Source organism: Taudactylus pleione, unplaced genomic scaffold (assembly GCF_031769625.1).
Source record: "Taudactylus pleione unplaced genomic scaffold, aTauple2 ptg000451l, whole genome shotgun sequence".
Lineage (NCBI taxonomy): Eukaryota > Metazoa > Chordata > Amphibia > Anura > Myobatrachidae > Taudactylus > Taudactylus pleione.
The window spans coordinates 8288286-8430938 of NW_028284853.1; the positions used below are offsets into that span (position 1 = coordinate 8288286).

At 44.7% G+C, this 142653-nt stretch overlaps 1 protein-coding gene across 6 annotated transcripts; it reads right to left on the reverse strand.

Moving 5' to 3' along the window:
• Positions 1 to 6505: 6505 nt before the first annotated feature.
• TNRC6A (trinucleotide repeat containing adaptor 6A) lies at positions 6506 to 68909 on the reverse strand. Of its 6 annotated transcripts, none has more exons than XM_088448210.1 (25): positions 68785 to 68909; positions 68336 to 68383; positions 52450 to 52540; positions 50141 to 50162; positions 41614 to 41934; positions 37858 to 37905; positions 29012 to 31513; positions 28169 to 28339; positions 27822 to 27985; positions 27604 to 27687; positions 27469 to 27520; positions 26709 to 26842; positions 25200 to 25331; positions 20980 to 21108; positions 20076 to 20213; positions 19632 to 19721; positions 18605 to 18803; positions 18320 to 18451; positions 17333 to 17491; positions 15609 to 15749; positions 15409 to 15516; positions 14634 to 14855; positions 13547 to 13617; positions 13321 to 13460; positions 6506 to 11212 (listed from the first exon to the last, which is right to left on the reverse strand). In XM_088448210.1, the coding sequence occupies exons 1-25, from the start codon at positions 68787 to 68789 to the stop codon at positions 10846 to 10848; spliced, it is 5670 nt and encodes a 1889-aa protein (XP_088304336.1). In that variant the 5' UTR covers positions 68790 to 68909; the 3' UTR covers positions 6506 to 10845. The 6 variants fall into 6 exon arrangements, with proteins under 6 accessions (XP_088304336.1, XP_088304335.1, XP_088304334.1 ...); XM_088448209.1 differs by having other exon boundaries at positions 68336 to 68389; XM_088448208.1 differs by having other exon boundaries at positions 68340 to 68396.
• Positions 68910 to 142653: the final 73744 nt, after the last annotated feature.

Genomic DNA, 142653 nt, shown 5'->3' on the forward strand with positions numbered 1-142653 from the left:
CATTAGGAAGTCCAGGCATGAGCAGAATATTTCCTCCATCCTGACCTCAAATTTAGGGGCATATCCAATTAGCCACGGGATTTCACCCACAGCTAATTGACTGGCAAAAATCCCGCAACACTGGGATTAGCTATTTAATTAAATAGCTATTTCCCCGCATCATTAGACCGGGACTCCCACGGGAGAACACACTGATTCTGCAAAAACTGCGGAATCAGTGTATTAATCCCTCTCACACGAGGCCGAATAGGGTGGCTTCACGCTGATTTTTACCTCGCACCTACATGAGTTGCGAGGTAAAGTCCAACGGCGGGGACTCGTGCGCAGGGTCTCAGGGACACCCGCGCAATGAATCCCCGCTAATTGAATCCCAACCAGCGCAGCTAATTGGATATGCCCCTTAGGGGCACACTTATTGGAGTTGTCCCCGATTCCAAATTATGTGGTCTTTTAGTGGCTATTATATGGTGATCTCCAGAAAATATCAACCTGAAATACAAATAGAGCCAGCTGATGGCAGAGGACACTTAATGTGCATCATGTCGACAAGCCTGGCACTTGCACACACGGGGGCACCCTCATTTAAAAGGAGAGTACCCTCAAAACAAATGAGCCCCCTTAGTAGTTAATGCCTGGGGATCACTAGACAGTAACACCCTATACCACAGAAAGCGTTGGGAAATCCAGATGTTCTGATACCAAGATCTGCTTCTTCTGGTCATCAATAGAAGTTATACTGCTTCACAGATATGCCCAAAAAGGGACAAAATAAGCTCAGCAGCGAAGGAGTTGAAAAAAAAAAAAATGCAAATATCAAAGTGAAAATAACTTGTGCACTAAAATCTACTTTCATTTATTTTGTTTTTACCTATGTTTAGGATAGCATTCAGACCCAGAAACCAGAACAGTAAATCATTAATAAAAATTATATAGTAGGTAAATTTGCCGCGCACCCATCACCTGGAGTGAAGCAGCCATCTTGAAAGCGCACCCAATCGATTCACTTGGGAGTCAGTGGCAGTTGTCAATATTCATCAGGGCAACAGATAAACATGCTGGAAAGAAAGGTGTCTTCTCATTCAAAAACATTACACTTTAGATTACAGAGGTCAGTGTAAGTGAAACCATTGATGGTGCATCCCTCGATGGCCACCCTGCACTGGGGAAAGACAGGCAGTGGGCCAATCAGAAAAGGGGGTGGGGCTTATCTGACAACCAGGGGCACAGCTAAGATCAACAGCCAGCACAGGGGGGAGAAGATGGAGAGCAATATTACCACCTTGCTTACTATTGGAACACAGATGAGGGTTGATGACCATCACGAAAAGGGTGGTATATGTTAGAGTAGTGGTAGAACAGCTCAAGAAAACAGTTTCTCATGAATGATTAGACACTTGCATGAGGGACACCAAGCTGTAAATTCTGAAGAGCACACATCATACATGAAAACAGACACATACAAACATTTCAGGTTCCCCCACTTGACCAGTATAATGAGCGATGGGCATGATATTTGGAGAGGATTTAATCACATGCTTGGGTGATATTACCTTACGACAGGGTTGGGTAACCCCACGTCCGGAGTGCTGCAAATGGGAGTGCTCTTGGGCAGGTCATGTGGTGTCCATGTCCATGAAGGGACCAGACTCCTCAGTTCTGTGGGCAACCCAATGTTGAAAAAGGTGACCATAACCAATGGAGAGGAGCTGATGGACTGTCTGGGGGACAGATTGCTATATGTCCAACCTAGTTCACAGTAGAATGTGAGCCGACACCTCTTACTAGGGAGAGAGAAGCACTTGGCATTCATCAATCCATTTGTGATGCTCGAGCCCACCTTTAGGAAAAGTATAGCATTATGGTATAACATACCGTTTGATTCTTTTTCTTCGAGGTCCACAGGAATTACCTTGGGATATACAGTTGGATAGCATCCAATGCACCAAAGCTTTGGAGCTCCCAGCATGCACCGGTCCCCCTCCCTATATTCCTCGCCCCCAGCCACACAGTTCGTGATCATGACAGAGACGGAGAGTGGAGAAGGAAGAAAAACTTTCACAAAAAAAAACACTCGACAAGTGAAGGAATCTGTGATATAAAGTTTAAGAACAAGTCCATCAGGCCAGGTGCGTCAGGGTGGGTGCCATGTGGACCTCAAAGAAAAAGAATTATCAAAAGGTCTGTTATACCATTATTCTGTATTTCTTCCTCAGGTTCCATAGAAATTACCTTGGGATGTCATAGAGCACCGCCCACAATGGTCCAACAGACCGAGTGGAATGTGCTGTCACCTTGTTAGGAAAAGGGAAAGCAGCCCGTGTATAAACCTGAGAAATGGTCATACAAAGCCAGCGAGACAAGGTTTGTTTGTTTGCTGGCCAACCTCTTTTGTAAAAGCCAAATAACACAGAGTGAATCAGAGTTCCTGATGGATTTGGTCCGATCCACGTAGATACGAAGGGCTTGAACCACATCCAAGGAAGCTTGGTCTGAAGACTTAAAGGCCGGCACTACAATTTCCTCATTTATGTGAAACTAGGACATAACCTTCGGGAGGTAGCCTGCCTTGGTATGGAGGACAGCTCTATTTTGATGAAATATGGAGAACGACATGACAATGCAGCCAAGTCCAAAACTCTGCGAGCCGAAGAGATGGCGAGAAAAAACAAAGTCTTGGCCATCTCAAGTCCACCTTATCCAAGGGTTCAATGGGATGCCTCTGCAGTGCCCTGAGAACCAAAACAAATCCCATGGTGCCACCGGTGGGAGAAATGGAGGTTGCAGTCTAAGAACCCACTGAAAGAATGTTCTAACATCCGGCAGAGGGGCAATCTTACACTGGAATCAAACTTTCAAAGCGGAAACTTGGACTTTCAAGGTAGCCAGGCAAAGACCTAAGTCTAGCCTGGAGAAAACCAAGTACTCTTGATACCTTGAATATCTTAGGGTCATATTTCCTATTGAAACACCACAGAAAAAATGACCGCCAAATCCTGTGATAGATGCGAGCAGAAGCAGGCTTCCTTGCTCTCATCATCGTCTGTATCACTGAAGGAGAAAACCTCTTGCCTTTAAGACGGAAGACTCAAGAGCCAAGCCATCAAAGCCAGCCGAGGCAAATCCTGGTATAGACAAGGACCCTGCATTAACAGGTCCTGCCGCAATGGCAGTGGAAACAGACTGTCTATAGATGCATGCCATTATCTTGGTGAATACCCTACGGGCTATGGCAAGCCTGAAGGGTAGAGCCTAAAACTGATAGTGTTGCCGATCTACTGCCAACCTGAGAAAAGCCTGGTGCGATTTTGTAACCGAGATATGCATCTTGTACGTCCAAGGAGACCATGAAGTTCCCCAGGCTCCATTGCCAACACAATTGACCGTAGGGTTTCCATACTGAATTTGCACACTTTGATAAATCTGCTGAGAGATTCTAGATTCAATATAGGGCGGTGTGATTGATTGGGTTTTTGAATTAAAAACATAATTGAATAGTAATCCCTTCCCTGTTGCGTCACAGGGACAGGGACTATAACACTTGATTCCAGGAGGGTTCCAATAGATTCCCGGTAGGCCGCGGCTCTGACTGGGTCTGTAGGAATGGTTGTGCCCACAAACCTTTGAGGGGGATGCCTGAGGAACGTGATGGCATAGCCCTGAGAGACAAGATCTCGTACCCAGGCATCTGTAGTGGTCCGATGCCAGGCCTGAGTAAACTGCAAGAGTTGTCCCCCAACCCTGCCATCCTCCAGGGGGAGGCCCGCCCCATCAGACAGTGGACTTACCATCTGGCTTGGCAGAATGGCGTTTGGCTGACCAAATGCCTTTGGGCTATATCCTCTTGCCAGTTTGTTTGGCCGAGGACTGCTTCTTTGTCCAAACTTGTGGACGAAAGGACCGATATGGCCGCCTCTTAGAGGTAGATGGGGATGGCAATCTGCCTTCCAGGTTTTAAGCCAGAGGGACCTACAAGCTGCCACCGAGTTGGCCGAGATCCTAGACGCTAGGACACCTGCGTCAATCCCCGCCTCTACCATATACATCGTTGCTTCTTGCAACTGACCAAGGAGAGACCGCTGCTCTATAGACGGGTCAACCATAGACGCCTCTAGCGCCTTGATCCACTCCTCCATAGCCTTAGCTACTCAGGCTATAGCCATAGCTGGCCTGGTAAAAGCTCCTGATAACGAAAACATTAATTTTAAATGATTGACAATCTTTCGATCTGTACCCTCTGTTAACGAGGATGCTGCCGGGATGGGCAATGTAGCGCTTTTGATCAGCCTTGTCACATGCGCATCTATTGTTGGTAGAATCTCCCATTTATTACATGCCCCCGGAGAAAATGGATATCAAGAGGTCAAATTCTTAGTGGCCTGAAAATGCTTATTAGGAGTCTCCCAAGCTTCATCCATAAGATTCGTCAGTTGCCCAGACCGAGGAAAATAATCTTTAGACACAGACTGATGCCTAAAGACTGGCTCATCCATCCGAGCAACTTCCTCTACCCCCTTTATGTTGAGGCCAGTTCGAACCCCTATAACCAGATAGGGAACATCAACTATAATAATCTATTTCATAGACAGATTCAGCGCTCTGAGTTTGAGAGTCTGATGAGGTCATTGAGTCAATAAGTGACACCTGACGAGATCTCTTCTTCAGCTTCTTTATCCCCATTGGCTTCTCCACCTGCGGAGAGAGTGAGGATGGCAATACACTGACTGGAGTGAGCCGCAGAGTAATTCCAACAGGGATTCATAGGAGGCATATATACAGGATGCGGCAGAGTCTGTGGGTACCCTACAACCTTTGGCACCACGGCCAGAGTTCGCACCTCAGTAGCTTTGACTGTCAAATAGGACAAAACTTGAGGTGTAATAGCATTCATTTGTGGCTCTATTGTTGGTACAGATGTATTAGATATATCCTGTAATAATCTACAACATCTACTACATATTCCATCCATCCTTGATTAGACAGGCTTGTAGAACAGAATTTTCAAGATAAATCAACTGATAAGCTCAGTTTCTGCTCATTACCTTCAGCCATGATATTATATCAATGGTATAATGTACACAGAGTATACATGCACAAAAATGGCTTTGTATCAAGGCCCCCACACACCGTCAGATGGATGAGGAGAAACACAGTGATAGCTTGAAAACAACAAGTAGTGTACAAGCAGCAGTAACTAGGGTAAGCAGTCGGGAAGCCGACGGAAGTAATCCCGACCGCCGGCTTCCCGACTATCTAATCGCGGCAAGGCACTAATGACAGGCGTCGATATCCCGATGCCTGTCAGACCTACGCCTGGCTTACCTTCGACCGGTAAACCAGGTGTCGGGCTCCCGGCGTAGGTCTAATGACAGGCGGCGGGTTATCGACGCCTGTCATTAGACCTACACCGGGAGCCCGACACCCGGCTTACCGGTCGAAGGTAAGCCGGGCGCCCCGCGTGGATACCTACCATTGCACAGCGAGTCCTGGAAGGGTGACTAGGCATACCTGGATGACCCCCATATTCAGTGAGACATAGGAATAGCATTTTCCCTCAAATGCATTGAAGCAGACCTCAGTATCCAACCTGACAAATGCCAGATTGAGATGGTAGAGTTATTATAGCAGGAGGCACAAGGATGGAGATTCGGCCAGAGCAAACTATTTTGTTATGGCCTTAGCACTCAAATCAGAAACTGGTCTGAGCCTTACAAGGGAGGGCTGGAAACTATAGGAAGATTGTGCCACAGTTTGCACAATTGCCAAGCCATTGACCTTGAAATCCAAGAAGTATGCCAAACAGATGGATTATGTCCCCAAAATGCAAGTTCACCCAGCTGCAGGCAGCACTAATGCAAGCCTATTGTCACCACCCCTGACTTCCAATGGCAGTGCAGACTGATGACTTTTGCTGCAGATTGGGAGCAATACTTAAGGTGCATATCCCCACTACACGTGAGTGGTACGACTGTACGATTACAACATTGTAATAGTTAATCATCCTGTGCAGTGGATAATGTGCCCACACTGAACGATCACATCAGGTTTGCCTGCATGTTCAGGCGATGAGCGCGCATCGCTGGTCGTTGCCGGCATAATTACTGCACGATTAATGAGCAATTGAACGATAACAATGTCATAATCGCTCATTTTTCTTGTGTAGTGGATACGCGCCTTTAGCCAAGTGGAAACAGATGGGCTGTAGCACCCTATCACATTCCTCTCCCAAAAACTAGTGGACGAGGAGATTGCTTAGGCTACCATCAAAAAAGGAGTGGCTTTTCATCTGGGCACTCAATAAGCTCCAGCTGTACGGACAGGAGTTCTTGCCCATAATCATCTAACTACACAGGCCTGCATGAGAATTAACGAATTGCGTTGAAGCCTGGCTCCAGTCTTAAAACTTTTCTAAATGTCACAGAGTTGGAACCACAGGAACACAAACTCTACCAGCAAGCAGGAGCTCAACATGAATTGAAACAGCCACTCAAAAGCACAGGAGGCAGAATTTAAGAGCAAACATACTTTATTTATTACATTACAAGCTTCATAAAACAAAAATAAAACAGGAAGCATTCAAGCATTTGAACAATACAATAAGATGCTGTAAAAGAAAAACGCTCCATTCAAGTGTTTGGAGGGCAGCTAAACATTGAGATACTTTATACCTTCGCCTGGGAAGTGTCACAAAGCTAGCTTTGGTTTATTTTATTTTTTTATTTTTATTATTTTGTTACTTGTAATCGAGCCCCACAAAGTGTGAGAGACACCTGAATACGATTTTTCACAAGCCTCCTCTACACACGTTAGTCTTTTTTTTTTTTTTTATTAGGGGAGTGTTCCTACAACACAATGCGTAGTAATACCATGCAGGATACACCTCCCCACCACCTTCAATAGCATCAGGGCCGGGATTCACTACAGTACTGTTTGAAATAAGTTACAGATAAAGTGTTTATTTTATTGAAATACAGAAGGCTGACTTGAAATGACCTTACAAGGAACACAGCGCACTCATTGGCAGATCAGACCTCTTTGTCTAGATACAAAATTAAAAAAAAAAAAAAACACTACTGTGCTGGTAAGCACCGGAAGGGAAAAGCAGGACAAATGTGCTAAATATAAACAAAATAAAATGCTATTTAGTCACTGCTGGGTTGTTCTTTAACTGAGGTATAAAGGCAGTAAAAGCGTACTCAAGTGTTAATATCAAATATCATTTCCAAGCGGCTGTGTCCTGTATATTTTTCAAGTTACAAGTTTAGTGCAGGATAGTACATTTAGGAACATATTCTGGCAGCATCCTCTTAGTGTAACCGTCACTTACACGTCGCGGCAGACATTCTGTGGCTGGCCCTTCAATTCAATGAGAATTTAAGGCATTGTCTAAAGCCCCTCATTGTCACTGGATTTAGTTACTGAATAGGGTGAATTCAGCTCACAATATGGCTGCCTTACTACGTGAAGGTGACGGACCTCTTAAAAGGATTTCCCAGATAGTCTAAGGCTATATTGTTTATATACCAGGAACAAACGCTGAACTGTTTGCCTCACACAACATTACAAATATTACACTTCTCCTCTGATTATTCAACACATTTCACACGATGAAATACAGTCCAAGCATATTTAAAAAGGTTTATATTTTTTCAGACTGCATTAAAAAATAAAAAAAAAAAAGCTTCCAAATTAAGTCACAAGGAGAAAAACAAACTAACTATTGAAGGCTAAGCAGCGAAAACATACATGGTTTACTAATCTCTTAAACTTCATCAATCAAAAAGGAAAAAAAAAAAATTGTAAAATGTACAATCATTTTCTATTTGTAAACAGTTAAAAAGCCACAAGTTGATTTGCATCAGATGACACAAAGCAATCAGAATCAAGGCAATGAGTAAATGGCAATATGTGCAGAATGTAACGGGCTCACCAAATTCATATTTGGGAAACAGAGCTGCACCAGTTTATGGGTAGGACCCTGGAATTGGTAGAAATATTAATGCACCTTGTTTAATATTCTTTTGCTATGTAATTAAATTATAAATAAGAAAAAATTAACTGGCGTGGTTATCCCAAATATCAATCTGTAAAACCCAAAGTTTATTTGTGCTCCTGCCGTCCCCATCATTAGTGGCTGGATCGTGTATGAAACTATCCTAGGAGGAGTTATATAATGTGAGCATATGCTGCTTTTGTGATTTAAAAATCAGTGGATCCTATTCTTGGTAGATGCTTGACTTAAAGTGCATAAATACAGAGGTGGCAGCCATTGTGCTAGCAGATCCAAAGGTCGCAAGAATCAGACCTGTCAATTCACATAGTAATGGCACAAGTTAAGGGAAAGCTTATAGGAGGCAGTCTCAGTGATATCACTGCTTCCTAATGATCTGATACGATGAATTCTCAGTAATGTCAATGCGTCCTAGTGAATGGATAGCCTGCATTCTCAGTGATGTTAAGCTTCCTAACAAATGGATAGGCTGCATTCAGTGATGCCGCCAAATCCTACTTAATGAACTGATGGGCTGCATTCATGGATACAAGTTCAGCCTACAAAATGGCTACCTCCCCTGTGTTCAGATATCAAATGTCCTTATTAAGACTTCCTTTTCATGCAAGCCCTTTCTAACCTATAGGTGTTGATATCATGGAGGGCTTTGATAGCTGACAGCCCGCAATTAAATCAACAGGAAAACACAGGGTATGAGAAATTACTGCTGTCATATTTAACAAAAAAAAATGTAAGGTTTAAAATCTGCACCTCCAGTAATGAGACCTATCAAATATGTTCACTTCACACTCCTCCTGCTGCAGATAAGCCCTGCAATGCATTACTGCTCAATCTATTCCTGGGCCTCTTGGGGAGGATAAATGAGGGGACATAACAGGAGCTGTACCCCTCCCAGAAGGGGAAAAACAAGATAAAATAACACAAAAGGGAGTAGAGGCAGGAGAGTAACTGCTGGTAACCCCTATTGTCCTCCCCCCAGAAGAATGTGCAGTGGAAGGGTTAAAGGTCAGGATTTATACCAATATTTTTACCCTTGTTCAGTTTTTGAATTCTTTGACCAAACAAGCAGAATACCATTTATGGCAACAACAAAATATGTAACTTGTTCCTTTGCAATTAAGTATTTGCAATCATTTACTTCTAAACATTACAAAAAAACCCCACTTTTTTTATATATTTTTTTGTTGTACAACACACAATAAATTGATCAACCCAGTACTCTGTTACAATGTGCATAAATGTGCATAGTTACTAAATAATTGGCTTTTTTTTAATTAAAAAAACATTAAAAAAAAAAAAAAAGACATTGCAGAACATTAATAAAACACTGTCACAAAGCAAAGACACAGCCACTTTAAGGAACAAACAAAAAAATATAAACTATCTGCAAATCTAGTCTACACACTAAAAAAAAAAAAAAAAAGACACAGCATCAAAGCAAAATGTTCTCTTGTCTTGGCTTTAGAAAGCATGGGGGGGGATTTTTTTGGCAGAGAAGAAAAGTCTTTGAGAAATGAGCACTGTTAGTGCGAAAATAAAAACTTGCATTTTATTTCTAGTGATTTTTTTTTTTTGTATACTGGGGAGAAGGGAAGTGTTACCTAACTTATTATTATTCCTGAGAGCCATGGTGTTTCCCCATTTTCATTAAGAACTCAGAATCACACACACAAAAAAAATAAAATTAAAATAAAAAGGACGCACACGAACAAACACGGTTTGACTCCCAGAGATAAAAGCATCCTCAGCACATTTTGAATTTTTTTTTTTCTTATATTTTTAAACTGATGGAAGAGTAAACATTTATTTTGGAGGGGGAAAAAATACCACCCTCCCAAACACAACAACAATGACCCTCCCAAAAAAAGAAAAAAAAAAAAAATGTAAACATGAGAGCCCTAGTAAAGGCGCCTCTGGGAAAAAAAAAAAAAAAAGCAAAGCCTCTGAAAGTGCTGCCCCCTACTGGCACATGTAGGGCGTATGTCACAGCTGTGGCCACTATTTTTTTTTTTTACATATATATTTTTTTTTACATTTTTATTTTATTATTTTTTTTTTAGTGTATATCATTTTTTTCTATTTTATTATTAAAACCATAGAGCGAAATTCTATTAGGTTTTAGTCATGAAAACCTGGTGCAACACTTTTTTTCCATTTTTTTTATTGTTTTTTTTATTTTAAAACTAAGTTTTAACCGTCAGTTTACTTTAACCCCTTTCAGCTCTGAAGTAGTCAGTAAATGCATTGCACTGCAAGGAGTCACTGAGCTTCATTAGAATCTGGAAGGCAGTTAACACTTTGTAATACCATAATAAGGTAGGTATAATCAAGGCATCTTAGAAATAACAAGCATTAAATCACTTATGTTTTGTTTGTTTTAAGTACACACTAGAGTAAACAGTTACACATTAGCTGTTTCCGGTAATTACGAAATTTAAAAAAAAAAAAAAAAAAAAAGTGTGAAGCACCATTCAGTGCAACAAGGAGGAAACAAATGAGCTAAGGGGGTACAGACTAGCTTGGACATAGAGCAGGGTAGGGACATGGAAAAATATAAAACTGGAATTTAAATACAACAAACAGCTAATTTTACGCAGTTATAATATGAATAGCACTAATGTGGAAGTGTAAATATAGACTTTTTTTCTATTTCACATTATATATTGGCCTGCATGATTCAAGTATTTCAAAATGATATGTTTTGGGCTAGAAGAAAAAAAAAAAAAAGGGTGGGGGGGTGGGTGGGAAGTGTGCAGTAGAGAGCAGTCTGCAATTTCACGCCAAAGTCCAGCCAGGGGCTGACCAGAAACAATTATCTAAGGTCACGTGTGACTAGGCTATATAGGCTCTCCATTTAAGTGATCGACAGAAAGGAAAGAGCCCACAGGTGATGGACAGCTAAAACCCCGGCTCTCACTGCTTGGGTTCCCCCATAGGCTTGTGGAATAGTTTGGGGTGCCCCAGAGAGAAGTGCCATGTAGATCTCCAGTGCCGGAGCCAGAAGGGCCGGGGCTATTCCAATGATTGATATCTCCGCGGTTAGAGATGCTGTGGGGACTATCCAAGGATCCTAGCCGGTTGTGCCCGGAGCCAAGGGACTGCCAGCCAGGTGAAGGGGTCATTGACTGGCCTTGTGCAAAGAAACGACTTATTTCCTCTTCACTGGCAAACTCTGCAAGGATAGTAGTGTTCCCTAAAACACACCTGTGAGGGGAATAGAGACAACACGGCAATGAAGACCAAAATATTTGGAGTGATGTCAAATGTGCATGTGGTGACACTGAGGTGGGGGGGGGGGGGGGGGGATGTATCAAAAGCGGTTTGCAAATTCCACATTTTCAGCAATTTTGCTGGACGTTTATAAAGCAGCACTGTTATTAAAAAGCCTGGCGTATTTTGCTTACAATATTACTGTGGTTTTAAAAACAGAACTCAATACATTTACTTCTAAGGCCGGTATCCTAATAGCCACGTAAATTTTTCTTGCAAAAAAAACCTGGACTTTTAACACTATTTTTGCCACCAATTATTATTGTGCTATCCAATTAGAGCCCTTTTTTTCCCGCGAGAAAAAAAAATTACCCGTTCTTGTCCAAATACACACAGGGTCCATGAAACCCAATTGCGTCAACAAAAGCGAGCCGATTTCACGGATTTTGTTTCACCTGCCTAGGGCAGGTTAAACACAATCCCCGACAAGTGCTGGCTTCCGGAACTAATTGGATAGCCCCCGCCCAGATCAATTAGCTGCGGCATATTACTATGGCTAATAGGATACCGGCCTATAAGTGTAAATACCACATGTTCTGGTAACAGTGCTAAATGTGTGTTGGGTGTTATTAGGTGTGGAGACAGGGCCGGCTCTTCCACTAGGCAAGCTTAGGCAGCTTCCTAGGGGCACCGGCCACTAGAGGACGCTTCTCAGTCCGCCTACGGAGGGTGCAGGAGGTGCGGTTGCTATGGGACCCAGCGATCGCACCCCCTGCAACCTCCATTTGCGGGCGCCCGCTTATATTGTTACCAGCGGGCGCCCGGCTCCTCTCTCCCTCCCTCCAACCACCCCCGGCGCCAGTGGCTTCCGGGTCCTTCAGTGCACTATGGGAGTGATGTCATGACGTCACTCCCATAGTTCAGAGGAGCGGGCGCCGGGGACGGATGGCTACAGGCTCTGGAGCGGAGTTTAAAGGGAAGTATTTTTTTTATTTTATTTTTGTGTATGTTTGTACGCGGGGGGTGGGGGCTTACTACAGGGGGCACTGCAAGGGCGCATTACTCCTGGGGGGCACTGCAAGGGCGCATTACTCCTGGGGGGCACTGCAAGGGCGCATTACTCCTGGGGGGCACTGCAAGGGCGCATTACTCCTGGGGGGCACTGCAAGGGCGCATTACTCCTGGGGGGCACTGCAAGGGCGCATTACTCCTGGGGGGCACTGCAAGGGCGCATTACTCCTGGGGGGCACTGCAAGGGCGCATTACTCCTGGGGGGCACTGCAAGGACGCATTACTCCTGGGGGGCACTGCAGGGAGCATTACAACTGGGGGCACTGCAGGGAGCATTACAACTGGGGGCACTGCAGGGAGCATTACAACTGGGGGCACTGCAGGGAGCATTACAACTGGGGGCACTGCAGGGAGCATTACAACTGGGGGCACTGCAGGGAGCATTACAACTGGGGGCACTGCAGGGAGCATTACAACTGGGGGCACTGCAGGGAGCATTACAACTGGGGGCACTGCAGGGAGCATTACAACTGGGGCACTGCAGGGAGCATTACAACTGGGGCACTGCAGGGAGCATTACAACTGGGGGCACTGCAGGTAGCATTACAACTGGGGGCACTGCAGGGAGCATTACAACTGGGGGCACTGCAGGGAGCATTACAACTGGGGGTACTACAGATGCCCTTACTACTGGGGGCACTGCAGGGGGAATCATCCCTTTAATTGGGGTCATGTGAATATTTTTAGGGCGCTGTGCATGTGTCTGTGAGCTGGGCGGAGGGTTTGGGGGAAACCAGGGGCGGCATTGTGAACCTTTGCCTAGGGCGCCCTGAAACCCTGCACCGGCCCTGGGTGGAGATATGAGAGGATAGGACCCAGGGGCTACATGGGAAATACTTGTATACCAACAGTGCACCAATATAGGAACAGTTTTATGTCTGGGTCTGTTCAGCTACCAGCAGGCTAGAAAAATACATTGGTGGAGATCAGCATGGCTCACTCTCCTGCCTTACAGAACCCTTGAATGCAATGCGCCAGTTAAGACCTAGAGCAATGAGTCAATGCAGACAAAGCCGGAGACCAACACTTACATGTGAAGAGACTTTTGTGCCTTTACTACCTCTTCCTTGGAACTGTAACGGACCAGAGCAGTACCATGGGGCAGGTTCAGGTGGAATGTAATCAGAGGCCCGTGCTGCATGCACAAAGTACGCAGGGTGGAGCCATCGATCTGGGGACAGATACCGGAAGCGTGAGTGCAGGAATATCTTATAACGGATTGCGCTAAATTACGATCATAAGAAACCGCCTACTCACTTGAGGTGTTAGGTTTTTCAAAACCAGCCAATTCGTTATTCTCCCTGAGCTGTTTTCACTCCAAGTGGAACCTGAAAACGTCAAAAACTGTATTAAAAACTGAACTAACCAGTCATCAGGTGGAAATGCCTCCAATTAGAACTCAACAGCACTGACAGCCATGTATAGGACCCATATTACGCACTGGACCTTATACTGAGTTAGTCGTCAAAGCAAAAAAACACATGTTGCACTGCAGATGGGTCATATAACAGATTTTTGTAGTTGGGAAGGGCAGATCCTAGCTTAAATCTATATTTCAGTGTAGTAACAAAGCCACCTGGTATTTGCTCACTACATATAAAAGCTGCTAGTATTTTCTCTGCATGCAAAGAAAAAAACAAAAAACAAAAAACCTTTTGCATTGCTACATGATTCCTTGAGCAGATTTCACCTTTACTTGCTTTTACACCTAACTCTGAATAAGGCCCATTTATCCATTCTAACCTATATGGTTAGTTACAGACACTACACGTACTAAGAAGGAAAGGTGGGTAAAAATATTTTCCACAGGTTAAAATACAGTAATCAACTTTACCTTTCCTTTCTCTGCTATAAAATAGCAATATCTCACCGAAATGACAATCATCCCTTATGCGCAGATCCTTAAATTTGGCGCTATGAATATCTGATGGTGCGGGTTTGGTGTGTCGACATGCAGACATGCTCAAAATGCTGAGACGACAGGTCAACAGTACTATTTAGCCTAAAACTTACCCTAACCTGCAGCCTAACCCTAATTGCATAGGTCAATATTGTTACTGCCAACATTCGCAATGGCGACATTAAAACATGTTGACATCTAGACTGGAAACCGGTGGTGCCATATAAATATTTTATCTTGCAACCTTTGCTCAATATCCTAGAAGTAGGACAACTATTAATCTTGAGTGGACATAAGTATTCCTTTGGAATTTAAGAGCTTTAGTTGTATCTCCTTTTCCAATTTTTCTCTGATTGCAATATCCGATTTTACCACCAGGAGGCAGCAAAGTGCACTAAATCTGCTTCATGGCAGAGCAGCATTCCAATGAGGCGTTGTTTTTACCTGGCGTGTATCTGGAGTCAGAAGATCCCCACCCGCTACCTAGGCGCAGGGAGGTGTTATCCCAGGAGGATAAAGGTGGTTTCTGACCGGTAAGCCCTGGGGGAGGCCTGGACGGAGCACTGATGTTTTTAGATGGCAACGGGACTTTCCACAGCTCATGAGCCAGGGAGGTGTTATTGACAGAACCAGGAGACCACGTTGGTTTGGGATCACTGTTTCTAACTGTAAAGAACAAAGTTAATGCTTTAGTGGAAATTCTATACGTGTGGCCATACTTCATACGCTCGGCCATTCAATTCGCTAGACAATTAAAAGTATATAGCAAATGTTTACAGATCAGATAAAGGGTTAAGAAATGCAGAGGGGTAAAAGAATAGTGGACATAATTAAGGAGAACAGTTCAGGAATATCATTCAACTAATACACATCTGTTGATACATTGTCATCTACAGACAGGAAGAAGCCATTACAAAAGGCTAAAAGTAATATTCATGAGAATGCAACCTACGGACGTGCTGGTGACATCGAGGTGAAAGTCAACCCGGCCACTAGAAACCAGTGACAACAATGAGGCACTACTAATGTAGCCAAGCTGGTCATGAGATCACTAGTTACATCCCTGAGCATCAAAAGTGGCCCAGTCAGGTGACCAGGAACTTCTGATGCCATTGACCACAGTCTCATGGATACTCATGCAATCATTAGAAAAGGGTCACAGATGATAATGTTCTCCTGAGGCATCCATGCACTGGAAGTTGTACCGATAGCGCTGTACCTGAAGTGCTTTGTGCGGTACTGCTGTGGGAGACATTATAGTTGGAGGCACGAATGGATGACCAGGCACTATTTGAAGGCAGCGTGGTGTTCAGAGATGAGGATGACCCTGAGAAGTAAGGAGAAGTATTTCAGTGAAGGCCAAAAGACAGACCCCCTTTGCAGGTCCCACATACAAAAGACAGGATCGGGGGTACTCACCACTATTTCTGTCCCTGAGGTGGTCCACACCCCGCACAGTATTAATCGACATATTATTGATGACACTGCCAGGAGTAACATACGGGTCAGTTTCTGGGTCAATGTTTGGATAGCCTTTCCATGGCTCACCAGGACGAAATTCTGCAAAACAAAAGCATTGGAGCACTTAGCAAACATTCCCACAGGAGAGATGACAAAACACCCATTACATGAGCTGTATTACAATAATCCAGCATTAGAACCCCACTCCTTAGTGTCACATACGTCCCGGGTAATAACAGGCTACGTCAGGCCAAGTACACACTGGATGTAGTAATCATTCTTTTATACCCATGTCTGATACATATTGAAGATTGTATGGTTTTCCATGTCTGTTCTTACTGTACAATGCCATATATTATTGGAATCTGGTTTCTGTGTATTCTGTTTCTTTTTTTTGAAAATAATCAATAAAAAGATGCTACAAAAAAAAAAAAATAAAAGTGTACATTTGACAGACATTTAAATGCTTTGAGTGTGCACTCTAGGAGGGAGTAAAAATAGTGCAAATAAAAACAAAAATATCCCGTCTCTCTTAGAACAATGATTTGTGTTTTCATACCGGTTTCCAATACTTGCAATAAAGATCAGTTAAATGCATCATTTTTTTGCCCAGTGGGTACATAGCTATTCGTTGGTCCAATAGGGGTAGCTGAATATTTTCAGTACAGAGCTACCTGCAAGTACACATCTTACTGCGAGTTTAACCACCCAAATATACTTCATTATACCCAAGGAGCAGACATTAGGAATATTCAGTATGACAATAATAAAAACATTAAACACAGCATGTAACATAATAAAGGGAAACTTTGCTAACAGTCCTAAAGCTCTATATAAGGGTTGGGCACGGCATCCCGACAGTCATAATCCCAACAGAATTAGTTAAGTAACCTAACCTTCCCCGTAACCCACCTTTCCGGCAGCCCAACCTCCCCCCCACCCCCACAGCCTAACCTAACAGTCCTCCTAGAGCCTAACCGGAACTCCTAAACTAACACTTACCATTGGGATGTCAGCGAACGGGATTCTGGAGTGACCGCCGGGATGCTGACTACATCCCCCTAATAAAGACATGGGTGTACAATACAAGGCTATTCCCTCCTGAATAGCCCAAGGGATGGAGAACAGTGCTGACATACACTGCAGTGACACAGTAATGCTGATCCCCCACTGACACAAGAGCGCTGCATAGCTCCTGATAGTAAATCATTAAAGTGAAAGGGGAATGCTGCTATGGAAGGGATTTAGTCATTTTCAACACTGGGCATCCATCGTGGGACCAGTGGTCTCCTTCCTGCAGTATGACCGCCCAGTTACTACTGCAAAATGTCTCATACTACGGATAAAAAAAAAAAAGAGATAGGAAGCTACTGACAGCACTACTGCTGTGTACTGTACAGACAGGAGTCCAAAGAGAGAGGACCAAGTCAAACTGCATACAAAAGGGGGCAGGGGTGCACAGATTCTATAAAAGCATGGGACAAACCCCCGTTGTGTGGAATAAAATGCTCACTGTATAATAAAGTGAATTTGGCAGAAGGAGGGTCTTAAAAGATAAGCCTAGGCTGAAGGTGCAGTCAAGGTCTACAGTGAACATGACCAGTGTCGCAAAAACACCTGAAGACCCGCTTAAAATAAGGCCTAAAAGCAAAGACTTGTAAAAGCAGAAGAAGATCTCTCACCTGGTGGCCAGTTGACACTGCTGGAGCCATTTGGCGATTTGGCACTAGGCCAGCCATCCCCTATAGATCCTGGAGGGCTGGAGGGAGAGTTACTGCTGTTCATGAAGTCGTAAGAACCAAATGGAGAATCTTCAGGCCTAAAGCCACTTGAAATAGCACCTGCGCAGACAGTAAAATCTAAGATTGGCCAACCATAATACACATTAGCAGAGATGATTAGAGATTGGGGTATACAGACCAAAACACACATACTAATTTAATTGAAATCTTTACTGTTCATTTCCAAAGTGCTTTGGGGTTTACAGGAGAACCAGAGATTACATATAACAAATCGTTGTAAATAAATAAAAACATCTATAATGGTCTTTATAATATTTAAATTATATTGTTTAGCTCCTCCATGGGCGTGGAAAGAGTTTTAGCCTTAATTCTTATCAAACCAATAAATCTTAAAAGCTTAGACAGCCAATTTCTCTTGCGTTTTCTCGGTTTGCCCGGTTGTGGCTTGCTGGAGCACAGCAACACCCACGCCGCAACCTGCCTTGAAAAGGCCACCACCAGTTGTTTGACATGCTAGATTCTAGCTGCTGGAGACCAATCACTGTTGAGCTTCGTTCCTGTCTGCCACTGAAAAAACCAATTAGAGCTTAGAAGAGGCGATCGACGGCCAAGTTAGGTTGTCGTTACACTGTGCCTTGTACTAAACTACACATTGCTGTGTGTATTTTGCTTACACTAGAGACACGATATTCTAAATTAGCGCAGGGCTTTGTTTATGTATTTTGGTTATGGCAATTGTAAGGTCAAGACCCCTCTTAGCTTTTTAATTTGCAGCATTTTTGCTTGTTTCGTTTCTATGTTACTATGGACACGTGTTAGCTATCCATCCCTTTCCTTGGCACTAGTATCAGGCAATGTCCTTTGTCACAAAGCAACACCATCGCCAGCAGACGTTCTATCAGTGCGTAACGGATTGAAGGACCATACCATGTTTACTGGAATTCTGGTCCAGTGAAGTATTAGGAGACATGCTGTCAACTGTAGTCCATTTTCTCAGACGGGACTGTGGTTCTTTCATACCTCCAAGTTCCATATTTACATTCAAGTTTGAGTTCAAGCCTGGAAACAAAAAAACAGAAGGTCCTTTGCAAAAGCAGGAAAATGGTGGAGGACAGACTACAACCCAACGCGCTTACACTACAGCAGGAAACAATGAATACATCCATCATCAATATAAAAGTACGAGCAAGGAGTAAATTGAGAAAAACCCACCTAATGAAAAGCCATTGAAAGCATTGATGGGTGAAGGAACTTTTGGAAGTTCTGGGGTTGAATGAGGCATAACATTATCTAGGTAAGACTTCATAGGAGGCTGATGAAGCATCCCTTGTTGGGAAGGAGGGATAGCTTGCTTCATCAGAAGACTGGGATCGAGCTGGCGGGACTGTTGCTGCATACCGAGGGACCGGGCCTTGAATGGAGTAGAGAGATGGCGTATTAATGACAACATGTAGGCACAGCCCTGCCCCGCTGAAATGTCACAATGAAAGCAGTTTAGTCATCTCAGTCAGGGTACTTTTAGTGCAAGATTAAGACATCCTAATCAAATTGTCATTTTCTTTCACACTTCTATGTAAAAATAAGTAGAAATGATCACTACAGAGCATAATCTGAAGTGGGATCACTTAATAGCATATTTTCCGAACTTTGTAAAAAATGACTTATTAGAAACATCGCTCCAAACATTTCATTTAACCCCCTTTCTGTGCTCACTAGTACAAGCATCATTGCTATATATAAGTAGTATTCCGGCGGCATGCACTGCACGTCTGAGATGTTATCACACAGACACAAACACACATATGTACATACATGTAACAAAGATGTACACTAGACACTATAAGATGTATTGGACGCCAGGATTGTTGAAATTCTATATTCTCTGGTCAGTCACAGAAAATGATCTATAGCAGGGGTGGTGTACAACATGCGGCCCTCCAGCTGCTGTGGAACTACACAACCAAGCATGTCCTGCCACAATTTTAGCATGCCCTAATAGCAATACTGCAGGGCAGGGCATGCTGGTATGTTTAGTTCCACATCAGCTGGAAGGCAGCATGTTAAATACCTCTGATCTAGAGGTAGAAGGGGTGAGATTGCAAGTGGGTACCAGTAAATATTTAGTTGAGCTGGCAACTTTAAAAGTTATCCGCACTAATGACTGATTCACAGTCTTATTAACTCAGACTTATCGCACGGATTGGGAAACAAGTATTCAAATTGGCATGTTTAATCATACCTGCTGTTCCTGCTGCTGGCGCCCCCCAGGGGGCATTCCTCCCCTCTGGTTCGGCACCTTCTGCTGCTGCTGCTGTTGGGCCAATAACCGCTGTAAAAGATCATTTTATTTAACACAGCAAGAAAATGAATTTCTAATAGCCAAAGCATTAGAATTGATATGAATGAGCTCCATCCAGCGCGTATTTTAAACATACTAAACGTTTTCACTTGTTAACAAGCACAAAGAACCAGCAAAACGCAGTCAATTTGTGACCTTACGCCAAATTCAAGCGAAGAACACTATTCACTCCTAACCCTTTGCCAACATTAGACTTGCGCTCAATTCCTGTTTCCAAGAGGGCGGACAGACAACACAAGCCCCTTGGCGGCACATGAGTCTTACAACATGATGCGCATGACCAATGGAGTCATTCATAAGTCTCATCAGAGCTAGACGACTTACTTGTAGCTGGGAGATTTGAGAGAGCTGCGAGAGCTGCGAAAGGTGTGAGAGTTGATTCAACATGGCTACTTGCTGGGGACCGAACAGTGAATTCAGGCCCGCGTTGTTAGGCGGATACTTCATCAAGGAAGGAGGGACCTGATAAAGAATCATACACAGGATAAATGTCTGCGTGGGAGGAGTTACCAACACCAGCACAAACGTCAGTATACACACAAGCGTCACAATCAAAGTCACGTGACATCACTAGTTCTAGACTTCGGTTCCATCTTGCCACAATAGCTGAATAATAAAATGGGATATGGAACTTCTTTTTGCATATACACATGCGGAAGCTATAATAGGTCTTTATGTTTAGTCAAGTACTGACATTAGGTGGTCTTTAAAAAAAAAACATCCATTGGTAAAATCATTTACAAACATTATACAGGTTTCATCTTTGGTCACAGTTAATATAGCGTAACATTTGAACCCAACAGATTCTCTGGTGCCGATATAGTCTGCAAATTTACCAGCCGGTTATTAAGCATTATATCTAATCAGTCACATATTGCAGGGCGTAAGGGTTCAAATAGAATGCCAACACGGATCATTATCTGATCGGGATCATTCAGAGACTGCCGCTAAACACAATGCAGATGAAAGCTGTGGCCAGGGCCTGGCTGCACTGGAACATGCCCTGTATGACCCCAGTCACACAACCAGAGCAGGGAACATTTAGATCAGTCGGATGTGGCCATTCGCATATGTACATGGTGGGTCAGGCATAATGGAGATCTGGCCACTGGGTGTTTAATAGAAACTTCCCTAATGTTAACGCTGTGCACTGATGGGCTGTTAAAGACAAAGCTATTGTATATTTTATTAAAGGAAACAATCTAGAGTCTTCAGTAGTAAAACATACCTGAGGGGGCATTATATTAGGAGGCACTTGCGCACGGAGATTAGACTGAGATGAGTTGAGTGCTTGAGGATGCTGTGTGGCCCGAGCTTGTGCTGCGTTGCCAACGCCATACATGTTGGGATTACCATTCTGTGCACAGAGATGACAACTGTTGAGTGGATGGCACATATTTCTAATACAGCTGGTGCATTTGCAACGTTTTACCATTAAAGGGATATTCCCAATTTAAGTAACCCATGTGGTGTGCTTCACACTATCATGTTCACCGATCAAACGGGCAGGGACTGAATCATAAATATAATTAAACAAAAATTGCCTTCGCTATATAGTAAAGTGTAATACTATATTTCTACAATCACTATTTATTTCTACAATCACTATTTGAATCTCATTAGGTATAAAGTTATGCCAACACTTTGCACAGCATAGATGCCATATATAAAACACACAGTAAAATATATTTTTTTTAAAGCCTGATACAACATCGGCAATTTGTGACCAACGTAAGTTTTGCCTCTGGTGGTACCTCTTCATTGCTAACGGAAGTAGTGATGAGGTGATCGGCAGGTAAGTCCTCCCCATCCTGGTGCCAGTCAGCAGGGAGGGCACACAAGCCAGTGTAATGCTGGCCATACACAGTAAGATTTTCTGTCTAACCATCCAACTGGTTGATTGGTTGGAATGAAAATCTGGTAAGGTATGACAGCAAATGACAATCAGCAATTTGCTCCCAAATGCCGGAAAATGGACAAAAACAGTTGTTTGAACAAATTGTTTAGATCAAACATTTAACAAACTTGTCTGACGTCCATTTTAATCTGTTTTCTGGCATTTAGGAGCAAATTGCTGATCATCAGTTACTCCCATACGTTACCAGATTTTCATTCCAACCAACCAACAAGTTGGATGGCTGGACAGAAAATCTTACAGTGTATGGCCAGCATTAGCCTCTGGTTAGGGCCTAGGACCTGCACTGTGTGCAGAGAACTGGGAGGCGGGGCAACACAGTAGCCTATAAAAAAAAAGCAAAGCACAGGCACACTGGAAAGGGGACCGTCCCCGTTACGGCAGTGGTCGGCTGTGTGCTGAGCCCTGGGGCAGGAGCAATAACAAAACAGCATAGTGCCTGCTTCCTGATTGGTTGCGGCACACAGACTCTGCAAGATGCCATGGAGTGGGGGGATAGAATGCTAGGTCAGCAAGGTGTCAAAGGAGCCCAGACAATAAGCGGTTTAAGAGCAAAAAGTAGTTGCCTAACTTTCCAGCAATTGGAGGATTGACTTTGGGAGGCAAGATCAAACTCTATTTATATGTTGGGCAGTACTTTCTGCCTCTGCTGTGGAAAAATAGTCGGAGCAACTCTTCAGGGATGCCTAGGCTTGAATTAGTGGCCTTGGCTGAACTTTTCTGGAAGGCGTCCTAAGTATCTTGGAAACGTGGTTCTGAATCCAGGAGTGAACGGGAACAAAATTTCAGATTCATTGATCTCGGTTCACCAAACTCTCTGGCTCGAGGCTTGGGAGACTATTGCAGATTCATAAAAAGTCATGAGTCAATGCCTTTTCCCAATGGTTTCTAGCTAGGTCTGGGTAAGATCATTAGCCAGGTCATGGGCGATTAGGTCAATTTACCAGCAGAAATGTGCCCTAAAGCCTGGAACTCTAGCTATTAGACCTTGACCATTGCCAGTAACGGAAAGAGTCAAGTGGGGATGGCAGCAATTTTACAAGCAATATGCATAATCAGCTTTCTTGACTGTATCTAGAAGCTGATGGATGGCAACAGCAACAAGTGCCATATTTCTTGCCACAGGGAATTTGATAATTATGCCTAGGCGTGGCTATCGGCAACATTGGGGTAGGTGGTGTTTGATTACTTCACGACAGCCCGGCAATGGTGGCACCAATGTGGGGCGCGCACCTGGGTGTCTTAGCATGTATTCAAAGATTTTCACTTTGTTATCCCTAAAGAAAACTTTCAAATAAAACTGAAATGTCGGAATTAAAGGGGACATAAGAATAATTAGAGTGTTGTAACTCCAGCGCCCCCTAGTGGATGAAGGAGAAAATTAGTATAAACAGAATATCATTGGAAAACGCCTTACAAAGGAATCAGGTTCAGGGTTCGCAAAATACGTGAAATAGCGCGTTTTTACGTGCTACAGCAACCTGGGGACCCAGTTTTAAAAACTGATCGGGTCCCACAGGACGCGCTGGCGCTGTGTGCGCTGCAGTAGCTGATCCATGCGCGTGGCATCTCCCCGGCCAATACCTGCATGGCGGCGTCTCCCTGGCCAATCCCTGCATGGCGGCGTCTGCCCGGCCAATCACCGCGCAGAATAATTGAGTCCCACACCAGCATGGAGGACTAAGCTGTTCCTTCCAGGAAGACGGGACTAGTCTCCCGGCAGACACCACACCATACCGCTGCAGCCAGCCAGATATTGTGGAAGATACTGCCCGAGAGCCACTATACGGAGCACCGGACTTAAGGTACCACCGCTACTAAATGACTATATATAGGATCGGGAGAGATGTGTCCTATCCATAGACCATCAGTATACTTTACAGTTTACATCACAGGGCAGTAGGAGGGAGCAGCCGGAGGACTGATAACTATATCAATTGTACCCCATGTGCTGTCTATCCTTACCCCCTCCCTACCCTCAGTACTGCCCCAGCTGCAATGCTAACCCCTCCCTAACCCAAGCACTGCCTGCCCCTAACCCCCTCCTTGCCCTCTAGTACTGCCCTAGTTATCTACCCTAACCCCAGTATTGCCTGCCCCTAACCTCTTCCTTGCCCCCAGTACTGCCCTAGCCGCTAACAACTCATTCCCCTCTCTACCTCCCATACTGCCCAAGCTGCTATCTACACTTGCCCCCTCTCTACCCCCAGTGCTGCTATCCTCAACCATCACTTACCCTAACCCCCTGCTTGCCCCCCAGTATTACCATAGCTGCTATCTACCCTTGCCCCCTCCCTACACCCAGCACTGCCTGTCCCTAACCTCTTCCCTGCCCACAGTACTGCTCCGGCTGCTATCTACCTTTGTCCCCTCTCTACCCAAAGTACTGCTGCCCCTAATCCCCACCTTGCCCCCCAGAACTGTCGCAACAAGTGTATGCCCTTACCCTTCCCTGCCCCCAGCCCTGCCTGCCCTTACTCCTCTAGCTGCAGCTCTAACCCAGCTTCTCCCTGCCTTTACCCCCAGCTTTACCCCAACCCCCTCTACCACAATTGCTACATACCCCCCCACCATTGTCCCAACTGCTGCCTGCCCTCAACCCCCATAACAGATCTGACGGCACCCACAATTTTTTCGCTCAGCGCGATCACTGAGGTTGTAGCTCATAGTACGAGATGGCACCAGGCTTATTGAGGTCATAGCTTATTTGGAGTGCTGGTTTCATCAGTGATATGTATAGCACACACACATGAACACGCAAACACTTTAGTTCTACTTTCATCTGCAAGGAAGTGCTTGCGGTGGCCTCTGCCGTAGACTCTAATAGTATGTCTTATACATAATTCCCCTACTCCCCACCAAAAAAATATATATTTTACACCAAGCTTTATGATAACCAGCTTATGAGAAGGAGGAAAATCCTACAGTAAGTAAAACCTAAGCAAATATACTCCATGTACAAGAAAAAAAACAAAAACAAAAAAACAAAAACACTCAAAGAATCAACATTCAGGCACCTTAAAACATACCAACTGAATGAAAAGTAGACTAGCGGAGATGACACAACAAAAGCTTAGCTCTAATACCAAGAAACCACAGAAAACGGCTGCCTGAAGCAGGCTAGTGATTACCTCCCATGGAAAGATTTATCTTTATCTAGTGCCTTTTACGTGATTGTATGTTGCCATAAAGAGGTTAAGCATAGTTTAGTGCAACAAGCCAGTTATAACACTAGCTAACACAGCTGTAGATAACATAAGAACCACTGCACCCCCTCTCTAGGTTGTAATTTCTTAAGGGCAGGGGTATCTGCATTTATTTTATCTATCTTGTGTATCCCAGTTGTATGCATGCTCCACCATCCCTAATGACCCGTTACTATGGTACCGTAGAACACAAAGGGGGGAATATTGAGTTATAAAGCTTGTTGGCCACTTCTCAACCTTGCACCATCATGCAACAATGAATGAATTAGTAACGCTGCCTTGTGCGGCCATTAAGATGTGTCAAGGCCTCGGTAAGCGCAGACTCACCTGTCTGACAGAACCGACGTTAGGCACTGCCTGCCCTGTGAAAGATTGATTAGGTAATGCACTATTAAGAGGGGGAAGCTTCATATTCTGATTGGCAAGGTACTGGAGATTTTGTGTCTCTTCTGCTACATCCTGATGAGGGGTGCATTAGGTAATAGGTGTGCAGATCAGAACAGAAGGACGCGGAAACAAGGAGGAGGAGACCAGGAGCCCCGGCAAAAGTGGAAGAAATCACCATGACGACAGCAGGGAGAGAGGCAGAAAACAGTGCTGGTTAGTGCAATTTGCAAAGCAAAAAAGGTCAAAATTAAACAGTGACATCTATTGTAAGCGCTGGTAAATAATCTAAAAAGCAAGTTTAGGATAGTCTACGCCACTGACCAGCCCACAGGATACAGGCACTATTCAACCTCAAACCTGAAGTTTTTTCTATGTACAATAAAAACCAAGTTATCATTCTTGAATATGTTCCGCTGTATTAGAGCCCAAAAAAAATTAGTGCAATAGAGGATTGCAACAGCATCTCTAATAGTCCGATATGAATAGGACTAATCAATCATCCAGAAAGAAAGCCACAGTAATAACATGTCCTCCTTTCACTCGCAGTGTAAAAGTGATTTATACAAAGCTCAGCTTTACCCTCAAATCAATGAAATACAGGTACAAGCAGAACTTCGTGTAATGACTACAGCAGCCTATTCATTGTAAAATCTCTTTATACAAGGGAAGTGGGCTACGGTATTTGCTGCACCTTTCCAGAGGCTGTTACACTTTTATTTAATGGTTAGTAGGTGATTCTATGCAGCGTATTAAAGGTTTCTGATAACTGATTCACTTATGGGCTCCATGTGTTGGATACGGTAGCACAAACCACAGAGTAATTGGAAGCATTTGGAGCCTATGGCCCCAGGAATGACGGACAATAACTATTGGAGTGCTAGAACATCCTACAAGTATCAAGGGAATAAAGGGTGGGGGAAGACTGTTTTCCTTGCAACTGTGGATACCGAATATTTTAATATTAATACATTATAAAATATATATCACTAGATTTGTGATTGAAACGTTGGAATAAACTTATGACCTGTTGGTGATTTAAGCTTTTCTAAGCCCTGAGAGTGCCGCTCATTGTTCTATCTGATATAGATATATATATATATATATATATATATATATATATACACACACACACCTAGCAAAAGTTCAAAGTCATGAAGCCTGTAATTAAAGTTTTATTTCCAAAAACACTTTATATATTATAACCTGTTAATTACAGAAAGTGACACTCTATGGCCACACGGCATTTCCAATATTGACAAATAAAAGTATGGAATGCACATTTCAGAGGCTTAGAATAGTGATGTAGGAAAGAAATAAAAAAAGCCAGAGGTTATAATCTATTCACACATCGCTAGTCATGAACAGGAGCTGAACGATGGAACCACCCAGCACCATGCACACATGGAGGTAATATAAACCATCAGATTTGAAACAAACGCGTGCACGGACCTTATCGTAGTAAGGATTGTGATCCAAGGAAGACTCTTTAGAAAGGTGCCGAGGCCCAGGTGCTTTCCCAATTACCCGGCTGTAGTCCCCAATGCTGGATTTCTCTAGATCCATACGCTTGTCTTGCAACAATCCTGTAGGAGCATCAATGTTTAACTTACTACTATTAGAGACTAAACGGTTACAATCATCTGGATGCATTAGAGCACTTATAAGTCATATTATAAAGGAGAAAACATACACAAGTGGAGTAATCGTACTAAGAGCCTCCTCTGCCAATCCCCCCTCCCTTCCCTCTTATCACTAGTGTATCTGAATCTATTGCCTAATACACCTAATGCTTGCCATTTATACTACAAGCTTAAAGACTATTGGAAAATAGATAGTAGGGAAGAGGACACTTACAGCATTGTGGTACATAGAAGTGGAGTTCTAAGGGGGGGGGGGGCATTATGTTGGAGAGACATTGTGTTTTAAAACAGTATATTGAGTTACAAAAGGAAGCTGGAATATTCCTATACATTATCTGTATACTAGGATTATAGCCTGTTACCGATTAGGAGAATAATGGCCTGGAGAAGGACACTGCACGCACAGCAACAATTCACTCTGCAGGTTATTAAGATTTAGGGTTCAGGCTGACCCTTCATCCGTTTCTGATGACAGTGGCAGAGACTTATGTATTTCAGTGATTGGATCTCTTAGAAGTTACTAGCAATAAATGTCAATAGAACAGTCATCTATGGGGACTCGTACACACCTCCAGAAAGATCCATTTTATTGCTCTGCAAGGCATCGTCTGGTGACTCTCTCTGCAAAAATAATAAGTACAAAAAGTGACCACCAATAGCAAATTAAAAAAGGAGAAAGTAAAGTGAATTTGTAGAGGACTTACTGAAAATGCCATGTTATTGAACTGCTTTACAAATGGGTTCATCCAGTTGCTCTCCTCCTGTTTATTTCCATTTTTCTGATTTCCCTGGAGAAAGGGGGGAAAAAAAAAATAAAAAATTTAAATCCCTAAACTTTGCACTTTGAGGAACGAAAGTTTTGATGGGACAATCAAAAAAATCCCTTGAAGACACATTAGGAAAGCCATGTTTTCCCACTAACCTTTGAAGGCATTCTCTTCATGTATGGCGGCCAATTGGTGTCCTGCGATGAGCTTCCATTCCACATTCCTATTTCTACGTCGTCTTCATCCCATCCACTGCCACGGCCCCCAGTCCCAGTCATTTCATCTCCGCACCAGCCACCGTCTTGCATAGATTTGGGACCTGTAAGAAAAAGTGTAGAGCATTAAAACATTCGTCCAGAACCGAAGTGACTTTGTAGTAAATGAAAATGACTGAGGCTTTGGGAGGGCAAGCTCCTATAATAAAGTCAGGACAGTAGCAATGCTCTGAAGAGGGGGGGGGGGGGGTGAGCAGATGGAATGCATAGTAAAGTAGAGTACATACCGGGTTTGCCTGAAGCCTGGTGACCAACCGGAGTTTGGTTCCAACCAGACGATGCCATCTCCATATTTTGCTCCGCCCCCCAGCCACCACCGGTCTCCATGGGTTTACCCCATGCAGAGGTACCATTATCCACAGCTGGAGCTGGTGTCTCAGACCAGGTCTCGCCCCAACCTATCATAAAGGCAGAAAACAATTAGAAAGGCCGCAGATAGAGCTATAAAATTAGACCGAAGAAAACTAACTGAGGTGCTTCAATAAATTACTAAAAACAATTTAGGTTTTGTAGCATCTGTTGTGCCAAAGTACATATGCCAAATGAGGGCTCTGAGCACTGCTGATAACGCTAAGCCTTTACCAACCATTCCTTGCCCAAATGTTTTCACTATATTTGTTTCCTTTGAATTAAGGAAGTCAAGTATTCCTCTGGGGTGAGGGAAATGTGGTTTTTAAATCAATCTGTAAAATACAACAGGAAAATCTAATACTTGGAAGAGCATGCTATGGCTAGTGATGATGTGGATCGTACATATCTTACTGAACTCAACCTAAGTTGCTGCACTGGTGGTGAGAATATTCTTTGGCTGCATGTGCATTATAAGTAGAGGCAGGGAAGTGTGTGGTCCTGGTGCTTATCAACAGGCACTTTGAACTAGGCATTAGACTAGTGATACTAACAGCCACAGTTAAAAACCTCAAATATCTCAAAACAAAATAAAAGAAACCACACACACACACCACAATAGTTATAAACTTTGGCAGAACGTTTCAATTGGAGATATGTTTCTCAACTATGCCTCAAAAAGTTGATCAAGGAACCTCAGCAAAATAATTATAGCAACTTACCAGAGCCACTATTGCTGTTCTCCTTGTTTGGCACAGCACTTTGGGGTGGGGGTAGATGATGCACTTGGGTTGGAAGTTCTGCCCCACTGGTGGTCGTATTAGATGTGTTTTTATCCCACATGTTCACATTTTTGAATTTGTATTGAACGGGATCGCCCCAAACTGCAGTTCCATCATCTATTTCCATTTTGCGTCGAATGGACTCTGGAGAAGGCTCCTCCCAACCAGTTGGTTCCTCTTCTTTCGATGGCGTTGGCTGTGGTCCACCTAACCAACCAGATGGTTTGTTGGTGGCTGGCTGCGCTCCCCATGACCCATTCTCTGGTTTCTTTCCCCATTCTGATGAATTATTTGATTGTAGGTGTTCACTCTCCAATTGAGTTGGGCCACATTTGGAGGCCTCTCCTCCTCGCTGGTTTGACTTTGTTGGCTCTACCCATCCTTGGCTTGCATTTGCTTTAGGTGGCTCAATCCAGCCAGATCTCGTATCACCCCACCCAGAACCAGATTTGTCGCTGTCACTGCCAGAACTTGACTTTGTTGCGCCCCAATGATTACTCTTGGAATTTTCTCCCCAACCATCACTACTGTGGCCCACCCACCCTTGTTTGACCTTTTGTGCATCGTTCCAAGTGGATTTGTCCTCTTTAACATTCCCCCAGGTTTGATTGCTCTTGACCGTTCCAGAAGTAGCAGCAAATTGATCCCCCCAATCCCCTTGGCTTACCGAGCCTTTGGCATCACCCCACCCTGTAGCAGGCTTTGGATCTCCCCACCCAGATACTGATGAGGTATCGTTGCTTTTAGGGTTGGGTTTCTCCACCCATCCCCCTGAGTTAGAAGTCTTTGACACAGAGCCCCCCCAAGCGTCTGTTCCATTGTCAGTCTCTCTGTTGCTCCGAGCGGCAGCAGCTTCAGTATCCCAGGCAGTGTTCTGTTTAACTGGAGTCTGTCCCCAGCCAGTGTTGCACAATACTCGAGGGTCCAGGTCACCTCTGTTTACAATACTTTGGAGTAACGTCTGTTGGTCCATTTTCCTTCTCTCTACAGGCCTGAGCTCACTCTGGCTTCCAGTGCTGCCTACGCTACCCTCGCTTTCCCCTGTACCTGTACTTTTGGCCCATACATTACTTGTCTCATTGGCCCTAGACCCTGTTGGATTTTGCCCCGCGTTCTCTTCCTCGGCAGAATTCCAGGTATTTGATGCTTTCCTGCCACTTTCTGTGTTTTCACCATCATTGGAATGCTGATTACTAGAAAGTTTGTTCCAATCTCCATTTGATATATTAGTGCCAGTGCTTTGTGCTGGGTTTCCCCATCCTCTGTGATTACCACCATTAGTCCCTCCATTTCCACCTCCCCAATGCATATTTTGGGAGTTTACAGTCCCTGACTCCCATAATCCTCCTTTATTCCCATTGATTTTAATGTTTGAGCCATTGGGTCCATTCACACCCGGCTGCATTATTGTCGCATTCACAGTGTCGCCATTAGCTTGCCCTTTAGGGACTGAACTTTTTTCTCCAGAGTAATTCGAGCCGGAAGTACCCCATGTAGTACCATATGATCCGCCATTTGTTTCCTCGCCATTGCTAATGTGAGGAATGGAAGTGCCATTTGTAAATGAAGGGGTGTGTAGTGGAGAATGATTCATGCTCACACTCCAGGCCCCATGCCCTGTAGAATTAGGCAGTTCATTTGTCTGCATTAAACCAGCAGAGTTTGGTAAACTAGAGGTCATAAAGTTAGTAGTGTTATTTGGTCCAGTAATTTCAGTGTTAAGGTTTTGAGGTTGTCCATTATAAGAAGCCTTCCGTGTACCGTTGACTTCAGAATCTCCATTCTCCTGAATGCTTCCCCAGGAGCCAGGCGTCGAGTTGCCCGCTTTAGGGTTAATACTCCGATTGTTAGACACCTGACCTATCGTATTACTTGGAACATTTGTGCCAGAATTATTAGACCCTTTAAAGGTTTGTCCATTGCTGTCCAAAACAGGCCAGGTTCCGTGGTTGCCGTTCATGTTCAAAGTGCTTGGATTTAGAACTCCGTTCACTGAAGTATTAGCAGTGCCCCAAGCATTCATTCTGTTGTGCCTAGTGTCTGATTTGCTATCAGGGACATCTTGACATGTGCTTATCATGGGTCCATGCGTTAACCCCCATGGCCCATTAATACTTCCATTGCCTGCATTATTGCTGTTGCTGCCGACCAAAACTTTGCTTTGAGAACTATGCCCAATGCCATTTCTAACGTTATCCATTTCCCCTCCGGTGTTTCCGAATGGCACTGCGTGGCTCTTTTCCAGCCCAGAATTTAGGGTAGAGTCAAAATCCATACATTCTGATGCCAGTTCAGGGCTGCTTCCCGTGATGGACGGCCACGCTTCCTTATCGGTGCCGTCTACGATAACTTTATCCCAGTTTGTGCCCGAATCACCGTTGGAAGAGACCGATCCCCAGTGTGAACTTTCATAGTGAGATCCTAAGCTACCGTGATTGAGATCTGTTCAGAGAAATTGGGGTGAAAGGAGACAAAAAAAAAAAAAAAAATTAAATGCGTTAAACAGGAATTATGAAATTGAACAGGATAAAATAGTCTGTATTTGCAAGGCATAAGAATACATGCACACTTATCTCTTTATATCTCATTAGGACAAATATTTCCAGTTACCATTACAAAGCATTTAAAGACCCCAATAATCCGAGCTGAAATGTAATTCATTTCCCCCCCCCCCCCCCTTTTTTTAAAACTTGGGTCAATGCAGAGTGTGTACTGGAACCAGTCTGGGCTGCCTGTTACCAACCACAGGCCTCAGAAGATGGCAGAGCCTGACGGTGCAAACATTTCTGGGGCACAGAGACGCCTACTAATCTTAAACAAATACCATTCTGTTGAAAGAAAAACAGTTTTCCCTCAATCTTATTTGCATTTAGTGCAATTGGCAGAGATCAGAAAAAAAAAAACCTTAACATAAAAAACCCCTACAATTGTGTGTGCGCAGAGTAAAAACACGCCTTGTTTCTTAGTACCATCATAATAATAGATCGCATACAAGCCAAGCCTGGCAGGCAACAACTGTAAGCACAGACACAGCTGGTTTTCATGAACTTAAATTGCTAAAGATTATCAAGCAGCGCGGCGGGCGTGTCAGGAAGAAATACCCCTTGCGCTCGGTGGAACACTGTGTGCTACAAATAAAAAAACTCTGAAATCAATTGTCATTGAGGGATCATGTTATATCTTTAGATCAGCCTTTGATTAGTAATTACGGTCAGGGAGTTCTAACACCAAGTGCATATTTGAAATGGACAGTACAGAGCTTTCGGTTAATCGAGATACAGGTTGAGTCTCCCATATCCAAAAAGGTTGGGACCAGACTTATTTTGGATATCGGATTTTTCCGTATTTTGGAATATTTGCATACCATAATAAAACATCTTGGGGATGAGACAAGTCTAAACACAGAATGCATTTATGTTTCAAACACACCTTATACACAATTTTATACAATATTTTTTAATAATTTTGAGCCTTAAACAAAGTTTGTGTACAAAGAGCCAGCAGAGAGCAATCTTAGTCGTGCTCCAAATATTACATATTTCAGAATATTTGGATATTGGAGACTCAATCTGTATTAGACCCTAATCTTAGTACATTGCTTCGGCACCTATAAGAGTATGAAAACCCAGGAACACAAAACCTGGCATGAAGGGAAGTGGAGGGAATGATTTTACTTCCTATCTGTCCTCTCTCAATCCATACAGAGAAACAAAATAGGGGAGAGGGGGAGGGGGGAGGGGAGGGGTTGCTGAGATTTCACTTCCCTGGAACAATCCTGAAAGTCTGAATGCATACCTAAAAAAACATCCAAAAAGCTCCTAGCAACAGGTCTTAAACTGCAGTCGCCAGCTATTCATGTAACAAAACACGGATTCCATCAGCACTAAATCATGGAGTAAAAATAAACCCATATTGTAAACAGCAGCGGTGACGCAGGCCAGAGTGGATAGGAGGGTAAGGAGGATGGGAGACTTCAAGCCAATGATTAATCCAGCATTCAGGCTTTCACATGTTGTAAGTCAGCAGCACAGCAAACGAAGCTGCTGTAAACACTTCTAATAGTGTATATATCTTTCCCCGCATAGTGGGGCAGATGTATGAAGCTCTGGAAAGTGATAAAGTGGAGAGAGATAAACTACCAGACACTCAGCTCCCAACTGTCATGTTACAGACTGTTTGAAAAATGACAGTTGGGAGCTGATTGGTTGGTCGTTTATCACTCTCCACTTTATCACTTCCCAGAGCTTCATACATCTGCCCCAGTGTCTGTCCTTTACATCCAAACATCTCTATTTACAAGGGCATAACATCATAACGGTGAGCTCTGTAAAAGGAGTTTAAACTATACCCAGTTCTAGTTTGCAGCTGCTGCACCATATCTTTACATAAATCAGGGGCGGGGAACCGTTTTTAAGCCAAGGGCCATTTTCATATATATAACATTATTTGCAGTCCTGGTGCAGGCCACGCCCCCTCCATGTGACGTCACACGGGGCGGGGCCACAATCACCGTTTTTTTACAGCAATGCCCGGGCATCCTGAGGATGCTGTGGGGAGCTGTAAGGGCAGCGGTGTGACCACCTGAAGCGTCCTAAGGACGCTCCAGGCAGCACTGCTGCATAGATTCTGGCTGCAGGGTGTCATTCTAGGCACCCTACTAGCCAGATGAGGCTAACCAGAAAAAAGCTCAGCGGGCCAGACCAAATGATTCCAGGGGCCTGAGGTTCCCCATCCCTGACTTAAATCATATCATCCATGCCCATATGACAACGTGAGAAGGGGGTTTTGCTGCTGACAAAGATCTAAATCAGTTTACACACATCCTCCTGCAACTTTTACCAGCGCTAATTGCTGTAACTTTTTAGCTTCCTTCTGTGCTTTTCAGCCTTGCATTTGAACCACCAGGCAGAGTTTATTTTGCTGGGCCTGGGGCAGGACCCAGTTCTAGTTCTGCAAGGGATAGAGATTATATACGGGGAGTAGATATTTTAAATCACAAACTTTAAAAATATAAATGCATGACTGAAAGGCACAGAAGAGTCAGGAAAAGTAGTGCTTAGGGAACATTGCTGAAGGGCAAAACGAGCAGAGCAGCAGAAAGGATTAACGTTTTGGGATCTTGTTCATCTTCGGAACAGAGGTGAGGTTCAGCCTACTAACAAAGCATAGCATTACACAAACTACTGCAGTTGAATGCCGATTACCAGAGCTAATTGTGCCCAAGGGAAGTTTGGATAACCAGCTTGTTCAGATAACTGCAGATGTATGTTGCTTTTTTTTTTTTTTTTACCCCTGTAATTTTACGATACAATTTCGTTTTTATAGACTAATATACTAACAATTATTATTTTTGGATCTTGCTCAGATAATAGAGGTTTCACTTGTTTGGCTCAGCAAGGTTTTACTTTACAGTCCGAGTAGCAGAGATTGGGCAATATGTGGAACAAACTCTGCCTAAAACGAAGCTGAAGGTGTTTAATAGTTGTCTAAAAAGATAACAATGCTTTATTAGTGTGTGCTGAGGATTATTTACTAGTCTATAGCCATCAAAATAAAATATTAGCTTTTATAAATAAGCCCCCATAAGGGTTCTGTAGTGCCGAACAAAAGGAATACAACTGACAATAAGTCACGTACATACAGACGGTTTATTGATGCACAGCACTCTTATTCCAGGCTACATATGGGAGGAGAGGGCACAGTAAAGGCTTGGAGAAGCCCACCTCAGCCAAAACGATCAGCATTTTGCTACCCATGGGTACTGCATTCGTTAGGCTGGCTGATTGGTCTGACTGTAGGTGCTGCCTGCAGCCACGGAATAGCAGAGATCCAGACTGACTAGTAAACCGCAGAAGAGGAAATGTACGGTCATAAAATGCAGCCATCCTTAATGTGACATGATATGTATGCACAGCACAGACAGGTCAGACTTCACACAGCCAACACATCCTGTGAAACATGCAAAGTCAATGCTTACAAACAACGATCCTGAAGAAATGGCAGAAGATTTAAAGCCAAATCTAGAAGTCCGCTATGATGCCAATGCAAAATACGAGCAATCCCCCCCCAAATATCTGTACTATTTTGCTACTTAAGATTAATTAAAAAGTATTTTTCTTTCAGGGCTTTGCAGATAGCTTCTAATGCACCGTATGGAATAACACATGCTGAACTCCAGCATGTCACTATTCAGTCACCCACTCAGTGGCAGATGATATTCTTTTATTGATGCCCTATGCTCACCCACTTAAAAACAGTGGAGATTGAATACAATATGGTGTTTACTCCACTTATATGGACTCTTAATCTTGTAATACTCCGTGCATCTATAGACCCCTACACAGTAGTCAATTTTGTTTTCGATTTGGCCGATACCGATGTATCGGAACGACAAATTGTTAAAATAATCCACTATATTGTGCACTGCGCGCTCCCGTGGGGTCGTCAGCCGCATCACCTGATCTTTTGTACGTGCAGTCCAATCAGGCGATGCGGCAGGGGCCGGCATAGTGGACACCGGATCGCCCAGTGTGTACGGATCCCCTAATACGTCTGCCCGTCAGCAGGGTGGGGGGGGGGGGGGGGGGGGTCATGGGTCGCATCGCTGGGTACACACGCCGTTTAGTGTGTACCAAGCTCAAGTTTCCATACCTTAAGAACGTTACCATGTATGTAGCTTAATACCAGCTACTTTATTTACGATTAGCAAATTGGGGCTAATATAGGAATTTAAATGTTTGCCTAACAAGCAGATATTCTATAGTTTTCCATGTCTGCCAGATCATCACATAGATTGTAAAGATGGGCAAACACTAGAGCGTTACTGCCTCACAGCACTGAGGTCGTGGGTTCAATTCCCACCACGGCCCTAACTGTGTGGAGTTTGTATATTCTTCCTGTGCTTGCGTGGGTTTCCTCCCACATTCCAAAAATATACTGGTAGGATAATTGGCTCCCAACACAAATAAACCCTATGTGTGTATGTGATAGGGAACATAGAGTGTAAGCTCCACTGGGGCAGGGACTGATGTGAATGGCCAAATATTGTCCCTGTGCTTGCGTGGGTTTCCTCCGGGTGCTCCGGTTTCCTCCCACACTCCAAAAATATACAGGTAGGTTAATTGGCTCCCAACACAAATAAACCCTAGTGTGTGTGTGTATGTGATAGGGAACATAGAGTGTAAGCTCCACTGGGGCAGGGACTGATGTGAATGGCCAAATATTGTCTCTGTAAAGCGCTGCGGAATATGTGTAATAAAATAAATAAATTAATAGGTGCTGCACAATATATCATTCTGACGCGAATCGCATAGTTTATACGCACCATCGCACGTGCATCGCTGGCTACACACATCACATAGTGTGTACCCAGCCTTGGGGGTCTTTGAGATTTAAATAATAAGCTCCTCTAACTAAGCTTCTCCATTGTCCATAGCTGCATGTAACCTAAAGCAGTCACACCAGACTGACAGAAGCAGAGCCCAGCATGTTACAGAATAATCCCTTGTAACTGCAGGGCAATCATATTCACTTCCACTCCTCACTCATCATTTGGCCCATGTGAGCCAGATTTAGCTCTATCCCCATCAGCTTCCACCAAACACTACATTTCTACACTCTGGTTACAGCACGTATGCGGCCTAGACACAATTATAGTATTGTCATCTTGGCCTGACATCACACTGGTGCCACAAACTAGCAGGAGAATATAGAAAATCGCTGAACAGTACAGGAGGCGGGGCAGATCAGTCACGTGACTGGCATGCAGTGACATCATACTCCCTCCTCGCTACTTATCCCAGAAAGATTTCTACCTTCCCCGTAACATCAGAACTAGAGCGGTGATATTTCATACCCCCATCTTAGCACACCATCACACCAGGAGTATTGCGAGTTTTCTTCAAAATATCTGAGCAGAATATACTGAACACTAAATACATTACTTAATTATGATGTTCTGATGTTCAAACGGGCCAAGCAAGTTGCAATACAAGGTCTGGGGCAACCACAGTTCTCCAACTTGGACGGCATTAATACTGAATTGTCCATGTGCAATAATAATAATGATTATATACAGCAATAATGGACTGGGTGTTCATTGAAGATCACTACACTGCCTGTTCCCCTCCCAATCTTACATGCACCACGAATCGGCTATCGAATAAAAAAAATTCTTAAGGAGAACACACTAAGCGCCCGCCCAAGTGATGGCAACTCACAAGCGTCCCAATGACAGATCCAGTTTCAAATCAACAAAAGCAGCTGCTCGCACAGATAAGGCGGCTGCAGCTACAGCCGTGACAGCCCAACAGAGCACAGACTAGCGCCAAGTTTCCTAGTAACATTACAGAGATAGGAGCATAGTGTATTTTTTAATGTTGGTCATCCAGACACGATCCCAAAAAAGTGCTCCTATAACAAATAGGCCCAGGGCTTCCCAGCAACAGGTCTCCTGGATCAGTGCAGAACACAGAGAGAGTTGATGTTACAGCATGTTGCAGTTTTTGTGATTACAAATCTGGGTGAGGTATACTAAAGAAGGGCACAATAAAGCCGAGCAGGAATCGGCGGTGAACCATGGCGAAATGCACATGTGACAATAGCATGCAGGTCGACAGCAATGTGCAAGCCACAGGCAAGCTTAGTAATAGGAAAGCTGCTAATGTAAGCGCACATGTAAAGAAGCTCCCGCTTGACACGTGAAAACAGCAATTCACCAACAGGCTTCCCCACCCAAAAACAAAACATAAGCGCAGAAACTGAAGAGGCTTACAAACAAAATTCACCTAGCTGATTAGGGGAGTGGCTGACCAAGTCCCGAATGGGAGGCATGCCTACGGAAAAGTGAGAAATTAAAATGTTATTTCTTTAGCCATTTAATGCAAATAGCACAGCTGCCATACAACCATAACAATATAGAAATGATCAGTACTGAATTACAGTAATGGTCAACAAATCAATGTAGCAAAATAAAAAATAAAAAAACAGCAGCAAAGGATAGGTGCAAAGAACAGGTTTTCAGTATTAATTACGTACATGTATGTGTAATATATATATATATCATTTTTTAAAACAGGCATTTAAATTTGTTTTTGACATTTAAATAGGCCAACTCTACTTTTATACCCTAAAATACAGAAATGAAAAGTACAGTGTAGATTAAAGTCCGTTTTTTGGGTGCCCAATAGTTTAGACAAATGTATCAGTTTTACGTGTCTAAACCTGGTGCATTTGGGTGTGACATGCACGAAAAATAATGAGCGCACAAAACAATAGATATTCACCCCACCGTTGCTTTAGATGGGCGATTGGGCACGAACAAACAATTGAAATCTCCCCTTATGGTGCGTACACACTGGGCGATAAAGTGGACGACTAAGTCGTCCGCTTTATCGTCCATTTTTAAAACAAAAAAGATGAACGATGATGACGAACGACGCGCGTTCCCGCGGGTCGTTCGTCATCATCGTTCATCGGGCTGACATGCAGGCCAACCTGACGATCTCGTCAGGTTGCTGCATGTCAGGGAATGGGGGGAGAGAGCCCGGCGCTGAACGATATCGTTAATGATATCGTTCAGTGGCTGTGCTCAATGTCATGAACGACATTGAGCACAGCCTGCCGGGGACAACACTACACGATATCGCTCAGGGAGCATATCGTCTAGTGTGTACCCACAATTAGTGTGTAGGCAGTAGTAAGTCCCCTGCCTACAGATGGCGCTCTCAGCCACCTAGAGCATACATCCAAGTGTGTTTCTCAGCTGCAATCTGAAGGCATCAGGCTCGTGGCACAATGGAATTGTAGTCCGCTGTAGACAGAGGACTTAACGGTAAGGGCCAAATACATGCCAATAGAGTTGGTGGCAAATGCATAGAAGCAAAATATGCATTATATTTCTATATTTAAAGGAGTATAAGGTAGGGGAATTAAATAATTTTATAGTGCTCTCCCGTTTAAAGTGATGGGAGATCGGGATGAGATTTATTTTTAGGCACCCATGCATATCGCAGATGTCGCGCTCAAATAAACAGGGTTTAGCCACGTAAAATGGCTAAAACATGTCTAAAGTCCTGCTTTTGGCGCCCAAAGTGCCAACTTATCGCACATTTCTGCTCGCCTTCCCAGGGGGCTTTGAGCAGAAACGTGTGCTTCTGCGGCTGTACGCGACCAAACAAGAATTGAATTGCTCTGTGGAGCACCCAATCCTATCAGCCGCCGGTGAATAGAGAATGAAGAAAAAAAATAAAGAAATAAATATCCACAAACATACATTTCAACAGGACAATCACATTGTGTGCAGGGGCGGGTGTGGAGGCGTTTGCAGTGTGTGGCAGAATCCTATAGAGCACTAGTATATAGGAGTAAAAGGTGCCCATACATCTGACCGGTATTTCCGAGATCCTACGACGCAATCGGAAATGCCGGCCGACCAACATCGATGTTCAGCTATCTGTCGCAGGATCGCTGAAATATTACATGTTAAATTTCCCCGATTTGACGATTGCGATCATTTTTTGATCGTGATCATCAAATCGGGAAAATCCAACATGTTGGATTTCTGCGATGCCGGTTTGCAGCATCGCGGCAATCCATCGCTGATGGATGAGCCCCAAAGAAGGTAGATGGTAAGGAGCCAAACTTTAAAGATACATCTGTTCTGCACTCAGACGGAACACCTGATTCTACAGGATACAATTAGTCAGTGATTGGAGCTTGACAAAACAATTCAATTGTTGCTCCGTTTGAGCGCGTACAGCCGCCCGCATTTCTGCTCGCAGCCCCCGAGATGGCAAGCAGAAATGTGCGAACAAGTCCGCCCTGACCAGGACTTTAGACTGGTTTAGCTGCTATACGTCGTTAAACGAAATTTGAGCGCGACAGCGGAACTGCTACGTCCGGCACCCATTAATTATTGTGGAGGCCAAAAAAAACTGAATTCCCCCCAAATACTAAGATATGCACCCAATTATATATGAAATGACATTACTGACCAGCAGAATCAATGTGAATGTATTTCTAAAAATACACAAACGCCAAATAAATCATCATGCAAGCCAATACAACACTCTGTAAAATGTTTAATACTGCTACATTTATGCTAAATGCATTAAAAACAATGACATATGCACACTTTGTCCGGGAGACCAAGTCAAACAAGAACCACAATAGTCTAGCGCCACCAATAAGAGGGGGAATTCAATTGCTTTTAGCATCTTGAAAATTAATGGGCTCTCGTCAGTGGCGCCCAAAGTACATATTCTGCACGTCTGGTCGCCTCCTCAGGAGGGGAAGAGCAGAAATGCGGGCGGCTGTTCATGCCTGAATGGAGCAACAATTGAATTGTGCCACCGGGCACCCACTAATTAGCGCACCGCATAAAAACAACTGAAGTGCTCCCCAGAGTGTAAAAAATAAAACTACGAACACATCAAAACTTCGGTTACTGTTCACATACACCCATCTACAAACCGCCTACTCACAATGGAAGGCTTGGGTTTTGTGGAATGAACAAATATTCATGATAATGCAGCCTATTCATTTACTGGAAACTAATGACACCATTGATGAACTTGACGCCCCTTGTCATTATGCTATGGTCATTGCAGTGAGACTTCATGTGTCAGGACCATTTTAATAGAACTGGGTTAAGACCTGACAACAAATTACTTCAGAGCCACCCAACGGTAACCAATGGTCAGCCAATATTTCCACAACCACCATCCAAAAATCTCACCGTGTGCGGATACAACGTGTATGCTTATTTGACAAAAGGACAGATATTAACGAGCCGTGAAAAGGAATGGCCACAAAATAGAGCTGCAGATGCAATATAGCTGCATATGCACAGACGAAAACTTCTGGGAAGAGGGTTCAGCAAGAAGTAAATCATGTCTTAAGCTGGGTACACACTGACCAATATATTGGCAGATCAATTGATCGGCCAATATATCTGGTGCCCGTCGGCCAGTGTGTACCGACGATATGTCTGCACGACGTCGCTCACAGACCTATCACGTCCGCTGTGCTGCACAGCCGATGGACAGATATATCTGCAGACAAATCTGTCCATCGGAAAGTATGTACGGGCGGTCTGCTGACCGGCCGTACACATGCAGCGGTGGGAAGGGGGGGGGGGGGCGGATGCACCCTGGCCAGCGGGACCCGTGGCTGCCTGGAAGATGGTCGTTCGGTTTATATGTACGACCATCATCTACAGATATATCTGCAGGTCACTCGATCTGCAGATATATCCGCTAGGAGTGTATACACCTTTAGGGCACGACCACTCTGTAGTAAGATTGAGGTCCCTGCTCTGTATACTAGTGATGGCCTTTACTGTTCCCAGCTTGTGTATAACAGTAATCCACTACACACGTTGTCTGACCACAAATACAGCCATAAAGCATGCAAATAACAGCCTATGTTTTGCGGAGGAGTGTTTATCTTCACCATGTCCTCCTGCGGCCTGCTCTCCAATCCTATTAATATAAGGTAGAACTGATAAAGCTCATAAACTACTTTACTCATGATCGCTTTACCTGGCTGATTTTCAGTCAAAGTGTGCTCCTGACACCCTACAGTGCTGCTTTCCGACTCTTGGTTTAATACTTTAGTGGCTAAACCCAGGCTGGCTGCTATGCCGGGAACCTGCTGCCCGCGCTTCACAGGAGGCTTCTGCTGTTCCTGGTGCCGGAATCGCGGTGGTACTTCACGTGGAGGGTAACGAGACACCAGTTGCTGCTGTTGCGGACTGAGTGCTGGGGGCCGCTTGGCATTATTATTATTCTGAATGCTGGTTACGGTGAAAATACCAATGTTTCCGTTGACAGGCTGAGGCTGGCTTAGGATTTGATCTGGCACTGCATGGTAAACAAAGGGAGAAGGGTTAAGGCAGGGTTTGCATGGTTAAGTCTACATTTATACAACTGATAATGTTAAAAGAGCATTTATTTAGCAACTAGAAAACATCACTGATTTAATAGCTATGCGATTGCTTTGGGCGACCAGCAAGCAGAGTAGAGATCACCATTTCCTTGCAGCCATGTACAAATATTGGTTCAGTCAACAAACTGTACATTTTAAAAGTGGTTGTCCACATCTCCCACTAACATCACAGAGAATTAAATAGTATGTCTGACTGTCACCAGATGACATCCATTTGGCCATCTTCCTTCAGAGGCGAAGTGCTAAGTCCTCATCATTAACTGCTCATATTTACTAATTCTGGAGAGTTGACAAACCACAAGATTACAAGCTTAAAAACAAAAAAACACGATTTACTGATGGGTGTAGGCTGAGCGATCAATCACAAATTTAAGTATACATTTCAGAGTACACTGCACCAATGCAGCATTCAGCCAGGCCTTTGCCATACAAGTGAAAAGAAACACAGACAGACAGAAAACAATAGGGCCGCAGCGCGCGCACACATAATGGTAGGCTGGAGACGGGGCCCCGGGCAGAGATACCCAGAATTCTGCAGAATGAGAGCCTGTAGCCCCTGTCCTCCCCTAATCAGTCTTATACCAGCCGCCGCTGTGCACAGTAACCATTTCACAGCTCAGTACAGATTACAAGACATGAGGTGTCCGTAACGTGAAGGTCAGTCACAAGTGCATACAAGCACTGCATTCAGAAAACCCAACATAAAATAATACAACAGGAAAGCTAGCAAGAAATAATAGAACTGGCATATACCAGGGCTTCAATGACACCCCAAGTATTTAGCATGGTTTCTCTAGGCGTTTCATAACACTATGAAAACAATGCCGCACAAATTATAATCCTCTGCATATTTACAAGTGAGCCTGGCAGCTTATCAGGAAAACTATAATGGGATCTTTGCATGGCATTGCCCGGTAATGTCTAGACATATTTCGCGGAAATGTAAGAACCCTCGTTTGAATCAAATCTGCAAAACAATTATTTTTAGGTTACATTGGCAAAAGAAAAGGAAAAGAATAATAAATGCTTAAGGCTACATTCACACTCGCGTATGCAACGTGTTTACGGCCTATAAAAACAAAAGTAAAAAAAGACGGCGCGAGTCTAGAGGCCATTCAGCCTACATTTCATTTACCCAAGCAATTTTGACAACACAGGAATCTCTCTTGTACAAGCCAAACGCATGTTAAATGCTTCGCAACTGCACCTCACTGTGTTTACAATGCACTCAATAAATCAAAATACTGCCCTGCAGCGCAGGTTATACAAGTGCGACCATTTGCTACAACCATTTTTTTTTATTTTTGCATCCATTTACATAAGCTTAACGCGTGTTCTAATTCTCTGTCTAACATGAGTTTCTAATGTGTGTAAGTGTACAAACAAGCCGTCTGACAGCTCATCTATAAAGGGATATGCATTGCAATCCAAACAGCACAATGGAGAGGGTATGTGACGGGACGGTTATGATCCCATTCTTAAGCTGCATGCACACAACGATTTTTTAATGAACGATTTTAGTAAACGATTTTTTCCCTTGAAAAAATTTACTAAAATCGTTTACTAAAGTTGTTCATTTACTAAATGTCATGAACGATTTTTATGAACTACAAACGATTTTTGCATATTCCCTTAATGAAAATCGTTGAGTTGACAAGTCTGACTGAACGACAAACTACAAACGTGAACGCGCATGAACGATAATCGTTCATAGTTTGTCTCAGAAAGTGAACGATTTTTGCAAACAATTATCGTTAAACGATATCGTTTAACGATAATCATTAAAAAAATCGTTGTGTGTGTATGCAGCTTTACAAATAACTGATGGGGGTGAGAGGTCTTTTACATCCCCCTAGACATTAGGAACATGAACCCTCTTCCAACACCCAAATTTGGCAACTTAACAATGGGTCACACAAATACACTACAAACAAAAATGGATAACGTGACAAGTGTTGAACAAGCCTAATAGATATATAGCGGATATCAGAAAAGTTTCTTTCTACAAAGCATTTGGAGTGTTTATAGTTAATATTGGAGGTTTTATTTTCAGTGCAGGACAACCTGTAAACACCGAACACTTCTATATGCTGAATGACTTGCAGCTAATTTAAGCCATATAAGAGTTTCCATTCCCAGCCAATTATGAGTCACCAGACAAGCATGAACATGGCAAACTTATCCAACTAAACCGTTCTGCAACGCTAAGATCTCCAGAAGCCATGTATCTGTATAAAGCAAAACATACAAACACTTCACTATACAATGTGGATAAATAAATCTAAGGCACAAACAAATACAGCAGATCCCTGTGTCTAACAGCAGGAAAACCCCCTCGACACCGTACGAGCACAACAAACAGGCTGTTCCCTGTGGCAATTCCTTGTTGCTGGAACACCCAACACTAGAGAAGCACTTTCACTGTAGGGCGATAAGGAAAAGTCCTACATTACGGTCTGCAGGCTGCAACAAAACACTGTCCTCAGCCCAACGATTCCATGGCATCACACTGGAAAGTACACCCTTACTAGAATTATGCATCTAGAAACAAACGCCACTTGCTGAACCCTCCCATGACACAATTTGCTAGCAGAGTCTGACTTCCTTCAGTCTGGCATTTTGTTTGCATCCCTTTAACACTTTTTTGTTTTTGTTTTTTTTGCAAAGAAGAAAAAACAAAAAGTCTACGTGCACAGCATTCATGCGATACTCCAATCCGGAGGGCAGCGCAGGCACAGCCACATTAAAGAGACGTGCGAGGAAAGGCTGGAGACAGACACGAGAGCGGCTTGTGCAGACACAAACCTGACGGAAATCCAAAAAGATAAAGCCTCTAAGACACCAGCGAAGCAGCGACGATGAACAGACAAACGCTTCCAACTCCTGTTGCTTTCCCACTCTGCAGATTTCATGAGAAAATGGAGGAGAAGCATGGTGTCATTTTACTGCTGTGAAAGCCCTGTTTGCCAACTCCTCCTGACGGAGGGGCCCGTTCGGACAAATTCTCCCTCCCTGCTAATAAATAACGGCAGCTGCCTGAGCATTAATACATAGTCAGAAATACGTAGACTATATTAAAACGAGAACACAAACTACAGATATCAAACTGCAACAGACTTTGTGCCCTGTAATGTGACCCTCCTTAATTCTGCCTCAGAGCCTGGAGGAGGGGGGGGGGGGGTGGGGGTTAGGACAGTTTAGGAATTGTGAGCGGGTGCACAGAGGAAGTCTGGCTTTAGAGCTGACATACGTAATCTGCTGCACTAGAAATTTCACTGCGAAAAAAAAAAAACGAATAAAAAAATTTGTCTGCAGCCGTGAGTTCTGGAAAATCTCTCCAGCGAATGCCAACCAATTAACCCACTGTTACCAGGGCTGCAGCGCCAGTTTACAGGCAGTCACTGTCGGTCACGACTCTAACACTTCTGCTGCCAAAAGTAACCATGTCACAACAACACATGGCGAGCGATAGGACGGGCAACACTTAAATCCCCACTAACTGCACATGACATGCCACCAATAGTAAGCAGTAGTTCAAAAAGCAGCTTTAGCTTATTTAACCTCTTCAATAGCTCCCAGTATATCAAATACAAATAAGCAAGCCAGAAGCAGGAAGGGAATCTTACACATGTAGTAATTTAATTAACCCCAGCTTCACTATTGTGTTTTTACCAATCAGACGGCATTTTGCGTTGTAAACATATGTGGCTTGCTAAGTCACATCTAAAAAAAAAGCACGCTGTCATCAAAATGGAGTATTCAAATTTAGGGATAAATATAACCTCTAGCCAACTATATGTGTGGATCAAATGTTACATAAACACTTATTTAATTGCTGTAGCCACATGTTCTTGTTTAGTTCCCTGTCTCACAGCTGCATGCAACTTATATCTGTATTGTAAACAAGAACTCATCTCGACTAATTAATTCATCAGACTGAATAAATCCCCTTAGTTTTATGAAGTCAATCAATCCTGTGAGTTATGCCGGCCATAGACGGTGAGATAGGCACCGTGCGACGCGATGGGGGCTACGACATCCGACATATCGGGCGGTCTCCACACTTGGTGCAATCGGGTGGCTGACTGCCCGATATGCCGGCTCTCCCCTCCTCCTCCCTCATAGCGCTGCATGGGTTCGCACATCGCATCCCCTGATCAACTGAACCTGCAGTAAGATCAGGGTGTGCGATGTACGACCCCACGGGCGCGCGCCCGGTCCGACATCAGGCCCAAACACTGTGCGATATAGCAGCCAAATCGAACCAGTCAGTCGGATCGGCTGCTTTAAGAGTGGCAATATCCTGCACTTACAGTAGCTTGGACCCTTAGGGCTGCATAAAAAAAAATGCGAGTCTGGTTCAAGATCGGGCGAGATAAGGTGTCGGCAAAAGCCATAATAGTGAATCATATTAGGTTTAGCACTTCCTTGTGTATAACCCGCTGCTTCAGAAAGCAACAATGCTCAGAGACCATGGAACCAACTGATTCTATTTTCAAACTAGCCTTACTGTGTTGAGATGGCATGAAATATAAATTCAAAAGCCAGTGGATATGAGGCATTAATGTAGGTCTACAGAAAAATGGCTTCTCCATGAAGACTCTTCACATAGATCTATTTACCTCTTTTCTTAAAAGTACAGATATTTATATGCATTTGTGTTTGTTTGTAAACACAATTTATATACCATTTGTTTTCATTGTATTTTTTTTTTTTAACACAGCATCCCCTTTGCTTTGTATTGACAAGTGTACAGTCATTTGAAAGAAGATGAAAATAACAGGTGTGTTCCATACCAGGACATAATCATCTACTCTTCACCGAGTCATACAATTCATTAAATACCATGTGACCAGCCACACATCAGATTTTGCTTTGCCATTGTTTGATCAGTAAATAGGAATGTGATTGTTAATGAGCAGTAGCAATGATTGACTTTCTTCACGTTCTGGATAGAGAAGCCAGATATAGACGTCACAACTCTGCTCCTTTAGCCGTACAAATTCTAAACTGCTCCTCTCCAGACAGCAGCTAGATAATTAGAGAAGACACACACTTCTTATTCATCTGATTCAGCCTCCAAGCCCTTTAACCTTCGGTGTACTAGGTGCTGTGCCCCAGTGAGATTTAAACTCCTTTAACTATTTAAAAAAATACAGCGCACGTTGCCGTTTCATGTAGCTGGGTACACGTGCATAAAGTGCGTGTGGGCATCTCATACCCCACCTGGGGTCGGCACCTGCCATGATGTCAGCCAAGAGTGATCGCATTAATACAGAGTTGTCCAAGTTTATTTTAATTATTTCTAATTGTTCATAAGTTTAATTTTTACTAACGATTGTGATTCAAACATGTTCCAAAGATCATTTTCAAATAAAGTTGTTACTAAACGACTTAAGTTTAATTCGTAAAAAAAATGATTATTTTTGTTTTCTTGCTTTAAAAGATTAAAGAGTTTATTCCCTTTTTATTATTTTCTTTATATTTATACCTAAAAGGGACAAAGAATGTAATGACAGTCGGAATTACTGATGTACTAAATTATACCTTTTATACCAAAGTTCTGGGTCTGACATGGGGGGTTGGAACAGGCTTCCAATCCGGGTCAGACCCGGAACTAACCCATTTCAGACTGCGACATCGACCCAGTATATTCCCGAGTCGGCACCGTTCAGACAGGAGCCTGGTCTGCAGTGACACGGCTCTTCCGGTGTTGCAGTGGCCGCTTGGAGGTGTAACCTCCAAGCGCCACTGAAGCCGCCAATCAGGCAGCACGATCCGGGTCATCGTGACCCGGATCATGCCGTTTACACTGCAGGGTGGCGCGGGAACGAACCGTGGCCAATCCTGCAAGCTACCCGGGTTCGGTGCCCAGGTCTCTGGACCCAGGTGGATATATCTACACTGACAAAAATCCAGTATTGATGTGTGTTAACCCGGGATTTTTAGGTTGGTGTAAAAGGGATATTAGTATACTTTGAATAGCATTTGGTATTAGATACCCAACATGGTTCGCCATGTTGATTTTTTTTTCCCACCTGGTTCACGGAAGGTGAAAGAGGATGGGACAGGCTGGTGAGGGACATAGAGCATGACACTGGAAGGGCGCTACTAATAAGTTTGTGGCAAAGTCACCATGCAGGAAAGGTGGCCAAATTGTGTTTTGTTTCTTTTTATTTTAAAAGTTCTTATCTATTCTCTATTCAACAATCCTGTGTGGGGGAGTCTCTGCACTAAGGAGGCAGCCATATTTCTGGCTTCTATGATGCAGACCTCCATTTGCCTAAGCTCCCATCACACACAGCTTTCCATGTGAGCTCCCGTCACTACATGTATGGAAAGATCTTGGTTATTGTGCACTTTTCAGGTGTTAATGATAGAAAAACAGTTATGTATTGTGGGCAATGTTTCCGTCATTACACTCAAAAATGTTTACGCTACATGCATTACATATTTACTTCATTACCACGCGGTGCATCACTACAATGATTGCATTGGGAACCGCACAATGCCACAAAACCTATGGATAACACAATAAAGAGGCAGCACTGAAATGCACCCAAAACGGTTGTACCCATTTTGGTGTGCACGAGCCCTGAGATGCAGGATCTGAGTGGAAACATTATTATAGTTATAAACGGTACAGACCTTGATCTGCACATTTATAATGGGTCAGCGACATATCAACTCAGCTCTCAGACTCCAGCACATCAGGGCTATATGCCTGGCAGCACTCTTCACTCCATTAACAAGAGGCTGATCGAATCAGGCTCGCACCCCTGACAGAGCACTCTAGGAAGAAATTGTTCTGCCCAACAAAATATTTCTGCAAAATAAATTATATAAAACAATTATCTACAAAGACACTGAAGCACATGGTCATGTCCCACTGTATACACATCTTTGCCAGAACTTTAAAAAGGATCACCAAATAGTGTTTTATAGAGAATATAAGAAAAAAAATGTAAGTTTATAATATAAAATATATTACAGCAGAGAAATTCATAAAGGTTTAATTATACTTGGCGTTTAATCCCTAAACACCACCTGTCACCTGTGGCGTGACTTCTGCCATCGGTTAAACCTCTCCATACAGGGTCAAACCATCTTATATAATGTAAAAACAAAAAAAAGATTATAATAAAGTATATTAAGAGATAGATTTCTGAGATTCTGTAAAGATGACCATAAACACAATCCACTAGCCAAGATTATCCACTCCACACAAAGTTATCAGATCATATCGGGTAGCAGGACAAAAGTCAAGACTGGCATAACATCTCTAATTGGCACACGACAGGACATAGACCAGTGTGGAACTGCCGCCTTGGAAGAGATGCCCATCTGAGCCGACAATTTTCATCAAGCCTGGCCACAACTGAATTTGCAAATTAAATAGCTGTGTGGGACCAGCTTACAAGCGCTCTAGATGATCCGTATAAATTTTGTTGGACTCCGATATGTCGTACATGAGGTAATGAACCACCAGCACTAGATTCTCAGTGTAAGCTCATGCAGCAAGCACGGCCATCTCAGCAAATCACCCACCTACAAACATGGGACCCCAAAATATAAAAGCACAAAACGCCTATAATTTTTGCTAGGAGAGAAATTTATGGGGATGGGGTTTTAAAGCAGACAAAGGCCAATGACCAGTGAGAGTCCCTTAGATATTCACTGCTGGTCATGTATTTTCCACATGTAGGGGTGCTTGCCGTTTTTCATAGGGGCAATTTAATTGCTTCTGGGTATTGTAGCTTCTGTCTAAAGTGGCCGGGAGCCATTTCATTATTTTGCGTTACCAGCCCCAAGGCGGCAGTTATCGCCGTACGTGCAGCGCACTTAGCATGGGAAAAGATGCTTAACGAAACTATTACCGTGCTCTTTTGCGTGAGAAAGGGGCTGGACGCGCTCACAATGAAATAGCTCCCGAGCAGTTCAGTTAAGAGCTACCAACGATTGAATCCTACTGTGATATCAAATAGTCTTCAATGAAAGACAAGTGGAAGAACCCAGTCATGGCAGAAAGCTCCAGAGAAACTACCCAACAATCTGCACAAATAGTCAGCGTCTTACAAACTGTAATGTATCTTTCTTTTCTTTTTTGTTAAAGGGACTTACCTTTGTTTTTTTGTTCAGTGGCCTGAAATGAAACAAAAAAAGTTATACTGTTAATGAATATAACAGATGCCAGAGGAAGAGGTTACAAAGTTGATCCATAAGTAAACCAATATGGAGTGATAAGAGTCAGTGTCCCAAGAAAAACACAACAAAAACTTCACTGAATAGAGAGTATGTTTCTGTAGGATTTTTTTTTTAGATGTAATACTGATCATTACATGCTAACCGGTAACCACTGAAACAATTTACTTTCTGTTGCCATACACCCCAGACTAAAAATAATGGCAATGTTTAACCTTACGGACAACAGCTAAACTGATGAAGAGCAGGCGGAGGGTATCTCGCGTATTTCCTGCTACGCAAACACGGGCAAAGTCATACGCATTTATGGTATACACACGGTCAGATGAACGATTGAACAATTTTACCAACGATTTGAACTACGAACGATTTCTGACTGCATTAAAGTTAGGGACGTGCAGGCTCGGATTAGTTCGGATTTTCCCACCAAAAATTGGGTCTCAGAAGGAGGCAAACGTCATCTTTCATGGATAAACATCATCATTCCTGGACAAAAGTCCATGAAAGATGATGTTTGTCCATGAAAGATGATATTTTGCCTCTTTCTGAGACCCAATTTTAGGTGGGAAAAATCTGAATTCGGCGGGAAAATCCGAACTAATCCGAGCCTGCACATCCCTAATTAAAATGAATGGAATCGTCCAAATCTGACTGCAAACACATCAGATGTCAGATATCGTTCTCTGACAAGCGGGAACGCGCATCATTCATCTGACAAAAATGTCAGATATGTCAGATTTTCCTTCAGATATGAACGATTGAACGTTTTTAAAATAGTTATTGAACAGATCTGAAGGAAAATCTGACCGTGTGTATGCACCTTGGCCCTGATTCAGAGCCGGACGCTCTGACCAGAGCGCTCGCTCTGAATCAGGGCCCACCTCCATAAATATGGAACGTCCTCCTGGACGCTCGTATAGCTGTGGGTCACCACCCACAGCCTATACGAGCGTGCAGGATGATGGTCGCGATGGTCTTGACCATCGCGACCATCGCCAGTGCGACCAAAAGCCTGCGGTTGAGTTTCTCAACCGCAAGGCCAGGAGTGATTTTGGCTCTATCAGAGCCAAAATCACTCGCACTGACATCACTAGTGATGTCAGTGGCGCCGGCTTCTGACGGTAGGCGTTCCCTTGGGAACGCCTCCGTCTAGCAGGCACACCCCCGGCACGCCCACCAAAGGGGCGTGCTGTCAATCAACATCGACAGCACGCCCCCTTTGATCAGACACAACGAGCGAAGTCCTTCGCTCGTCGCGTCTCGCGCACGACGGAGCTCCCTCCGTCGTGCGCATGCGCAGTGCACACCATCGACCCACTTGCGAGCGGACAGCCTCTCGCGAGTGGGTCTGAATGAGGCCCCTTATGTGTATTTACACTTACGAATGAAATGGGCTAATTGTGCTTCCTTATGTGGGTAAAGTACAGTGAGGACATGTCAGGACAGGGCTATACAGAGTTGGTTTGAAGTGTAAACAAGCCTGGACAAAGTATGGGGCAGGTGAAAAGGTGCACTCACTGATAATGGTGATGAGTAGCAAAGCAGACACACACAGGGGAGCGGGACACCTGCAAGTGAGGCCAACACTACACATGGTTGAATATACACATTTTAGTGTTCTCGCTAGAAAGCGGGACCGGCAGGGGAGCACCTTCTGTGTATGCCAAAAACACGCACTCTCCGGAAAAGGGGTCGTGGTAGACCGGGAGGCGGCATGCGCACGGCATCTATTGACCTTGCGATGATTGGTCATGCAACTTTTCCCACTTGTGGGACACCGTAGCAGGCCAGGCTGTTTTAGCGTGGCTCCGCTAAAAGGACAGGGAGCATTTTGCCCTTTTAAAAATCGGGCAGGGTGTGGCGCCCTGCTAAAATAGTCTAGTGGGAGCAACATATGATCGATTTATTTCCAACACCACAAGACTAAAGGACGGTCTACACAGACGCCACTATTATGCGGCTGTTCCATCAGTCTCAGATTGCAGATGGACAACCCATTGAATAAAATAAATTTGTCACACCTTGCCTTGTATAAACAAAGTCAGCCAGAAAAGAGACTGATGTTAGAGAGAGCGGTAACTCCCAGAAGGTGCAGAAAACCACCTGTGTCACAGTGCTGTGGGGACTAACGGCACGGCGTGCAACCCGAGGTATTGCCATACAAAACACCTGTGTCACAGAGCTGTGGGGACTAACGGCAAGGAGTACAACCCATATAATCTCAATACCTTTTTAGAGGCAGCTTCCTTCTTTTTCTTATCGTTCTTTCGGTTTTTCCTTTCTTCCATTAACTGTAGTCCCTCCACCTGCGCTGTACCCCTACAACACAGATCGCATACATTACAATCACACTACGAAAAATCCTGACAAAAATATAAAGATTTTTTTTTTTCTTTTAAACTACTGAGCTCCTCATATTTAATCAGTTTGCCGATTGCTGAAATCTAGCTTCAGTCCATTAGAGTATTTGTATTTCTATTTATATAAATCAATGTAAATCCCCCACAAAACTTAGGTAACATTTATCATAAATAAACTCACTGCCACGCTCTCCTGGCTAGTCCTCTGCTCCTGTGCCCTGTAAATCTCATCCCTGCTATTTAGTCACCGGTCTGCTTCCATTACTACTGCGGTGCTCGCCATAAAAATATTACCGGGGGGAAATAGAAAACTAATTTAATTGCAAGCCCTGAAATAGGGATGTGGTCATAATCCCGACCGTGGAGATTCCGGTGTTTAGAATATCGGAAACCAGAATCCTGACACGATCCCGGCACCGGCATCCCGTAGGTAAGTAGCGGGAGTAGGGGGGAGGGTTAGCGTTGAGACTAGGCACTAGGGAGAGTGTTAGGCACTAAGGGGGGAGGTTTGGACTTGGGGTGCAGGAAGGGGGAGATTAGGTGTAGGCAGCAAGGGGGGGGGGGGTTAGGTTTAAAATACCGACCGACAGGTGTCGGTATCCTAACCCTGTCGGGTTGGCGACGTCGCGATTCTGACCACCAGGATCCAGAGCTACCGGCATCTCGTACCCAACCCATAAAATAAGCTCTTAGTCTGGATGCATGCAAGATATAAGATACAGCATTTGTATCTTTACTGTCAGTTGGGACTTGGTTCTACAAGCACCAATAGACCCCAGCAAGGACGGCCCGGACATCTATTAGGGTTGCAAATTGTTAGATTCATACTTTTGCTTCTATCTTCCTGCGTTTGCAAAATAAAATGGTTTAAATAAATCTTAAAATATTTTACATCCCTTATCCTCACAACCAAAATATATGGGACCAATTTGGCGTATAAAATGAGGGGCTAGCCGTCCTTCAGCTGACAGAACTCAAATGAAAGCAACAATTGTTGTTGCAGGAATTTTGCTGTGGAAAACAGAACCATTGTCTATTATTCTGCAGGTTTTACACAGACTGCTAAACAGAGATCACACAAAACCAACCAGACAAATATCAGCACAAGAGAGTCACAGAAATTAGCATTTCCCTCCTGCAAACACAGCTCCGGAGAGAAATACACATGGGGATGATCGCTACCAAACACTCCAGAAAAGAAATAACACAAGACTGCAATAATGACAGGGAATGTGATGCTCGCAATCGTTGAGGGAGTGTGCACACAAATTGTAGGCAATTAAACAATTCTATTAATGTTCATGGCTACACTCTGTATGCTGTTAATAATAAAGAAAATCGTATTAATTACAGAGAGGAGCACTCTTTGGAGAATGTTCCTCTTTAATTAGCAGAGCCTGCATATAGTAGAGCTTCATAAACCCAATTGTAGCCAGATTAAGCGTGCCCTTTGATAATTCCCTCCCGTTGATTACTAGTTGGTCTCTGGACCACAACAATATAACAATTGTTCTCTGTAAACATGTCCATTTAACCACTTGCAGCAGACATGACAGATCAGCACCTAGTTCCACATTCAGAAGGTAGTTTATATGGGGTCTGCTACCTCTAGGAAACAGATCTGAGTGAAATGGCGAAATCTAATTAGGAGTATGGACACTTTGCGCCAATCCGGACAGGCGCGATTCCAGCGACATTGCAAGCTTTATATTGGACCCTATAGAAGTGCAAAAGAAAACATGATCTCGGCGGTACCGGAAGAGTCTGATATGTGCGCAAAAGAGCATTGCAAGTCATTGAATTCCACTCTATAAAATTAATCATTGGTTTGAGGATTTACCGGAAACTGAACATCCACAAGAAAGGGGCTAATTCAGTATTCTCCTCCAATCAGGAAATTGCTCACATAACTCTGTTGCCGACATAACCACCCAGGCTGTCATCTTCAGTGCAAGTTACACTAGGTATAGAAACACACAGCACAGATTTCTAGCTGCTAAGGTCAGGAACACAAACTCAATGATAGTTGTGATAGTAGGATCAGACAGCCATTCCGCAATCACTCAATATCAAAGTGCTACATGGTCAATGGTGGAGTAAATAAGCAACCTAAACTAACACAAGTATAGGGAGTCCACATTATACTATAACGAAATCAAAGTCTATGGAGGTGATGCTGAATAGCCCTGAGAAGGCGTTCCCGGAGCCATTCAATTGACAAGACTGTTAAGTCCGACTAGAACCACTTAAGTTGGAGAACACCGGAGACCGCAACTAAACACTTAGCCTAAGGTGCAGTAACAGGCATTCTCCAACTAAAGTGCCGGCCGCGAGGCTGTTTGCACCGTGCTAAGCCAGGAAACAGCAACGCGCCCGGCACTTAAGTCGGATTTCTGCTCACACCTAAGCAAGGGTGCGAGCAGAAATCCTATAGTCGGACTTAACAGCGCGGTCAATTGAATAGCTCCCAGGGCTGTTCAGCATCCGTATTGAATTGCCCCCTATGCGGTTTTGAAGTGAACGGTCTACATACAGAAGTCCACAGTTTTTTGCTCAACAACAAGACTTCTCCAATGTCCATTCATACCAGAATATGAAGGGCTACCTTCAGTGTCCTCTACTAACTGCACAGAAAGCACTGACTGCACTGGATGGGACATAAAACACTGAATTTACTAGAATTTATTTCTTCCATTCTCAAAATAAGTGTCCCATCTGTAGCAGTTACAGGGTTAATCTTTGCCCTCCCTCAAAGGTTCCCTTTACTGCTCTGCTCTGTTTGTGGTGTAATTACTATGGCAGGTTGAGTCTCTATGGCAGGTTCAGATAAAGAGTACAAGGGTCACTGCTCCAGCACAAACTAATGACTTCTAGTATCAGAATAAATGTGGTGTTGAGGTAGCAACTATATTAGCACATGAAGTAATCAATAATAATCAGTAATAATAGGTGCAAAATAAAGAGAAGTATAATATGTGAAGTTATTGTATAACCAGGCTTTATACAAAAATTTGAATCTAGGAGCCAGCCAATTTTTAAAACTTTCTTTAATAGGGTATCCACTAAAAGATACACACAGACCGCCCGTCCACTTTATACAAAACTGCCCCTTCTTCTAGACATTACCCCCCTTCAAGCTACATCATAACCATTCTCTTGTCCCCATATAAACACACACACTCTTATTTATATTTATTTTTAAAGCACACACATTTTGCAGCACTTTACAATTAATATTTAGTTATTCTCTGCCCCCAGTGGAACTCACAATCTATGGTTGCAATTCAATTGTTTTGGCCCCTCCTCGCGCCCAACGCAGCTAATCAATTGTTGCTCCTGTCGGGCACGAACAGCCACTGGCGCCGGCATTTCAGCTCGAACGCCATGGGGGTGAAGAGCTGAAATGCGCAAAAATGTACCCGTTTGGGCTCCCAAATGGCACTTTTTCGTAATCATGCCCAGCTCTTTGGTCGGGTGTAACAGTTCCCGACCTCTTTGGGAGCAATCGATGCGAAGATTGGCATCAATTGAATAGCGCCCCACGATATCCCGTCACTTTAGACGGGCGTTCGTGTGTGCTAACACAATTGCATTCCGCCCTATATTCTTTACCACATGGATACACATACACAGGGTTATTTTTTTGTGGGAGGAAACCGGAATACAATTATGAAATCCAAACAGAGAGCATGCAAACACCACACAGATATGGCCATGGTTGGAATTGAACCCATGATCCGTGCTGTGAGGCACCAAGGCTAACCACTGTGACGCCGCTCTATCCTTCCCTCAGCATCATCGCCCACTCTATAATCTATTCCACCCCCCTTAAGGGGCCTATCCATTAGTAGATAAATTGAACGATGTATCGTTCAATTTATCTGCTATGGATAGGCCCTGAACAATGACAGATGCGCACTCCCGCAGCCGATAAATTGAATCTTTCATCTCTCCAACATGTTGGCCAATTATCGCATATCGCTGCCAGATATTAGAAATATCTGGCAGTTTATATGCGGTAGACGACAAAAGATATTAGCAGCAGCTACAGAGAAAAAAATCCACTCCTTGAATGATGTCATGCGATATCGTTTGCCAAAATCTGTCATGTACATGACAGATATCGTTCAGCACAGACACCGGAATTTTCAAGGGATATCTTTTGTCTTTCATCGCTCAGAAAAACATCTGATAATGGATAGGCCCCTTTATCATCACCTCCAAATAATTCCACCATCAATAAGTCTCTATCAATATTTTTAGTGTTCCCAGTAGAGTGCGGGCAAGGCAGGGCGCTCAGGGAGCCAGCCGGGAGTCTCTGCAAAAGCTCCCTAAAAGGGGGCGTGACCAATTTAACCCAATGGATGCATGCCCAACACTTAGGGAGATGCTGGGCTTCTCCCATGCTCTCCCCCCTCATGGTGAATAGATGCCGTGCGCATGCACACGTCTATTCAGCCAGCGGTGATCAGTCACCGCAACTTTCCCCACCCACGAGAGAGACTTCGGGCTCGCGGGTGGGGAAGTCTCAGGGCAGGCTGTTTTAACGGTGCGCCACTAAAACAGCCAAGGGGAAACACTATATTATCACTATGCTTCATCTTAACTCCCTACTCTCAATGGCACACCCAATCATAAATCTCTTCTTTATACATTATCAATTCCAGTCTTCAATTAACCCCTCCATAATTTTTAGTCATTACAGGCTAAGGGCCGTATTCAAAGTCCGGATTCGCGGTAATTTACCGCCGATGACGTCATTATCGCCTGTTTTAGTTTTCCTCCGTATTCAATTTGAAAGACTTAGGCCTAGGCGTTAAGTCAATGCAATGTAATAGGCGGTAAAGTAACGCCTATGAATGGCAGGCGTTAAAAAGTGCAGAATTGGGGTTTTGGGGTGCAACATTTCGGTAACCCCCGTGCAGCCTTCAGACAGTCCCCCAAAGATAATCTGGGTCAAAAAATGTTTTTTTAAAAATTAAAGGGCACCCCAAAAATTGACTTTGAAAAAGGGGTGAAAAAAAAAAAGTTGGGGTACAAACTTAAAAATAGCGAACTTTACTCTGGGGGGGTCCCCAAGTATGCCCCAAGTATTTTTTTGATTGCAGGTGTTTGCGGCAGGAGGGTTTTTCACGATTTTTTAAAGTCACTTTAGCAACTTTAAAATATGCTGAAACCCATTTTCAAGTACCCCAAATTTGATGCCCATAGTTATTTTGCCCCCCCAAAAAAATTCTAAATGCTCTTCTGCATCACCTTATGCAAAGTCGCATTTATGCACCTGCCGCGGCTATTAGAAGCCCCGACTTCCTTCAGTAGTAAAAAATTGGGGTACCCATAGTGATCCCTCATGTCTACACATCTTTAGGGGGGTCCCTAGAATATTTCCCGAAAATTCCTGTTTTTTTTAAGTTGTAAAAACAATTAGTAAAAATGTACAAAAAAAAAAAAAAAGACATAAAAGGTTCCCCCCTCCCCTCCAAAAGCAAAACCAGCCCCAGGCTTGCCAGCCAGTGGTGGTTTCTAAAAATACGGGGAACAAAATGTGTAGGATTTCACCATATTTTAGAAACCAACACCAGGCTGCAAGGACTAGTGCTGGTTTTAAATATAGGAGGCAAAAAAGACGTGGGGTACCCCCTATATTTAAGACCAGCACCAGACCCAACCGACTGGGGTGTAATGCCACAGCCCGGAGACCCAATCACCAGGGCTCCAGGTCCAAAGCATTACACCCCAAGTTAGTCAGCGCAAGCCGGTGATCTCGGGGACCCCCCAAAAAAGGGTCCCCCCCCCTCTCCCGAGCACCACAGGCTTACGCTGAAGCCTGGGGCTAATCCCCATACCTCTGGAGCGGTGGGCATGGGTGTAATAGGGAGGTCAAATAATGAAACACTATTGTACTTTACAGTGGAACTACAAGTGCCAGCATGCCTGCCATTTTGCACTTGTGGAATTACAAGTGCCAGCAGACATGCGGTACCTGTTATTTCACTGTAAAATGAATAGTTAAAAAAAAAGACAAAACACACACACACCGTGACAGTATAACTTTATTACACACACACCTACCCATTCACACATACTTACCAGATGTTCGGTCCCCTTCTCCACGTAGAATATCCAAAAAACATGGCCCTGCAAATAACAAATCATACTCACCTATATCCTGGCGCTGGCCTCCACAGTAATCCACGTACTTGGCAAAAAAAAACAAAAAGAACGACTACATAACCCAAGAACGAGCTATGAGTATGTGTGTTGCCACACATACTCATAGCTCCCGAATGCCAGCTGACGGCACATCCACGGAGCTGGAAGTCCCGAGAGCCAATCAGCGGCCGCGCTGACAGTAGAGCGGCCGCTTATTGGCTCCGGCTACTGACAGTTCCCACGTGGTGCCAGATAACGTGTGTTTTGGAAATCGGCATGTGTTAACACAAGCGTGAAAGAGGATTCCACGCTGCATGGTGCCCAAAGCCAGTATAATGGAGACATTAGTTGACAGAGAGCTTCTTTCACTGTAACTCACCATAATTGTCCAAAGCATGTCCTCAAGAGCAAACAAATGGTCTTTAACTGCTCTAGATATGAAGTGGACCAGACATGCACTTCACCACGTCTGTCATACAGCTGCTTTGGCATGCTTTCTTCCCTGCTCTACTCAGTTCATTCAATTTTCAAGCAGCTAAGCTTCTTCCAAATGTCCATGGGTCAACTATTAGCCACCCATTGTAAGATCACTTGCATAAATGAGCAGTCAGTGGGCTCCAGTACAATGTAGTATACACTAAAATGGTCAACAGTATCGGGGGAGGGTTGCTAATGCTCAGTGAGAGGAGGAAATCAACAGGAGATAAAAAGAAGCCTGAACCAATACACAATCTGTATGGTTCCACCAAGCCTACTGTGCAATATAAACAATAAAACATTACCACATGTTAGTATACTTTCCATGACAACAAACAAAGCTAAGCATGAGCAGGTCCTATCACTAGGAATTATCTATCTGGGCCACGGGTGGGGACATCAGGTTTGGTATTAATCCAACAGAAGCACGAAAAATGAGACATCAAGCAAATGTAATAACGTAGAGATAGCAGACTATTATATGCTGCATATGCCATAAGAAGGCTTATTAAAAGGGAGAAGATGTGTCAAATTAACAAAGGTCTTCTGATTTTAAAGAGTTTTTTTCCACTTAACTAGTACGGTCCCAAAACCCCCTATAAAACCAATAGTAATGTGCCAGGGTCTCCCAGATTTCAGGTGTTAAGTAGGGTCTCGACACTCGCATACAGCCAGGAACTCAGCAGCTATACAAGTAGTGTTGCCATACTTGCATCCATATTGTGCCAAGCTGAAGATATCTGCAATGATGTGGCCAAGTTATAGACTGTTGGCTATATACATTAAACATGGCTGAACACAAAGCATAAATAAGAATACTAAAGGTGCATACACATGGTCAAATTTGTCAGATGAATGATTGAACGATTTGACCAACGAACGATTTTTTACTGCAAAATGAATGGAATCGTCCAAATCTGACTGCAACCACATCAGATGTCAGATATCGTTATCTGACAAGCGGGAACGCGCATCGTTCATCTGACAAACGTGTCAGATTTTCCTTCAGATAAGAACGATTTTTAAAATCGTTATCGTTCAGATCTGAAGAAAAATCTGACCGTGTGTATATGCACCATTAAACTATTCATCTGTAAGATGTGTTATTAGTCAGTGTTTTAGATACCAGTATTAAGTTGCCATCTCAGATACACAATCGCAGGGCTAATGAACTTCCCGCGTACTGGCGGAAGCATGCTGACTGTGCTCCGGAGAAACGTCCTAAGACATCAAGCTGCCAGCTTTCAGCACATTGGCTCTCAATGATCACATGAGAATTGGCTCTACCCAAACCAACAGCTAATATCAAGGACCATTAAACCCCATTTCTGCAAAGCTCGGCTGTCTAGCTGTCAGTCATTGTCTGCACTTCCCTCCTAACATGTCAGCCTGCCGCAGAAGAGTGAGGTGTGTGTGGTAGATACATTATTAACAGTTACTTATATAGAGTCAGAATATGCCATTGATTTACAATTGGGAATAAACAGTAATAAAACAAGCTTGGGTAATAACAGACAGGTAGAGGTACAGAGGGTCCTGCTTGCAAGCTTACACTCTATATAGTACACAAACTTCAGTTACTTCATGCATATTACTCCACTAAAGTAATTCACAGCAATTGCCATCAAACAATGACTTTACTTACTCTTTAAATAACTCCTAAGGCATTGATAACAGAGGGAGCACAGATTTACAGCTAGGAGTCTGTTAAACTGTACATCGCAATTCGGGTTTTATTCAAGCTCCGCTGTTATTGGTGGATTTTGCAAGTCTGCGATTTAAACAACATCTCCACTCGCCTCAGACAAGCAATCAAACACAAAGATGAAAAACACTGATAAGATTGAATCACTTATTTAATAACTATACAGCATCAATCAAAGATCAGGTTTTTCTTTACAACTCTGGTTGTGTCATTAGACACAAGGTTATTTTTTACCCAGATACCGAAGTGTTTTCTCTCTGCAGGGACAGGGAAAATATATATCAATGCCCTCGAGTATTATCTTTTGTGATAAGACCAAGCTAATAGCCTCAAGGAATCAATGGTGGCAAATATTGCCGTAAATTACAACATGTGAATTTCGTAGAATTCATAAATCCGGCAAAAACGTCAAATGCCATTACCTGTATATGAGGTTCTCTCAAAGGTTGGCCTGGATGCCAGACTATTTATGTTGCATCTGTCAAATCTGAAAGACCAACTATGTTAAAGCAGAAGAAATTGCTTCCAACAGGAGCAGTTTCCGGCAGTTGCATAGTTTTATGAATAGGTAACATGTATTCCTAAAGGTCACCACAAACATTCACACAAAGCATCTGTCAATGTCGTACTTTTATTTTTTACCGAGATGTATGGTCCAGAAAATGAAACTTGTCTGCATTAGGTTTATTTAAAGATCGTGTAAACCACCTATTAGACAGTCATTGCAGAGCTAAAATTATGATAAACAGTAGTGTTTCTTGTAATATTAGCGTTTCATTCAGCTGGGCGCTTTATCAGAACGCTTCTCATGTGGCTTCCCAAGTTTACATTACAACATGCGCTATAGTCCCAATATTTATATTTGATCCCAGATAAAGATGATATGGATCTGGGTACCTTTAATATTTCAGAACGCTTCAGATGAATCACAATTCAACAGGAATTAGCATCCTAAAATAATTCTATGCAGAAGCTCAACTAAACGGGATACATTCAGTATCCCGACACAGGGGATGCTGGCGCTTAGAATACCGGCGCCGGAATCCCGACACCTGTAAGAATCCCGGCATCGGAATCCCGAAGGTAAGTAGCGGGGTTGGGCAATAAGGAGCCCTCCAGCTACACATCCCATCATGCCTTGCAACAGTTTTAGCATGACCGAATAGCAAAAATGTTGCAGGGCATGCTGGGATGTGTAGTTCTATAACAGCTGGTGGTGCACTAGGGAGAGGGTTAGGTTTAGGGTGCGGGGAGGGGGGGGGTAGCTTTAGTCACTAGGGGGGAGGTTAGGTTTAGGCACCACGAGGGAGGGGGGTAGGATATTGTCTGTATCCTAACCCTGTTGGGTTGCTGGAGTCGGGATACCGAGCGCCAGCATCCCGTACCCATCCCTAACGTCATCTGCACTACCAGGACCAACCATTCACTTAAAGCAGCCACAACTGATTGATAGACAGGGGAGGGGCTCCTCTACATCACAGCCACCCACTCCCCCCTAAAATAGAAAGGGATGTAGCTCAAAATACCATATATTCATCTTATGAGCCGATTGATCAACAACATGTGTGTCTTATGGTGCATACACACGGTCAGATTGTTGTCAGATCTGAACGATAATGATTTTAAAAATCGTTCATATCTGAAAGAAAATCTGACATGTGAGCCTGCTACGATGAACGATGCGCGTTCCCACATGTCAGATAACGATAGCTGATATTTGATGTGTTTGCAGTTAGATTTGGACGATTTCAATCATTTTAACACCGTCAGAAATCGTTCATGGAATAGTTGGCCAAATCGCTCATCGTTTATTATTATAACCAGTTATTTATATAGCGCACACATAATCCGCAGCGCTTTACAGAGAATATTTGGCCACTCACATCAGGCACTGCCCCAGTGGAGCTTACACTCTATATTCCCTGTCACACGCTCTCACACATACACACTAGGGTTAATTTTTGTTGGGAGCCAATTAACCTACCTGTATATTTTTGGAGTGTGGGAGGAAACTGGAGTACCCGGAGGAAGTCCACGCAAGCACAGGGAGAATATGCAAACTCCACACAGATAGGGCCTTGGTGGGAATCGAACCCACGCCCTCAGTGCTGTGAGGCAGTAAGGCTAACCATTACACAGTCTGTGCTGCCCTATTGATCTAGCAAGTCTGACCGTGTGTATGCACCATTAGCTGTCATTCCCAGAGTTATAGCATGTGTTTTTTAGAACTCACTTTAGGCTTCCTTATGTGTGTATACACAAAGCAAAAAAATAAAATAAATAAAAATATGGAAGTGGCCAGCCAAAAAACTGTCAATGGGTTTGGAAACAATTGTGTCTTCATGTCAACCTCATTTACATGCACTAAAAATGCATATAAAAAGTAACACCAGTGGGCATGAGTACTAGTGCTGCAGTAGGAAGGTCAGTGTACATACTGTACGTGATATTACTCTTTCGGGTTAGTTAATGCTTTACAGACCAGTCTGCACTGTGAGACCTATACACACTCCACTACCGCACCTGCACAGGCAATTTCTGGAAACATTCTCAAGGCAACACTGGTACGCTGGAGATAAGGGCACACATGAATAAACACAACAAAATACCAACTGTGATAAGACTAAAATACACCAATATAATCTAAAACAAGGTCACAAGTACTGGATACAGGGTACAGAAGATGTTCCTCCTCCAATAATGTGTATAACAAGTCAAACTCCTTCTCTAATCATTTCTTAAACAAATATAAAAGTGTTCACTCTAGCTCCGGTGGCAGGCAGGGTTCCGGGAGCTAGAGGGGGCACTTCGGTGCGCACGCCAAAGGTGCGCCCGCGCCTGAAAAGGAGGCTTGGCCATTGAAAAGGGGGCATGTCTATAACACGTGTCCATTTTCGTCACTCTTGGGGGCGTGCTCGGCACTTAGACACGCCGGGCAGCCCCCAAGCACTGCCCACAGGGAGAATAGATGCCGGGCGCATGCACCTGGCGTCTATTCTCCGGCGGTGACTGGGTCCCTGCACATTTCCCCACCCGCGGGACACTGCGACCCGTGGGTGAAGACGTCACCCACAGGCTGTGAGGGCAGGGCGCCGTGCCCTGCTAAAACAGCCTAGCGGGAACACTATATAAGAGATAAGACAACTGGCTTTGATATAATAGCAACATTCACACTGGAAAAACCACATGCCTGATGTCAGACACTATGGGGGCGACTCAATTCAGCACGATGTTGAACAGCCCCGGGAGGGAGCTCCCAAAGCTATTCAATTCAGCGTGCTGTTTACTTTGTCGGGAAGTCAAGACTGTGAATGCCGGTTCTTGCAACTTACGGGCCCTATCCATTACGGGACCTGAAAAACTGAACATCTAGCATTCAGTTCTTCATGTTGCCAGGTGCAGTGCCCGCACTGAACGGCATTCAGTGCAGGAGACCGACCTCCATATCTGCAAACATGTGGAACCTGACTAGCGTCGTCAGGGTGAGCAGCATGTTCTGCAGATAGTCGGCAAGGACCCAGTGTGCACGCGCATCGCTGGTCCTTGCTGGCTATCCATTAGTCGACTTTCTGAACGATGCTTTCAAAACCTCCTGGTTTTGGTCGGATCGTTTAAAAAGTCGTTTAATGGATAGGCCCCTTTAACCTCGGAGTTTAGACACGAGAAATGGCATCCTCCGATTAAAACAGCCTCACGGTCGGCACTTTAGTCAGATTTCTCCTCGCACCCTCAGGAGAAATCCTTAAGGTCGGACCAAACAGCGCGCTGAATGGAATAGCTTCTGGAGCTCCCCTCCCGGGGCCATTCAGCATTGCGCTGAATTGAATCGCCCCTATGTATATTTGTTACAGAAATATGCAGATTGGTAATCTCAGTCCTACACTGGATCAGAGACAATACACTCAAATAAGAACATATATGCGGCGCCAAGGGTGAAGATCTATAAGTGGCCAGTTAAATAAAGACACAGTTAGTTCGTAAAACAAAATTATGGCCACATTTGTTAATCATCAATTCCTTCCCTTCTTATCACAGTATTGTGAGGACATTAAAGAATGCAATTTCTACCCCTAATTATTACCTGAATGAATTCAATGGGATCATTAGCAAATCATGTTAGGAAACAGTCATAACAAATCAGAAAAGTGTTGGCGTGCGAAACTTTAAAAAGAAAAAAAAGAAAATATCACCCCGCCTTTTTGCCTACAAATGACTTATGACCCTGTATAAACCCTTCTACTAATTCAACAGAGGTCAACAAAAGTAACACACACACACACACACACACATATATATCTGAAGTTATATAGTATTAAAAGTTACAGGAGGGCACATACGAAACCAGTAACATCATTTGAAAGTGAAAATAGTCCACAAGTAACTGGGTTTCAGCAATTATGTTTAATATGCATTTCCAAGCCTTCATCTGCTTGGTCGTGTCCAATGTAAGCCAGAAAAACATCTTAAGAATTTTTTCAACTGAACTCAGACAAAACAAGCAAATTTCTGAATACTGCAGGCATTGTCCTCACTAATTCTACATGTGTCTGGGTCAGACCGCAACGCCAAAGCAGTATTATAGGAGCGGAGTATTTGCGTAGCATTCAATTTAGAATAATGTGCAAATACTATTGCTTCAATGAGCCAATGGCAACGCAGTATACACAAAAGTGATTTTATAACTCCAGTATGACACTAGTAACTGCCATCTTTGACTATATAATACAGGGTCAGGCAAACCTGTGGCACTGCAGCTGCTGTGAAACTACACATCCCAGCATGCCTTGTCACAATTGTCAGTTTTAGCAGCAAATCTATGGCAGAGCATGCTGGGATATGTAGTTCTACAGGTCGCCTACCCCTGATATAATACATGTAATGAGTGGAGTTCTGACATGCAGGGTGCGCACCCATCCATTAAGTAGGAAACGTGTGCACTCACTATATAAAATACGCCTCCGCCCTTTCACGCCATCCATTCAAGTTTGGACAAGGATTACTCTGGAAGTATTGGCAGTGACAATTAAAAACATGTTTTCTGCTAAAGTTAAACTCTGTTTCACGGAAACAGTGTTAACATACCGTATGCTATAAAAAAAAATGAATGGCACACTTTCACTGATCACTTATAAGTCACCTATAAACATCCTATTAGCAGCATAAATATGCAAGGATAACCATTTTATTCTCCTATCTACATTAAACTCAAGCCTACAATGGAGGGGAGGGAACAATGGCTTGAATTCTGCTACATAAAAATTGCAGATAATTGCATATTTCTGCCTTGACCACAGATCATCTTAATACACATGTGATTATGTGATGCATTTTCACATTGGATCAACTTTCACTTTCCAGTGCCCTAATTGATGTTTAATATTTTATTACGGATGCCTGGGGTTGCTCAGGAATCAGCCAGCCTAGCTCTGGGGGTGGGGAGCTTGACCTAATGTGTACAGGTACGCCCCTCTCATTTCCATATCTTTACAATGTAACACAGATAGGGCAGGATAGAGGGCCACCGAGGAGTTTATCAATATGCAAATACATTTCAGCAGCATCACAGAATACATCGCATTATAACTGTACAGATGAGCATTCCTATGAATACAAAGACACTAAAGTGTAAAAAAAAAAGGCTTCCCATGAAAATCTATTAAAATGTGTATACAGCGTCAATAAACAGAGGTAATTTAATCAATAAAGTGATAACACGAAAGCCATTTTATATAAAGCTAATTTAAACACCCCCTACACACATAAACAAGCGATACATTTGAGGATGTCATTTATCTATTGTGTAAATGCAAAACAACAGCACTTACAAGCACTGTCCACCCTGTAGTTACATAGCTTAAAGTACATCAGGCACCTACATTGTCCTACATGTAGGTCATGAAGTCAATGTCATTAGCAGCTTTTTAGACACAGCAACTTGCAGAACACATTTGTGGCCCTTTCCATCTCCTCTAAATGGGTTAATCTGTCTACAGGGGCCAGATCTTGTTCACATAGTTACAGAGTAGTAATGAAACATCAAGCTCATGGTCCAAAAACTGATACAAAGTAACATTTCACAATGTGAAGCTCTGCATAAGGGAAACACAAATTGTTTCCCCTCCTACAGAGAGAAGAAATCTGCAGCAGTCCTTTATAAACAGAATAAGATTATATAAACTGTCAATTCTTCTACATTTATGTTGCTCAATTATCTCTTTGAAATCAAATGCTGTTAAATAACCTTGCAAAAAAAAAAAAGAAAGAAAAAGAAATAAATACCTTTTAACAACACCAGGATTTGTTTCTATTAATATGTGCACAAAAATTATCGCAAAATCATAACAAAAAATATAACAAATCTCCAGTCAAATCACTGATGAGACACTATAGTATATACCCTATGGGCACGATTCTATTCTATGCGATGTGAATAGCACCAGGAATCAGCTCCTAAAGCTATTCAATTCTTCGCAAAGTTAGGTCGGGAAAGGCTCGTTCTCACGCCTTAAACAGGGTGTTTAGGAGCGAGAACGGGCATTCTCAGACTAAACTTCCCAGCGCAATGCTGTTTTCTGCTTTTAGCGCCGGGAAAACAGCATTGCGCTGGGAAGTTTAGTCGGAGAATGCCCGTTCTCGCTCTTAAACACCCTGTTTAAGGCGTGAGACTTTTGTCAGATTTCTGCTCGCATCCCCGAAGGGGTGCAAGAACAAATCCCTAGTCAGACTTAGCAGTGCGGTGTATTGAATAACTCCGGGGGATCACTCCTGGCGCTATTCACATCGTGTAGAATAGAATCGAGCCCAAAGACCTGTATTTGCAAGTAGCATCTGTCTGACTTCTAATGTACAGCAATATGTATATAGGGTACTTTGTAAACAATGAACAGTTAAAAGTATGTATAACACAAACACATTATTTATAGATACACACAGTGCATACCAAACACCTAAAAATGGCTGATTCTTCCCCGAGGCATGGAGGTCACACCTATCCTGCAACCTCCAGTTTTAAGGTGCCCACACGCTGCACGACGCACAAAACATTCAATGTAGTCAACGATTTCCCTTGAACTCCCCGGGCAACTCCCGAACAGACGATATCTTGTTAAACTGTGCAATGTGACTATATACCTATCGTGCAGCCTTAATGATTTCCAGTGCGTCGTTAAGGAGATTGCCAGATCTTACCTGCAGTAGGTTAGATCTGAAGATATGACAAATGACCCGCGGGGCCGCGCATCCGATCGTTATCGTTCCCGGAAGCTGCACGATTTGCATGTTTTTAAATGTGACGTTCCGATGCGTCGTCTCCGTGCAAATCGTGCTTAAAATCGTCCAGTGAGTGGGCACCTTATGAGTAATCTTAGCCAGCTATTATTTAATATCATGTCTCAATAAATTCCAAAAATCAAAACTTACCTACTCAGATCTCCAACAGTGTCTTTGGTAGCTGCAGCTTCCAGTTCTCTGTAACTGAAACCTATATTAGTCCAATGGTAACAACCAGCAAGAGCAATAAAGCCCCCAGGATAACAGAACCCCTAAGGTGCACTGTGCAATACATGAACACTGTACTGGGGAACAAGGGCTACAGCTGCAACCCAGAGACCAGATAAATGAGGGAAGGGGGGGGGCTGCCTCCTATTAACCCTTTGCACCCCGCACCCCTTTAAACCAAAAAATGTGCACACTAGGAACACCAATACATCCGCATGCATGGCATGCTGGGATTTGTAGTGCACCCAGGTGTTGGGAAGCCAGGCCGCCGGGTGTTGCACGCAATGCATCTTGCAGCAGGCACCGTCGCATACACTGTGCAATACGCAGGGTGCAGGAGGGATAATGGCGCATACACCGCCGGGACTCACCTCATGTATATAAAGTGCACTGCAGTGACATTAGGGGTGCGGCCGGCGGGAGCAGCGGCCGGCGGGCGCCCCTCAGTCCGCTAGAAGCTTTCCTGGAAACACAGTCAACACATCCACCGGCGCCATTTCCTCCACCAAAAAATCTCATTCCGGAAGAGGAGGCCGCGCTGTGCCGGCACTTCCGGTCTGCGGTCTCCTTACCCCTTTCCAAAATGGCCGCCCTAGCGACCGCCGCTTAGCAACCAAGTCTGTCCGTAGTACTAGACTCTCGCCAGTGAATGATAATAATAACTGTGCTAGTGTGCTGCTGGGGCTTCCAGCTGCTGGCTGGGTCACTGGTGGCTGTTATGGAAGCTGAGAGATGAGCAGCTGGAGGAGAAAGTGGAAGTATATGAGGATTACATCCCTGATCCCACATAAATATTCACTTTCTACCTCAGCTTCATCTTCATTATTACACTCCTTTATTTTCTGAGTCCAATAAAAGGCAGTACAGATGTATAAGTACCAATAATTCAATGGAATTATTAAATTCTATTTTAATTTTTTAATTAACCAAAATATTAGTTTGAAAAACATTCTGCACTATAGTTCACTGTAAATTATACATTTATTTATTATTTTTATTTATTACGAGTTATTTATATAGCGCACACATATTCCGCAGCGCTTTACAGAGAATATTTGGCCACTCACATCAGTCTCTGCCCCAGTGGAGCTTACAATCTTTCATGCACACACACATACACAATACATCATTAATAATGTCAAGTTTATTAACTGTTTTAATGCTCCTCCTCAGGGCTTCCATACTTTGTGCTGCTGAAGGACACATTAACAACGAATACAGCACAAATGCGCCGCAAACATTTGTAGGATTGCGCCTCAACATCAGGATGTATACAAGGGGTATTTTTAGTTTGACGACACTGGGATCCCAATCCCTTATTTTTTGTTTATTATTACAACTCTCCATGAAGATTTACTGGGTCATGTCACCACTTGGGGGTCAATCCTATTAGCCGCGATGACCTCGCCGGTGCGAGTCATCATGACAATGGCCGCACTTTACGGCAGCCCGGATTTGCTTAATTTTGCTCGTAGATCCATAGCGCTCCGAGCAAAATTCGGGCTCAGAGTGGCTGCGAAAGGTGCTAGGTGCCGGTCCGTTGCCCGGCGTTTTAACGCCATTGCAACAGGAAACTCACCCTTCGCACATAATAGGATTGACCCCTTGGACTTTATTAAACAAGATGGTTCTGTTGTGTTTGAAATTTGCAGAAACCTTTCTGTCTTTATTAAGTTATGATCCTGCCTTGTGGAGCAAGAATGAGGTGATGGGGGACAATAGGAATCAAAAAGTGTTTGACGACAAAAATTTGGAGAATGTGTGCCTCACATATCCGGATCATCTATTGGGCAACCTAGGCTGCAACCTAGGGGTAGTGGGCACTAAGAGGCCTAGATTTTACAGTAACCTGTATTTTGATGCTTTTTCTTTACAAACAAAGATGGAAAGGGGCCCACACCAGAATGTTCACTAGGGCCCCATGGGGGTCTTAACCTGCTTAAAGCAGAGTTTATTTCCAGATTATCTGTCTGATTTATATGCCAACAATAGCGATGGGGATCTCTGAAGGAGCCGTTACCACCTCTTCCTGACCCTAACTGGGATAAGTCAGAGGTGGGAGGAAGGGTTATAATTCAGTAGTCTACTGCAGAAACCAAGACAGTTGGCATCAATGTAACATGGGAAATCACCATTATATTATTAATTTACTGCATACTAAATATGACCTTTTACAGGCTGAAGATATGGGATTTTCTTTATTCTTCTAAAGCAGTGTTTCCCAATGTCGGCCCTCAAGGAATGCAAACAGTCCAGATTTTAATGATAGCCATACTTGAGCACAGGTGACTAATGCTGGCCATACACCTGCGCTGCCAGCATCAGATAAGATTCACCTCACAACTCCCCGGAGCTCCCTGGCAGTCCCAGTGGCATATTTGCTGTTTTTCTTTGCACACGATCTGTCGTACTATCAATCGTGTGCCTCATGCGCTCTCCAGGAAAAAGTCATTGAAATTACATGAATGGACGCATGATGCATCGCAAGCACAAAATACACGGTACGATTTGCACACGATCGATGGATAATATGGGCTGCACATCTGATCATACGATCCATTTTAAGAGTTGAGGGAGCGCGCATCGGATCGTATCCTACTAAAAAAATACACAATTTCCACACGGTTCATTGTACGATTCGTCGAAAATCGTCCAATCGGCCCGAATACATGCAGGTGTATGGCCAGCATTAATCATTGCATCAGTTATTGTGAATTAACCTTCTATGCTCAAACAGTGATATCTTTAAAACCAGGATTGTTAGTGTGCCTTGAGTAGCAGCTTTTTGAAAAGTTGCTGGAGCTTCACCCATACCATATATACAGTACATTGTATATATTGGTCATTGAGCTTATTGTGCTATTTCCAGAATTAGAGTTCTGTCTGGCACACTCCGTCCACAACACGATAGTCTCAACTCTAGGCTCTCATCCTGTGGTATATGAACTCCATGGGTTACATCAGTCTATTAAATATACATTAAAAAAATAACATTTATTAGTAAAGAAAATAATCAACAGAAAGTCTATTTTTAAATCAGAGGGACCTGGATGATCCTAACCCAGTGGTGGCCAACCTGTGGCTCTTGAGCCACAGGCAGCTCTTCCATTGTTCTGATGCGGCTCCCCTGACTGACACTGACTGCCTCCTCTGATCAGGGCCGTAGAGAGCGCCGCCGGGCCCAGGTAAAGAGGGGCGTGGCCTAATTGCAGGAGGAAGCGTGGCCACGCCCCCTTGAGAAAAACCCCCACTTTGCAGCGCTGGGGAGGGGGCGCTGTGAGCCCCTCAGCCCGGGTCAAAGCCAGTGGGGGCGCAATGAGTGTGTTCGCCCCCCCCCTAGACGGAATCGGTATGGAGTCTCGGCTGCCGCATGGCCGGCAGTTCGATTCCTGGCAGCGGCAGCCCGACAGATCAGCAGAGCCCGGCAGCAAAAGCCCGACAGAGCTGGGAATCCTGATCATCCCTAAAGTAGGTATAAACTAACCTAACCCCCTAACCTTCCTTAGGGGTGCCTAACCCTAACCTCCCCCCCAAGTGCCTAACCCTAATCCCCACTCTAAGTGCCTAACCCTAAACCCCCCCTTCCCCGCTGCCTCAACCTAAGTCCCCCGGGGGGTGCCTAACCCTGACCTCCCCGGGGGTGCCTAACTCTAAGTCTCCCTGGGTGCCCTAAACCTAACCCTCTCCCCCCGCGGCTGTCCGCTTGTGGCGCCCGGCATCCCTTCAATCGGGATGCCAGGCGCCGGTCTCCCGGCGTCGGGTAAATGACAGGCGTCTAGTTATGATGCCGGTCATTTATCCCACACCAGGATAAAGCAGCCGGTCATTTATCCCACGCCGGGATAAAGCAGCCGGGAAGCCAGCTGTCGGTATTAAGGCAGCCGGTTTCCCGTCTGCATACCCCTCAGGCATAGGAGATTGCTGTGGCTGCTGCTTAGCAGCCGCGAGCAATCTCCCAGTGCATCCCAGCGCACGCTGTGTGCTGGGCTGCTGCGAGGGAAAGAGGAAGGGGGGGCGGTGCCGGGCCCCTCTGGAAGCCCGGGTCTGGGTAAACTGTACCCGCTCCCCCCCTCTCGGTGTCCCTGCCTCTGATAGGCGCACAGCTGTTCAGTGGAGGTTCGTCCTTTGTTGTAGCAGTCTGCTCCACTCCGGAGGAATGTATGGTCAATGTGGTGACATCACGCTGCAAACAGGAGGCGGAGCTCAACCTTCGACTGGACCTGCAGCCACGAGGACGCGGTTGCATACACCAGAGCCTACCTACGTGACACAGACAATCCACAACAAGGTAAGAGCTGTGTGGGTATTTTACTTGTGACATGTGGGGGAAGGTGGCTGGACTGGAGTGGCCTGGGGAGACAGAGGGGGCTGGAGTGGCACATGAGGGTCTACTGGATTGACACATGAGGGGCTGCTGAAGTGACACATGGAGGGGCTGCTGGAGGGACAAATGAGGGGCTGAGGTGACAGATGGAGGGCTGGAGTGACACATGGAAGGTCTGGAGTGATACATGGGGGGCTGGATTGTGTTATGTGAATCTGCTTTTTTTTTCAATATATTTTTTGTGGATGTGGCTTTTTCAGGATGTTATCAGCATCCCAGCGTGTGGGATGCCGACGGTCAAAATACAGGTGCCGGAATCCCAACAGCGTTGAGATCCCGGCTCCAGTATCCTGGCCGCCTGCATCCCGAAGGTAAGTATCGGGGGTTAGGTTTAGGGCTAGGGGTTAGGGTGCGTGGAGGGGGAGGTTAGGTTTAGGCACTGGGGAGGTAGGGGTAAGGGTTAGTGTTAGGGAGCTTACCTTGTAGTGTTGGGATTCTGACTGTCTGGATGCCGCTGTCGGTATTCTGACTGGAGGCATCCCGACCGCCGGGATGCCATACCTAATCTGCTTTTCAATGTACTGTTTGTGGATGTGGCTTTTTCAGTGTATGTTATGTGGATCTGGCCTGTTTCAGTGTATTTTATGTGGATCTGTGTTTTTCGGAATCAGTATGAATTACCACCGAACCTAAGCCCGGTGGATGAAATACCGACGTCGGACGGCCGGCACATGAAGATCCCGACTGAGGTGAGTAAGACACAAGGATATGCCCCTTTTTTACTTCGGTGCATGCATGATCGCGGCTCTTTGACATACCTACAGATATTTTTGGCATCTTTGCTTATGACTGGTTGGCCACCCCTGCTCTAATCCATTTTAAAGTTTATTTTTATTTTTTTGACAAATGGAGAGAAGGGGCCCAAATCAGTGTGTTGCCTAGGATAGCTTAGGGTCTCAAGCCGCATCGGAATCCACCAGAGTCTCCAATGGCTCTAACAATGCCATTCTAAGCTTTCCTTTAATCTTTTAACTCTACTCTCCTTTGCAGACTGAGAGGTAAGAATAGAGTGGCCTGGTACTCTCCTAGGCATCATGGAGCCCATGCTACATCATAAATAAGAGTTGTGCTTTACACTGAAAGTAATACATACCTTGCAATTGTCACGATTTAGGGAGGACTATACCGATTTCAGGGGACTATCCCACCTTTCGGACTATCAGGACTTTTCTCCCCTTGAATGCCATGCATACCATCTGCACAGGAGCATTAAAGAGGTTTTTTATTATGGAAAAACTGGGGACAGTCAAGTGTGCCCCTATTGTGACATGGCATGCCAGCCTTTAACTTGACGTGACATATTTCCGTGTGCACTACAGTTTATCTTTCATTTAAAATGCTAATGTTGATATGCTTGATAATGGTAGTCTGTAAAGCAAAAAGAGAGTCTACAAATTGTCTCAAGGCCAAAAAGTAAAAGTACAGACACATGCAGTGTTAACCAGATTATAATATTAAATATTTGGGGAGAAAACAGTTTTTAATAACTAAGGCAAACCAGAAAGTCTATTTTCTCCAGGGAGGATAGCCATGGATTGTACAGGCAGATCGAACCGATCTCTGGCTCTGATTCAGGACCGGACACTCTGACAGAGCGCTCGCTCTGAATCAGGGCCGGCCTTCTTGTTTTTTAGAGCGGTCTCCCGGCCGCTCGCATAGCTGTGGGTGACCACCCACAGCTATAGCGAGCGGCCAGGAAGATGGTCTCGATGGTCAAGACCATCGCGACCATCGGGCTTGCGACGAGACCCTTGTTGTAGGGTCTCGTTGCCGCAAGCCCCAGAGAGCTTTCGGCTCTAACAGAGCCGAAAGCTCTCCCACTGACATCACTTGTGATGTCAGTGGGGCCGGCCCCAGACGGTAGGCGTTCCCATGGGAACGCCTCCGTCTGGGCAGCCACGCCCCCGGCCTGCCCACCAAAGGCGGCGTGCTGTCACTCAACATTGACAGCACGCCCCCTTTGGTACGAGACCCGGAGCGACGGAGTGCCCGTCGCTATCCGGGTCTCGCGTATGCGCACGACGGAGCCGGCTCCGTCGTGCGCATGCGCAGTGGCCTACCATCGACCCGGTTGCGAGCGCGCGGCGCTCGCGACCGGGTCTGAATCAGGCCCTCTGTCCAGTGTGGGGATACATGGATGCATCCAAACTTGACAGATCTGATTGCCCAATTCACAGGTTAAATAGCTATGTCACATGGGGTACAATAGTGAAGAGGGACAATGATCTCACACACACAGCAATCATCCTCATTTTCCACCAGTCCTATCAATAAGTAAATGTTCTCCATCAAATTTTGGATCAGCAACCATTTTGTTCCCACTGCAATTTAAGGACAATAATGTCCATAACAACTTATTGACCATCAAAGTGTAGTTTGTCAGGATATCCTCCGTCTATAGGCCCCAATACATCTGCAACGGATCGTCGTGATGTAGCGATGGGATTGGAAACACCGATCCGCCGGTCAGAAATGCAGACCGGCGGCCATCGATGTTCCGCGATCCGTTGCCGGATCGGAGAAATTCTACATGTTAAATTTCACCGATCTGCCATTCACGATCAATTTTTGATCGTGATCGGCATATCTGTGAAATCCAACATGTTGGATTTCAACGATCCTGCGATGCCGGGTTGCAGGATCGCAACAGTCCGTCGCAGATGTATGGGGACCTTATGGCGATACAAACAAGCTACCCACCAGTTACTGACACTGGGCCTGATTCAGAGCCGCTTGCAAGCGGCCGCTTGTTCGCTCTGAGCAATGTTTGCACAACTGCGCATGCGTATGGGTCGTAATGCGCATGCGCAAACCAGTCATTGCGGTCGGAAATTTTGCGCTCGCAAAACAGCAAGGGGCTGCTAATGTGATTGACAGAATATACCGTTTGTCGGTGGTAACAGGGGAAGGTGCTTGAAAACGGGGGAGATCCGAACGCAGGCGTGCCTAACGGTCAAAAGGGCGTTTAATGGGAGTGCATAATTAGTAAAGCAGCGTCATCGGCCACGTCACTTGGTTGTCTCTTAGCCTGAACTGCTCGCAGTGATAGCGGTAGGAATAAGCTACCACAAGCACTGCGAGCAGTTCAGATGCCTTTCGATGTACCCGATTAATCTAATAAATAGCAGAGATGACGTGTGTTGCGAATGGCAAAGGGGCGTCTTTACAAAGTAGCGAGCGCATTTTTCGTTCGCTCGCTCAGACATAGAGGCGTCAACAAACGGCAAAGAGTGAGCGCTCAATTTAAATAGCCGGCCCCTTTTTTGGAACGACCGTCCGCAAATAGCGTCCGGCTCTGAATCACCACCTAACGAGCCGCTCTTGGCAGGTCTGTTGTGGAACTAAAGTCATTAATATTTTAATATGAATGATCACAGTGTGAGCCTCTAAATGTTCTAGTGGGGAATCATTACAGTTTCATATTAACGCAGACCTGAGGAAATGCTGAGATAATATTTCAGAAATTATACACAGCGTGTTTCATGTATACACAAATAGAGTGTTCATTTGAAGTTATGCAAATATGTCATGGCTTTATCCCAGGCTGCCAGTCGCCCATACTAATTGTCTGCAGTGTTTACAAAAGATAAATCTTTAAATACAATCCCTTTGTGCAGCCAGGACTCTGCTGATCAAGTGCCTGGAATTTACCTCCAGTTTCTACAGTGGAAAGAGGTCACACAATAGCCACTTAATAGAAAAGCAGGTGAGTAAGCTACAAACGTTTGTTCAATGTGATTTCAAACACTGATTAAATAGCTCCAATTTTCATATTTTAACAGTAATTATAAAAAATACACCACAATGGGGCTGATTCTAAACAGCAGACAATGCTGATGTTTGTGTAAATTAGCAATTTTTTTTTGCGACCGCGCATTAAGGGCCTGATTCAGCTTAGGGCGGAACTGTAAAGCTGCACGCAATCAACCTAGCAATTCCGTCCTTGCAATTATGGTAATGCCGCAGGAGACATCACGCCTCCTGCATGTATTACTTATCCGAGCTGCGTTGTACAACACAGCATGAAATAATCTGCCAGAATATCGGGTGGCTACCTGACCCATGGCGACATTGTGTGGCTACGTGACCCGCTGATGAGAGAAAGAGGCCAGGAAATCTCCGTCAGTTGACGGACATCCTGGCTTCTTCCCTAGCCCCAACTGTGGCAACACGCCTCCGTCACTGCTCTCCCCCCCCCCTCCCGCGCCCACAAATGGCAGCAGACTGTCAGTCACTGACAGTTCCTTCCGAAGAAATTCTCTAATGAGAAAGAAACGCGTTAGAGAGTCCCTGAAGCTAAGCCTGCATTCCTGACCTGTAACCTTCCGTGAGGAGACTTGCGCAGAGTATTACTGCATGATCCCGGACCCTGCACCATCACATTCCTGACTAACCCCTTGGTGTGACCACCGGTGCTCCAGAGTTGAATTGCTCCCTGGGAGCGCCTCCGTTGAACCATCAAGACCAGAGTTCAGACTCCAGCGTGTGCCGCTAGCCAACCTGACAAGCCAGACGCTACATACACAGCTCACAGTGGCTTCGGCTTTCACATTAGTGTGGATGCGGGACACGGCATAACTTAGAAGAAGTTCGGCTATCAGGGGAGCAGTTCCTTAGACTACATCTTTCAGCTCAAACTACTCATAGCGGGCGATCCAAAGACTTTATTGGCTGGTCCCATCATATCTAATATAGCACATAAGGGGGTATGCCACATTGACTGAATACTCTGGACCCGTATAACAGGGCCGTCTCTTCCATTGGGCTTATTGGGCAGTTGCCCAAGGGCCCTAAGCTTCAAGGGACCCGCCAGCCCCCCCTAGCCGCGGCCAGTTGGTATTTTTTTTTTTCAAGTACTGTGTCCAGATCTGCCAGCCCTCCCCCCCGCGACAAGCGACCCCCCCCCCCTCCGTGGTTGACGAGTACTCACCATCCCGTTACACTGTCCTGTCTATGACTTCCGCCAACTCCAGTCAGACAGTTTCTCTGAGAGACGACTGCTGATTGGTTGTCTTGATGCGCGACCAGCAGCAGCTTCGCCCAGGCCAGCTGCTACTGGCTCCTTCGAGTGTGCCGCTCAGCCACCTGCCGCGTGTCTGGTGCCGGACTGAATCTGATCACTGGAGGATTCGTCCGTTCCGTCGTCGCCTCCGAGTCCTCAGGAGTCAGGTGGATCAGGACTCCTCAGCCAGGCGAGCCACTGCCTCCCGACCAAGCAGGTAAGACAGAGCCAGACTGTTTTCCGCGACAGGGTCTCTGACTGGGCATTGGATTTGGGAATGGATGTTTTTCCAGTGAATGGGGTGGGTAGGGGCCCCAGTGCATTGCTTTGCCCAGGGCCCACATTGCTGTTAAGACAGCCCTGCCGTATAAGTCTGGGAATATAAGTGGATCAGCAGCCGAACTGTATATCTAAAACAAACACAAGTCTCCGGATTCTCACAAATAGGATTGGCTATAAAACAGTCTACAAATGAACATTGTATTTATTCACAGAAAGGATACTTTTTTCATATGCATATGCTACAATTTGTACTCAATTTTTAAACAGATACATAAGACACAGCACAAATATAAGAGATTAGAGCACACAGCTGGTGCTCTTTACTGAGAATTTTACTAAATACAGTATATGTGTCTGAATCTTTTCCCATGTTTATAGATTAAATGATACTAGTTGCATTGCTACAAATTTATTATGCTAGTTTTATTATGTGTTACTTAATTGCATATTTGGTAACATAAATTGTCTTTATACATATACTTGAGTGTGTGTCTCTAGGGTCCGGGATGGACACTGTGGCGCTATCCTATATTTATTTAAATGATCTACTTGTCAATCACTGACAGTCCACGTGTGAACATGCAGGACCTGTACTGCACATGCGTAGTACAGGGGCGTTTCTAGAGAGGAGGGGGCCCGTGTGCAGTCTCCGACACGGACCCCCTCCTCTCCGCCCGGCGGCCGGCAGCGCACTGAGCTGTGCGCGGCCAGTGCCGGAGTTATAGACTCTGGACACTAGAGTGTGCCCAGAGTCTATAATGAATGCACCGGTCACCGCGGCGGCCATTTTCCCTGTACTGCTCATGCGCAAACGACGGGAAAAAGTCGACCAGAGTATTCACTGAGTGACAGGTAATCAGCGTTTGGGGGGAGGTAACAGGGAAGTGACTACAAAAACGCTGGCGTGACTGACCGATTAAACGCTGTTCCATTGGTGTGCATAAATTAGTCATTGCAGTCTCTTTTGGAGTATGAGAGCTCTCAGCGTGTCAGGAGAGACGCAGCATTTGAGACAGGTCAGACTTGTGCGTTGATGTTACCGATGTTTGCGCTGTTGTACGTCATCGGGGGGAGATGAGAATGCAGCAGTGGGCGTCCCTATGCTCGGGCAAACTTTGGAAGGCATTAGCATATTTTAGTCATTTCGATCCGTGAGAGATCTCATTTGCAATTGCATTAGCGTAAATCTTGGAATCAGGCCCTCAGTCGATTAATCATATACATAGGGGGCCATGCTCTGACGAAGATTCTGCACCTAGCATGGTGCTTCTGCGAGTCCCCATGGTGTCGGGATCCTGGTGCCGTCATTGTCATGTTGACATACTTACTGTGTATATAGTGTTGACCTCCTGACCTCATCCCCCCTGAATGCATATTTAATTGTATGAAACAGAATGGTGGCAGTGCTGCAGAATATAATGCCACACTAGTGATCACATTTGATCATGTTTTTGCCTATTAGTGTAAAGCTGGGTACACACTGGGCGATATATCATCCGTTCAATCGAACGGACAATATATCGAGAGCGCATTGGCGGGTGTATACCCCCGATATGTCTGTGAACAACGTCATTCTAAGACATATCGCATTGGCTGTGCAGCACTGCAGAATTAGTAATAATCTCCCTGACTCACTAGGGCAGGGGTTCCCAACCATGGTCCTCAAGGCACACTAACAGTCCAGGTTTTAAGGATAGCCATATTTGAGCACAAGCAACTTAATTAGTACCTCAGTTATTTTGAATAAACCATCTGTGCTTTAGCATGGATATCACCAAAACCAGGACTGTTAGTGTGCCTTAAGGACCGAGGTTGGGAATCACTGGTCTAGGGGGTAAGTTTACTAAAGTGAGAGTTTTTAGAAGTAAGTTTTAAAAGTGAGGTTGCCCATAGCAACCAATCAGATTTTAGCTATTATCTTCTAGAAGGTGCTAGTTAAATGTTAAGTAGAATCTGATTGGTTGCTATGGGCAACATCACTTTTAAAACTCACTTCTAAAAACTCTAACTTTAGTAAATTTACCCCTAGTAATCTCCCTGATTGCACTTTACCCCATACTTACCTACTTTCTCTTAATCCTACCCAGGAGAAGCCTGGAGAGGAGAAGCAGTTGGGCGTCGATGGGGGGTGGGGCCAGACGGTTCACATCATTAAGTCCCGCCCCTGTGGGGGAATAACTGTGATTACCACCTACTTAAATAGTTGGCGGGGCCAAATTATGCACTTCTTATAGAATCGTGTCATTAAGCTCCGCTCCCTACCCACGGACCTCCGTTCCCCCAGACAATTCTCCCCATCCTGCTCACTTCACTATGAAGTGGGCAGGATGCTGGAGAAGTGCCTACTCTTCCGGGGGCGCGAGGGGTTACCTGAAAAATCGGGAGCCTCCTGCAGATCTTGGGAGAGTAGGAAAGTATGCCTTACCCTCATTATGAAGCTGTTATATATATATAGAAAAAAACAAAACACAGATAAATACATTCAAATAGGATCATTAGTATAATTTCCTTGCATTGGGTATAAGGCACAATGATCCCTAGGACTGCATGTATTTTCTGACAAGTATCAGTGTGTTTTCATCACTCGTAGCTCTTACTAACTGCTTTAGGGCTCATTTACATTTGGATGTAAATCAATTGTATGACACGCCTCTCAGATGTAGCAGCACACGCCCATCACATGTATGACACGCCTCTCAGATGTAGCAGCACACGCCCACTTTACCGCCGCACTCATGGGTGTTGCTTTCACAATCTCCCTGAAATGCTGTTTCAAAAGTAAGCAAGTATAATATAGGTGCAGGGGCATATTTATAATGGGTGCACCCTGCACCCATATTCTTTAAACTTACCTCTCCGAAGTCCCACGTCGGCTGTAGCAGCGCTACACAAAACCTCTGGAAAATAGCCGCTGTGGTCATTTTGCTGCCATTTTGCACATACACAGTAGGGAAATTGCCGGGAAAATGACTGCTGCACTATTTTCCCAGTGACCTGAGCCTGCACAGTAGGCTCTGGCACAGGCTAGAGCCCAAAGTCTACTGCTTTGTCAGTGCACTGCCGGCCCACGGGGAGAGAGGAGGGGAATGAAAATGGGCCTCCTCCTCTGTTAATACGCTCCTGTATCGGTGCATCTGCTGGTGTGTACGGGCGACCTGCCGATTGCCCATACACATGCTGCAAGGACACGGCAGTAAATGACAGCTTAACCGTGTGGGCAAATTTAAATGCATATGAACTTACCAGACAGGTCGGTGAGTCGGCCGACCCATCAATCTAGCGTGTACCCAGAAAGTGTACGCACACTTTGCAGACTTTCAGATACAGTACAACTACAAACTTACAGGAAACCTCCTATATATCCATACAGAACTAACATAACATAATAACCAGTCCACAATATACTAAATGGAAAACAGAAAATGAAGAGACACTTTTTGTCGAAAATGAACGTAGAGATCATTTGGAAGGAAAGGAGCACAAGAAGATTTGGGTGCATGAAAAGAGGCGCAGTTTGGATGTTTACATAGGACATAATCTATATTAGGATTATAACACAATGAAAATGTTTGAGTGTTTTTGCTGCACAGCAGGGATGCTGGAAGGGTATTAGGTAAGCTGGAAGCAGCTGGAAAATAGTAACGGCAGCCAGCGACTTCATTTGCAGCTGTAGGTCAGTTGGTATCTCTGCCTGCTTTTGCTACCGCAGACTTTTCCTTTCGATCTACATTTCTGCAAATGTTTAAATATAACATGGTCTTGCCATACATGGAAAGTTCCACTAACTTAGTGCAAACAGTGTGTGTTGAAATTCTTTCATACTAGATTAGCATTTAGCCTCAGTTTCCTGGAGGATGAAGCCCGGCGAGGCTGCAAGGCTAAGGCGGTAGCGTGCTGCAAGCTTAGACCTTATTTGGGAAACCTGCCAGCTGTAAAATGGAATTCTTGTGTCCCTGGATCAGTGCCGAGTTCTGCTCTCCCTGCTGTCAGGAGACAGCTCACTCTGTAATACCTTACTCTGAGAGTAATGGCTTCCCATCTCCATGCACCCTGTACGACAACATTCCTGTATGTAAGTTGAGAAAAGGAAAATGATGTAATAAGTTTTTAAGCTTGAATGGAATTTCATCCTTTAGATTACTTTCATGTAGTAACCTGTGACACCATCCTGCAACGTTTGCTATGTGCTTACATAAATATGTTTGTTCCGCTTTATCCTGTGCTCACTTCCGTCTGGGCTTTTCATTCATGTCTTTACATGCAGTGTGTCCTGGGATAAAACACAACGGTGACTGAAAGTCAAGCTGGGTACACACCTGAAAGATACAGTATATCTACAGATCGACACACTGAACAACCATCATCTATTATCTGTGCGGGGGTCGCGTCGTGCCCCCCTCTCTGACGGCCTGTGCAGCAAGTGCACGGGCATTCACAGAGGCTTAACTAGGGTATTTGGCGCCCAGGGAAAGATGAAAAATGGTGACCCCCCCCTTAACAAAAAAATGGGTGTGCCCAATGCCACAAGGGGTGTGGCCACTGGATAATTTGGGCGTGTCAACATAACACCCCACTGTTTCTCAACACGGAATAATCTGATCTGAAAATCAGCTGTCTCCCCGATCGGCTTCACTGCTCCTTTTGGAAAATATTGTATTTTCGGAGCTTGATGAATTTCTGTCCCCATACTGGTGTGTGATACTAGTGTATGGGGACAGCGGGCCACATCGCAAGTGAAAGGTAAGTAGGAGATATCTGTGATACTAGTGCATGGGAACAGCGGGCCACATCGCAAGTGAAAGGTAAGTAGGAGATATCTGTGATACTAGTGCATGGGAACAGCGGGCCACATCGCAAGTGAAAGGTAAGTAGGAGATATCTGTGATACTAGTGCATGGGAACAGCGAGCCACATCGCAAGTGAAAGGTAAGTAGGAGATATCTGTGATACTAGTGTATTGGGACAGCGGGCCACATCGCAAGTGAAAGGTAAGTAGGAGATATCTGTGATACTAGTGTTTGGGGACAGCGGGCCATTCTGCCAGAGGAAGGTAAGCAGGAGATATCTGTGATACTAGTGTTAGGGGACAGCTGGCCATTCCGCAAGTGAAAGGTAAGTAGGAGATATCTGTGATACTAGTGTATGGGGACAGCGGGCCATTCTGCAAGTGAAAGGTAAGTAGGAGATATCTGTGATACTAGTGTATGGGGACAGCGGGCCATTCTGCCAGAGGAAGGTAAGTAGGAGATATCTGTGATACTAGTGTATGGGGACAGCGGGCTATTCCGCAAGTGAAAGGTAAGTAGGAGATATCTGTGATACTAGTGTATGGGGACAGCGGGCCACATTGCAAGTGACAGGTAAGTAGGAGGTATCTATATTATCTCCTGCATGACCTTTTTTGATGAATGACTCCAAAACTTTTTTTCTAAAAAAGCAGATGAAAATGTTAATTTTCAGCTGCTTTTGTAGAAATTAAGGGTCCCATTTATCAAAGGGAATTTGAGGTAAATTCCCCGAAACACCTGTTTTCGGGGGTTTACCTCAAATACTAAGTATCACCCGGATGTATGAAGGAGGGACCACAGCAGGTATCTCCGATACCTGCTCCGATCCCTCCATTGCCACTGGCAGCCGCCTCCTCATAGGTTTCTATGGGGGATGCGATGCTGAGAAATGTATCAATATCGGGAATGCGAAGCATTCCCGATATTGACCCCAACAGCTAACGCCATCTGAAGATAGCGTTAGCCTCTGTAGCCTATGGGGACTTACTGCATGTCAGCCGGCGGAGGGAATCTCCCAGATCCCTCCGCTGGCAATAGGCGCCGCTCATGTGCAGTCCGCGGGACTGCGCATGCGCAGCAGCTTCCGGCCACATCGCAGGAACGGGCTCCTTTCGAAGCCCGTCACCCTGCATGTGCCGGATCATACATTCGGCCGCTATGATCGCATTTTGCAATGCGATCATGGGCGGTACTGCGTGCCCTGATCGCATTGCAAAATGCGATCATTAATAAATGGGCCCCCTAGTGATGATGAATAGACCCCCATAATTGCTTGTGGAGATGTTGCGACTTACGGGTGTGTTGTTACAGGTGTGTAGCTAAAAGCAAATGCGTACAGAGACCCTCACCTGCTCCCATAGGAGGCCATGCTAAATTGTGCCATCGTGGCCCCCTCCCCACTTCACAATTCCGGTAAATACTACATTCTGTAGCGGGGGGGGGACGCAGGGCCACATTGAAGCGTCATCACGCCCACTGACCTGCCCACTTGGTCGCCCTCTCTCTCTCTATATATGCGTATATATTATATATGCAAATTTGATAAATTGACAAACTGAGCATATATAGATAAATGTTTCATTAATGTAATAAGCTGATGTAATAAGCTGAAAAAGAAGGGACCAGAAACCTGTAATCGTGTGTGTGTGTATATATATATATGGTCCCCACAAAACTTAATCCAGCCCTGATGAGCTTACATATGAGTTTGCATATGTACTTATACCAGTTCATCCAGCGATTGTGAATGTGAAAGCTCTTCCTGGATTTTGAGCTACAGTATATAATATAACAAGGCAACAATCAGGAGTCCAGGCCTTTTAAAATGCTTCATCCATATTTATTACCAGCAAAGAACTGGCACCGTTACAGAAAGAGTAGTTAGAGGGGGGAAAAAAAACCCAACACAAATACAGATTTCAGTCCTTGCACTTGTCTCAGCTATCAGTCCTGGCGGCGGGATTCAGGCAGGGAATTAGTCTGTCAGTAGTGTGAATGTGTATTCCAGTCAGGCGCGCAGCTAGTGACAATAGGCCTTAAGCCCACAGGATGCCTCTGCTTGTGGCAGACCGTGCACAGACATTTTCCAGCACTTATTTTTGTGTTTAATGACATTTCCCTCCCTCCGCACAGTGAGTGAGTCAGTCAGTCCCATGATATTTACTTTTCTATAGAAATTTACTTTTCACTGCATGAAATATCTGTTCTCTCAGCCTATTGCTGCAGATTGATTGTGCGACTGCAGTCAGTGATTCCACCATGCATACAATAATTCACCTTCCCTGGCATTTCCTGTGAGAAGATCGGAGGTAAAGAGCTGCACTCTGCGAGGTTGCAGCCCTGGGCACTCCTGTTACACTGTCACATTATACGCAGATACAGCATTTTCTCGCTGATTACTTTGAGCACCTGCCAAGGGAGAAACTCCATTCGCTTCCTATTCTGAACGCATTGTGGTTTGTGCTGTCCTTGAAGTCTTGTCTTATATTTCCTTTTACAGTTTGAGGATAGAGCTACCTAAATTTCCATGGCCAAGGGGGGCATTGCATTAGTACTGTTAATGTTTAACACCATAGTTAAAAAAAAAAAAAAAACATACTAAATTACAAAATGATTTACTATTACAGTCTCAGGTCACTGTGACATTTAACCAGCGTGACCGGTTGTGTATAATAAAAGAGGTTGCACACATACTTGTTGTTAAGTGGTGAACGTTGGTCTTGACAACGCTCAACCAGGAGTAACGTGACAAGACATCTGATTGGCTGCAAACAGCAAACAACCAATCAGAGGCTGCCTGGCAAAACACTAAATGATATTCACTCTATATATCTCCTGGCTCTTTCGCTAACATGAGTTAAAATAATATATTAATATTTGGATAATATTATGATTTTATAGAAACCATCGATTGTATTATCTTTTTTGTTTCAAATTAATAATAGTAATATATATATATAAACATGATTAATTATTAGCTGAAATATCAGATGCAAAACTGATGTAGGCTATGGGGCTCATTCTGAGTTATTTGGAATTAACGTCTAAATTTCAAGTGCAAAATCAATGCAGTAATCCACATTGGGGCTGATAATGTAAAGGTGTACTGCCCACAAGGCACTGGCCACACCATCTCCGTTTCTCTTAATAGAGTCCAGGGGCGTAGCTACCGTGGCTGCAGTTGGTGCGGTTGCTATGAGGCCCACAGCCTACAGGGCCGGCTTTCCCCCTGCACCCACTTTTGGTGGAGTGAGTAATGGATGAGAGGAGGGACTGGGCTGATAAGCCTGACTGGGGTCTGCAGCGCTGATGATCCCCTGCAGCAAACTGCTTCCTAGTTACAGGCTGAAGTGTGTCTGTGACTAAGGGATCATCAGCGCTGTGGGCGCCTGTCAGACTTATCAGCCCTGTCCCTCCTCTCACACGACTCTCCTCAGCAGCATCAGTGAGGAGAGGCACTTCTATTGTGGCCCAAGAGCAACATTTCTATGGGGGAGGTGTAGATTTCTGGTATGGGGCCCCCATAGGTCTAGCTAACCCCTGTAATAGGCCCCAGTACTTGTAGCCCTTTATCCGGCACCCCCAGATCCCGGCACCCTAGGCAGCCGCCTAAAGCTGCCTAATGGTAGAGCCGGCCCTGGTTGTTAGCCTGTTTAAGCGTTCGTACCCCTTTTTTCAGAATTGTTTCTTGTACCGGGATCCTGTCCGGGGTGGGTACATGATCCCGGCAGTCAGAATACCGACACATTCAGGTAAGTACCCTAACTCCTAACCCACCCCCTAACAATAAAATACCTTTCCAGCAGCCTAACCCTAACCCTCCTTCACTGCAGCCTAACCCTAACCTTCCTCACCCGCAGCCTAACCCTAACCCTCCTCATCCACAGCCTAACCCTAACCCTCCCTCTTGTGCCTTATCTAACCCCTAACCCTAACACTCACTGTCAGGATGTCAGCGGTCGGGATTCTAGAGCCGGGATTCCGACTGCTACATATATCAAAAATTTTTACAAAATCACCCATCCACCCTATTCCTCCTGTCAAGAATATTAAAATGACATAAATAACTTCATAAATGTATTCAAATAAAAAACAAACGTAGAAAGATATACTTCAACCGTAATACTTGGTTCTTTTTTTTAATTAGCCAAACGCATGTCGTCACTTGCATCCAAATGGCGTTGATATGGACCAGTGTGGAAAAACCTGCTTCGCACCACTAGGTGGTCATAACACAAAGACCATCAGATATCTCTCTGCTAACTTCAGGGGATGGTTTGAGTTGTGCACAATGCAACACCAAAGTAAAAAAAGGAACCCATGATATTAGCAGCCTGACCACATGTCCCTCCTACTACAACAGTTTGTTGCACCAGTATATAAAACTAGAATAAGTAAAAGTTCTTGGGACGCAACACTGGTGCCGGTGCTGGAACCGAACATGTGTTGGTAAAATTGTCAGCATATGAAATGGTGGCGTATCTTTTAGCCAGGGCTAAAGCAGGGTAATATTCTGACCTTTGCTGCCTCGCCCCCAAACATGTGACATTATGACATCACGAAGAGGGTGAAAAGGGACCAGGAAGGAGCTGAGCGCCTGGAATGTCCAATACGGTACGTATACATCTGTCAGTACAGATACCCCTGCTAAAGTGTTAAATATAATACAAGAGTTTGGGGGAGGTGACGGGAAGTGTCGACTGAAAAAGCAGGCGTGTCACATTCTGCGTCTGTTATCTCGTACGCAGTAAACATGGCTCCACCCAGGACTGCCACAATTGAATGATCTACAACCGATGCTGTGTCTTTGTACACAAATGCTGCAATTTTTTTACGCAGATGCTTAGCTGTGCAAAGACTTCGGTGGGCGGCTCAATTCATCTCCCGGCATCTGCGACATAGCATTTGCATACACATTCGCAGCAGCGGAGGCATTAGCGTACAACTCAGAATCAGGCCCTATGTGCAAAGAAAGTAAGGGCCTGATTCAGCCAGGATCGCAACTGCTAATATACACGCAATCAGCCGATTGTTGCGTGAACCAGCCACTGCAATCGGGACTGCGATCGCAGTGATTATGCAGAGTGATTGACAGGAGGAACCATTTGGGGAAGGTGACGGGAGGTGATCGGTGAAACACAGGCGTGCCAGTGCGCTTGAACGCCGTTTCAGGGGCGTGCTTAAATTAGGCACTGCGATGCCATATGCAGCCTGAGCTCTCACTGCGTACAGGAAGGTTAGCAATTTCTGAGTAAGGTCAGACCTTGTGCAAGTGCGCGTGAGGCTGCGATTGTTACCGACTCAATGTTACCGATGGTTTTACAGTCTTGCTAAGTATTACGGATGTGTGTAAGGTAAGGTGAGCATCCTTATGTAGTGCTGCGACGGCATAGCGATCGCAATGGATTAGCATATAATCGCAGTGAGACTGCGTGTGTAATCGGAGCCGTGATCGCAGTTTCGATCCGTACTGAGGGCCTGATTCAGAGGGGATGCTACTGCAATTCGCACGCAGACTGAGCGATTGTTTGCCATTGCGCATGTATATCCATCGCAGTGCGCGAAGGCAGCTGTGCGATCCCGCAGCGATCACCGTGCGAACCCGTAAACCACGGAGGCCCATTGCAGATTGATTGACAGGAAGTGACCATTTGGGGGTGTTGATGGGGGGCGGTTAAGGAAACGCAGGCGTGCCTGGGCGTTTGAACGCCGTTACGAGGGCGTGCGTAAATTAGCCACTGCAAGTGCATACGCTGCCCTGCTTGGCAGAAGAGCTCCCTAGGCTGTGGTAGGTCAGACCTGCCTCAACGGTAAAATGGCCGCCGATGTCCTTCGATGTAACAGATATTTATGAGTGCATGCGATCGCGAAGGCAGCAGAGGGCGTCTTTATCCTCGGGTGATCTTTGATAACATTAGCATATTCTCACAGCTGCGAGCGCATTATTGTCTGCCTCTGAATCAGGCCCTGAATTAGGCCCATAGTCAACTTGAGAGCAATAGGCACAAAGACAGCACAAAATGCTATAATCCGGGGGGCAGTTATACAGTTCGGCTCAGTGCCCACGTATAGAGTTTTACAACTAGGAATGTTGGGAAACCCAATAATCACCGGTTCCCTGACGCAACATGTAGTCCTTCAGTGGAAAACTAGCGCATTGTTGGGCTGTATAGGCCAGACACCAGTGCTGTACTTGGAGCTTGTGATGTCCGAGTTGCTTATTACTTAGTAACTTTGCATCCAAGATGCTCCTGCCAAACTGGTTAACAACCCATTTTCTATATATATATATATATATATATATATATACACAGTATATATATATATATATATTATTAATATAAAATAAATGTAAAGACAATTATTTGTAACGAAAATCAAACTAAAACATGTCCCTGCTAGACCCAGCCTGCTGTAGGCCAGTAACCCATGGGCCCTATGTGATAAATATAGTGATGTAACAGTACTGTTAGCTCATATTATGGGAATGTGGGCCTAATTCAGAGCCGGACGCTCTGACAGAGCACTCGCTCTGAATCAGGGCCGTCCTTCTTGTTTTTCAGAGCGGCCTCCTGGCCGCTCGCATAGCTGTGGGTGGCCACCCACAGCTATAGCGAGAAGCCAGGAAGATGGTCGCGATGGTCAAGACCATCGCGACCATCGGGCTTGCGACGAGACCCTTGTGGTAGGGTCTCATTGCCGGAAGCCCTAGAGTGCTTTCGGCTCAAACAGAGCCGAAAGCACACCCATTGACATCACTTGTGATGTCAGTGGGGCCGGCCCCAGACGGTAGGCGTTCCCATGGGAACGCCTCCGTCTGGGCAGCCACGCCCCCGGCCCGCCCACCAAAGGGGGCGTGCTGTCACTCAACATCTACAGCACGCCCCCTTTGGTACGAGACCCAGAGCGACGGATTGCCCGTCGCTATCCGGGTCTCACACATGCGCACGATGGAGCCGGCTCCATCATTGACCCGCCTACAAAACGGGGCGAGCTGTCGATCAACATCGTCAGCCACCTCTTTTGTAGCGAGCTCCGGAGCGAGAGAGTTTCTCTCTCACTCCGGGGCTTGCGCACGCGCAGTGCGGCCGCTGCGCATGCGCAGGGCTACCCATCGACCTGGTTGCGAGCACATCGGTGCTTGCGACCGGGTCTGAATGACCCCCATTATGTGGTCAGTAAGTTTGTGTACCTCATGATCACCAAGGTCACTAGGCATGGCCCCCCTACCATCACTAAACTGCTGCTTTAGCTGTTATGACATCTCATGCTGGCTATCTCTCTGAAAATTTTGGCCAGCTGTAGGGTTAAGTGCAGGTCTCCTATCCTGTCCTAGAAGGGGCCTCCGATGTTAGCATCTTCCCCATAGTGGGGTTGAGGGACTGCTACTTCTCATGCCAGTTCTTCTAACATGAGATGAGACCTTGGTATATGTTGGGTGCCAAACCAGGGCATAACTGACCGTTCAAGGGTTTTGAAACTCAGTATATTGCTGAAGAGTCAACACTGGGAATAGGGGAGGTCCAAAGGCGCAACTTTAGCTATCATAGTAGTCGCAGACCTTTAGCTTCGGGGTTGCGCATTCCCTCTTAGACCTTGCTCTGTCCAAAATACGAGGGCCAACAACAACAATAGCGACCATCACCCTGGTCGGTCGCTAGAGCTGTGGGTGGTAACCCACAGCTTAGCGATCGACTAAGAGGCGACACTACAAGATGCAAGCGGCCGCCCTCATTCAGAGAGACCGCTTGCATTTAACGACCGCCTCTGAATTAGGTCCATAATACTCATGGGAGTGCTGCCTCACGGATGCAGAAGGCATGAGAACATGCATGTACTATGTTTAGATTGTCTCGTGACAATATAAGTGACAGGTGCAGATTGGATACTTTCACCCAAGGCAGAAAAACAAAAACTAATGATCTGCTAAACAAAATTAGGACTGTCACGAAAAAAATATTATTCCCCCACCTCACAAGCACACCCCTGTCTGCTCTGCTACTAAATGTACACATAGCCAAGGGTGGGTTATTGTGACTTTGGTTTGCACAGAGATTGAGGATGTGATTCCATGGTACAGTTGCAGCCATGATTGCGTGCTTGTGCTCAGCGCGACTGCGACTTTATGCCAGTGCTGCAGCCTATGGGCATCTTAGTAGGAAGCTGCTGTGCATATATTGGTTGCACATCGGTCGCACCATCGGACATTGCACCAGCCCTATGGAGAAGGTCCATCGAAACATGACCACCGATACCAGTGCAAATGCATCAAAAGACGCAGTCGCTGGCTAGACACCCCTGTAACCTACCAGGAATACCCACCGAAATTGCCTCTCTCTGTGCAGGTGACAGGAGGTTATCGACTCCCAGCGGTAAACATCGAGACACACGCTTGGACTAAAAACATTGCACTTTTGCGTCCGACATCGCCACAGCATCCACCTCTGATTTAGGCGCTGACTGTTTTTTTGGTTGTAAAATTCCAGTGGGCTTGCCCTTCTATAGACGCCCAACAATCTGTGGAAGATTGCAATTATGCTGCCTCATTCACCGAAGTCCCAGCGCTACTGCTAACTCTTCTTACATAGCATGCAAGTATAGAAGTGTGTGTCACCCTGCAGAACAGCTATCCTTTATAATGTATTATGCACCTCAGAGACAGAGGAAAAGAATGCTAAGCGGTCACCTACCAGTGTCTCACAAGGCAGGATTCTACTGCAGCCAATCACCACATATAAGTCCTTGGCTCAGCAATTCCAGACTGAAGAAGACAGATATGCTCCAGCAGGTGCACATACTCCAGCAGAGTCCGTCTATTTATACTGTGTTGCCTCTGAACACAGCAAATCACAAGCCCTAATCTTCTGTCTGCCACAGAGAGTCTGCAGGTCATGATCATATAGACAAATACAGCGTGTTTACCAGGTAGATGGGCGCTTAAAATGTCACTTTGAGCCCTAATGAATAAAATAACGTCATGGTAGTGGATAACTTTGTTGTTATTTACATGTAAAACTGACAAAAAGGGCGGGTGGAAGGGACTGTTCTGCTGGCACCGGCGGCCACGTACCGTCGGACATTCTGCTCAAATGAATGGTGAAGGGCAGGGCCGTAACTAGAGGTTGTCCAGGATGGCATTCGTTAGGGGCGCTGGTTGGGGGAGGGGGGGGGGTTGGCACCATCTTACAACCCCTAGGGGCCTGTCTGCTACCCTGATGACCTATTCTAAAACTTTATTATTACTCATTAAATTTAGTTTCATTTGCTCTGTTACGCGGTGTCCGGATTCTTGACAATCAGAGGGTGGTAACGGAGCATACCATGTCTAGTGCCGGACTGCAGCATCTGTATATTAGTGGACGGGCGCGGGCATTGTCAGTGATGATGGAAGTGCCATCGGCACTGAAGATTTAGAAGTGAGGAGCACACAGCTTGCTATCTGGGACCTCGTATACGTTGGAACTGGACAGTGGACACCAGGAGCTGCATCCTGTCACCACTGTGGTGCCTTCATGTTGCTTGGAGCTGATGGACAATGTAATGCCCCCTATTGATTCAGCTTCAGGTCATGCACCCCTCTCTACACTCTGACTCATGTCAGGCCCTCCTTGCATTCTCTATAATTTGCTCCATGTTTGCTTATGTACTACAAGGCCTCACATCTTGCCCCACGGTCCTCCCTCCTCTTCTCCCCCCTATCCTAAAACACTTCTCCTGTACCTCCTCTTTCCCATCTTTCCTGCCCCAACAACCCTAACCTCCTGACACTGTTACTGTAGTTTCATCCTCCTCTGCTTCCCCTAAGAAACATTGCCCATTGTCCCACCTCCATTTTAAAATTTTTAAGGGCAGAGTCTTCAATAGTATGACCTATACAGCACAGATGGCCAAGTTTAGGGATGGCCATCGTGTGGTTACCATCGATGGCTATATAGCAAGTGGCAATCGATGGTTACCAACTATGCAAATGATGACCATCGATGGTGTCACCAACTGATGGTCACCCCTGTTATTTGACTGACTGGCCCATGGGCCAATCAGAACATGGGGGTGTGGCCTTACAGGTGTCAGGGGGTAGCTATGCCCCGTGTCCTGGCACCTTGTTAATAATAATAAAAAAAAAACACAATTGTTGTGCCATCGATGGAGAGAAACCATCTGGTTCTCCCCTATCGATGGTAAAAGCATCCGCCATCCGCCATAAACCATCGATTATTATTACTCATCGCTGGCCATCCCTTGCCAAGTTATAAGAAAAAAATATTATATGGAAGATGTGGGGGTGGCACTGGCATCAAGTCCTTCAATTTACCAGGGGTTCCCCGACCCCTAGGTACTGCCCTGGTGAAGGGTATTGAGAATGCTGATTAAATGGCATGGCACACAATAACATCAGGGTTTCCAAATAAAGTTCACCAGTTACACTGTATTTCTTAAACGCTGAACAAGGTGTTAACCCCTGGAGAACGGCAGAATGTTATCCACATCACTATACATCTATTCCAAACCTCTGTTGCCTTGCTGCCTACAATATAGTTATGCTATGCTGTTTTTGTATATTTCTTACGTTCTATTGTCATAGGGCCTGATTCAGAGCCGGGCGCTCGCTCTGAATCAGGGCCCTCCTCCATGAAAATGGAGCGTCCTCCTGGATGCTCGTATAGCTGTGGGTGACCACCCACAGCTATAGCGAGCGTCCATGATGATGGTCGCGATGGTCAAGACCATCGCGACCATCGGGCTTGCGACGGAGACCCTGCGGTAGGGTCTCACTGCCGCAAGCCCTGGAGTGATTTTGGCTCTATCAGAGCCAAAATCACTCCCACTGACATCACTAGTGATGTCAGTGGGGCCGGCTTCAGACGGTAGGCGTTCCCATGGGAACGCCTCCGTCTGTCCGCCACGCCCCCGGCACGCCCACCAAAGGGGGCGTGCTGTCAATCAACATCGACAGCACGCCCCCTTTGGTGCGAGACCCGGAGCGACAGCTTGGCTGTCGCAGTCCGGGTCTCGCGCATGCGCAGTGGGGCAACATCGACCCGTTTGCGAGCGTCCTTTGCGAGCTAACGGGTCTGAATTACCCCCATAGTCAGTACTGGTTATCAATGTTCATTGTGCTCTATAGCCAGATCTTATACTTATGCTATTTTTTTGTATGTCCTGTTTATAATTTATATATGTTGATGACAATATGTTACAGTGTTTTCTTTATTGCCTTAATAAACACAGATTGCATGAAAAAAACCCTGGAGAACAGATTTCTATTTGACCAAGGCAGAGATGAGTGCAGTGGGACCTAGGGATGGCCACTGACCATCGATGGTTAGCAACCACCAATAGTCCGATGGTTCTCCTTCATCGATGGCAGAGGCATAGTGATTAATTTCTGGTGCAGGGACAAGACACTTAGGGGTAAATTTACTAAGATTCGATTTGGTCCTAATTTGTCCCGTTTTTCAAATCAGATAGGATTGATCAAATAAGGACATTTTTTTCACTTAAAAAATCTGGAATTTACCAAGCTTCCAGTTTTGAGAGGATCGTTTTGATTGATGGTGTATTTGGTCTATCCTGTCCATTTTGAAGTCCCGATTTAACCGCCCTAATTTCTCTCCCGAACAAGCAGGCTGCACCTATCAGTGAAATGTCAAGTCAATGGAGAGCAGCAGGTTACTAAAGTTCATTCTATGGTTCACACCATTGACTGGAGAGGGGGACCCCTTTATTGGGGGGATCCCCAACTCCCCAGGGATACCTGGTTTGGGCTGACTAGCGGTCAGGATTGATGCTGCGGCCGGGGGACCCAGGGAAAGGGCTCCCCTGGCTGTGGCATCAGACCCCCGCTAGAAAGGGTCCCGTGCTGGTTTTAATTATAGGGGGACCCCTATGCACTCCCCCCCCCTATATTTAAAACCAGAACTGGCCCTGCAGCCTGGTTCTGGTACCTAATTTACAGTGGGACCCTTAGAACACACTTGCCATTCAGAAACATGCACAAATCACACTGATTTGTGTATGTTCGATGGAAACTCACAGCTCAGGAGGTGATACATTTAAAACTTCTATTGAGTTCCCGATTTGAGTGTAAAACGGGCGACTTTAGCAAAACGAATAATGGTAAATTCTCGATTTGTATGAAATTAGTGAAAAGTACTTCCGAATTAAGTCGATGGTGATATAATTTCTATTTTTCAAAACGGCCGAAGTTGCGGCATTAAACCACCCGAGTTCAACCTGAAGAAATCACCCAACTTTTATTATAGTAAATTCCCGATTTGCAAAAAAGTGATATTATCACTTGAAAATGCAAATTGGGACAAACACGGATCTTAGTAAATTTACCCCTTAGGGCCTGATTCAGACTCGGACGCTAAGCCGCGAACGCACGCTATCGCCGATAATCGCCCGTCTGCACATGCGTATGCGTCAATATGCGCATGCGGGAGACACTCACTGCGTTCGGGAATTGTGCGCTTGTAGTACACAGACTGGACGCTACCTTGAGTGACAGATAGCGCTGTTTGTGGGTGGTAACAGGGGAAGGTGCTTTTGAACGGGGGAGTGGTGCTGGAATGCAGGCATGTCTGGGCATCAAAACGGCGTTTAATGGGTGTCCATAATTAGCATGTCAACATGCTAATACAACCAAGTGACGTGTCATTGTACACGTCACTTAGTTGTATTTCAGCCTGCAGTGATCGCAGTGCTTGTGGTGGGCTAGGGTCTACCTCAAGCGCTGCGTGCAGCTCCGATGGCTCTCGATGTTACTGATTAATCATACACTTCCTGGAGATGACGTGTGTAAGAAAGAAAAGTGGGCATCTTTATACCGGCGTGCGCTCACTTTGCCGTCGCTCTCTAAGACATAGAGGGCGTCCTTATGCCTGGCCGTGCAATCGCGGAATTTGCATACCCGGCCCCTGACAGCTGTGAAAGTGCGCTGCCTTGCAACCGGGTCTGAATTGCCCCCTTAGCTCCATCTCTGTTGTGTTGCTCAGTCCAGTTCGCTTCCCTGATTGGCCCACCACTTAGCCTTACCTCCCCTTTCCGCTGCTCAGATGCCGCCTTCTTTCCTGCTTGGCCCAGCAATAGTGTATATCTCAGGGCAACGTATGCATCTCTCACATCCTCTGATTTGGATTCTGAGCATTCCAGACATTTATTGCGTGCTATGCAATGGAGCTTTCTAAATATTTTGTTTTCTGTCCTTAATCAATGACAATTAAGCTCTAAGGGCCTGATTCAGAGCTGGACGCTCTGACAGAGCGCTCGTTCTGAATCAGAGCCGGCCTTCTGTTTTTTTAGAGTGGCCTCCTGGCCGCTCGCATAGCTGTGGGTGGCCACCCACAGCTATAGCGAGCGGCCAGGAAGATGGTCACGATGGTCAAGACCATCGTGACCTTCGGGCTTGCGACGCGACCCTTGTGGTAGGGTCTCGTTGCCGCAAGCCCAAGAGTGCTTTCGGCTCTAACAGAGCCGAAAGCACTCCCTCTGGCATCACTTGTGATGTCAGTGGGGCCGGCCCCAGACGGTAGGCGTTCCCATGGGAACGCCTCCGTCTGGGCAGACACGCCCCCAGCCCGCCCACCAAAGGGGGCGTGCTGTCACTCAACATCGACAGCACGCCCTCTTTGTTACGAGAACCGGAGCGACGGTTTGCCCGTCGCTATCCGGGTCTCGCGCATGCGCACGATGGAGCCGGCACCATCGACCCGTTGCCGAGCGCTCAGCGCTCGCGAGCGGGTCTGAATCAGGCCAAGTTCAAGTAAATACTTTTTAGAGCTTGTGAGATCTCAAGAGATCTGTGAGAAGTTCAACACCACATTGAACTTCAATATTTTGTTCTAAAAAAAGGTGAAGTCTCTGTGGAGAGAAAAAACTACCACCTGACTTTGAGGTGGTAGTTTTTCACTTTAGCAAATCCCATATGGGAGTCAGCACGAGAAAGGAAGGTTTTTGAGCCTATAAAAGAACCTGTATCACTGTTATTTTTCTATCTCTCAAGCAAATCTGATGGAGCACAGTTACTGCATGCTCTTGAACACGTACATATAGATGCTGTATCCGTTGGTCAGACAGCCAGTCAGAGCTGTAAGGAGAAGGAGGGAGGGAGGGAGGGAGGGAGTGGGACCTCCCTGCAGGTCACTGCGCAGCTGCTAGAGGGACATATAAGCCTGTTATATAATAGATACAGGTATTGAAGCAAGAAGCACAGATGCAGACTGTATAGATAACTATTGTTTGTTCACAGCTTCGCTCACGTGGATGTCTGTTATTGCTCAGCGGAACACATTTTACAAAGATAGTAGTGGCATCTAATATTGTGATATATATTTTATATTGTAGACATTGATCACAAAATGTCTTTGTAAACAATAGTTGCAGTTTTTCCTTCAGAGATTGACACAAAAAGATTCTTGGGGCTACTAACTCGTGAGCAAGCCACATAAACCTACAGTAACACTGAAAGGTTGCAAGTAACATGAGCAACGATTCTATGATATGTAGTATTTGTCTTGGTGCGCCATCTACTAGACCAGTGATTCCCAACCTCGGTCCTCAAGGCACACTAACAGTCCTGGTTTTAGTGATATCCATGATTGTGCACGGATGGTTTAATCAAAATAACTGAGGCACTAATTAAGTCACCTGTACTCAAGTATGGCTATCCCTAAAACCTGGACTGTTAGTGTGCCTTGAGGACCATGGTTGGGAACCCCTGTACTAGACTGACATGTATACTGCAACCTCAAGAGTCAAGATAAGCTGCTTGGTTAGTGCTTAATATATAGTTGTATTTTCCCGCAAAATAGATCTTGAGATATATACAGTATATCTATGTATTTTTATATGCATACATATATAACTGTTTGCGTTCGGGGTGTGCAATATATGTATATTATATATATATATATATATATATATATTTACAGTATATACATATAGTAATTTTGGACTTGAGGAGCCTGTGCAAATTCAGATAAAAATATTTTGTCTTCATAGTTCATAAACAACCCCTAAAAGTAGAAATATAGATATATGTTGACACCTAGCGCTATCAGGGTTTACCCAGGAATTGAGTGCAGCTGCCAAAAGAAAATAAGAAAGTGCTATTTCTCCGAAACAATTAGACAAAGATAATTGGCTGTGAGCTCAAAATTACTTAAAAAAAATAATGATAAAGGTTAGTATTTAATAAGCTTTAAATAAAATAGTATACTCCATAGCAACAAATGTACAATAACATTTACTAGGCCAGTGGTTCCCAAACTGTGCACCATGACACCCTGGGGTGCTTCAGGCTGGTGGTCCAGCACCAAGTCACATTATTTATGATCAATCTAATGTAAATATGTGGACAAACAGAAGCACAAACCTGTCCACAACCACATAACTGACCCTGTGGATGACAGGCCAGCACAATTTATTTCACTGTACTACTTCACTACATTGTTTTCTGAACTTCTCAATCATAAATGGACCCCAAACAGTGCATGTTTTCCAGGTCTCCTCACATAATAATTAGCTCCACCTGTGGATCTTTTAAAATGTGTCAGTGAGTAATGAATACATCTGTGCACCTGCTGGGTGACCTGGAAAACGTGACCTGTGTGGGGTCCTGAGGACCGAGTTTGAGAACCCCTGCTCTAGGGTGCTGTGATTCCAAAAAGTTTGGGAACCACTGTACTAGGCAATTGTTGATATTCACTTATCACATACAATGTATCTGAATGCAGAATTGTATCTCAATAAAAACAATATTGTATATTGACTCTATTGCAGTTTAGAGTGATTTAAAATAAATAACAGTCCAATATGCTGCACAAAAATGAAACATCCTCTCCACCTAAAAAGACTTGAAATGTACCGGGGTAATTATAGCTGCAGTTTCCATCAAGAGTTTTGATGTGTGATATGTCAATTTGGTAATTGTATAGAAAAAGCACCTAGTATTTAGGCTACTTACGAATGCTGTTTTTGTTTCATTATGCAGAGAACCCCACCGGGGCGGATGAGGTCATTCAGAAAATGGTTCAGTGATGCTGCGTGCAGGAACGATGTCCATTTTGGGTGACCTGCAATTAACGGAGTAGATAGCGCTCTGTTAAAGAGCCATGGCCAATGCTGAAGGCAGTCTGTGCTGTAGATGGTATTCGCTCATTGACTGGAAATATCCTAGATCAGTGTCCTCAGGCTCACCAAGGCCTTGGTCACCTTTTGCCAGTCACCCAAAACGGACATCGTTCCTCCACAGAGCATCACTGAACCATTTTCTGAATGACCTCATCCGCCCCCGGGGGTTCTCTGCATAATAAAACAAAAACAGCAGTCATAAGTAGCCTAAATACTAGAAGCTTTTTCTATACAATTACCAAATTGACATATCACACATCAAAACTCTTGATATAAACTGCAGCTATAATTACCCCGGTATATTTCAAGTCTTTTTAGGTGGAGAGGATGTTCGCATTTTTGTGCAGCATATTGGACTGTTATTTATTTTAAATCACTCTAAACTGCAATAGAGTTAAGATACAATATTGCTTTTATTATTGAGATACAATTCTGCATTTAGATACATTGTATGTGATAAGTGAATATCAACAATTGCCTATTACATTATTGTGCATTTATTGCTATGCAATGTACTATTTTTTAAAGCTTATTAAATGCTCGCCTTCATCATTATTTTTTTTGTGGGATCTTAAGTGATTTTGAGCGCGCAGCCAATTATCTTTGTCTAATCCCTAAAAGTATATTTGTCCCAAGAAATTATATTTATATACATCTAGTAATTTTTTTGCTTGAGGAGCCCGCACACTGCACGCGCCGAGTGTCAAACGTCTGGTTTTTCCTTTGTTGCTCCTCTCCCTGAGGTCACATTGAGATAATACGTTCCTCAGTTTCTGTCTAGGTGACTAAGCTATACAATATTGAAAACGCAATCGAAATTCATCCCGTAGTTTTGCGTGATGCCGGAATGAACAAACAGACAGACAACCAAAAATTCGGAATGCTTTTTTTTTTTGTCTCCTTAGTTCACACACAGGGGTCGATTCAGACCCGGACGCTAAGCTGCGCTCTCTCGCTGTCAAAAGGCGCCGGGTATGCAAATTCCACAATCGCACTGTCTGGTGTAAGAACGCCCTCTATGGCTTAGAGAGCGATGGCAGAGTGAGTGCACGCTGGTATAAAGACGCCCACTTTTCTTTCTTAACACACGTCATCTCCAGGAAGTGTATGAATAATCGGAACCATCGAGAGCCATCGGAGTGCTGAACGCTGCGCTTGAGGTAGACCCTACCCCGCTGCAAGCACTACGATCACTGTAGGCTGAAATACCACCAAGTGACGTGTACAATGACGCCTCCATGATAATTATGCACACCCATAAAACTCCATTTTGACACCCAGACACGCCTGCGTTCACAGCACCACTCCCCCGTTCACAAGCACCTTCCCCTGTCACCACCCACAAATGGCGCTATCTATCACTCAAAGTAGCGTCCAGTCTTTGTGCTATGAGCGCATGATTTCCAATTGCAGTGACTGATTCGCGCACACGCACTGCGATGCATACGTATGTGTAGACGGGCGATAATTGCCCATAGCGAGCATCCGCAGCTTAGCGACTGGGTCTGAATCGGGCCCACAGTCCCAAGGAGCACATTTTTCCAAAATCTATGTACAGACAAAGCCATTACAACTTTATTATAAGTAGATAAAACTATAGTAATAGGCCTAAGGCTCTGTTACAAATTGCAAAGTGCCCTCTATATTCCAAACACTTCCAAGTCTGCCGATCATCTGTGCAAATATAGGATGATGTCAACTACAGCTGTGGAGGATAGAAGATGGCTCGATACAAAAGCATCCAACTTTTTAATTGTTCTGTCTCAGCTTGTTTTTAAACTGTTTTCCTATTTTATATATAAGGGATAATGTACAAAGCATACCCTAATCCTGATCATGAGTATATAGTACACATCGGACCATTCTTTCTAATGATTGAGCTATCCCCAATACCTGGTGATGAGTATATAAAGCAGCATCCCATTCCCAGTGGCTATAGTATATAAATCACTCCTCAATCCTGCTGGGTTTATATTACAAGGCAGATCCAACAGCACCTAGTGACCAGTGAATAAATATACAGTATTTGGTGGCCTGTATACAAATCCTGGTGACTAGTGTACAATACAAATCCCAAACCTGACACCTTTACCGCTGCTATCCCTCATCTGTCTCTGCATGACTATCATTCCTGTACCCCAACACCAGTTAATGAAGAAACACCTTCACTATATTCGATTATAGAATTCCAGTTCCAGAGTCCACGGCAGTGAACAGTTTGTAATATTCCCTTCTAACCTGTACTTCCTTTGGAATCTAAAGTATATATTTCTGTATTGTTAAACTATGCCATCGCTTTCTAAAAATGCCTAAACCCAATATGTACCCAACCATTAGAGGTGATTTTCATTTGTGTCAGCCAGGTTTGAGAACCTGTGACAATTACAAAATTCTGCTCAAAAACTATTTAAAAATCTGATTCAAAATCCCATGGAAAGTGGTCACAGTTCCATCCACTTCTAGTGAATGATAATCCTTTAAACAGGGCCATAACTAGGGTAGAGTGACCAGTGCCATGGCCAGGGGCGCCGAGAGGGGGGGGAGCGGGTACAGATTACCCAGGCCCGGGCTTCCTGAGGGGCCCGGTGGGGGCCCGGGTCCGGCGCCACTCCACCCCCCTCACAGCAGCCCAGCACACAGCGTGTGCTGAGCTGCAGTTGGAGACTGCTCGTGGCTGCTGAGCAGCAGCCACAGCGGTCTCCTATGCCTGTGCGGGGGAGCGATCACACTGATCGCGCCCCCCCTGGCTTTGCGCCGGGCTGAGTGGGCTCAGAGAGCCCCCTCTCCCCAGTGCGCGGCGCTGCAAATATTTTTTTTCCTCGGCAAGGGGGCGTGGCCACGCCTCCCGCGATTAGGCCACATCCCCTATTACCGGTACCCGCCACGGCTCTTGGTGGGCCTGGCCATGGCACAGGGCACTGCAGGGCAGGGGGCGCTGTTTGGGCCTGTCAGTTTTCCTGTTTATTATCATTCTCACTTGTAGCTTCCTCTTCTTTTATCCCCAACATCTCCTGGCCTCCCCTATCTCTTCCCCATGAGGCCATGGCCCTGTTTCAGGTGCACTATCTTATGTCCCTAAGTAAAAAATGGAGAGTGGGGGCGCAAATGCTCTCTCTGGCACAGGGCACCAAAAGTCTAGTTACGGCTCTGCCCTTAAACATCTGCCTATATTCTGAGTCTCCATGATCCATGTGACCGCACCGCCCCCAGCCCTTCACTTGTGAGAGCAGCCGCCATTATTACCAGTTATTTATATAGCGCACACATATACCGCAGTGCTTACAGAGAATATTTGGCCATTCACATCAGTCCCACACAGTTAGGGCCATAGTGGGAATTGAACCCAAGACCTCAGTGCTGTGAGGCGGTATCTGCATCTGCACCAGCCCCATATCTGGTGCTGGAGATCAGACAGGAGTCAGAGAGAAATGTGCAAACGCTCACCTCTAAATAGCTGACAGCTTTGGCTACACGCCCATGGGACGCTTTTCCTACGTGCGAACGCCCCGTTACCACTCAGTAACACCCATTCAGCCGCCCATGAGATTATACAGAAATTAGTAGCCACTCCGAAATTCTCTGGTAATTGCTCTGCGTCATATATGCAGGCTGAGACGTATGTGTAGTTTGCGTAATAACGCAAGATCTATCTGCATTCAGAATTGCGTACAACTCTGAATCAGGCTCTAAGGGGGAGATTTATCAAATCTTAGGCCGGGTACACATCAGAACGATGTGTATCCCAGCCGACCCGATGCCCGATGGAAGTGTATATCGGGCGGCTGTACACACTGCATGATCCATTGTACGTCCGTGCGATATACCCTGCCATCCTGCACTCACCTGCATACCATCACCAGCGATGTTGTCCCATCTGACGTGTAGCACATCAAGTGGGACGACATCGCTGATGGCGCACTTGAATATGCAATTGAGGGTTCCACCTCCCCCTCCCCGCACCCTAAACATAACCCTTCCCCTCATGCCTAACCCTAACGCTAACCCTCCCCCCAACCCCGCTACTTACCTTCGGGATTCTGGTAGTCGGGATGTTGGCGCCAGGATTCTGACAAGTGTCAAGATTCCGGCTTTCAGGATATTGACTGCATCCCGTCAGATAAGGCGGCGGCTCGGCCGGACGACCAATCCATTGTCCTAGCGTGTACCCAGCTTTACAGACAGATAATGTGGAGAGAGACAAAGTACCAACCAGTCAGCTTCTGTCATTTTTCAAACACAGCCTGTAAAATGATAGAAGCTGATTGGTTGGTAATTCATCTCTCTCCACTCTATCGCTCTCCAAGGTTTGAGAAATCTCCCCCTATGTGTTTTAGTGGTGATATAGGGGTCTAGTTACTAAGCAGTGTTAGGAGACAGAGTGAAAAGTGATAAGGCGCCAGCCAATCAGCTCCCAACTGTCATTTTTCAAACACAGCCTGTGAGATGACAGTTAGGAGCTGATTCACTGGCACTTTATCATTTTCTTATCACTTTTCACTCTGGCTCCTAACACTGCTTAGTAAATAGCCCCCATAAGCTGTTTTACATAATAGTCTTTGGTTTACAGGACACGGCTGTTGAGCATGTGCATCTAGACATGTCACGTGCTGCAGGGACTCGACAGGCCTCTGCGTACCAGCTCCCTCCTTTGACTTGTTCACTGATCTTGGTTATAATGTCATTTGTCTGCATTACATTCATCTGCATTAAATTTTAACTGATAAGGGAATACGATCTGTGAGAATTGCATTCTAGGTACAGAATAATTTGTACTGAAAAATAGGGACACAACCTGGGACAAACATTTGCCATATGGCTCTTTAAAACCTATGATCTAGAAATTAGTGATATTGGCAAGGTCTCATGGACATACAGTATATATACATTGAGGCAAGTGTGTCTCTGAACACATAAAAGGCTTTATATTAAACCGCAAATGTCTCTGGCATCTGGCCATAGGACATACAGGGAGATGTTGGTGATGATATCCTGGCCGCGTGCCCAGTGCTTTGGTGGCAGTAATCATAGGGGTAATTGTAATGCACAGCCCGGTTGACATGATCGGGTAACAAACCATTCTCTAGCAGTAGCAGGATTCTAAAGCAGTCAGGTGGAGGGGAAGACACTGCGCAACTGTGTTACCATGGCAACGTTCTTCTGTTCATCGTATCTAGGGAGCGAGGGCTCGTTCATTCCTTTCTGGGAATGGAGATAAATGGTGCAGTTTTACCGGCGGATCACTGGCAGGGAAATAGGTGATTTCAGGATAAGCAAAGAAAGGGAGGAGGGAGCAGATACACTGTGGTGTGTCTGTGTGATGAGCCAAATGTTTGTCTACAGAGGAATGTGCATGTTTGGCAGGCAGTCTATTTATATCAGATATGCCGTGTGTAAGCGTGTGTGCATGTGTGTATATAGTGATATATATATAATATTTGTGTGTATATATATATATATATATATATATATATAAATATATATAATATTTTACACAAATGCCTTTACCCTGCGCTAGAATAAATGCAATATAATAGATTTCCAAATTCAGAATTACATAAGCTGCACCTCCCTGTTGGTCCCCTGTTAGAAAAGCCCCAAATAGATACACCAAAAAATAATCAGAAAGGGCGTTAAAGCAGTACAATAGAATATAATAATTTTTTGGAAATGTCTCCCATAAATGGTATACAATATTCAATGAATTTAAAATTATTCCTTTTAAATGAAGAATCCACGATGATGGATCAATGGTGAAATCAAGTCAATTAAATGTGTTCTTTTCAAAGTAAGTCTTGCAATCTCCACCCAATCCTCTATAAAGGATTTCAAGTTTATGTCTGTGGACTACATTCCACCACCTTGCAGGGGGATGGGGGGGGGGGGGGTGATAGACATTGTTACCTACTGCAACGCGAATGCGAATGGATTTACAAATTAAACTCCATTTCTCCCAATGGTCTCAATGAAGAATATGTATGAGACCTAGATGGAAGTGGTGCTCTTTTCCACCAATTGTATATGCAGAAGTCTTTCTCTATATCCCAGTTTGATATTTCATATATTCTTCATTATTTTTATTATGAAATGATGATTGCATTATACTATATATTCATCTACTATTTACATGTTATTGATATAAGCTTTTTGGGTTTACTTTATGTACAGTCAGGTGCATAAATATTGGGACATTGACAGAATTGTCATATTTTGGCCTCTATTCACCACCACAATGGCTTTGAAATGAACCAAACAAGATGTGCTTTAACTGCAGACTTTCAGATTTAATTTGAGGGTAATTACATCCAAATCAGGTGAACGGTGTAGGAATTACAACGGTTTCTATATGTGCTTCCCACTTTTTAAGGGGCCAAAAGTAATGGGACAAACTAAACAATCCTAAATCTAACTTTCACTTTTTAATACTTTGTTGCAAATTCTTTGCAGGCAATTACAGCCTGAAGTCTGGAACGCATAGACATCACCAGACGCTGGGTTTCATCCCTGGTGATGCTCTGCCAGGTCTCTACTGCAAATATCTTCAGTTCCTGCTTATTCTTGGGGCATTTTCCCTTCAGTTTTGTCTTCATCAAGTGAAATGCATGCTCAATTGGATTCAGGTCAGGGGATTGACTTGGCCATTGCATAACATTCCACTTTTTAGCCTTAAAAAACCCTTTGGTTGCTTTTGCAGTATGCTTCGGGTCATTATCCATCTGCACTGTGAAGCACCGTCCAATGAGTTCTGAAGCATTTGACTGAATATGAGCATATAATATTGCCCGAAACACTTCAGAATTAATTCTGCTGATTTTGTCAGCAGTCATTTCATCAATAAATACAAGGGAACCAGTTCCATTGGCAGCCATACATGCCCACGCCATGACACTACCACCACCATGCTTCACTGATGAGGTTGTATGTTTTGGGTCATGAGCAGTTCCTTTCCTTCTCCATACTTTTCTCATCCCATCACTCTGGTACAAGTTGATCTTTGTCTCATCTGTCCATAGGATGTTGTTACAGAAATGTAATGGCTTTTTTATATGTTGTTTGGCAAACTCTAATCTGGTCTTCCTGTTTTTGAGGCTCACCAATGGTTTACATCTTGTGGTGAACCCTCTATATTCACTCTTGTAAAGTCTTCTCTTGATTGTTGACTTTGACACATATACACCTACCTCCTGGAGAGTGTTCTTGATTTGGCCAACTGTTGTGAAGGGGTTTTTCTTCACCAGGGAAATAATTATTCTGTCATCCACCACAGTTGTTTTCCGTGGTCTTCCAGGTCTTTTGGTGTTGCTGAGCTCTCCGATGCATTCTTTCTTTTTAAGAATGTTCCAAACAGTTGATTTGGCCACACCTAATGTTTTTGCTATCTCTCTGATGGGTTTGTTTTGATTTTTCAGCCTAATGGCTTGCTTCACTGATAGTGACAGCTCTTTGGATCTCATATTGAGAGTCGACAGCAACTGATTCCAAATGCAAATGTCACACCTAGAATCAACTCCAGACCTTTTACCTGCTTAATTGAATAATGAAATAACGAGGGAATAGCCCACGCCTGTCCATGAAATAGCTTTTGAGTTGATAGTCCCATTACTTTTGGCCCCTTAAAAAGTGGGAGGCACATATAGAAACAGTTGTAATTCCTACACCGTTCACCTGATTTGGATGTAATTACCCTCAAATTAAATCTGAAAGTCTGCAGTTAAAGCACATCTTGTTTGTTTCATTTCAAAGCCATTGTGGTGGTGAATAGAGGCCAAAATATGAAAATTCTGTCAATGTCCCAATATTTATGGACCTGACTGTATATATGTCATGTTCAATATTTTCTTTATGTCTGGTGTTGGTGTGTTTTAGTAAGGATGATGTAGATCCAGATATGAGATTTCTTTTTTTTCTGGATACATAATGCATTAATTTCAACCCTATGACAAATATAATAGTAAAACATCTATGGTTATATTTGGAAATGTATCCTGCAATTTTGAATTTGGTTTAGACTATGATAATTCAGTGATAATTATCCCTATTCTGCATATCTGCAGGCTCTATTTGTATATATGCTTTACATATGGTCTATTTGTATGTTTATTTATTAGATCACTGATGCCATGGATGCAGTTGCCATGACCGTGTTGTCCACTTCCGGTGGAGCAGTCCCAGCTGTACTCCCCGTGTACACACAAAATTAAAGGTTTAGCTACAGGCTGTGTGCTGGATTCAATCAATACTGTAGCTTTCTTGATTGAAATACTGTGCATGCCAATACGTTCTTTCAGCATGCGTATTGTTTTGGCCACATATTTTTTATTGCATGGGCATACAATCATGTAAATAATGTATTTGAAGTCATGCAATGTTTTAAATAGAAGGTTCTACCAGGAGCAGGATGGCAAAATTTGTTACCGGTCTGCATAAAGCAGCAATTCACATACCCTGGGCAATTTAAAGGCACCCCTTTGTAGTGAGAGCCAAATAGAGGTGGTAGTGACCCCTGGCTGATGTCAGAGAACATTAAGCACTTCTTCAAGTTGCAGCTTCTCTTATAGCAGAATAGTGGCAAGTTCACACAATTTGTACCAATAATCGGGTCCGTTTGCAATATATGCCAATGTTTTAATATGGCTTTTTTTATGTGCCCAGAAGATATTGAATAAGTGGTGGAAAACATCCTCCTGTCCTGTGATTCTTCCCTTTATTTCGGGACCAAAAGTTTTTCTCTATTAAGAGTTAGACATTTATTGATGGCATCATAGCCATCATCATATATCATATCATCATCATATCCTCTTTGTATAAAACTCTGTCCTATACTGTTCAATGCTCCAGGAAGATTATCAATGTTCGAGGTAATTCTAGTAACCCTCAAAAGTTGAGAGTAAGGGAGTCCTCTATTAAGGGAGTGTGGGTGGAAGCTGTTTGCATATAAAAGAGTATTTCTATCAGTAGGTTTTGTGAACATTTCCGTCATAAGTTTGCCATCCACAATAGAAATTAAAACATCAAGAAACTCAATGCTGTGTGGAATACTTTTGTGAGTAAACTTAATAGAAGGTTCCTTTTAATTAAGGACAAGAACAAAGGTCTCCAGATCATTTAAACTCCCTGTCCAGATAAAAAAAGGTTGTCTATATAGCAAAAATAGCATGCAATGAATTTTGAATATAACAGATCTGCAGTAATATAGGAGGTCTCATAGTCATACATAAACAAGTTAGCGTAAGCAGGGACAATATTGGAACCCATAGCAGTCCCTTACAGTTGTAGATAAAAGACATTATTACACAAAATATAATTTCTATGTAGAATAACTTCCATTAGCAATAATAAGTAATAAATTGGTGGACCCTTGTAACATGTACTAGCCGAGACCAGCTTTCTTACTGCCTCCAGTCCCTTTTCATGACCAATATTTTCGTATATAGGCTTGATACGTCCAAGGATACCAGTAAACAGTTACTAGGTGGAGTTTCCATATTGTCTCCATTGTCAAAGTCAGTGCAGCATCAGAGAGTCTGACCAAGAGAACCCTGTGATGAAATAATGGGTCTACCTGGGGGAGAAGTTAATGATTTATGGAGTTTAGGTAATATATTGAGGAGTGGGATCTTTGGATTATCCTGGGTTGAGGGGTGATTGAAAAGTTTGTGACCTAAGGTACATAAAATTTTAATTCATTTAGGATTTCGTAAAGCAATTCAAGTTAATATCTGTTGTTTTTCTTTTACAGACATTTGAAATGGACAGGATAGATGCAATTGCTCAGTGCCCAGTCATCCGCTACCTCATCATAAAGGGTTTAACACCCACAGAGATCCATGAGGACATGGTTATGACACTAGAGGCTGCTCCTTCTTACAGCATGGTTTAGAAATGGGCAGCAGAGTTCTAACGAGGAAGGGAGAGCCTTGAAGATGATCCCTGTCCCGGTGGCCTGTCACCATTACTAGACAAGTAACCATTAACAAAATCCATGACATGATATTGGAAGATCGAAGAATGACAGAGCATTACATTGCCAAATATCTCTGTATCTCCCAGGAACGTGTTCATGCTGTTATTCACAATGAACTCTGAATGACAAAAGTCTCAGCTTGATGGGTCCCAAAACTTCTTAGTGTTGATCACAAGCAGGAATGTCTCACTATGACAAAGACAAATCGGGCTCTGTTTGTTGCAGATCCTAAGAGGTTTCTTCAGCAATTTGTAACCTAGGATGAGACTTGGGGGCATCACTTCCAACCTGAGACTAAAGAACAGTGGAAGCATCAGGAATCTCCTGCTCCTAAGAAGGCAAAGGCAGTGCTTTTTGCTGGAAAGGTGATGGCCTCCATCTTTTGGGATGCAGAGTACTGCTAGTGGACTACCTTGAAAAGGGTAAAACTATCATAATACACTGGTCTTTTGAAGCAGCTATGACAAAAGTCAAGAAGAATCGACGTGGGAAGTTGAGAGGACGGGTACTCTTCCACCAAGACAATGCTCCAGCTCACAAGTCACTGGTTGGATTCCAACTGCTTGAACACCTGCCTTATTCACCTGATTTGGCACCCTCTGACTACTACCTCTTCCCCAAACTGAAGAAAGAGCTTGGTGGTCGCCATTTTGCCATGAACAAGGACTTAATTGAAGCCGTTGCTCAGTTTTTGAGGGTACAAATGCTGACTTCTACAAGACAGGGATATGTATGTTCCACAACCGCTGATTTAAGTGTGTACACCTACAAGGGGATTATGTTGAAAAATAACTCAGTTAAATTGCCTACAAATAAATCCTTGTGAACTATTCAATCTCCCCTCATATAAATATATGGCAAGTCAGAGAATGCAGGTTTTCATGACCCGGCATTAGGCCCTAGAGCCGTAACTAGACTTTTTGGTGCCCTGTGCCAGAAAGAGCATTGGCACCCCCCTCATTTTTCAGAGGGACATAATGCACCCAAAAAAGAGGAATGGCCTCATAGGGAAGGGCCAGGGAAGAGATAGGGGAGGCCAGGAGATGCTGGGGATGAAATAAGAGGAAGCTACAAGTGAGAAGGATAATAAACAGAAATTTGACAGGCCCAAACAGCGCCCCCTGTCCTGTGGTGCCCTGTGCGATGGCACCGGCCGCACTACCCTAGCTACGGCCCTGTTAGGCACCATAACCTGCATCTCCCGACTAAGTGCAGGGCACATCGTGGTCAATTGAATAGCTCTGGGAATTCCTTCCCGGCGCTATTAAAATTACACTGAATTGAATCGTTCCCATTGTCACTGTTAGTGCCCAGTGAATTGATAGACTGAACATTGGAATAGCCCTCAAAATGGCTGCTACAAATCATTTGATTTTGTAAGAGGTTTATGCTGCCACAATACTTTAGTGATAACCTGGCTAATGCTGTTGTTGGTAACCTTACCTGGCCCATTTCAAACTGGAACCATGTAATAGGTATTTGCAATCCAATCTGATATATTTATTATTATTATTATTATTATTATTATGCAGTGCTGTACAGAAAATATTTGTCATTCACATCAGTCCCTGTCCATGTGGAGCACCCACACCCAAATACAGGAAGAACATACAAACTCCACAAAGATAGGGCCCTGGTCAGGAATCAAATTTAACGATATGTAATATGGGCATACAAACCATATATGTCGACTTCTTACAAATCACTTCCATTGGAGGGAGGGGCCACAGCACCGCTATTGTGCCATTGTGGTCCCACCCCCCACTGTTAACAGCTAAATTTTTTGCCATTTTCAGTGGGAGGAGTGGCTACAATGACGTCATTCAACGTGAATCGCATCATCCAACCTCTGCGTCGCCAACTTCAGTGGGGAAGTGGCCGGGAGCAGGAGACTGGCTAACTGTCAGTTGGTAAGTATGATGTAAAGGAGTCTATTTATTAAGCAGTGTTAGGAGACAGAGTGAAAAGTGATAAGATAGTGATAAGGTGCCAGCCAATCAGCTCCCAACTGTCATTTTTCAAACACAGCCTGTGAGATGGCAGTTGGGAGCCGATTGGCTGGCACCTTATCACTATCTTATCACTTTTCACTCTGTCTCCTAACACTGCTTAGTAAATAGACCTTAATGTATTGTAAACACAATGGTGCTTATATCTATGGAAGCCCCAGTGTCATCTTTTGTGATTCTATTAAATATTACACTACTGCTCCTGAAAGTCCTACGCAGGGTTTCTTTTCAATTATTCCATGTTTATATGGCTGCAATCTTTCAAGGACATCGGCACGAGGAGGGTGAGAGGGAGGCGGAAAGGTGCTTTTGCTTACCCTGGTACTCTGAGAGACTTTATAATGAAGGGGAGATCATTAAACCAGTGCAGGCTGTGTAAGACCTGAATCACGCGGTGAAGCAGAATCCAAAGGATCATTATTCCTATTCCCTTGTCACTTGTGGTATACAAACATGCTCAGAGGAATGGCAGGATAAGCATGACATAGTAGAATGTCACTGGGACTAAACCATGTTGGCTATCACAAAATACAGTCTGCATTATTTTGTGGTAATTTTATTTTAAGTACATCCAAATTATATACACTTTATGAGGTGGACTCATTTTGTAGTACTACGAACAGTGAATTCGGGTTCAGCTGCACTATAATATAAATATCTCAAGGGAAATGACTGCTGGAAATGATGTGTACTCATAAAAACACAGACATAATTCACATGCAGGTGCAGAATAAAGACACTCTTTGCCTGCGAGATGGTATTCTTAGTTATTTATGAGAAGCATCGGTGCTCACTCTCATGCTCACACCAGAAGGGTTACTGAAATTTAGCAGGCCTCTGAATCTCATGGTTCTCCAACTGCATTGAACTACAATTGCCAGCATGCCCTGTCAGGCAAAATTTGGTCAGAGCAACAGTACGCTTGGCTTTGTGGTTCCATGGCAACTGGAGTGCCATGGGTTGTATTGTACGCCTGCACCATTTATTATTGTTTATTTGTTTATATAGTGACTCCCAGGCGCGCCAAGAGCCGCTGCGGGCCCGGGTAACAGGGGGCATGGCCTAATCATGGGAGGCGTGGCCACGAGGGCGTGGCGAGCAGTCTCCCACTGCAGCTTAGCACACGCTGTGTGCTGGGAGGGGGGGTGGCGCCCGGGCCAGGGTAATCTGTACCCGCTCCCCCCCCCCCCTCTCGGCGCCCCTGGTGACACCAATATTATGCAGTTCTGTACAGAGAATACTCGTCATGCAGCCAGTATGTTTTTGGACTGTGGTAGGAAATCAGAGCCCCTGGAAGAAGGCCAGCCATTTACGGGAAGAACATACAGACTCCACCCATACATGGTCTTTGGTGGAAATTGAATGCATGACCCCAGGGCTGTGAAGCAGCAATGCTGACCACTGTGGTGTCTCTATAAACTATTAGTTAGGCTGCAGAGTCTGCACCTGTTATGGTTCACAAAGTTTAGCTCAAGCTTTTTCATTACAACTCTTTTGCAATCTACATAATGCTAGGAGCTCTGTAGGCATTTTTACAAACCATCCAAAATAGGTCTGGTGACTACTGCTTCCCAGAATAACGTACAGTCACACGACAGGTTTGTTAAGATGAATGTTTCAGCTACTCATTTGGGGGCCTATTCATCATCACTTAATTTTTGAACATTTTCACTTGCAATTGTAAAAATTAAGTATTCGGGCCATTCATCAAGAAGGTAAAGCAGGAGATATCTGTCTAGTATCCTATGGCGGAATGGCCCGCTGTCCCCAACACTAGTATCATAGATATCCCCTACTTACCTTCCTCTGGCAGAATGGCCCGCTGTCCCAACACTCTAGTATCATAGATATCCCCTACTTACCTTCCTCTGGCGGAATGGCCCTCTGTCCCCATACACTAGTATCATAGATAGCACCTACTTACCTTCCTCTGGCGGAATGGCCCGCTGTCCCCATACACTAGTATCACAGATATCTACTACTTACCTTCCTTTGGCAGAATGGCCCTCTGTCCCCATACACTAGTATCACAGATATCTCCTACTCACCTTCGTCTGGCGGAATGGCCGCTGTCCCTATACACTAGTATCACAGATATCTCCTGCTTACATTCCTCTGGCGGAATGGCCCATTGTCTCCACATACTAGTATCACAGATATCTCCTACTCACCTTCGTCTGGCGGAATGGCCCGCTGTACCCACACACTAGTACGGGGACAGGATTCATTAAGCTCCAAAAATATAATATTTTCGGAACTTGAGTTTGGGAGCATTCGCCATCTTCAGATGGCGAATGCTCCTGCTTGAGGATCGCAAACCACTCCTTCCCTATGAGAAAGAGGTCGGCTCGCGAAGAGGGATCCACGACATCGTTCGTGATGGACCTAGTATGTATGCATTTGCAGATGCCAGCAACGACGGAGTGGGGAGCGGGGCAATGCTGCATTCGGCAGCATGGAATTGCTAGCGACAACCTCTTTCTGCATGTACATCTGAAGATGCGACAGACGACCCACGGAAAGCATGTATCAGCATCGTGATAGTGCGTACACACTGGACGATTTGAACGACTTGTCGACCAAATTGTTAAAAATATCGTCCAGTGTGTACCCAGCATTAAAGTAGTCCATTTGTAAAATATATATAATTTCATGTTATTTTCACATTTTGGATATTATTTATTCTATGAGGGTTATCTAGTATCTGGGTAACTATGACATGTCCTATGAGCGCAATCTAGTATCTGGGTAACAGTGATATGTCATAAGAGCACAATCTAGTATCTGGGTAACAGTGATATGTCATAAGAGCGCAATCTATTATCTGGGTAATTATGACATGTCCTATGAGCGCAATCTAGTATCTGGGTAACTGTGACATGTCCTATGAGTGCAATCTAGTATCTGGGTAATTATGACATGTCCTATGAACACAATCTAGTATCTGGGTAACTATGACATGTCCTATGAGCGCAATCTAGTATCTGGGTAACTATGACATGTCCCATGAGCACAATCTAGTATCTGGGTAACAGTGATATGTCATAAGAGCACAATCTAGTATCTGGGTAACAGTGATATGTCATAAGAGCGCAATCTAGTATCTGGGTAATTATGACATGTCCTATGAGCGCAATCTAGTATCTGGGTAACTGTGATATGTCCTATGAGTGCAATCTAGTATCTGGGTAATTATGACATGTCCTATGAACACAATCTAGTATCTGGGTAACTATGACATGTCCTATGAGCGCAATCTAGTATCTGGGTAACTATGACATGTCCCATGAGCACAATCTAGTATCTGGGTAACTGTGATATGTCCCATGAGCGCAATCTAGTATCTGAGTAACTGTGACATGGCCTATGAGAGCAAACTATTATCTGGGTAACTATGACATGTCCCATGAGCACAATTTAGTATCTGGGTAACTGTGATATGTCCTATGAGAGCAAACTAGTATCTGGGTAACTGTGACATGTCCTATGAGAGCAAACTAGTATCTGGGTAACTGTGACATGTCCTATGAGAGCAATCTAGGATCTGGGTAACTGTGATATGTCCTATGAGCGCAATCTAGTATCTGGGTAACTATGACATGTCCTACGAGCGCAAACTAGTATCTGCGTAATTATGGCATGTCCTATGAGCGGCTCTCCTACCAAGCCCCATCCATTAACTTTACCTTTATTTATACAATCTAGTATCTGGGTAACTGTGACATGTCCTATGCGAACAAACTAGTATCTGGGTAACTATGACATGTGGTATGAGCGCAATCTAGTATCTGGGTAACTATGACATGTCCTACGAGCGCAAACTAGTATCTGAGTAACTATGACATGCCCTACGAGCGCAAACTAGTATCTGTGTAATTATGGCATGTCCTATGAGCGGCTCTCCTACCAAGCCCCATCCATTAACTTTACCTTTATTTATACAATCTAGTATCTGGGTAACTGTGACATGTCCTATGCGAACAAACTAGTATCTGGGTAACTATGACATGTGGTATGAGCGCAATCTAGTATCTGGGTAACTGTGACATGTCCTATGCGAACAAACTAGTATCTGGGTAACTATGACATGTCCTATGAGAGCAAACTAGTATCTGGGTAACTATGACATGTCCTATGAAAGCAAACTAATATCTGGGTAACTATGATATGTGGTATGAGTGCAATCTAGTATCTGGGTAATTATGACATGTCCTATGAGAGCAATCTAGTATCTGGGTAACTGTGACATGTCCCATGAGCGCAATCTAGTATCTGGGTAACTATGACGTGTCCTATGAGCGCAATCTAGTATCTTGGTAACTATGGCAAGTCCTATGAGCGCAAATCTAGTATCTGGGTAACTATGACATGTCCTAAGAGCGCAATCTAGTATCTGGGTAACTATGACATGTCCTATGAGTGCAATCTAGTATCTGGGTAATTATGACATGTCCTATGAGAGCAAACTATTATCTGGGTTACTGTGACATGTTCTATGAGTGCAATCTAGTATCTGGGTAACTGTGACATGTCCTATGCGAGCAAACTAGTATCTGGGTAACTGTGACATGTGGGATGAGAGCAATCTAGTATCTGGGTAACTGTGACATGTCCCATGAGCACAATCTAGTATCTGGGTAACTATGACATGTCCTATGAGCGCAAACTAGTATCTGGGTAACTATGAGATGTCCTATCAGCGCAAACTAGTATCTGGGTAACTATGACATAGCCTACGAGCGCAAACTAGTATCTGGGTAATTATGGCATGTCCTATGAGCGGCTCTCCTACCAAGCCCCATCCATTAACTTTACCTATATTTATACAATCTAGTATCTGGGTAACTGTGACATGTCCTATGAGCGCAATCTAGTATCTGGATAACTGTGACATGTCCTATGAGCGCAATCTAGTATCTTGGTAACTGTGACATGTCCTATGAGTGCAATCTAGTATCTTGGTAACTATGACGTGTCCTATGAACGCAATCTAGTATCTTGGTAATGATGGCAAGTCCTATGATCGCAAATCTAGTATCTGGGTAACTATGACATGTCCTAAGAGCGCAAACTAGTATCTGGGTAACTGTGACATGTCCTATGAGTGCAATCTAGTATCTGGGTAACTGTGACATGTCCTATGAGAGCAAACTAGTATCTGGGTAACTATGACATGTGGTATGAGCGCAATCTAGTATCTGGGTAACTATGACATGTCCTATGAGAGCAATCTAGTATCTGGGTAACTATGACATGTCCTATGAGAGCAAACTAGTATCTGGGTAACTGTGACATGTCCTATGACAGCAACTAGTATCTGGGTAACTATGACATGTCCTATGAGCACAATCTAGTATCTGGGTAATTATGACATGTCCTATGAGCGCAATATAGTATCTAGGTAACTATGACATGTCCTATAAGCGTAATCTAGTATCTGGGTAACTATGGCATGTCCTATGAGTGCAATCTAGTATCTGGGTAACTATGGCATGTTCTATGGGCACAATGTAGTATCTGGGTAACTGACATGTCCTATGAGCGTAATCTAGTGTCTGGGTAACTATGACATGTCCTATGAGCGCAAACTATTATCTGGGTAACTATGACATGTTCTATGAGCGCAATGTAGTATGTGGGTATCTATGGCATGTCCTATGAGAGCAGTCTAGTATCTGGGTAACTGTGATATGTCCTATGAGAGCAATCTAGTATCTGGGTAACTATGACATGTCCTATGAGCACAATGTAGTATGTGGGTATCTATGGCATGTCCTATGAGCACAATGTAGTATCTGGGTAACTGTGACATGTCCTATGAGAGCAAACTAGTATCTGGGTAACTATGACATGTCCTATGAGAGCAAACTAGTATCTGGGTAACTGTGACATGTCCTATGAGTGCAAACTAGTATCTGGGTAATTATGCCATGTCCTATGAGTGCAATCTAGTATCTGGGTAACTGTGACATGTCCTAGGCGAGCAAACTAGTGTCTGGGTAACTATGCCATGTCCTATGAGCGGCTCTCCTACAAAGCCCCATCCATTAACTTTACTTTTTTTTATACAGAACATTTCTTAGGTTTACAAATACAGTATGAAGAAAGAGTGAGACTACTGTACATGCAAAGAGCTACCTTTCATTCTCTGCCACTCGTAGTCAGAGGTCATATACCTAAAATGGAAATTTGCTTTGCTGTAGAATAAATAGAGCTGAAGGCAGAATATCCTTGGTAGAGTAAACTGTGGGGTACAGTAGGTGGTTCAGTTTCCTCTCCTATCACTGTGTAGGTTCTCTCTATTGGTATAATGTACAGCCATGGCCAAAAGTTTTGAGAATGACACAAATATTGGTTTTCACAAAGTTTGCTGCTTCAGTGTTTTTAGACGTTTTTGTAAGATGTTACTATGATATACTGACAATTACATTAAGTTTATGCAAAGAACAATATTTGCAGTGTTGACCCTTCTTTTTCAAGACCTCTGCAATTCGCCCTGGCATGCTGTCAATCAACTTCTGGGCCACATACTGACTAATGGCTGCCCATTCTTGCCTAATCAATGCTTGGAGTTTATCAGAATTTGTGGGTTTTTGTTTGTCCACCCACCTCTTGAGGATTTACCACAAGTTCTCAAATGGGATTAAGGTCTGGGGAGTTTTCTGGCTATGAACCCAAAATTTTGATGTTTTGTTCCCCGTGCCCCTTAGTTATCACTTTTGCCTTATGGCAAGGTGCTCCATCATGCTGGAAAAGGCATTGTTCATCACCAAACTGTTCTTGGATGGTTGGGTGAAGTTGCTCTTGGAGGATGTTTTGGTACCATTCTTTATTCATGGCTGTGTTCTTTGGCAAAACTGTGAGTGAGCATCTTTGGCTGAGAAGCATCTCCACACATGAATGGTCTCAGGATGCTATACTTTTGGTATGACACAGGACTGATGGTAGCGTTCACCTTTCCTTCTCTGCAATTTTCCAGATCCCCAAACAATCTGAAAGGGATTCATCAGAGAAAATAACTTTACCCCAGTCCTCAGCAGTCCAATCACTGTACCTTTTGCAGAATATCAGTCTGTCCCTGATGTTTTTCCAGGAGAGAAGTGGCTTCTTTGCTGCCCTTCTTGACACCAGGTCATCCTCCAAAAGTCTTCGCCTCACTGTGCATGAAGATGCACTCACACCTGCCTGCTGCCATTCCTGAGCAAGCTCTGCACTGGTGGTGCCCCAATCCCACAGCTGAATCAACTTTAGGAGACGGTCCTGTCGCTTGCTGGATGTTCTTGGGCGCCCTGAAGCCTTCTTCACAACTATTGAACCTCTCTCCTTGAAGTTCTTGATGATCCGATAAATAGTTGATTTAGGTACAATCTTACTAGCAGCAATATCCTTGCCTGTGAAGCCCTTTTTGTGCAAAGCAATGATGACTGCACGTGTTTCCTTGCAGGTAACCATGGTTAACAGAGGAAGAACAAAGATTTTAAGCTCCACCCTTCTTTTAAAGCAGTCTGTTATTCTAACTCAATCAGCATGACAGAGTGATCTCCAGCCTTGTAATAGTCAACACGCTCACCTGTGTTAAAGAGAGAATCACTGACATGATGTCAGCTGGTCCTTTTGTGGCAGGGCTGAAATGCAGCGGAAATGTTGTTTTTGGGATTAAGGCCCTCATTCAGAGCCGTACGCTCTGAGCAGAGCGCACGCTCTGAATGAGGGCCGGCCTCCATGAAAATGGAGCGTCCTTCTGGACGCTCGCATAGCTGTGGGTCACCACCCACAGGCTATACGAGGGTGCATTTTGATGGCCGTGATGGTCGAGACCATCGCGACCATCGAAATTGCGAGCCGGAGCCTGCGGTTGAGGTTTTCAACCGCAAGCTCCGGAGTGATTTTGGCTCTATCAGAGCCAAAATCACTCCCACTGACATCACTAGTGATGTCAGTGGGCCGGCTTCTGACGGGAGGCGTTCCCGTGGGAACGCCCCCGTCAGGGAGGCACGCCCCCGGCACGCCTACCAAAGGGGGCGTGCTGTCAATCAACATCGACAGCACGCCCCCTTTGATCAGACACAACGAGCGAAGGACTTTCCTTCGCTCGTCGCGTCTGGCGCATGCGCACGACGGAGCTCCCTCAATCGTGCGCATGCTCAGTCCATAACATCGACCCACTTGCGAGTGGACAGCCGCTCGCGAGTGGGTCTGAATCAGGCCCTAAGTTCATTGTCATGGCAAAGAATTTTAATTAATTGCAATTCATCTGATCACTCTTCATGACATTCTGGAGTATGTGCAAATTGCCATCATAAAAACTGAAGCAGCAGACTTTGTGAAAACCAATACTTGTCTCATTCTCAAAACTTTTGGCCATGGCTGTAGTCTATTACATCTTATTGTTAGTAATCCTCCATTTTATGTTATGTCATGAAGTGTTATGGTGCCCACACACATAGCGATCTGCACACGATCAGCCGATGTGTACGATTTCCCTTGAAACTCTCCCCGGCAGCTCTGCACACAATCTCCACACGATATGCACACAATTTGGTGTCCAATCTTCATACGATCTCTCCTGCATGCAGACTTTTCACTGTGTATTGTATCCTAGATTGTCAGATGTGCGACCTGCGGGGACGCGCATCGCATCATGATCATGAGTGGGGACTCACGATTTCCTCACAGTTTTGGCATATTTTATACGATCCGTCGTTAAAATGCATCGGAATCGGCCAGATCGGGTAAAATATCGTTATGTGTGTGGGCAGCTTAACATGTTTATCACGCAATCTTCCAACATATTTTGCAACAGGTAGTGAGCTCAGGCACACAAGACAACAGAGTTCTAATCCAGTGCATGTCAATAAATCAATACTGTATTTCAAAGGGAACCAAGGCCTGGTACACATCAGAATGAAGTACAAAAGACACAATGGTGACTACAATTTCCCTTCATCCTATAACACACAGTATAGAGCGTACACACTATGCTATCCTCCAAACGATGGCACAATATATCGGGATAGGGGATTTTATCAAATTAATCTTTTCTCCTGGACATAGTCACCGTGTAGATCACTTGCAGTTCTGGTGATGTCTTCAGAGAAAAGATTGGACCAATATATCTTGTGGCTTTCCACTTGAGCATACACTGCACCACATCATTCATGACATCAGATGTGTAAAGAAAAAGAATATGGGCATCAGCTCAGAGTGTAAAACCAGACATAGTAGTAACTAAAACCAAATGAGTACATATGTATATACACCCAAGGGAGCGCTGAATTAATTGATAATAAATGTAACACATATATAACATTGCATATGAATACATCAATAAAATTGAGTTAAAAGATACAATATAAGCACTGATGACTGGCATATATTAGTCACTTGAAAAAGGTAATTCAAAGGATCCTGTGGAAATCCACTAGTGGTATAGAAACTTGATTACCAGTGTGTTAGTATGATTTGCATCAATATAGTCTCACCACTCTTAGGGAAATCCTGAGCAAAGGCAAAGTCCCCAGATAGTACAAGTGGTAGGGCAATCTTCTGTGAATCACGTTCCCCGTCTGATAATCAGAATTGCCGCTTGCCGATGTGATGACGTCAGCAGCAGTGGGAGCAACACATCAGTGCCCAGATATGAGAAGAAGTCACAGCTCTTGCATAAAAAATGGAGGTTTTGCATCCGTAACACCACAATGTTCAGACAGATCCGCATGTCAAGCAGCCAGTATTAAGTCCACAAACTTAACATGTTTCTCCGTTATTAGACCATACAATGGTTTCCTCACATTTATAGCAGTAACTAGTAGTGTCTAATCTGTATAATAACTAGCATCAGATGTGGAAACTTAATGTTGAGACATTGCTATACAGAGATGACATGTTGGAGGTTAATTCTGCAGACAAACCAGAGGTTAATAACTATGAAAGAATTACAAAAGACAGGCAAGCACATGCAACCATAAGCTTATTAGTTGAAGATGATCAGATAACTCAAAGAAGATGTAAGACTACCACAAAAAGCATGTGGAATGCATTACAAAAGCTGCATGAAAGATCAAGTTTAGACAGTAAGCTATTTAAGCCGGCATCCTGAAGGTAAGTAGTGGGGTTAGGGGGAGGGTTGGCATTAGGGATAGGCACTAAGGGGGGAGGGTTAGGTTTAGGGTGCAGGAAGGGGGAAGTTAGGTTTAGGCACTAGGGGGAGGTTGAGTTTAGGGGTAGGGAGAGGGGGAGGGTTAGGATACCTTCAGAAAGGTGTCAGTATTCTAACCCTGTCAGGATGCTGGCACCTGGATTTGGACCATTGGGATTCCAAGCCCCGGCATCCCATCCCCAACCCCTCTGGTCAGTGGGGGAAGACATAAGGCCAGAGAGAGTCAGACGCAGTCCCGGCTGTCCTTGCATCTTTTGCTACAGACCAGTCTGCAACTTTATGCTAATGCCAATACAAATCCCTTCCCTGGTGTACATCCATGTGTCTGAATGTGTAAGGACTGAGACACCCACTCGCTTTATCTATGCCAGTTTCTCTGTCTGATTATGGCCTCCTATGTGAGTGGCTGTGTATCTGTGTATGCAATGCTTTCAACTACATGCCTGTGACACGCCTGCAACACTCCCATAAGATGCTACAACCCCTACTCACAGTGATGTGTGTGGTTCTATGTAATTACCCACAACAGGAGGCAACAAACATAAAGTGACTTTTACATATTAATATTCAAGATATATAATCTATTTATACAATATTTTTAGCCACCACGTTACCTCCCAATCACCTTTCAGGAACACATATTACATATCTGCTACCATGTGTCTAATTTTGATCTGCAACTTTGTACGAAGAAAATGGGGATGCACGAGTGGTGCAATTCAGACGCATGCACGGATTAAAAACATTGCCGCTGCGTCCAACACAGTCAGTCAACAATGGAATTAACACTAGTTTGTAAAAACAAGGTTTATAGATGAACACAGTGTAGGAAGGAACTCATACATAATACCGGAATGTAGTCAGCATGTCTCCACATGGCATGCCGACGGACTATATCCCGGTGTTGGAATCTCGACAGCCGACATGACGAAGGTAAGTATCGGGAGGCTTGGGGGTGGGGGGGGTTAGGTTAGGTTTAGGGTTAGGCACTAGGGAGAGGGTTATGGTTAGGCACTGCGGAGGGGGAGGTTAGATTCAGGCACTGGGGGGGTGTTAGGGTTAGGCACCAAAGGGGGCGGGTTAGCATACAGACCAACAAGTGTCGGTATGTTAACCCTGTACCGGCATCGGGATTTTGACCAGTGGGATCCCAACTGTCGCCATTATATACCCATCCCCATAACACCATGAATGGGTATATAATATGGCTCCCCCCAGCCCCCACCCACCCCACAGGTTAACCTTATCCCTCCCGCTGAACCTAATCGTCGGCATCCTGAGAATGTCAAAATTTCATGGTGCCTGTCGACATGTTGAATCATTATGAATGTCGACATGTAACTGGATCCCATCTGGCAATACCAGTCAAGGAGAGTGCTGTATTTTTTCATCATTTGTACAGCCAATTGATGTTAATGGTCGGAATGTGCAGCTAGTTAATACCCAAGTGGCTTGGGGCATCTGAATTGCTCTACGAAGCAGATGCAAACACACACATATATGTCAGCCTAGGCCAGGGGTGCTGGACAGGGGTACCCCATTCTTGGAGGGGTACTCAATGCCCCAAGATCCCTGGCCTGGGCTGACTAGCGGTCAGAGCTGATGCTGTGGCTGGGGGGCCCGGTGAATGGGCTCCCCTGGCTGTGGCATCAGTCCCCCTCTAGAAAGGGTCCAGGGCTGGTTTTAAATATGTGGGAAATTTCACGCCATTTTTTTTCTCTGTATATTCAAAACCAGCTCTGTCCCTGCTGCTGGTTTGTAAATTTACAGTGGAACCTGACACATTTTTTTCCCTGTAAATTTAAGAACCAGGACAGGCTGGCAAGTCCGGAGCTGGTTAGTCTTTTTTTGGGGGGGGAACCTCACGTAATTTAAAAAAAAACCATTTAAACCCTTTTTTACAAGTTATAACATGCAAGCAGCAAGCATATGTCTCACTGATATTTGCAGGCTGCTAGCTCGGGAGAGATTTGCAGAGAGAAAACACTGCAATATATATTTAGACCTCGATATTGGTCTAAATCGATCAATATCGAGGTTGTTTTTCACGGGCTAAATCACACATTTATTTTTTATTTTGTGTTTTAAGTGTTAATAAATGTGTGATTTAGTCCCAGAAAAACAACATTAATGTTGATCGATTTGAAATTAAGTAAAATTGACCTTTAGTAAATATAGATCTCATTCACAGTGACGTGCGTGGTCTATGTAATTACCCACACCAGGAGGCAACAGAGATATAGTGGCTCTTACAGATGACTCGTCACGATATACAGGACCTGATTCAGAGGTGGAAGCTAATGCCGTCGTGACTGCGTGTTTTTACACAGGGCAACTGCGACTTTATGCTAATGCCGCAGCCGATGGAATTTGTACACCGATACCCCTGACTGCGTCTCTAATCCACTTTGTGTAAAAAGTTGCACCATCGGTTGCACCATCAGACATCATGCATATTTAGAATTCATAATGGAGGTGAATATAGAGGACATCAAAAGAGAACTTCATAAGACACATGAGCATAGAGCATCATAAGACAGATCTATATACACCAGGGCAAAGTGGAGTAGCTGAAAGTAAGAATAGAACCCTGACTGAAGTGATCAGATGGATGTTATCAGACAGCTACTTGCAAAACAAAGAATGCTCCAGAACAGAGGAGAAAACCAGGGCCGACTCGAGGCACGTTCGACCACTGTGGTCGAACAGGGGTGCCACCCCATATAGTGCGCACCCCTCCCAACCATCCAATTTCAGCGGGACAGCCCCACACTTTGCTGTCTTGCTGTTAGACTCATGGGCCGAAGTGGCCTGCGGGTGGTCGGGAGGTTGGGCACCCCCACTGCCGCAGCTGTGCCAGTCTCCGGAGAAGCAAGCTGAATGGATGCCGCATGCGTCCAGCATCCATTCAATGCAGGGTTAAGGCTGGGGGCAGGCTGGCTACTGATGGAGTGCTGGGCTCGCCCCCAGCCTGACATTAAGCGGGAGGCGTGCCATATGGACACTCCCCCAAATGTCATTTAGGGGGTGTGGCCTATGGTAATTAGGCCATGCCCCATTTTCGGACGCGAGCAGCAAAGCTGCGCACGAGGATAAGGGGCGACCTCTTCTTATTCTGCACAAGGTGCTGCTCCTCCTGGCGCTGGCCCTGGAGAAAAGTCCACATGAACTTTGGCATGGTGAATAATATAGCATAAAACACATCACAGTATCTTGGTGTAAATTATTGGTTTATATTCCAGAAGAAACACATGGCATGCTATTATTACAAGCAGCGGAAGGGAATATTGTTGAATACAGTGAGTCCAAAGGAAACAGAATCCTAGACCCACGAGTAGACAAAGGGTCAATCAGTAACAGCGTTAATTTTGTTGAAAAGCATAGGAATGATGCTTTGGCCTCACTAGACCTAAGCTGGGAACACACTAGGCAATATATCGGCCATTCAATCGAATGGCCAATATATCTTGAGCGTGTAGGCGGGTGTGTACCCCTGTTATGTGTGTGAACGCCGTTTACAGACAAATTGTATCTGCTCTGCAGTACAGCAGATGGGCGATATATCTGCAGATATATTGGCGCATCGGGCTGGGAGTATGGGTGGTCAGCTTACTGCAGGGACCGCCGGTGACTGACAGCTCAATTGGGCGGGCAAATTCAAATGCCTGCCAAGTTGTGATGTCAGGAAACACACATGGAGTGGCCGATCGCTAAGTCTGTATAGCTTACCTGATCGGTCGCTGTGCCGGCAAATCTGTCTGTTGGCGGATCCGTTGGCATAGTGTGGACACAGCTTAAGGAGGAGAAATTCAACACTAAAGAGATCACCAATATATCTTCTGCCAAATTATTGACTTCAGTGTAGGGTCGGGTTCTATGGGATGAGAGCACACATGCAAGAACAGAGGATGCCTCTCATACAATGCAAGTGCGGTTGGAAACTGCGAACCCACATCATGGAACGAATCCTCATCTTTCTAAATGGGAGGCCAACAGGTGGACAAAAGTAGCTGAAGAGGAAATATGGGCCATCCACCACAACCAAACCTGCAATGTCACTGAACTACCAGCAGGGAAAAAGGCCATAGGCTGCAGAGGGATGTTTAAAGACAAGTGTAACACATGGCGATGTTGAACAGTACACAGCCTCATCTATTGAGAAAGGGTTCTGGAATATAGCAACAGCTGCAGGCTAACTAAGACTTGGGAAGCTATACTGGAGGGACAGTAGATGGAGCTGGGGGCCTGATTCAGAGCCGGACGCTATTTGCGCTCGCTCGTTCAGAAAAAGGGGCCGGCTATTTAAATTGAGTGCTCGCTCTTTGCGGTCTGTTGACGCCTCTATGTGTGAGCGAGCGAACGAAACATGCGCCCGCTATTTTGTAAAGACGCCCCCTGGCCGCTCGCATCCTACGTCATCTCCGCTATATATTAGATTAATCGAGTACATCGAAAGGCATCTGAACTGCTCGCAGTGCTTGTGGTTGGATTTTCCTACCGCAATCATGCGAACAGTTCAGGCTAAGAGACACCCAAGTGACGTGGTCAATGATGCTGCTTTGATAATTATGCACACCCTTAAAACGCCCGTTTTGACCGTTTGGCACGCCTGCGTTCGGATCTCCACTCCCCGTTTTCAAGCACCTTCCCCTGTTACCACCCACAAACGCCTCATCCTGTCACTCAAATTAGCAGGCACTCGTTATTTTGCGAGCGCTTGATTTCCGACCTCACTGACTGGTTGGCGCATGCGCATTACGATCCATACGCATGCGCAGATGTGCGAACATCGCTCGGAGCGAACGAGCGGCCGCTTACGAGCGGCTCTGAATCAGGCCCTGTGTCCGATACTGCAATCTCAGTATTGCGCAAGTGTAATCTATCTTCTTCCTGTTAATTTTCCATGTTATATTATGAAGTTTACATGTAATCTATACAGTAAAATGTATCCCACAATATTCTCCGTGTATTGATGCTTACACAACACATCATAATCTGTACCAGTCTCAACAAAGAAAATAGAGAAAGTGTTAACATTTACAGATCAGGCAGTGTTCAAAATGGAAATGTTGCTTTAATGTACACGTTAGGAAATATCTTCCACTGTTTCAAAGTATATTATAATTCGTAAGCTGCACGTCACAATACTTTCTGAATATATTATCTATGTTTTAGAATAGTCAATTAATTTCTTGTTTAAGACATCAACATCCATCTTCTTGGGCTGCTGAAAAACAGGGACAGGATATGTCTGTTCTGATCCAACATCGATAATATCTTGGAATTTCCTTCACACTAAGGGGTATATTTACTAAAGTATGGGTTTTTATAAGTGGAAATGTTGCTCATAGTAACCAATCAGATTCTACTTAACTTTTATCCAACACTTCTAGAAGATGATAGCTAGAATCTGATTGGTTGCTATGGGCAACATCTCCACTTCTAAAAACCTGCACTCTCATAAATATACCCCTACTACTTTCAGTTCAACTGCGACTTCCCCAAATGTTCTTGGGCTTTTATAGAACAAAAGTCCAGAAGGGGGATTTCATAGCATATTAAAAAAAATAACATTTGCAGAAAAATTGTCCCTCCACAAAGGTATACAAAAACAAATTTCTGCAAAGGATCATTAGCATCACTCATGTTAGTGTCAGGCCCCACCCTTATGCATTTCTGAAGACCTAACTTGTGCCAGGCCACTCCCCTGGAAGTTTCTTGAAGTATTCAGTGACGCGTTTCTAAGCTTTACTGAAGACTTCATCAGAGACCCTCAGTCATGCTCTCCAAACTCCCATCTATTAAGTGTACCATTTAGACTCATCTTTTGATTCAAGCCTACCTACCTTCCCTCATTCTAACTATACGTCTTCTGCATCCCACACCTTTGCACATCTTCCTTTCTGTGTCCCCCCATATTGCTATAAGAATATAAGCTCTTGCTCTTGCTTGTATTCTTTATGTAGTTATGTAATCTGAGCACTGTATTCGTGTACATTTGTACAGTTATGTGCCTGTTTATTTTAGTCTGTACCCACGAACATTGTTGTATTTTTCACCCCTATGTACGACCTTACAGCGCTATATAAACAAAATAAAATACAATATTAATATAATGCAGCTACTATTCATTTTATTTCAACATTATTACACTTCTTTGCTCTAAACTGTTTAGATTATATTACATTGAATCCCATACTGTGGATGATTTCACATACATACACACATGGATGGACTATATTAATTATAAACAGGCCATTCCTAAGGCAATGTAAAGCTATCGTATTACATTGCAGTATCTACAGACAACCCAGGACGTCAGACGTTAATTACTGCACTCCTTTGAAATTAATCACAATCAGGCACAAAAATTATTAGTATAATTAATAAAATCAGTCCTCTTTACTAGGCTCAATGGGGCAGAAAATCTCTTGATTGAGAAGCGAGTGGCTGGTTATGAAAGGAAAATGGGAACAGAATACAGAATTGGAAGGGAACGAAATCTTTCCCTTGGGACAAAAATATTTGTGAAACTTCACTTTAAAAAACCAACTATACAGTGGAGCAAATGATGCTGTTTATATTATATGTAATTGTCAGCTTAACAAAACATTGGTGCAACTTACTCATATCCTGAGCATAAATCATTTACAGGTACAGTAGGAGCTCGCACACACGGATATTGAAAAAGAACGAGAGTTAAAAGCGTGGACAGAACCTTGCACTTTGTCCTCAGCATCGATTAACCCATCTCAAAACTTTCCTGTTGCTTTACTGTGCATTTAAACAGTTCCCCTAGAACAGTACTTCGTTATCACTTCAATACATTGCATGTAACATAGATATTGACGCAAACCAAAGTAAGACGTACGCCAGTCAGATGGTATTATCCCATATACATGTATTATTTGTTTAAATATTGGCATTAAAGTGCATCTACAAGGCTTTAACAGTAAAATGAGTGTTCATGCCCAATGCACTTCAATTCCAATTGCACAAAAGTTGACATCACAGGATGTATTTCTGCTGTAGCGTTGCAATTTTGCTGTTTTGTGAGTATAGTTAGCAAAATAATAAATCATTTATGTTTATGGTTAAACATTACTCTAATGGCTGCACTTGTTTTAGAAGTGACAAATATAATTTTTGAAAAATTTTTTTTTTTGAAACAAATTTTTTTGTTTTTAAATTCAGCATCAGTATAATACAAACGGAAATGGTTACATTCAGCATAAACATGCAATGCCTACATTATTACTGTGATGTAGGTGGGATTGGCACCTGCCAAATAAACAAAGTGCAGAGTGCACAGCACATAAATAGTGGAAATCCATATAAAGTAAGGAGCTAGCACATCCAGATATACAGAGGTTATAATGGTCCGGAACTGTGGGCCTGATTCAGAGCCGGACGCTATTTGCGCTCGCTTGTTCAGAAAAAGGGGCCGGCTATTTAAATTAAGCGCTCGCTCTTTGCGGTCTGTTGACGCCTCTATGTCTGAGCGAACGAAACATGCGCTCGCTATTTTGTAAAGACGCCCCCTGGCCGTTCGCATCCTACGTCATCTCCGCTATTTATTAGATTAATCGAGTATATCGAAAGGCGTCTGAACTGCTCGCAGTGCTTGTGGTTGGATTTTCCTACCGCAATCATGCGAACAGTTCAGGCTAAGAGACAACCAAGTGACGTGGCCGATGACGCTGCTTTGTTAATTATGCACACCCTTAAAACACCCGTTTTGACCGTTTGGCACGCCTGCGTTCAGATCTCCACTCCCCGTTTTCAAGCACCTTCCCCTGTTACCACCCACAAACGCCTCATCCTGTCACTCAAATTAGCAGGCACTCGCTATTTTGCGAGCGCTCGATTTCCGACCGCACTGACTGGTTGGCGCATGCGCATTACGACCCATATGCATGCGCAGATGTGTGAACATCGCTCGGAGCGAACGAGCGGCCGCTTACAAGCGGCTCTGAATCAGGCCCTGTGTTCCGTCACTTCTATTTGGTGAGGGAACCAGTTCCGCCCCCTCAACCCACATAACCCTGGCGCAGCAGGGAGGCTCCATTTGCCGGGTGCCTGGCTCCCTCCCCGCAACACCTGCGGCAGCCGGAGACTGGAGCTCACTCCAGAGCTCCGGCTTCCGCAGTTCACTATGGAAGAGACGTCATGACGTCTCTCCCATAGATCAGAGGAGCAGCCAGGTGGACGCATGAGTGGGGCTTAAGGTATTAGGTTTTTTTTTTGTGTTAGCGGCATCACTATAGAGGGCATTACTCAGGGGGAACTACTACTGGGGCATTACTATTGGGGGCACTTTTACAGGGGGATTACTAGTGGGGGCATTGCATAGGGGCGCTACTCCTGGGGGCACTGCATAATTAGGGCTCTGCACAAGGGGCAGAACCACTACTGTGGGCACTGCATAAGGGGCACAACCACTACTGTGGGACACTGCATAAGGGGCATCACTACAATGGGCATTATGTGTAAGGAGCACTATTACTGTGGGCATTGTATATAAGGGGCACAAATGTGGGCATTGTGTAAAAGGGGCACTGCTGTGTCATACATGAATAAGGGACACTACTATGTGGTGTAATGTGAATTAAGATTGTGCTACTGTGTGGCGTAATTTGAATAGGAAATACTAGTGTGACCACGTCCATTTTCCGATACGCGCCTGCAGCGCGCGTTGTCCTTATATTTGAAAAACACAGAGGGGAAGGGGGCGGTGAGTTCCACCACTTCTCTAGGACCACTTTAAGCACTGCAGATATATTTTTCAATAAAATTAAAATGTATCAATCAATAAGGAAGCCTTATAAAATACAAGGCCAAAACAACACCAATAGGAAATAACAGGAATGACAGAATAATGTGCTGATACTGAACAACAGATGTCAGGGTGGTCACAAAAAGCAAATAGCTGGTCATCCTGTTAAAGTCTACACTGCAGCTGTTGTGATAAGTATCAACACATTATGCCGCCATTCCAGTCATTTTCTATTGGTGTTGTTTTGGACATGTATTTTACAATGCTTTCCTATTGATACATTTTTTTCAACATATATCTGGATGTGCAGGCTCCTTGCATTACACACACACACCTCATCCCTTTATATTTAATATACAGTGGTGGTACTCCCAGAGTCAATGGAGGCATTGGCCTCCAAGCGCCAGCTGTCAGGGGGGGTCACCAAAGAGCAGGCCCTAAGAGAGGTAAAGGGGGCACACAGATAAATCCATCTAGAACTGCTGCCTGCGTCCTGCTGATCACGGCAGTAGCACAGGCAGAATTTATAGCTAGATCTATGTGTGGGGTCCAGGGAGCCGCTGCCACTTTATCTTCTGGCACCACCGGTGGCTGGTGCAATAAAGTTTTCTTTGTTTATTGTGACATGACATGCACCATGTCACACCACTGAAAGGCAGAGGAGCCATGACCCAAAGAGAAACAGCCAGAAGACACTGAAAAAGGTAAGTATCTGTGGGCTGGAGAGATGCAGGGGCTGGAGCAACACTGGGGGGCTGGGGAGAAAGAAGGGGTTGGATGGAAAGACACTGGGAGTTGGAGAGACAATGAGGAGCTGAAGAGACAGAAGGGGGCTGCCTGGAGCTGGTGAGACACTGGGGGCTGGAGAGACAGAAGGGGGATGCTGGAGCGTTACTGGGTGGCTGGGGAGACAGAATGGGGCAAGCTGGAGCTAGAGACACTGGGCGCTGGAGAGAGAAGGGGCTGGATGGAGCAACACTGGGGGTGCTGGAGAGACAGAAGGGGCTGGATGGAAAGACACTGGCAGAATGGAGAGACAGAAGGTGGCTTGCTGGAGAGACACTGGAGGGCTGGGGAGACAGAAGGGGGCCGCATGGAGCTGGTGAGACACTGGGGGGTTCAAGAGACAGAAGGGTCTGGTTTGAGCTCAAGAGACACTGGGGGACTTGAAGAGACAGAAGGGGGTTGGTTGGAGCTGGAGAGAACTGGGGGGTTGGAGCTGCAGAACACGGGTGATTAAGGCTGCAGAGACACAAGGGGTGATGTGGTTGAAGAGAACTGGGGGTAAGTAGCTGAAGATTATCCACAACTTGCAGGATTACTAGCACATTACTCCCCCTTTACCCTCTCACCTGTGCTACTGTGCTGACCGACATCAGTGCATGTGCAAGCCAGAGCCACTGGGGGTAGGGGGCATCACCATCTATTTAACCTCTGGGCACCTGGTCTTATGAACTCACACACATACTGTGTGTATGTGTGTATATATATATATATATATATATATATATATATATACATACATACATATATATACATACATACACACACACAGGGGCATATCTATAATGGGTGCAGGGTGTGCGGGGAACACGGGCCCCTGGGTCCAGGGGGGCCCCGCACCACACACCCTGCAGCCATATTATTACTTACCTCTCCGGAGTCCCACGTTGGCGCGGGGGTCCGGCGCTGTAAAACGACTGGAAAATGGCCGCGGCGGCCACTTTCCTGTCATTTGCGCATGCGCAGTACAGGGAAAATGGCCACCGCGGCCATTTTCCCAGTGACCTGTGCATACACTATAGACTCTGGGCACACTCTAGTGCCCAGAGTCTATAACTCCGGCGCTGGGCGCGCACAGCTCAGCTCTTATTTGAATAAATAATTTAATAAAACATCAGTGGTGGGATGCCTTTAAAGCTTTCTTACCAACTCACTCCCTGGTATAACTTGGAATTACTTGCATGAAGTGCCACCTAAAAATTCTCTGTAACCATAAAAATGTTTTGAGAATTGTAAGTATATATCTTCTATGTGCTTAATTTGTTCTATTTTGACATACATGTTCACAATTATTCTGATCATTTTCTTTATTCTTACCATGGAACAGTTGGTACAATGTGCAGTTTATTACGGCTAGTCTGAGTATAAGATCTGCACCACTGCTTGTACAATGGGTGATTGTGTTGTAACTTCAATTAAAAAAATAAATATATAGAACAAAACATATTATGTGTGTGTTGTTCTGGGTAGATTCCTAATAACAGTGGATTTCCCACCTGTGTAGTGTTAATTGTACTTGGAGATACTTGGTGCATGTAACTTACTGTAAACTCCACAGAATACAGCAGTAGAGAGAGGGGGATAGGCAGCAATGTATGTAATGATGGAGCGAGGTGGATGCTAGGAGGATATCTACGCAGTTGGCCTTATTCGAAACTTGGCATGTGCCAGAGCCGCTGTGCACTTCTCTGGTGATGGTGCACTGGACACCGCAGACTGGTTTACAGGCCATGGCCTTTGGGGGCAGGGAGTGGGTGGCAACAGAGAACCCTGGACAAAGTTTTGTAGGCACGAAGAGGTCAGTGACTGCTTCTTTCGACGCAGACTGAACGATGAGGCGGCCATTCTGAGTAGCCTTATGCGGGCCATACGTCTACAGCCCCGATTCCACAGATTGCCAAACAAGAGCACAGATCAAAGGACATCGATAATTGGTGATCCGTCGGCAAATCGGGAAGAAACAGCATGCTTAACATCCCTGACTTTGCCGATCCCAATTATTTTTTTGGTCAGGAACGGCGATTTCTCTGATCCTGGCAGAACAGGGAATTGGGGCAATACATTGCAGACGTAAGGGCTCCAACAGGCTCACTCAGATGGCCTATGGTTACGATGGAGGTCCAATGATGCGTCTCCGGACCCAAAACTCGGTTCTAAGGTGCCGGCAGTGGGTGTCTTTTACCACAAGACACCTCCTATGTCATTAGCATATTTTCGCACGGCAGCTGAATCAGGCCCTTGGTATCCCTCCTTGTGGTTCCCTCCTAACAGTCACCCTATGGGAAGATTCACCCTCAGCTGTCATGAGGTGCAAACAAGGTAATTGTGCATGCACTGGAGGCAGGGTTCCGAGGCAGAGCGCTGCTGCGCACTACTCTCACTGGCTGGACCAGTCCTTCCCATGTCCCTGGTGTGGTTCCTGGTGATGCCTGGGCTACAGCAACACAGCATGGCGAGATGTGTGCAGTGAACTCCATAACAATCACTGTTAACAGAGGAAGCATTGGTGCACCAGTCCATGCTGGGAATTGTAGTTCCACATCATCTAACTAGCCCCTAAAGGCTGACCTCTGCTCCTCTGTGTGTTTTAGTTACACTGCTTCCAGTCAGGTCTGATTCAGAAATGCACGCAGTTGCAGCCGCTGGTGCGTTTTGTTTACAGCGTAGCAGCGCCCATATGATAGTATCAGCCTTCCCCTTGTGTTGTAGTGCGCACCTGAATGTGCAAGCACCGAGACGCACACTTTCAGCATTGCTGAGCGCTGCAACACCATACAAGACACTTCACCCTCAGGGTACCATCATGTGCACCAGTCCTATGGCAGGTGCAGTGACTCCATCTGTGGCCGCAGCTGAGAACGCAGCCTCTTTCACCGACACGCCGGCAGCACTCCCCAAGGGACTAGTTTTTCTCTCTGCATACACGTCAGGCCACCTCCCAGTCACCGCTCAGGAACGCCAGTGGTTTTCCCTCGCCATCTCCGATACCGGCGCTCCCATAGTCAGCAGCCCATTTGTGCTTACACTCAGGTCAACGCATGCGCTGTAGGGGTTGCAGAAAATTTTGCGCATGGGGAGTAGCACATAATCGCTGACCTACAGGAACATCAGCAATGCGTGCGGCTCTGAATCAGGCCCAACGCCAGCAAAGAAAATAGGATTTATACCTCTAGCATAAAACACTAGGGGGCGCAATGTGAAAAGACCTCGATAATTTTATATCATCTATAGCTCACAAAGGGTCTGTATCAGGGGTGGACGCAGGAGTGATCTATGCTGCGTTCTCGGTAGCATGAGAAGTTATGTAAGTGTTGTAGGTGTCGTCCTTTGAAGCGAGACACCCACCTGTGCCTTCTCAGGTCCGCTGCATGCGGTCGAAGATGCAACATCGGATCACCATCGGGAACATCGCGCTGGCAATTGGGCTGTTATGGTCGCTCAAAATGCCCGCCATAACTAAGCTGCCCAGACCAGTGAGTCCCCCTCCCCGCACCCAAACGGCTCCGTCACATGCGCAAAAACATTGATCAATTGTGACTTAACCAAGTAGCATCCACCCCTAAAACTGCCCCACAAAGAGATATATGATAGAGGATGTTATACATGCGGGATGTTCAATCCACCTATCCCATCAGGATTTTTCCACCTGGATGTCAGGCCCTTGTGACAGTTTAGTCCCAATTTGCGACTACACACCATTACTGTACTTTAGCTACATCTATACGCCCATTTCTGCCCTAGTGATACACATTCGCAAGTCAAGTTTGCAGCTGAAAAAAAGGACATGCAAGTTGTGGATGAGAAAAAAAAAAGCTGCAACTCACGTTTACACCCACCTCTGAATAAGGCTCTAAGGGGTCGATTTCCTAAGCAGTGTTAGGAGAAGTGAAAAGTGATAAGGTGCCAGCCAATCAGCTCCCAACTGTCATTTTTCAAACACAGCCTGTGAGATAACAGTTAGGAGCTGATTGGCTGGCACCTTATCACTTTTCATTTCTCCTAACACTGCTTAGTAAATAGACCCCTAAGTCACTCATATCAGCACAATTTTCTGACAGTTCATCATATCAATATAAATAAAATACGCTCCTCAAAGTGAACATAATTTACGAAATGATTGGTAGACATGACAAAACACCTGTTTCTTCTTCCTCCACTAGGGGGCACAGGGATCACTCTGGGTGTAGCCTGAAGAGGAGAGTCTGGGCACCAAAGAGTTGCTTATTTGTTCCCTGCAGCACAGGCTCCCTCTCCACTATACCTCACCCCCAGCCAGCCAGTTTCAGTTTGGTGCTGGTAGGAGCAGGCACCGTTTTGTGGGGGGGGCTGCTTTCAAATGACCCCCATTAATTTATTTTATATTAGTATATTTTGACAGGACAGTGAAAGGTGGCCAATAGGACGCCATCACTGTGGCTCCAATTACCCCAGCAGGGTTGGCGGCAGCACCAGCGACTGGATCAGTGACTTCCACCGCAGGACTCCAGGAAACACCGCCACTCCCAGAGCCCTCAGTGGAACACAGATGGGGACAGGAAAGCACGGCTTTGCAGGGAGCCACATGCTCGCGGCTTTACACCGCAGATGTGGAGACCACCGGTGGTGCTGGTTGTGTTGGCCATGGGGGTCTCTGTTCTGCCCCCTAGACCAGGGCAGGGGGAAAAAAAAAAGACATCACTATTAGCAGTGCAGGCCATGTCCCTGCGGTTCATACCAAAGGGGGAGGCAGGCTATTCCCGTTAGCCCCTCCCCAAACCTTGGGCTCACTTGCTCATAGCATACAACACGCAAGAGGTTCATTCCTCTCTCCTATAGAGAAACACTGCACAGCCATGTAATGAAGGCCTCTGTGTACCGACGTACTTTCTATTCAACGTTCGAACACAATGTCAGAGGAATCCCTATAACAGGCCTCTGTGTCTACTGTTCCAAAGCTACGCTGCATGAGGTTCTTTTGACCATGGCTACCAGCCAAAGAAACCTACAAAGGCTTCTAGGCTATTACAGGTAATGGTGCAGTTCACTAACCAGCTTGCAGCTCCCAACCCAGCTCTCCCTACCAGTATATATTCAGGTGCGGCCCAGATTTACTATGCATTTCCTAAAGGTTCGCACCCATCTGCCATAGAGCTAAGTGGATGCGCTTCTTCACTTGCTCAGTACAGGAGTGGCAAATGCTCACCAGTAATGGCACAGCTCAGGGCAGGCCATCCAGCTATAGGTCCTGTTTGGTTGCTTTGGCCTCGGAACAGGAAGCTACTGTTTGTTCCCTCAAAAGTTAGAGGCGCTGATAAGGCTAGATCTGCACTTTTAAGCAGGAAATCCAAGCAGCCCTCTGGTCCAGAGCCCAGGTACTAAAGTGTGAGCTGCGAGTGTAACAACTGTATTCCCATGTTTTATTTAGCTTGAGGACCTCTTAGCGTAGACATGAACTGACTCTAGTAGGTGCTTCAGTGTATCTAAGCACCAGCAGGGGGTCAGTTAATGTGGGAGTCTCCCCCTCCAGTTATTGCTCTTCTGCCCGACTTGTTAGATCTTCTATCCTGGGCAGCTGGATAGCTTCAAGACGATCTATGCTAGTCTTGCTTGGGTAGCTAGAGGCTGCTGGGCAAAGACGGCCACAGTTAGAGGACATACTGATATAAATTATTGTCTCTAGTGGGGCAGGTGGGCCCCTACCTTATTTTGTTAGGAGGTCATTGACATGTGTCTTAACTTCTTAGGTGCGGACATATGCTGTGGTGGCCAGGACAGCCCTCTGGCTGCGTTCCTGGTGCGCTGTCACTAAGAATTTTAGAAACCCTTCTGTATTTAAGGGAGATCCCCGTGGTCTGGATTTGGATGAGAGTCACTACGACGGTAGCGCCCAGATACAGTCCAGACTTCTGCGGCACTTTCCAGGTCCATACGTCTACCTTATAGAGTCTGGAGTTCCTCCTCTATGGGCCGTGTCCAGACGTAGGTAGCCTGGTCCATCAAACAGCTGGCAGGTCTGTTGCCACAAGTTGGTGTGGACTTCCACCCAGCGGACCCCAGTGTGGATGGCCGGTTTCCGGTGTCTTCTTGTAGGTTGCCTAGGTTAACAGTGTGGTTTTCTAGGCACTTCGGTTAATAGCCAGAGCTGTGGAAGACTCCATTGGCTACACTGTGGCCCACAGGATCATTTTACTGGTTGCCCGTCTTTGGAAGTGTGGGTTACTATGCCGAATTCTTTCTGGTCAGACACTGGACTGCTTGTTGTAGCCCATTCTCAATGTCAGTGCGCCAGCAGGGACTTGAGAATCATCAGGTTCCGCATGGAGTTGTACACTCCATCATTGGGGCCCTCAACCCAGAGGCTTTTAAAGTATCCTTAGACATACAGGATGCCTATTTATATATTGCCATCTGAGTCAGTCAATTGCACTCTTTCAGGTATGCTGTCCAGGAGAGTCACTTCCAGGTTCCAGTGTCACCGGTAGGGAAGGTCCACAGCCTCTGGTGTTTTCACGAAGATCATGGCGGTCATGGCAGCTTTTCTCAACCTGCTTATCCTGGCTCGATCAGCAGATATCTTCAGGAGTAGTTGTCTCAGGACAGATCTTCTCTGGTCCCATGGATGGATCATCAATACTCTCTTTGGGATTCTGGACAGGGTTCTCCTCACCAGCAACGCACGTCTTCACGGGTGGAGGGCAGAAATCAGTCATCAGACTTAGGGTTGGCGTACAGCTCTAGGGAGCGAGTTACCAATAAGCATTCTGCAGCTCTGAGCGGTCTTCATAGCTGTTTTGTTCTACCACTCCTCCAACATTGTCCAGTTTAGGTATGCTCTGACAATGTGACAGCCATCACCTACAGTAACCAGCAAGGCAGCGCAGTCGCGGCACCATGAAGGTGGTCAGCTGCTGCCTCAGTTAGGCACAGCGTCATCTTCCGGCTGTCAGCGGTTTTCCTCGCCACAGTCCACCAAGGGAAAGCGGACTTCTTTGGCTGCCTGGACATTCACTCGTGTGAGTGGGCTCTAGATCCAGACAAGTTTCAGCTCCTATTTCATCGCTGGGGCTTAACAGGCGTCAATATTATGACTTCTCGCACAACCACAAGTTACAGAGATGCTGTTCCCTCTCCAGAGATCCCAAAGTTCTCCTGGTGGACGCTCTGGCGGTACAGTGGCTGTTCCCGCTCATATAAGTCTTCTTCCACTCTCCATGCTCTCACGGTCTTCTGAGGGTTGCAGTTAGAAGGGAGCACGGTGATCCTTGTGGCTTCGGATTGGCATAGTAAACGGCTCTTTACACCTCTCCTTCGGCACACTGTGTAATCTTCTACGGTCAGCTCTTTGGTCTCCGGGCCCATACTTCCATCAGATTCTGGCCCGACTCGCTTGACAGGGTGGCTCTTGAGACACCAGTCCTAAGAGGAGATTCCGGAGAGGTCATTCGTACCCTGCCGGCTGCCCAGAAGACCACTTTGGTCAGAAATGCTCCCAGAGTTGGAGGACCTATTTGAGGGTTGGGCTCGAGGCTTTGACGCCAGATCATTTTGGGTTTGGGTCTCCGACCCTCCTTGGACAGGTCTCTGCCCTGTAAGACCTCTTCCATCAACAGCTGGCGCTTCTACCAGAGGTACGGGCATTTTTTTCAGGGCGTCAAACGTGTGCAGCCGCTATTTGTTCCTCTAGGAGGCTCAATCATACCTCTCCTTGGTTTATACAGATTTATACAGCTGCCATGTGGTCCTCTGAACATTGTTACTTTTGACACCTTCGCGTCTTTGGGCGAAGGGTTCTCAGTGCAGCTCAGAAGCATCTCCTCTAATAGGGTGAAAGGTTTGGTATGTTATAAAGTAGGGGTGGGCAATAAGCAGACCCCCCAGCTGTTGAAAAACTAAACATCCCAGCATGCCTTGACAGTTTTGCTATTTGGCCATGCTGAAACTGGCAAGGCATGCTGGGAATTGTAGTTCAGCAACAGCTGGAGGGCCACTTCTTGCCCACCACTGTCCTAGAGTGATCCCTGTGCCCCCTAGATGAGGAAGGAGGGAGATTTATGGTCTTTACATTGTTAAATAATTTCTTCTACTCCATAGGGAGCACAGGGCGCCCACCATGACGCACATTTCCTATGATACCGGTTATTTGCGCACCTTTCTTCTACATGTCTTCCGAGTGTGTGCCAGTCTTCCTTCTACCTCTCCTCGCTCCTGCCATAGGCTTGCTAACTTAACTGGCTTGGGTATAGTGGAGAGGGAGCCTTTGCTGCTGGGAAAAAATAAGCAACTATTTGGTTCCCAGACTCTCCTCTCCAGGCTATACCCAGATTGATCCCTGTGCCCCCCCCCTATGGAGTCGAAGAAAAGGATTTTAGAAGACCATAAATCTCTTTGTTTTGCTCTGGTGATTGTTGGTGGTCATCGACCCACAATACGCACCCTTGCTCTTGTGCACCGACGTACACATTTGTCAACAGACCTTTAGGGTCAGTGGACATCTGTACTGTACAAAGGGCCTGATTCAGAGCCGCTCGTAAGCGGCCGCTCATTCGCTCCGAGCGATGTTCGCACAACTGCGCATGCGTATGGGTTGTAATATGCATGCGCGAACCAGTCATTGCGGTCGGAAATTGTGTGCTCGCAAAATAGCGAATGCCTGCTAATTTGAGTGACATAATGAAGCGTTTGTGGGTGGTAATAGGGGAAGGTGCTTGAAAACGGGGAGTGGAGATCCGAACGCAGGCGTGCCAAACGGTCAAACCGTGCGTTTTAAGGGTGTGCATAATTAACAAAGCAGCGTCATCGACCACGTCACTTGGTTGTCTTTTAGCCTGAACTGCTCGCATGATTGCGGTAGGAAAATCCAACCACAAGAACTACGAGCAGTTCATACGCCTTTCAATGTACTCGATTAATCTAATAAATAGCGGCGATGACGTAGGATGCGAGCAGCCAGGGAGCGTTTTTTAAAAAATAGCGAGCGCATGTTTCGTTCGTTCAGACATAGAGGCGTCAACAGACCGCAAAGAGCGAGCGCTCTATTTAAATATCCGGCCCCTTTTTCTGAACGAGCGAGCGCAAATAGCGTCCATCCGGCTCTGAATCAGGCCCAAAGTTCACAGCAATCTTCATCCTCTTGGCATTTTAGAACCATCCCTCATTAAAAGAAACTTCAGATTTTCTGCTAATATACAGCTTAGTTCAGCCTCATCTATTTTGACAATTAATTATGGGAGTGAGATTTCACCTAGAACGCCTGTATTGTGTGTCACTCTCCTTGGTCCACAAAACTGGGTGCACTGAAATATCCATAAAGGTACCAAATTCTAGCACCCAGCAAGTACAAACATCTGATGCCCTGCCATGTTGGCCCTGGTGCAAATCAGCACAGAGCGCAGCCATTTGCCACTTCGTAGCTAGATGGGTAGGCTTGGCTTTTGCTGGGAATGAGTGGGTCTTGCTTGTTACTTGAATAAATAAAGTGAAAACCATTGGAATAAGGCTATATAAAATATGAAGCTAAAGCGCCATCTACTGGTCACAACTTTAATAGCATCTGGCTTTAGTATAGAAATATACAAAGGAACAAAATTACACCAAATGTAATATGTACAGCTGTATATTATAGACACTCGTCTTAGACCAGTGGTTCTCAAACTCTGTACTCAGGACCCCACACTTCCCGTTTTGCAGGTCACCTAGTAGGAGCACAGGTGTGTTCATTATTCGCCGACACATTTTTAAAGATCCACAGGTGGAGCTAATTATGTCCCTTGTGATTCTGAGCGACCAGGAAAACATGCATTGTTTGGGGTCCTGAGGACAGTTTGAGAACCTGTGTCATAGTGGAAGCAGCTATTTTGTAGGATTCATGAAAATTCTGCTTATTAATTAACTAGGAACCACATTGGTCATGAGATGCCTAGTTGGCATCAGTACAGTAAGTTCTCAATCTCGGCCCTCTGAAGCCCACACAGGTCACTTTCCAGTTCACTTAGCAGAACAGGTGTGTTCATTATTCACTGACACATTTTACAAAATCCATAGGTGAGGCTAATTATTTCACTTGTGACTGAGACCTGAAAACATGCACTGTTTGGGGTCCTGAGGACAGAGTTTGAAAACATTTGGAATAATTGATGGTTTGAACTACAACATGGCATGATCTGATCTGTAGCTACTGAAATGTCTAGGGCAGATGTTCTCAAACTCCGACATTACAGTCCAGGTTTTAAGGATATCCACGCTTGAAGCACAGGTGACTTAATTAGTACCCCTGTCAAATTGATTTAATCATCTGGACTTAAGCATGGATATCCCTAAAAATTGGACTATAATGGCAGAGTTCAGGAACATCTGGACTAGGGCAAGAAAAGGTTGTGAGCGATTTATCAAGTAATTGTGTTTTCCAGCTTACTAGCCACGGACAGGTGACCTACAATTGTTATTCATACGAAAGGGGAAAATATTGGCAAAATATAAATGCATTCTTTATACAGGAAAATGGTCACACTCTTGTACTGTACATTTTGCTTCAAAGTTGCTGGTGGTACAATTGTGGTCTATGGCGCTTTCAGTTTATCTGCTGCCTTACTTATTGTACTGTTCACGTTTTGCTGCAATTGTTCGTTTTATATAACTATTACTGTACTAAATTGTACGGATTTGAACTACAGCCATTAAACTATACATAAGAGGATTTGAGTTAGGTGCAAATAGAGCTGGACGGTGTGCAATAGGGGCTCCTAGGAGAACCCTGGTCGATCTTTAGGGGAAGGGGGGCGAATTGAAAGTGTGTGGTCATATTTATAGCTAAGTTTACAAGGCAGCACTTTTAAAAGCCGCTGTCTCTTAGGCAGTTTAGGACGCTCGATTTAAAAAGGTAATAAAATTACAAAACCAAACGTGTTTTTGTAGTCAATCTTGTTGCTCCTTTAAATTCAGCGGTCAAAGATCTGGTGGCTTTGAAAATGTATCCTTTCAATTTGGGGGAGAGCATGACATCCCTTCCATCACAGCAGGTCTGTCCTGGTGTAAATCTGTCTCCCAGGGAAGACCTTACTTATGGACCAATTTGTAGACGTTTTGTAAGAGAGATGGACTGGAACACACTTGCCATAATTTGTTTAACAATCAGTACCCCTTACAGGCTAAGGCGTATAACCACGTGTGTTAGGTAACTAGGGCACATTTAATGCAGATATACAAGAGAACTATAATTGCTTGTAACATACCACAAAACCCAGTTTGCACTTAATAGTTTAGCTACATCAATCCAACACTGTCCATGAGGTTTCTTAGACAAAATTACATGACCTTTAATATTCTAGTTCTTGGATGCATTTTTTTTTCTCTTCCCAGATTTTATTCTTCCAGTTTGACAGGGTTTTGTGACCAGTATTGTGAGTCTTTGGTCATCCAACACTTTTTATCCCAGCAAATAAAATGTAAATATTTCTTCCCCAAAGATTTACCACATTTAAGGATTGATATAGCGTATGAACCCATTTTTATAAAGTTAAACAAAAAAAAACCCTTTCAACCATTGGTTACAAAAGTAGTAAAGCATAAGAGGTGCAGATTTATATTTAATTTACTTCAGCCTATCACAGGGAGCCATCTACTGGTCATGAAGCAAGGACACTAGACGACTGCCTCTATTGTGTGGGTGATGGATGCTCTTTAAGGTAGACAGTGTCAACCTTTCTGACACCTTTCTATGTACTCCTTTACATGGTAAATTAGTTGGGACACAAATGTACACTGGTGGTATAGATAAAAAAAAAAAAAAAGTGCAGAAACAAAAGGGAAAAACAAAAACACTTTCATAAATTGTCATTGTGTTGGTTCATAAGGAAGGAACACCAAATCCCCAGTAAAACAATTGTCAATGTAGCCACACAGCAGACAAAGTGAGGGGGATACTGCCTTAGCCCCCAAAATATCAACTGGATCAATTCACTGAATTAAACCATCGTAAGGAAGACATG

Excerpts from the sequence above, each read along its gene's own strand:
- TNRC6A (XM_088448208.1), bottom strand. Across the intron at positions 31,514-37,857 it reads CCACTCCCCTAATCAGCTAG|ATCTCAATCACGGTAGCTTA; the intron begins GTGAATTTTGTT and ends TTCTCTGAACAG. Across the intron at positions 25,332-26,708 it reads ACAATCCTTACTACGATAAG|GATGTAGCAGAAGAGACACA; the intron begins GTCCGTGCACGC and ends ACCCCTCATCAG.